Source organism: Pempheris klunzingeri, chromosome 10 (assembly GCF_042242105.1).
Source record: "Pempheris klunzingeri isolate RE-2024b chromosome 10, fPemKlu1.hap1, whole genome shotgun sequence".
NCBI lineage: Eukaryota > Metazoa > Chordata > Actinopteri > Acropomatiformes > Pempheridae > Pempheris > Pempheris klunzingeri.
The window spans coordinates 10931099-11072167 of NC_092021.1; the positions used below are offsets into that span (position 1 = coordinate 10931099).

A 141069-nucleotide genomic window follows, 5' to 3' on the forward strand; every position below is an offset into this window, starting at 1 on the left:
ACGAGGAACTTGCTTCTCCACAAGCCACTGTTGCAGATCCGCATCACTGTTTGAATGCTACAGGCTCTGCAGGAGGTTGGATTCTGCGTCCTGTAGTTCCTTCGTGCTCCCACTGAGGGCTGGATATCCACTGGGGAGGCTTGGACTCCTCCTTCCTTTCCCAGCCTGCAGAGTGGTGGGAACCGGGTACTGGGCAGCCCGAAATTGTATGCTATTTTTACCACTCTGTGCTCAATCTGAGGGCTGCTCCCTGGAGACCTGTTGCCGGCAGTTCTCCCCAAGCCGCGGAATTTAACCCTAGGACAGCTCTCCCCAGAGGTGATGGAAAACATCTGGCCAGCTGCTTGACTACAAGGCCTGGTTGTCCACCCTCAATGCTTCTAACCTCGAATAAAACGTTTCAGTCCTGGTTAAGTGGGATGCAGATCACAGTGATGATAAATAACAACCATGGATCTTGAAGGAACGTAAGATTTAATAATCTGATGCATTGATGGCTGATTTCAACTATTGCCAGTAGACAGTGAAGCCCTGTGCAAAAGCAGCCCCTGAAAATAGTCTGAGACTTCCTTTATTCACCATTAAATCAGGGTCAGAAGTGTCATTCATAAGTTAGTTGGGGGTGACTCCCAGAAAAAATAGCATTACTGAAATAAATGATAAACAAAAAAATGCTAGAGTCCCAGAATAACATTTATTACTGACTTTTATTTAATTTAAAAAAAGATTACTTGTAAATGTTACACTGAGTTCTATTGAAACATTTCCATCATCTGCCTTTCAGCACAGGTTAACATTAGGCACACAAGTATGCAGACATCATTTTGCAGTTGTAGCAATGGTTCAAAAGAGAGAAGGGGGGAGGGGTTGTCACCTTAGCAAAACTGCATTGAAACTGTGCGGTGCCAAGGAAGAGAAAACATTAAAAATGGCATTCAGCTCAATCGGTCCCGTACAAGGGGAAGCAACAACCAATATCTCAAGTCCCCGTGTCATGTGTGACATTAAAAAAGATACAACAACTTACAAACCGAGTCACCCCGGACTGCAAAACATCACTAAACCAACTTTGGCTGTTATTCCCTCAGTCACCAGAGAAACATCTGGTTGATTTAGAAGTCAACAGTTCAAAAACCCACTACCAGTACATCCAAATAGAGATTATTATAGTCAGCACACCTAAAAATATAGCACTCTGTCGCTTCGGTGAAAATCAAAATTTGGCTTGTGTGTAAATACAAGTACCAATGTTTTTTTATTCATTTATTATTTTTTTACACGTGTACTAGACAGTTGCGAAAAGCTGTAACTGGTCAATTTCTTCGGAAGACTCTATGGTCATGTGCGCTTCATGTTTGGCCTTTCCCCTTTGAAAATACACATTAGGTCAGAGTGGGTCAAGCACTACAATGACTCAAGCTGCAGTGGCAAGAACAGCTACTCCACAAACACGGCAATTAAAATTAGGATACTAAAGAAACCCCTTTGTCCATGCCAGGGCTACAGCCTGTAGAGCCTATGTACAGTTTATGGTACAGTGAGGATGACTGCTATGGGCTCTCTCTACAGTATGTTGGGAGGAGAACAATCAATAAAACATTTTCTTTATTGCACACACACAAAAAAAAAAAAAAAAAATCTATATGATGGGTTTCACTTTGCACTGGAGAAAGCTTTGAAAATGTTTCAGACATTATGGAGGGCATGTGTACCTTTGCTTGTTCTGGTCGAGAACTTTTACTTCCACCAGAAGGTTTGTATCATCTTTGCTGGCATCTTTAAAGAAGTCCCTCGTAAAGTGAGAGGGTCCTCTTTGATTCATACATGGCATTCTATGAGTTAAAGATATGAATTCAGTTTACAATAATGATCAGAAACTGTGCTGTGCTTGTAGAAGAAGTGGAAGTTGATCACGTGCAGTGCAGTCAAAACTTACAAGAAATTGCCAACACAGGTCGACAAGCTTCCCTATTCAAAACATTTTGGCAATGTGTTGTCAAAAATAGTAACGGAACAGGGTCTATCACCTACATGGGTTTTCTATGTTTGTATTTGTACACTGACATGTGACACGTCATGGGACCTGTTCAATGGCACATAGGAAGAACACATACAAAAGTGGTTTTACAATTACCTAGCAAATTACATTGACTTCTCAACTGCCCACGGTTCTGTTTTTTTTTTTTTTTTCCAGAGAAAAATATATATAATATAGAAAATAATTCAACATACAATCAAATTCGTTTTCAGGTCATCCTGTTTTGGTTACACCGAGGTGAAAACAAGTGCAGTATTTAAAAGTTCTTTAGAGAAGCTGACAGGCCGAGCCCAAAAGTTCCCAGTTCATCTCAAATTTTAAACCATCTGCTTTAAGCCGGATCCGCTTAAAAATGGATGAGTCAGGGCCAGTTGAGGCTGGAGCTTGTCGCACAGTTCTTACAGTGACATTTTCTCTGAAGACTAATTCAACATGCAGGCAGAACAATCATTATCAACATCACCGCTGGTATACAGAAGTCTCTTGTGCTCCACCAAGATTTTTTTTTTTTTTTTTTTTTTTTTCCATCCATCTTCGACTCTTTACCCCAGTTTTACAAAACACCAGTGAAACATTTTACCAAATTTCTGTGGCATGCAACCCAGCTAAGAGCTTCGTTTGCCAAAAAAGTGGCACATGGTCACAGCTATAGTGGTGCCATAGTAAATCTGATAAGAAAAGACTGAAGGGAAAAAAAAAAAAAAACAACAACAAGCAAAATAACTGTACTGTCATTTCTGGGCTCAGGGTGGGCACTGGGACGATGGTTCTTGAGAAGAGAGGTTCGGAGTGGGTGGTGGTTCGGTGTTTAAGCGCCCCCCATATGAGCACTTAGGAACAGTACTGGTGCACTGGCACTTAAGCTGTTGTGGGCACCGACACCTCCAGCAGGCGGTTGTTCTTGCGCTTGCAGGACACGCTGTTGCCGTTTTTGGGGGCTCCCTGGACAAACTTCACACACACTTTGTCCTGCTTGAACTGCACCAGGAACCTGTCACACAGAGACATTACGAACGACATTAAGCATCACCAAGGTGGAAGGCAAATCAAGTCCTTTGACCCCATTTAACTCTGGCACACTCTCTTACTCGTCTGAGATGTCAACGTTGAGCTGCTCCCTGTCTGCAGCCGTGGCCCCGAAGCGGTGGAGTTTGGTGATGATTTCGATCAGATGTTCGCTGCTGAATAAGAAGTCTCCTTTGACGGCTGAGGCCGACCCCTGAAGCAAAGCAAAACACAATCACTCTTACCACTCTCGGGTAAGTCCCCTATAATCATACATATACTACAACATTCAATCCAAAAAATGTTGATTTGAACAGTTGTTTTCATCAATTTATTTTTTTTTATTATAGTTACTGGTTTATTGATTTCATGTACAGTCTTCCTGGTTTGTCACTATGTGTTTGTGGGTATAAACTGTATGCCTGTGTGTGTTGAAGTCAACATGAAAAACATCACTTGTGTGTTTTTTTTAGTGGTGTTTCTCATTAATACTAAATAAAAACATCAAAACATTTGAATCAGCACTTCCTTCAGCCAAAGATCTCCCACCAGCCTTGGCTTCCATTTAGGTAAATAAGGTACTTCAGTGGGGAATGTTACTGCGGGGCCACTTTAGAGATACTAAACAAACATTTTTGTACACTAGATATTAATAAATAAACCTAAACACAACACCGGAACAACTGAGTGCCATTTACGGCTTTAGTGTCTCAGGAGACCTTAAAGGAATATTTCAACATTTTGCAAAATCCTCTTGTTGACATTCATGCTGAGAATTGGTAGAACCAAACCAGAACGGCACTATGACTGCACATCACAACAGTTCTCCTCTCACAGCAGGCCTCCCTCACCTCTTTCAGTCTGAGAGCGAAGAAGCCGTCACTCTGCGTGCTGACCGACACACTAGTGAGGTCTGGCAGAGGAACGCTGGCCTTCACCTGACCCGTCTTCTGGTCAGCCAGGACCACGCTCTTCTTAGTCAGCAGGAAGATTCGAGCTGTGCCCTGCAAACCAGAGTGCAAGCTGTCATTCTAATGTTGTGCTAACACGGCAAAAACTAATGCGCAGACTTCAGCTGGCTTTTAAGTGCATTTCTTTTTTTTTTTTTATATTAAGGTGCTTGATCTTGAAACTGGGACAAGGTAAAACATCCTACACCTGTCCAGACATGGCTGCTATCTGCTGGAACAAGAATACCACTTATCAAGATGTAAAAAAAAAGAAAAAGATTGCTGCACAGCTACATGACATATCCATCAAAACAACTTTAATAGTTTTGTGCTCCACTTGGTCTGTGTGGAAAAGTAGAAAAAGCATGTCAGAACGTAATCACAGTTTGGGTTTTGGCTTTAATGGTGAGCGTGAGTGACCATCACACTCTTACTTACTTTTCCATTGGCTCTGTTAATCTTGTTGACCACATCGGCCAGCAGCACCTTCTCGTCCACAGCACTGTTGAGTTTCTGGTATTTGGGGTTCTTGCTGATCTCCAGGTAGTCTCCTTTGAAGGGCTGGCTCACGCTGAGAGAAAAAAAACCAAAAAAACATTCATAATGCATACAGCACAGGACGTCTTTGTGTTTGCCACAAAATTAACTAGATATTACTTATATACCGTGAAAATATATGACACCATGAAAAAAAAAAGGGCACTCTCCTGCAGTGAGTTTCATGTACCTGCTCGGGTAGAGAGCCTTTTTATCCTTGAAGATCTCACTTGCCTCCAGCTTCTCCTCATAAACTGCCTTCTTCTCCTCTGTGAACTGGCTCCTGTATTTCTTGCACTAAACACACACACACACACACACACATAACAGAATAAATACATTGAATGAGGGTTGTTATTGTGACAAATAGTCAATATTTTGTATTGCCTATTCAATACCTTATATTTTCTGGTCTGTAGTGTGTTCTAAGGATATTGTGATAGCATTAATTGACAGGGTTAATGCCTAAAGGTGTTTTTTTTATTTTACTCTTTTGTTGATTGATTTTATCTGCGCCACAGGCTTTAACAAAGAGTTTAGGTGAAGGGGACAGACAGAGCAGAAGGGCTCTGGTTATTTGTGACCAACCCTCCAGAGGTGGAACATTCGCCGCAGCTCTGTGTGGACTCCATCCAGAAAGAGGTACGGCCTGGCGGGCCAGTTCTCGTCTATGGGTGACATGGAGGGCACGGTGCTCTTCAGGCCCAAGAAGTATTTTTGCATCTGGACAGATGGACATAAATGATAACTGTATGGTAAGGTCATGAAGATGAATGATATTCTAGCAGGCTTTGATGAAAAACAGAAAAATGCCCTTTATCATCCTTTTTCCTCAGACTGAGGAGCTCTCAGTTTTAATGTGTTTATCTGAGTAAACATTCAAACGAATGTCTAATTCCTACTTACAATTCTCTGGATGATGAAGTCATAGATCTTCTTGCCTGCATTCGCCCTGAAGAATTTTCTGTACTCTCTGCGCACCTTTTTCAGCAAAAAGGTAGACAACAAACTGTCAATCACCTATTGCCATCCATTATACTGATGTGAAGCAGGGAAGAAAAGGAATACACTGATAGGAGGACGACAGAATACATAAACAGCACACTAGAATAACAGAAGTTTGGGTTAGTCAAACAATGAACACCTGGAATGGGCAAAGTGAACTCCGAGCTCCTGGAATTAATTCAAATTACATGATTACTGAATTAATTACTGCAAAGGCAGTGATGGTTCAGACAAATGACCTTCACGCTGACCTTAATTGCACAAACTGAGCTGTGAACAGGTGCATTGTGAGGTGCAGCGTAGGTCAATTAACATGATGAAAAGATTAACACTGCAACAAATGACGACAGTTATTCTTCTAAAACCAGACAGACACGCAACAGATTAGCACCAAAAACTAGGACACACACACACGCATGCGCGCGTGCACACTCACAAACACTCATACACTTTATACACCTAAAGACAAGTGAAACAAATACTGTCAGATGCAGACAACAGTGCTGCTTTACAAGGGGTTAGTGGCACAGATGCAAAGAAAGCCGACAGAGGAAGGCGTTTACAAGAACAGATCAGAGAGAGAGAGAGAGACAGACAGACAGACCTCTGCCATGTCATTCAGGCTTGAATCATTCTTTGGCATTAAAAACCAAATAAAGGGAAAAAAAAAAAAAGCAGCTGTCCCCAAGTAATGATTTCAAATACATATAAAACTATGGAATTACAGGCGGAAGTTTAACCTTAATTGCCTTGCTAAGTCTTTGTTACAGTTTCCTACCAATTTATTTGGTTGAGATGAAAAGTGTTGTGGATGCGAGAGGCTGTGGGTTATTTTCAGTAACGAGGGCCAGGCTTCATCGTTTTATTGCTTTGAACACCTCAAATGAAATTCAATTCACCTCAGTTGCACTGGAGCAGTGGCAGAAGTCCCAAAACCCACAAAAAAGAAAACCCATCTGCATGGCTTGAAACCACTGGGATAGACGGGAATTTTTTTTTTTTTGTTTTTAATTTAGGCGAGGTGCCCCTTCAAGATGAGATCAGTTATTGCGTTAAATACAATTCTCTGGGCCGCCAGGTGATGCAGGGGTAAAGTGTCGTCTGTGATATAATGATAGAAATACTATGTTTTGTAATTCTCTCTCGAGTGTGTATAGAACCAAATGTTTCTTTGATGGTGGTTAATATATCTGCCAATAACTGAGTGTTATAACTTAGGTTCCAATGTTTTAAAACTCTGGGATCTTTGCACTGAATGCTGCACACAATCTAAAACAATGCCATCATGGATAGAGCAAGAAAGAGACCGGCTTCCTGTAGAAGTGTGCATATAGGAAATGGGTGAGGAGGATGAAGAGGGTCATAGGTGATGAGTGGGTGGCACATTTGGTGATGGCTGCGCCGTGGGGCTGGTAGGTACCTTGAGTCCCTGCCAGTAGGCCCAAATCACAGCGACAGCATGCTTACGCCTGGCCTCTTCCTTCAGTCTCCTCAGCTCCCTGCGAGCCTGTTCAGGGGGTGGGCGGGAGGAGACAGAGCGGGAACAAATGAAGCAGGAGGAGATGAGAGGAAGAAGAGGGAGACGCTGTTTTGCCTGAGGTCAGCAAACAATAAATACACACGCACACACACACACAGACATACACACTGCACACCCGCCATGTGTGAACACTGGAGCAGTAGAGCTGCACTTTTACAGTCTCTCAGACTCCAGAAACAAACATGGCACTGTGGGTCATTTGAATATTTATCTGGAGAACTTCTGCAACGGAAAAAGACTTGGCGCTTTTTAGTGGAAATTTCTTTTTTTTTTTTTTTTTTTGAGCGTAGCTGGAACAAAAAGTCAGAACTCAGGCGGCAGAGGCCACCTCAACCGATCCAAACAGATCCATCTAAAGAAGACAAACAGTACTGCGATGCAAAGAGTAAACATGCATTAACTACTTGAGAAAGAAGAAATCATGCAGATGGCAGGCAGCATGCACTGGTGAGGCATGGACCTTGGAGGAAGAAGCTGAAAACACACCCAAAACATGACCAGTCTGTGCCTGCTCTACGTGCATGTATGTGTGATTATATCTGATTGGGAATGGGGCTGCATGTGTAAGCTCCAGGCACCAACTAGCACGTAGTACTAGTGTGTAAGTGAGAGGGTGTATGGTAAACTACGTTGCGTCGGAAATGAAATGTGAAATGATGGGTATGTTGAAGTTTTTCTGGGGAGGGGGGGGGGGGCGAGTTGATGAAGGCGGCAAGTCACGGCAAGTCAAGTCAACAGGCTTCCCAAATACCTTGGTACCCTGCCAGCCGGCCCAAATGACCGATACGGCATGTTTATTCCTCGCATCCTCCTTCAGCTGACGCAGCTCTCTTCGGGCCTGATGAAAAGCGGTGGCAGTTGCGGAGGAGGTTAATTTGAATGACAATCAAAACTTAATTGCCCCCAGAGAGGTACTGAGTAGGTGTGGAAAAAGGCATTAATAATATGAGGCGTTATTAAAAGGAAACATTGCTGAAAGACAACAGTAGACGTCATGACACGGGACAATGGGTGGCAAACATAAGGAAGCAGGCAACTTTTAGTGGGCGCTCATGTTTTGTGACTCTTTAGAGGAAAGAAATAAAATACGAAACACTGTGAGAGAGTTGGGGTTATTGTTACATCAGCTACAACTTCACAAACATGCCGACCAATAAAAAGCTCCGTGTGCTTGTTAGGAACAAAGTTCACATTCAACACAGAATAATCTTTAACGGCATCTGAATCAGAATTGATAGTCATCGGCAGGTTGTGAGAACTTGAAATAAAATATTGATTATTAACAACCAAGGATATCTCAAATGATAACAGCTAAGCAAAGTAACCGGCTATGATGGTATGTTTTACATGCAGACTACAAAGTCCACAGTGGCTCTGATTACATGCAGCCACTGTGGTTTTATAAAAGCAGCAACATATGTGCCGTCACACTGACATAATGCTATGCTTATTTATAAGAGCTTTAAAAGAGATTCCAGCATGAGCTACAATAGAGAGCCCAGTAAAAATCATCTGTGTGGTGGGCAGTGTATGGCAGAAGTAATCAGATTACAGCAAAGGAGGGCCAATTTTTTAATGCCACATTGGAAGGAAACCAAAGCAAAGACACATAAATTTTTAAAAAAATGCGAGTCCTGTTAAAAGGATAAGAGCGTTGGTACTTTTCAGAGACATGTTTGGTTTCATGTGTGTAGAAATCCGGGTCTGGTGTGTAGCACCACGACTGAAATGAAATATTCAACAACGACCAAAAACATGTGACGGCTTTCAGCTACAAAACAGAAAAGAGGACGAAAACAACAATAAGGCACATTAATCAGACCAGTGGATAATGGAAGGACGGGGATTGAGGTTCATTCAGAGACGCTGCTACTCTATTAGGCACTTTCATAGCGGGGATGGGATGACAAGACAGCTGGGACAGAGACACACTACGGCTGGGTGGAAATACCTTGGTTCCCTGCCAGTATGCCCAAATTACTGTCACAGCATGTTTATTCCGCGCCTCTTGTTTTAGACGTCTCAGCTCCATCCGAGCCTGGAGGGATGCGGTGGGCGTTAGGCAAGGCAGGTTGAGGATGTGAGGAGGGAATAAATCAAGAAAGGAAAGTGGAAGAGGAGTGGGGGGGAGAGAGAAGTGGCAGTTGTGTGATCAGCAAAAGAAGTAGGATTAAAGCGAAACAGAGGCAATAACATCAAGGGTCGTTTTGTTAAAGAACAGAGTTTTTATAATACTGCTGGGCCATTAGGCAGCAAGACCGCATAAGATGTTTGGAGAAACACGGTTAAGACTTGAAGAGCAGTTTTTTTTTTCCACGTGAATAAAAAGCAGACATCAAACTCGGTCTCTGATATTATGTGTCAGTACCTGGGTGCCATGCCAGTAAGCTGAGATGGTGGTCACTGCCTCTTCACACCTCTTCTGATACTTCAGTTCTCTCAGGAGTTTGCGGGCCTGGTGGAATCATAACAAGCAAAATCTTTAATGTTTTTTTTTTTTCTGTTGCTATTATCTGCTACATTTTATTCAAACACAGGGAGATTCACAGGAAGGTGCACACCTGCCATCCTCTGGTGTAGGACTGCACCACGGTGGTGGCGCTCTTGATCCTCTGGTATTTCTTTTGTTGCTGTGAGATGGAAAAGGGGAAGAGATATGAAAATCAACCACACTGCTTGTTATGATTTGTGCTGGATTTTGAGTGCATTTCCTCAGAGACTCACGGCATATCGGCGGTACCATGCTGCCACCACTATCTGACTCTTTTTCAGCAGCAGGAACTGGCTGCGGCACTTCCAGCCACGGTAGATCTTCTGAATGAGTGTGGCCAGGTCTTGCAGGCATTGCCTCCTCCTCTCCTCTAAGAAGAAGAGCTGTGGTGAAGAAGAGCATGTCAACCGCATAAGAAAACTATAGAGCCCCATCACTGCACACACACACACACACACACACACACACACAACGTGATGTCCGTTGTTTGCAGCAACAACAGATTTTCTTTTGGCAGACAGCATCTTTAACCACTGCAATAAGACCATAGGGACAACAATGGAAAAAAGGCAATGAGAAAACTTAGGAGACCAATTTTTTCACCATGAGATCAAATGAGTTGTATTTTTTTTATCTGAGCAAATACTGATTCAGAGATTTCAAGTACAAAGGCCAATATATCTGGAAGGGGGGAAAAAAAAAATAACACTTTCCCGCAAGGCCTACAGCAAAACAATAAAAAGAAAATAACCCACTGGAATAGACTTATCTTGATCAGGGATGTTCAATACAACATTTTATTGTCCTGCAGTAAACCAAAGCAATTTGTTCATCTGCCAGCAGAGTATCTTGAATCTTTCGATATCATTGCTTTGAATACATGAGGAAAAACGTAATCTCTAAATTATATTAACTTTCTCACTGTTGATGTAAGGTGGGGTCAGACAAGCGACCTTATTTGTATATCACATGTATACATGGCGAAACTTTACCAACTGCACCATGAAATAAACTAAAATTACTGCCTCCAGTTAAGATGCAGTTTACATCCCTGTCTGTCCAGAGCCAAGATTAGTGTCACCAATGCAGTGAGCAGCTAAATCTGAAATATGGTCACAGTGCCCCCCCCCCCATTCCTGAGTTATGGCGTTGAATAATGACAGAAAAGCGTTTTGACCTTTTGAATATAAAATGTCACTTAATTTTATCGTATTAGACATTTGTGTGAAATAGTCAGTTAATGTATGAATTATTTATCCTGTGAGGTCACAGTGACCTCGACTTTTGACCTTTGATGACCGAAATCGAATCATCGTTCATCCTTGAATGCGAGTAGATGCGTGTGCCAGATTTGAAGAAATACCCTCAAGGTGTTATTGAGAGATATTGCGTTCCCGAGAATGGGATGGACAGACGGACAGACAACCCAAACACTTCTCACCTTCGGCCATGACGGTTGCCAGCGTGGAGGCATAATAATGTACCACAAAAAAACAGCTATCAACTCAAAATTACACAACGTTCTGTGTAGCGTAGCAGAAGGTGCCACGTCTTGTTCCATGTTTTCTGACAAGGATACTTCCAAACCTTGATAACAAACAACTAACAGCCAAAAGAAATATAGTCTGGAACCATGGCCTAAACTACGCTCAGCTAGACTCAATATAGTGGTTTTGCATATATATCTCTCTATCTATATATGTATATAGGCGAGAAGCTGATCAGATAGAAAAGGCAATTACAGAGAGAAAAAGAATTCTCCCAGTATGAGATCATGTTATTCTAAGCTTTGTTTGGTCTTTTGCTGGGTGGGGAGAAAGTCCATTCAAACGCTGCAGGCTTTAGCAGTTGCAGAGCCTATAAGCGCCGAGTAAAGAAGCTCATTTCCCATGTTAGATGGGATGGCTAAGTGAAGCCATGTGTTTTCAGAGTGGTGGTTGCATGCTAATTGCTGAAGTGGGGGCTCCGAGTGCAGCCCACCCTGCTTCACAAACATCTTACTGTGAGAAAACAGGGAAGCTGAGCGCACTGGATTCAGCCTTAAGACATTCAAAGTGTTTGATCTACCGGAGTACACAGAAAATGTCAAAACTGGTTAGAAAACATTTAAGGGATGTAGGGGAGCTTTATGTGCGCTTTCTACCGTTCTTGGGTTCCTGATGAAGATCTTTGAGCGGCCGAAGGAGAACTCTTCTGCTGGAACCGGGAGGTCAGCCATCAGCACCTCCACTCCTTCCCTGTGGCAAGCCAGAGCAGAGGGGTCAAATGGGCTATCCAAAGTACACTTGACATTTTAAATGGCCATAAACACAACAGCTGTATAGAAATACTGTTTGACCATGAGAACAGCATTGAGGATGTAGAGTTTGAGAAACATTTAGAAAGAATGATTAAAAAAAAAAAAAAAAAACTCTCAAAAACAACTCTAGAGGAACATGTGGAGGGAGGAAATAAGGAAACCATACAAAGCACTAAGGGATGGCTGAACAACAAGATACCAATGTGTGGTGGAGCAGATAGGAATCAGTGCTTTTACCAGCACAGAGGATGAAGCACACAAGTCTGGCTGATATGGAACAGAGGAGACAGATAAGGATGAAATGTCTCAACATGTTGTGGTTCAGAGAGGGAACGTTTTATTTCTGCTGAGCTGCAGATGACTGGTATGTGACAAGACTGTTGCTAGTTTCTGGGAGGGCAGTAAGAGTTTCATGCGGATTGTGCAAATACCTGAGACTGAGTGTGTACTGTGTGTAATAATTCATGTGGTTAGACTTATCCTACACTGTGCTTTATATATCTGTAAAGATATAAGTCAGTATGTTCAGTAAACCTTTCAGCTGACTATTTCCCACTGTTGAACCTTTGTTTGTTCAGGGAAAGTCCTCTCAGCCCCTTTCCTGCAATAACTTGCTTCACATCCACACAAGTACACCTGGGAGTGGACCACTCCAACAACACTATTAGAGTGGGTTACAGTCTTTCTACTGGGAATATAGACTGAGGTTCGGTGCCTTAGTTTAAGACACCTATTTTTCTGTCTCTGCACTCGCATTTTTTTCCTCACAAAACCCTAGGAGGGATTTGTTTTGGCAACCTTCCAGTGACTAGACCCAGTAGACCCATTAGGTCAATGCTTGAGAATACACACAACCATTACCTGGCAGGCCCTCTCCAATGGGGCCAGGTCCGCTTGCAGAGCATTTTGTAGCGTTCCAGGCAGGGCTCGTAGATCTGGCGGAAGGCGTAGCCAGCTCTCCTCACGCGGACGTTCTCCATCAGGCCCAGGTAGCGCACCTGATGTCGCACCAGAGACTCTGTGAAGATGTGGGATGCCTTCTTGTCATTTGGCTTGACGCACCTGGGAAATAAGAGGAGAGGCCGTTTGCACTAAGGTTAGACTGATGTGTGGAGCCAATATCCCCTTTTTATTAAAAACCAGATATGGGCCTGCTATTGTTGTCCAGCTTCAATAAGAGGAGCATTTTGATCTGCATATGACAATCAAAGAACGAAGGCAATACTGGATCTAAGATATAAGCAGTTAACCCTTTATAGGGCACTCATTGAAATACTTAGACATTCAAAATTTCAACCCTAGACCATTACTGGTGGTCATTACAAGACTTTTTTTATTTCTGTGAGTTTTTCACAAAAAAATTCAATGTTATGGTGAAAATCAAGGTCAATGAAGTTACCATATATGGTTTCTTGCCGGTCTGTCATGTAGCCTGATTGACTTGGAGAAATCTCGTAGTTCTACTGCTTCATGGTGAGGCAAGGGGCGGCATTTTGAACTCCCACTTAAGTTACCAAATATGGTCCCTCGCCCGATAAAGGGTTAAAGGAGGTTTGGCTGGACAGTCCACACATACAAACTCACAGTATCCTGGACTGGCAGGGGAATAACTGATAGACTCTTCATATGAATAGCAGGGCTTTACCGGATGTAGTTTGGGTTCTTGGTCTGCAGGTTCTTCATCAGCGTACCCACTGATGCTTTGAACTGGAAACCAGCAGTTGGTGGTCTCTTCAGGTTGACTTTGGCTGGGTTGCCTTCAGGGAACAGCTGTTTGATGAGGCTGTGGGTGGCCTTGTACATGGCTTGTGACAGGTCTCGGTATAACAGGTCATTGTTCTTGTCTACAAAGCCTTCGGCACGATACAGCACCTTGATAACGAGAAAAACAGAAATTACTAACGAGTATTTTCTTTCTCATTCAATCCCTTATTCTGTACACAGACTGAAGGCCAGTACCTTGCCGGCATAGTGCTGAATGCGGAAGCAATTGTGTGGCAGGCTGTGGTCGTTGAGGAACTTTGAATTCTTGCTGAGGCGACTCTCAAAGTGCTGGTGTTCCGCACAGATGGTGTTCAGTTTGTCCAGGAAGGTCTCGTCGGTGACTGTCCCCGGCCTCAGGCACTCCTCGTCCAACATGGCCAGGATCCCATTTTGGTTCTGGACATAACGAGGTAGGCAGACAAAAAAAAAGTATAAATGGCCAATCCTAGAAGTGTTCAATACTTAGAATCATATTTAATAGTCTGTTAGTGGCCTCTTGTCATTGTTGCGTTAGTGTGTAGTTATGAAAAGAGTTACAAAAGCAGTCAGACTTGAATGTGGGTTCCCACTTAATTGGATTGTGTGGACTCACTCACATTCTCAATGAGGTCGCAGATAATAGCATTGTTGAAATATTCAATGTTGGTCCACTCGATGCCCTGTGACAAAAGAAATGAAGGTCAAACAGACAATGGCTTTTCTATCCTTTACCAGAGCTAACAAGACATAATTCTGAGAGAAGGAAAAGATGTGGAAAATGCGTGACTGAACAACACCCGCAAGCACGTCTGTGTTTCCACACAACACTGAGCACCTACCTCACGTACCTGAGACACCATGAGCTAATCAGTGCTGCTCTCACAAAGGCCCTCATCAAGTACTATAGACTTCACAATGGAGATCTAGGGATGATTCTGCGTGGTTTATCAGACAGAACTGACACTACAGCATGCAGCTCATCAAAGCACAAGACCGTATGCCCGCCTTCCATTTTTATCAACCCCGAGCCAGTGTTTTTAGCAAGGCTCCCTGGCAAAGAGACAAAGGCAGACACCATTTTGTCCAGTCTGCTCACTGACTGGCAATGTATGAACCAAAATTAACTTCAAATTCCTCGTGCTAAAAACTGGGGTTATGTCAGTAATATCACTAAGACTTGACATTTACATGGCCCTAACGAGAACAAATGCTGTGGGGAAAAAAATACACTAAATGGGCCAGGCCTCTTTAAAGTTACTGTTCTCTTAAGCTTTGATCATGAACTTGACTGATAGCTAGAAATGATTAAAATCAGTCTAAGTGTCGGTACATCGATCCTATCCAATCAGAGGCGTATTTATCATTGCTGAGTTGATTTATGTTCACACGGCCTCCCCCCCCCCTGCTCTCTCCTCTCCCGTCTACATCTCAGTCTTCCCTGCATCTGAGTAAGGAAAGAGCACAAAGCTTTTCCAGAGAAGAAAAGCTAAGCATTCTCCATCTTACCCTCAACAAAACCCCCACTGTACCTTGAAAAACCCACTTCGCAGACATGTAATTCACAGCTGCTAATGGGTTGGGAACACAGTTTGGGTTGATGCAAGTAATGTGACAGATATGTTGAGGAGGAGGGTCAATGAGGGCGTGGCTTAAACTGATGAGTGCCTGTCCACATTCCTGATTGGTGGTCCTCCCTCCTCTTTCCAGGGCTGTGGTATTTTCCCATGCAGTATACTGGACAGAGGCCAGGGGTGGAATATCATTGGTGGTGGTGTTAGTAGGGAAGGGGGTCACCACTGCAGCACTTACATACATGGAGATTTGAAAACAAACAGAGCTTAAAGGCCCACAACGGGGAGTGTTTACTCTTGCAGGAGTGAGGGATCATTTCCGTCCCAGAGCCTCCACAGAGGGGGTGGAGGGGGGAGGGTGGGGTGGGGGAGATAAACTGTGTGATGGACGACAGAGACCGTACAGACGACATGAATGGAGTAGTGTGATTGGGTCAGGGGCAAGAATGCAGATCTAGCTGAAATGGCACGAGAGGTTGGGCCGCTGAGTGACATAACCTGGTTGGGATCATGCTTCGGGGGACTGCGATGATGATCTGTCAACGCAACAAATTGAGCGCAGACGTATTGAATGATGCACATGTACAGTTGCGGGTGAGAGAGTGTTTTCAGTGCTACAGGCCGGGCTTGATTTATCCATTTATCTACTTGTGAGTGCATGGTGTATGTGTCCTTCATACGTGTGAATGGGAGTAATAAAACGTACTTCTCTGACGTACTCCTCCTGCTCCTCACGCAGGGTCAGCTCGATGAAGATCTGCTGCAGCTTCTCATTGCAGTAGTTGATGATGAACTGCTCAAAGCTGTTGTCCTATGGGAGCAGCAACAGGAAAAAAAAATAAAAAATACAATCAGGTCCAGCTACTGTCAATATGGTGAATCATGAAAGTGCCTGTAAACTCAACTTCTCCATGTCTGTTAAATTCCAGAACTTATTTCATCTCTGTGCTCGTTGTCATTTTCTGCCGTTCGCTAAGGCTCCTCACACTGACATTTCCCGCTTCGTTTTCTTATTTGTCAAAGCTCTGACAGCATTCTTTCTTCACTGCAGACACTCATGAGCATGCTCCACTCTTCCCCAACTTCTACTCTTCAACTGAAAATCAATTTCCTGTTTTGTTTACGAGGACGGTTGTGCTGATGTGTACTGATTGTAGTGCTTCCTGGAATTTCAATTTTGTATCAGGTCTGGAGCAGGAATGAAATTTGACCTGAGCGCTACAACTGCAATGATGCAATCAGTCAACAAAACATTTAAGAATCTGCAAACACAGTTCTGACTATTTATACTGGGCCTGCATGAGTCTAGCAAAGTGTCTGAAGTTACACCTAGTTAAGCATAAAGATTTCTGTAAAAAAAAAATAAAACCCTGACCCAACAGCACAGGCTCTTGATTTAAAAAAAAAAAAAAAAAAAAAGGGCTGCACACCTAATACAACACTGCTAATAATCAGCTTGAACAAACTATAACCTGCAGCTCAATCTTCTGGTGTACCTTATGATGATAAACCCTTATCAGAAGTTCCTGTGAATTGTCATAGACCTCATTAAACACTGGAGTGTAAACAATTTAAACCGGTCGAGCATTTCTACTCCCTGCAATTTATCAGTTGTTAATGTTGTCAATTATGACCATTGTGTCGCAAGTCATGCTTATTGGCAGATGGCCTTATTATTTGCTGGGTTAGGTTAACATTAATTTGCTAAGGACACAACGATGGTTAGAGCAGTGTGTTTAGTCGGAGAGCTCAGAGTGAAAGACACGACAAGGTCTTTCCAGTAACCAGGAAACAGAACATATAGCAATGAGGAGATGCCAAAACTCTATTTCCTTTTACTGAAAAACCAAAGGTCGTCTTCACCTCTACACACACACACACACTCAAAAGCTTGTCTATACCCATGTGGCAGCAGACACCAGACTGAAATATGACGTGTAATGCAAATATTTGTATTGTTTTATGACAAGTGGTTTATAGCAGCTTAAGGAAAGCAATCATCTTGGAACTGTTTGAAGTTAATGGTCTCATCTCTCAGAGTCTTGATTCACTTCCTCAAAGGTAGGGAATGTCCTTGCAGTTAAATATAATGTAAAAGTACACAGGCTTGTCATACTTACAGGCCCTAAAAGTTTAATTTGTAATCTTACTGAAATTTCATTGATATTTCGACTAATTTCTGCTCTCTTTCCTGTACAATATGGCAGAGATTCAACATCATGAAGTTGCCACACGCCTGTCTTGTCATGTATACATAGCGCTATCATTCTTACCTAACTCGCAAAAAGACAGCACATGTCCCAAAATAGTAGTTTTCTTTAAAGTTAGCTTTCTTTAAAATAACACCTGCTTGTATCTAAAATTCCTTCAAAAAAAAAAAAAAAATCAACACAGCCAGTTTATTAAGCACATCTAGCTAAAACTAATGCAGTCTCATACAAGAGCCTTGCAATATATCCATTCTTCTACGACAGTATTAAGTCCACCCTTGTTAAGATAAATCGAGTGGCCAAAATAGCAGAAACATCTCTCAGTATAAAGCAATATATTCCAACAGCACCATGCATCACAGCCTCCAAACTCTCTTCACTCTCTAAGAGCTGAACATTACACAGCAGCCTTGGTGAATGTTATTGCTGGGCTGCTGTATAAGACTGCATTAATAACAACTGGGTGTTGCCAATAATCTGGCACCTGAGCGCTATGTAATGATTCCAATGATGCAAAGGCTTCTTTAGCATCTTTTCAGCTGTGTGGCTATGCTGCACACCGGGAGGCCTGAATCGACTTTAATGGAGGAGCTGAATTGAGTTTAGATCACAGCATGCACACTGGCACAGCACACAGGCCGGTGCAGGTGTTACTTACTCCGTCCTGGTGACCAAGACACAACACAACAGTCAGAGGAGAGGAAGGACTTGAGAGTGAGTGGGGTGAACAAGCAGGCATGTGAAAAAGACATGAACATATGGGTGGGGGGGGACTGAAGGCATCAAGCAACAGGGCAAGGGTATTTATTCAAATACACAAAGTCTGTCTCACGTGTTTACATGCACATACGTCTTTACATGCACCTAGATGCCCAAACGAGTCAAACTAACATAAGAGACCATGTAACTCATGCCTTTCCTGTGCTATGTAGTATTACTGAGGTATCAAAGACATGCCGTTTACTGTGCAGACAGTGTAGCATAATGTCTAGTGCAATGAGCAGTTCCTTAATGTTGTGGCCATTTTTCTACTGTGAAATGCTGACTTTAGAGTTGAAATCACCTTGGCACAAAAAATAATTGCACCCCTGGGAGTAATGTAGCTGAACTAATCTGATCTGAATGTGGTTTTATCTGCCCTCAGTCGCTGTTGATAAGCTCCTCACGGGTACCAAAACATGCACGCAAACAGCCTGAGGCAAAATCCTTTTAAATGTAATAAAATGTTTAGGTGGTCAGATTCTGTCCTTGTGGCTTATCAGAACAAGGAGAGCAGGTTTGATGTGCTATTTGCCTTACCTCAAATATCTCAAAGCCATAGATGTCAAGCACACCCATGACTTTATGGCGCGTTTTCGTTTGTGCCTGCAGGGAGACAATATTGTCAATATTACTGAAACGCTGTGACAGTGGTGTACTGTGAGGTTGAATTAGGGTGAAAAACACTGTTAGATGAAAACAGAATAATTGATTAAATCAGCTGAAATAAAATAGTATAAAATATGTGCGGGACACTACTTACTTTAATGCTTTCATTGATCCTGGTAACTAGCCAGCTAAACAGACGACTGTAGAGGTTTTTGGCAAGGGCGTCTCGGGCGTAGTAGGCCTGGAAATAAACGCACATTATTGGTGATGAAGTGAAGCAATCAACAGAAAATGCCTCAACTAACTTTCACGATATCTCTGCATGCCCAAAACGTTGGAGTCCTTGAGAAAATTCAAAAAGCTAATACTTGGCAAGCATACTCTTAAAACTGTACAAAGATACCATCAACACAGGCAAACCACGAGAACTAACATGATTCTGGGGGTCAGGTTCATTCTCTGAACTTTTTCCTCTTAAGGTTTTGGACAAAGAGGATCCATGTTTGCAGCATCGCAGTTATATGAACAGTCGGAGTGAACTCGCCAACCTCTGAAATGACCTACATTTGAATGTCCATGAGGAATATGGCTCATCTATAATGGAGAGGTTTTCATGTAGCTTTGACATGGATAAGAGTCGGCAGCCAGAGGAGCAACTCAGGGAGAAGAAATAGCCCTTTATCTTTTTATGCACTGTAAGAGTGTATGTTAGTGTGTGTGTGTGTTAATGTCAATACAAGCGCGACATTTATGCATTAGTATGACTGGTGCAAGACAGATTTGGAACGTTCCCTCTGACCTGGGCCACATTCAGGGTGGTGGACACCTTCTCCATCTTAGCCTCTACTGTACGGTAGCTGAACGCCCTTTCCAGCACTGACTGTTCGACACCCAGCAGCTCACACATCTCCTTCAAATCTGCAAACGAATACAAAATACATTGATGACCAACAAACCACTTGTGAATCAAATGTGAATCATTTTGTACTATTCTTATTCCATATTTTATGTTGCAACAAAATATAAAAGCTGGCAGATCAGGTGCATGGCGGTGACAAAAGAGGTCAACTTTACGTTTAAGTTTTTGAAGATTGAGATCACCACCTGTGCTGCATCACTCGAACGGAAAATTTTGCTGTGATGCTTCACACTTTAGTTTGTTGTTGTAGTTTTAAACCTAGTCATTATTTGTTATATATAATGAATCAAACAACCTCAATTTCTTCACATTTTTTTTTCTCATCTCTGAATTCAATTAAGCATAAAACATTTTAAGAGTTCAAGCGAAACGTTAACCTTATGCGTTATATCTATGGACTAGATAAATATGGCTCTGATTATACAGTAATCACACTGGTAGAAATAGAAAGACTGCTAAAAAGTAGCCTCGAAAAAACAAAGGTGCAGAAGACTCAGCAATGTGTGATTACAACAAGCAAGTGATTCATATGAAAAAAAGACACGTGCTTCTCAGAAAAAGTGGCACGAAGATGGATCATGCCTCTGTCATGAGGGAAATATGTAAATTGTAAACGTAATATTTGTATAATGTAATATTTGCCTGAGGAGAACAGCTGTGGAAGACAAATACAAACAGCCCTTGTCATGCAAATCATAAAACACAAATACTTAAACCACTGCCTGGATGAATGCTCAGTAGTAGTTCTAGGGAAAGTGTCTGTTCACTGCTCTAAATTAAGGCGCTAGCTACATTAAATGAGTAGCCATGGCAACAGGCTTCGGTTTACAATTTACAGCAATGCAAGCCAACGAGCTAACTTTCCAACAGTGAATGCCGTCCTTCAGGTCCTCATCATCTAAAAACGCCACAGGATGGAGACTAACACAAACTGCAGGAAGTACACTGGCCCTTTGAACTCACTGAGACTTTGGATCACACATGCGATCATCTCAAATCCCATTAACTGTCAGCTGCAGCCTGAAGCAGCCAGCAGAATAGCTGTGTTACACAGAGCCAGTCATTTGTTTGTGAGAATCTTTTTATTGATTTGGAGACAGTGACATGGATGGTTAGCTAGCAAGTCTTGTTATTAAAAATACTGTCAAATTATATTTACCGTTTGTCAACCATACGCCATATTGACGTAAATGCTATTGATATTTGAATCTAACATAACTTTAGCCGTCTGGCTCGTAGCTGAGCCAGAAGGCTCATGCCTGACAGGGCTGTGTGTTGGAAGTTCTCGGCCTTCCCGTCGTCAGTCAGGTTCTGATAATGGACGCCTAACTTGGGCATTACCATCATGTATTTTGTGGTGAGGCGACTGCAGAGATCACAGCAGCCAATAGGGGGCAGTGGCTTAACATCAGGCTAATTACAGCCCAAAGGCTTTATATGCAAAAATATTTACAATTATCAGAATCAAAAAAGGAACCGATTAATACAATTATTCAGCTTGTGTGATATTTCTCCAATCATCACAAAATATGACAACATTCTGCAAAGATGGAAATGAGAGAGAGACTCATTTGCTTTCTGTACGCCGTCTGCCAAACCTACCATTTTTGTCTTTAATGCGGCTCTCGTCGGTGCCGTTACAGCGCGACTCTGGCTTGAACTCAATGTTGCCGAGCTTCAACACGGCTGCCACCAGCTCTAGCACCGACTGCACCTCGGCTTCCATGAAGCCAACGATTTGCATGGCATTCTGGGAGGACAAAAAAGGAATAAGTCACAGATCAGCTGTAATAAATATAAAATAAATGCACTGTAATGTGACACCACTTCAGTAAGACTGAAACATTATTGCGGCCTGTCAGCATGTTGAATTAATAAAAAAAAAAAAAAAAAAAAAAAAAAAGGACAACCATGGCTACACACATTCAACACAGATGTCTTCTGCAAGCACAAATTCTCTTATTTGTGCACACTGGAGTACTAAAAAAAGAACAAAGCAGAACTGCACCAGGCAATGAGCTGTGTCAGGCCATCACGTATTTTCAGACTTTCATTGAAGAAAACTGTCTCTCTAGAAAGACGTCTCTATTTTGAGGGACTCCAGGCTTAACTAAGAGTACATCTGATTTACATAATTCAAGGGTGCCAAGAAAAGAGATGAGCAGAAACATACATGTCAGCCAAATCTGTCCATACTAAACTGCAAATTACCCAACTAAATATTCTGAGTCTTCATCAGAATCTCAATGTGTCACACTTGCACCAAATATGGAACAATTTCCTTTACAGAGCTGACACTGTGACAATGACGTTAAGTGCTTGATATTATTGTGTTGCAAACCACTGCCACCCCATTTAACTTGCATCGGGGAGGAAAGTGTGGCCATCTTTGGCTATACAACAGACCACAGCGGGCCATGTGGAGGGACTCATTGTTTGGAGGGAATGTCCTCTTGTGTTTCCAGTGGTGAAATGCAGCTGTATGGGGAATACTGTGAAAACTCTGTGAGAGGTGATGAGAAGCAGGATGTAAGGACGTAAGGAAACAAGTACAGTCGAAAAAAAGGCTTAAACAGTAGCCGAGTAGAGCACGCTGGAGCAGGACTGATAACAATAGAGTGCGGTGGAAATAGTCTATCATACTGTAGACATAACATCCTATGCGTTATAGTTAGTAAGGATAAGAAGTAGTGGCATTGTGCATGTATGTGCACAAACTTTTGAAGAAAAGGAAGCAGCTGCCCCCACTCTGATTTTCCCCAAATAAATGCTGCTGCCACTGTGCCGTCACAAGCTGAACCATTGTTGAAGTTTTGTTAAATATTGTACTTTCAAGTTCAGGTACGGCTCAAAGTTCAACTGGTTTTGCAACAGGGAGGGGGGGGGGGGATTTGGTGTCGAGTGTTTTCACAATCTGACTTTTATAATCCACACTCAGTTTGTTATGTCAAGGAGATAAGGAGAAATCAGACTGCCTCTGTATGGGATTCAAATTTTTGTCTGGTTTTTGTGAGAGTCCATTTGTGGTTTAGAAAACTGTAAATCAGGACATTTTTGGAAAAGTGCGATCATTTATACCAGTCCCCGGGAGATATTTGAGGTTATGCTTAAACTCATGTAGACATCATTCCAGCAGATATTTTAACGTTCAACTCAGACAAATGTGTGTGCACTCACTCTGACTGTCCTGAAGTTGGTTGCATCATCCAGCCCGTTGACCACGGCAGAGTCCAGGCTCAGGTAGTTGTACTTGCTGAAGTCCCGATCCAGCTTCAGCTTCTCTGTGGCACACAAACCATGTGGTTTCTATTTAGACAACTTCAATTTACTTATATACAGTTGCGCTCCTACACGCTCACAGCTGGGAGGTAAAGATTGTCATAAGCTGCATTCTTCAAGGATCATCTAGGGGGAAAAAATAATAAAATCAATTGAAGGTGCAATGGTTCAAATGGGCTGCACCCATGCCTAAATAGAAATTTGTCTAACCTTCAGGCTATTGCCTCCGAGACACTGGTAACACAATTTCTACACAGTGTGGAAGATCAAATGGCCCTCTTAAGAGCCCCCCTATTTAAGTAGCAAAGAAATCCATTCCTCTCATGGGTGCATGTGTCGGATTTCATTAGTAGTTGCATTAGGTGCAGCTGAATCAAGCCCCTCTGATGTGTGTGCACGAGAGTCAGTGACCATTATATTGTTCTCCTGTGTTTCAGGACGTAAAACAATGCCCTCTGTCCACAGAAAAGCAAATAGAAGGAACAGGTTTCACAGCAAGTCTTTGTTCTCTAGCTTGTTTGTTAGGCAGGAAGATTGGATCATTAATACATCAACCATGTGCTCGTGCAGCTGTGATCCTGCTGGAGAATATTTATGCAAGACTTGAACATAAGGAACGGCATGCTGGTGCTTCCAGATGATGGTTAAAAAAAGGTAAATAACTGGAATTCATGTAAAACACCCCACACTGGGCAAAGGATCCTACAATGGCGTGTTTAGTTTCCTCTGGACAAGACTGCTGGCTAGTTACTCTGATGTTTGATTCATTACTTCCTGTGAGCAAAGATGTGTCTATTCTGAGACCAGAAATGATTCCAGGCAAACATAAATATATTACAAGCCCAGTTTGTAGTCTGGGCTGACATGAAGGATACGAAGGATGGATTTTGTTTTATTTAGCACTTCAAACTGCCATTTCTCTCAGATCCAGAAGTCCTTTTTATCTTGAAGTTAAATTTGTCCCTCCCTGCAAGAATACACTGATGCTTCCATTCAAATCCCATTTCCAGCATTTCTACAACTCACTGAGTGTGTCATCGGAGGCTCCAGACAAGAGCTGATAAAAGACGTGGAAGTTCCTCTCTCCTCTTGGCTGTTTCACCACCCGTGACTTTTCCAGCAGGTCTAGAAGAGTAGAGGACAACAAAAGGAAGCAATGACACATGGTGACAAAAAGTCATTTCCCCAACAGTGGTCTTCAGAGGAAATGTTTCTGTGGTGATTCACTGAGGTGTCCTTGAGTAGAAAAGTAGGGGCTGTCCTGCTACAATAAGTGTTATGGATACCCAACATCTGTATGGAGCTCACGGGGGTTCCTGTTTCAAACTACTGTGTGTATTTAAGTTGCCAGGGTGACCAAGCCAATACGGGCTATTATTTGTGTGTGTGTATATAAAACACGCGAAGGGAAGTGTACAAGGAAGAAACCACACAAGGATATCAAACGTCAGCCCTTTCTTCTGGGCCACAGACCAAGTGCAACAGTACCTGATTAAAAGGGGACCAGTCATCTGCTCACCGCATTAGGCAGAGTGTGATTTAATTAAAGACTAACTGCGGAGCTCTGAGGCTGCTTCAGATCATCTTCACAGCCAGTCTGCCTGGATTAGTTGCATCAAATGTATTCGTTTAGAAAACTTATGTTATTCAAGAAGAGATTACAGCCACACGAACCGCTGTTTTAACGACGCTCAAAGAACCCTCTCCTAGCTTAGTCAATCTTTCGACTCTGACGGTGTGTGGGTGCTAGGGCGGGCAGAAGTGACACTTGACACTGCATCTGTGGATACACTGCAAACACTTCACTGGAGAGCCCTCCACAGAGACCTGAGGCTGGCAGAGTCAGCAGTGGATCAGAATGAATATGCATCTGTGGCGCCCACTAGCCTTGGGTGACACAAGTGATTTGTAAGAGCCTGCGCATCAATAATGCAACATTCATGACTGAGTGGTTGGTGGCAGCGACACTGGCTATTCAGCGGTAGTTTTCTTACACTGTCTTTGATCGAAGGCCTTTCAGTGGCCACATTTCAGCATCTTTTGTAATGTTTTCAATATTGTTGGTGCCATTTCCCTCTCCGATTTATTCTCATCCTATGGTGATTATTCACGTTGTGTCCAGCCACACTATTCAGTCATCTTATTTTTAGAGCCACAGCTTCCTGTTTTCTGCAGTAAAGCATCCTAGGTGGCATTTATTGTATGCTCTGTTCACAGCATCTTCCCTCTCCCATAGATAAGCAAACACACATTAAAGTAGCAATGTGGTAATGATGTCCTCTTGGCCGTTTGGCTTACCCACCTATCATTACTAAAAGCTATGGAGGAAGTGGCTGTTCAAAAATCATATCTATTCAATTCTCATTTGTAGGAAAAACTGAGCGCTTGGGATGATGGATGTCCAGGGGGGGAAATAATGAGCTGAGGGGTGAGGAGGAATCCATCCACTCTTGCCCTGCAGGAACATCCTCATCCATCTGTCTAGCCAGCCTGCTAGCTCCGTCTGAAGCAGTCACATGTCAGTGGCTCTTCACAGACGTCCCCTTGTGCTGGACTAACTCAGGCCAGCAGACAGAGGTTCATTTGTGTCTCGGCCATCAGAGCTCCTCTCTTTGTTTCTGTGACCTCTGGCGGAGAAGTCAGCGCAGACATAACAATGTGAACAGAGGCAAGATAAAAACCAAAACAGAGAAAAGCGCTTGGGGGAGAAAGTGTGTGTGGCGGGGGAGGAGGGTCACATTTTGCTCGGTCTGGGGGTGAGATTGGTTCCAGTAAAGCAATGATCAAGTTTTCCTGAAACGTGCAACTGCACCTCAACAATCTGAAACTGTGAACGGCCTTTTGAGCAGCTCTTGAAGATAAAACAGGAGATACTTGTGTGTTTAATTGTGCCGTTTAACTACGCTGACGGGATCAATCAGTGTCAGGCTGATAAGAAGTGGATAAAAATTGGACTTAAGTGATAAAGATGAAGCGATAAAGATGAAATATGGTGTGTGCAAAAACATCTGCAGATATTTTCAAGGACATCGTCATCTTAATCCTACTCACAGTTGCTGATGACTCCACCCAGGGGATCTCCTTTGAAGTCAAACTCAATGTCCATGTACTTTCCCTGTCGAGTGCAAAGCAAAAAAAAATTAGTTCAGTTTAAAAGTGAGAATCTCTGCACAAATTCATTCAAGTTATGATATGGCCCCAGCTGCCAGTCATGAACCAGCTATGAAAGAACTGGCCTCTATGTAAGGATCCACCCCCCCATCCAAAAAATAAAAAAATAAAAATGACCCAGTCGTTTCTATTAGAGGACTAAAACAAACCTCTCCTCTCTCTGAAACCTGGAAGTTCGAACATAAGAGTCCTGTGTGTTTGATTTTTTCCCCCCCCTCGCTCTGATGTATTAATAGCAGACAGGTCGTCAGAACAGTCCGAGCTCTACTGCCGAGTGCGCTCCTGCCAAACTCAAAAAGCCTGCTTCACTCAGCAAAATAAAGTGACAGTTTGATTCATAGGTCTCTGATAAACTGATGGCGCTCTAATGAACTGGTATCTGGGGGGGGGGGTTTGTATAGAGGGTTACACTAAGGTTAACTAAACGTATAAACAGATCAGGGGCATAATTCTTTATAATACTCCCTGCAGGTCCAAGTTTGTTTGGATGTACCAATGTAACTAGATGAAAAGTACATTTGCAGTTAGCTGTGTAGCTGGTATAACCAGTTTCCCTTAACAACACTCAGATTACAACTCACAGTCCTGGTGCCAAGATTTTTGTCTGACTTTTGAATTTTAAATAACTTGAACGATTTGTAGTTGCGTGAATGCCAGTGGTAGTGTGATGGGGTGATCTGATGTAACGTCATGTCATAAGGGAGGGAACTGAGGACGGCTGCAGCTGCTGGTTCAGGCTTCGAAATACCGAGCCAGAAAGTGTGAGAATGCCCTCTTGGGTAAACAAAAAGCACGCCTGTCTCCTTTCAGACTGCCACTGTCTGGAAATGACCCCCTTTCTGGATTTGTGTCAGTATTTACAAAGAGAGATGCAAACACTGAATCATTCTTATGCTGCGTTCTCAGTCTTCCACAGAGATTAGATTACATTTCCTCTGCTTCCTAATTCTCGGACCACAGCAGGCTGCACAGGTTATCACAAGAGCAAATTGTCTGAAACTCAAGTAATAAACAACTGTAATTTTCTTCAATTACAATAGCATGCTTTTTCTTTGTGCCAGGGCAAACTGAGCTGGTCTGCTCTTGCATTTGGCTGCACTCTGCAGCAGATGAACGGCAGCACAGGTCAAAGGCCTTGTCCTGTGTGCCGTATGGAAAGAGCATTTACAAAGCCCATTTAATATGTGCAAGTGAAATATATCAAGTGTGCGAGGCCCGTTGTAACTGAGACCATGTGTGGGCAGAATGTGTGGATGTTATTCCCTGTGTACACACACACACACACACACACCCACCCACGTCTTTTTGCCTTAAATGCAACTGTAGAGCTTGTGTTTACACAGAATCGCTGACATGAGAACTGATCCTCCTCAACCAATCGCAGAAGTGAGAAAAATAAGCTACAAAAACATTGCAGATCCTGCTCCAAGTCCAATTTAGTTAGACTGACACGGGCACATGAATGAGAAATTCACTGTGTGAAGAAATTGAACGACATAAAGCGGGACACAAAAATAAGGGAAAAAGGAACACAGTGGGACGACTTCTGAGGGAAAGAGAAACACAAAGCGGTGCATAACATTTAGCAAATATGGCTTCATTATCAAAAATAAACCATCTAATTAAAACACTAGTTTATCAGTTCTGAAAGGGAAACTTACAAATCTGGAGGAGTTGTCGTTCCTCACCGTTTTGGCATTTCCAAAGGCTGAAAAGGGAGGAAAGTCATAATGGGACATTAAGGAAACATAATGCATAATGTATGTTAATCTGTCTAGTATAAGGTTAGAGCCAATACATTAAAACAAATCAACGCTTGTTTACAAGTATTCCAAACCTTATTAATGATCCATAACATTGTGCCTCACTCCGGCTAGCTGTCAATCATATGAGGCCTGGATGTGAAAGCCATTTGTACCGATGAAGCCCCATAATTCTGTATGGATTAAGCAAAGCACCAGGGCTTTCCAGGCTTAGGAGGGGCTGAACAGTGCTGTCGCACCAGAGTCAAGTCAAAGTGCTTCAATATGTGCCACTGCTTATAAACAAACAATAACAAACCTGATGTTCAAACACCGCATTATCAAGTGTGTGTTTGTGCGTGAGCATCTTAAATGCATCACAAGCATGTGTGGATATGTAGGCCTTGTACTATGTGCCCAATTTAGACCAGTATTTTCCAAATCAAAGCCCCTTCAGTTTGCTTATTACACTAAAATGCTATTAATGTGTCATGCATCACAGTGCTATTAGCATAACTGCTTCATTGCCGATAGCAGCTGATTAATGTGTGTTTGAGTCAACTGTTAAAAAGGGAGAGGAACCAGAGCAAGAAATGAAAAAAAGAAATAAAGGGTGACAGAGAATGAAAATACAGATTCTGAACGAAAGCGAAGCGGTGAGAACAAGCAAGACACATTGTGAGTAGCATGATAACTGCGCGCCCCTCTCCTTCCTTTTTAGCGTTAAGGGAATGAGATCGGCAGGAGCTAAACTCTTGCAGATGTGCAGGGTTTCTGCAGCGACTCAACCCCGGCATACGGCTTCATCATTCATGGGCATTTCCTTTCCACTGCCCCCAATTAAAATACAGCTGTTCTGGTGCCAGCACTGAGTGGTGAGAATGAGACTGTGTGTGTGTGTGTTTATATATGCTGGGGAGAAGCTGATGAAATTAAAACAGTGTGTATTTATAGGACTCCAAAAGTTCTTTTCCTGATCGCTTTACTTGTCTGTGACAGCGCAGCTTCCACATGTGTGCATTTGCCAGTGTTTTATAGTTGCTGTGGGACTTACTGTGCTGGATAGCCAACTATGGTGGTGAGTGTATTTTTTGTGTTTGTTTTAGGCGTTACATATTCAGAAACTAATCAAATATATCAAAGATAATCAGAAAATACCATGAAACAACAAACTCATTTCCTGTGGGTGAAAGGTAGCTGAGGGCTGGAGATATGCTTCATCAATGTCTTCCAAATTTTGGGGGGAAAAAAAAAACCTTTGAAATGGAACATCGCTTTCAATCTGTTAGCACAGATTCAGTCGACCTAATGTGAAACTTCAGAGGATCCAACCCCTGATTTGGGATGCGGCTCAAGTGTGAATGGCGCTCACTTACCCTCCAGCACGGGATTGGACTGCAGCAGCTGTTCCTTGACCTTGTTCACCTCCTGGCCCTTCCCACACACCGCTGCCACATATGACATCACCAGCTTACTGGCCTCTGGAACACACACACACACACACACACACACATAAATATTAGGTCAAAGCCTTTGCTAGACATGACTGAGGAACAAGTGCGACGTGCCCACCGATCTCACAATTCCCCATCAAATTCCCCTTACCTCATCCCCCCTGACACCCATCAGGGCAGGGTGGGGATCATTCATTAGTCTGGGGTACGGAGCAAAGGAAGAGGCCTCATGATGGAGACCCACTTTGTTTAGTTAGACGATGACCATTATTGCATCATGTTTTCATCATTCAAATGACTGATTTCACTAAGAACCAAGAGGATGCAGCAGTAAAAAAAAAAAAAAAAAACGAACTCACTTGGACGGACAGATTATCCCCATTCATCCACTTCTCGTGTCTGAAAAGGCTGACTGTTCTGAGTGAAGCGTGTTCCCAAAAATTATTTTCTGGATGAGAAATGATACACTGGCTCAAAAGGCATCTTGTGCCGTCTGAAACAAGCGACATGCCTAGCAGGATGACTGCTGGCATCAAGCTCATCTCTCCCATCCAGTGAGAGGACAGTGACCCAGAACTGATGATGTGTGTGATGTGCCAAGGAGGGATAGAAAGGAGCTTGCTGGTACAGACTGCTGACGAGCCTGGCATACAAACAGCTCCAGACAGGCTCATACATTTAGTCAAGGTAGAGGAAGGTGGGAGAAAAAAAAACAACCAAAAACAAAATGCAAAGATCAAACGTCACTGCTTGCTTAGTAACAAGCTATGAATTGCCTAATCTTCACATTTCTATGTCTCAGGGCAAAATAAACAACCATCCATTTCTTGCAGACAACAGGACTGTGTTATGTCTCTTGTACACCATGCTGGCATCTGATAATGTTTGTCACAGCTCTTTGCTCCTACAGAAGCCACAGCAAGACAAAGCAAGAGAAAACCTCCAGCCAGACATGAACGTCAATGACCCATATCGATGGGCTAGGCACATTTTTGATGGCCTTATTTTGCTGTAAAGCTTTGGGGACCAACGAGATTAGCAAAACCCAAATTGATCTCCTCGACTTGGCAGCTTCTTGGAGCGGGGCTTTTAACATTCATGAGAGGTTGAGAGGGCCCAGATGAAGGCAAGCACATCACGCAAAGCATTATCTGTGCTTTCCATTGCTTTGGCCGGAGTCCGTCATTGCATTTTATTGCTGAAGTTACTATGATATTCTGGATTACTCAGTCTTATGCAGTGTTGACAATGACTTCCATTAAAACGGTTGTGTCAAAAGTTATGTTGCGAAAGCGGAGCTCTAGCCATAGGTCAATCAATAGTGAAAAATCATCAACAGTGTGAAAACGGTAAGTAAAGGAAAAGGGCGTGGCATCAGAGCGGTAGTATATAAATGCATCAGTTTTACTACCCTTAAAAGGAAGCAGAGGACAGCCATACAGAGACGGTGTGTCATAATCCTGATTCTTGTCTATGACTCACCATTTGGGCATCTATCTTTCCTTCAATCATGTCATAATTCATCATCGTCCTTTATCATCTCAATAATCTTGACCCATGACCCAAGTTTGAGCTTTCTGCTGAATGATATTCAGGACATATATAAATATTCCAACATAGAGAATAACACTTTGATTGTAAATGTTGATTTTTTTATTAACATTTCCCACCCCATGATTAATTTTGGTTTTAATTGGAGGCAAATGGACGCTGTAATTACAAATCACTCCCACACTTCGAATTGTAAATCCTGTCTATTTTTTCTGGACGTGTCTTCCAAAGCATCTATAGCAAACATTCACTGAACAATCACTCTACAAGTGCCTAGACGTGATGTTGGCGGGCTTCTTATTCAAACTCAGATCTACAAATCCAGTGTGGTGGTTGAAGTATGAATGTCTTTACTGTACAAGAGGATATTAGGAGTTGACTGCCTTCCCACAGTCCGTGCTCTGCCAACTCAATATGGCTACCTGCGACAGAGCACTGCCAACAGAGACTGGGAAATTCCATTCCTCTTGGGTTTCTTTAAGGTATGTGAAACTGCTCCAGAACATTGCCACGCCATTAGAAAAACCAACAGAAATAAAGAACCAGGGATGCGAACACAGCTGCTCCAAGCATCAACTGGCTCCATTTAGTATTTCTAATCCAACAGACGGTCTAAACAGTTTTTACATTTCTTAACAGGGAAATGTGGATGCTGAATAGTTTTAGCAAACCAGGAAAGAGTTACTGTCACATTTCATGTACCAACATGATGTTCTCAAAAACTGGCATCAAGCTGCCTTTTAGAGATAGAGCTGATCTAAATCTGTGGCTTTACACAAAAACATCCCTAATCTTACAGCAGAGTCAAGAAATATGTTTTGACTGCACTCTGAACAGACGTTTGTTCTGCACTACAAACAAAAAGACCTGAACAGACGAGGGGGCCTGATGGAACATTTCTAACCCTCCAGGGATCTACTGGGTAACTACAGGGCGACTTCTTTACTTCTTTCTTGGATCATTTAAGAGTGTTTTATTCTTATTAATAAGAATAAAATAATATTCTTTTGATGAATCAAAAACTTTTCATGTTCATATTCGGAGCAGATGTGTTACTGACATCAGTAGCCTTGGCATATGTGCTTAGCACATCAAAAAGGTATGAATATGTATAACTGTACGCGGAGGAAGGCGATGCTGGACCGGAGTGTACGTTGACCAACATCAGGAGTCAACTTTCCCCAGGAATGAACAGAAGTTAAACTAAAAAGAGGTTCGAATTTGGCCACTCACCAGTTTTCCCGGCCCCGCTCTCCCCTGTGATGAGGATGCACTGGTCCTTGTCCTGGTCCCTCAGCGAACGGTACGCCTCATCTGCCAAAGCATAGCTGGAAGACAAATGGCACAAAGTCATGAGCCTTCATGATACAATTACTTGCCCTCAGTTTACATAATGTCCTTATTTTCAAGTATTTTCCGGGATATTTTGGGGGTGATGTAGAGATAGTGGGTTGAAAAAAGTTCAGAGAAATGGTACGCGACTGTGCCAGGCCACATGGCGTCCACTCTAATCAACAGCATGTGGATTTATTGGAAATAAGGACTCATCTGCAGGACAAACACAGAAACTTTATTTAGCTACACTGGCTGAGTCGTATGTGGGATTTGGCTTAGATAGTTGGAATACTGTCAATTTCCTGCTCCTTGTCTTAAACTTAACTACAACACTAATGGTGCTAAAGCTCCAACACACAAGTGCAAAAAAGAAGATCAGCTATGCATTTTTTTTCCTCCCTCTTGTAGACTTATTGTTTCAACTGTCAAGCAATCACTTTTAGGATTTCTTTCAGACACTGTAAGAATAATAAAATAATCTGCTTTAATCATACCCTGGCAGGTTAATAATGCAGTTATTAACAGAGAATGTAAAATGAGCTTTGTTGGATTAGTGAATGATAAAAGGAGTGCCTATTATAAAATATAACCTATTGTCACACATTCCAGGACAGTGATACAATGAGAAAGTGGGACTGATTATTGCAGTTTCACCCCCACTGGATGCCAGAACAATATAATATTTGTTCTCTTTATGCAAACAGTCCCTTATGATGGTTAGAGAGATGGGTGTGAGGGCCATGTCACAATGAAAATTTTTTTATCTTGTGTTGCACAGTGGTCTGTAATTTCAATGTGATACACCCACAGAAAGAACACTAAGGGTGAGGCTGTAGCAATAGATTTTTTACAGCTTCCACTTGGCAAACCAACAGTCATGTACAGTGCTGCAAGAACCGTGTAAAAACTCTCTCCTCCAGCACAACAAGAAACAGCAACTTAGCCTTCTTCATCCCCCTATACATTCATTACTCAGGAATTTTTTCCAAAGCCACATCTGGTAATAGCCGCGATTGTGCCTCATGACAGACTCTACCCTGCCTCAAACTAACTCACCCAGTTGAGTGATTTTGAGGCAAAGGTAAAGACCTCGAGCTCTGCCAGGTTTAAGGTGAGTCTCTTTACTCTGCCTGTACTGGTTAACTTTCACAGGAGGGACTAAAGGGTCGTGCAACTGGTAAAAACATCAGTCAGAAAAGCAATTGCCCTACCGAAGTACCCTTGAGCAAGATGATGAATCCCTGCCAGCTCTACGGGTGGATTAAGCCTTAAGAAATTAATGCTACAAGGTTTAAAACTATGACGGACTTTATCCCCCAGCCTGTTAAATATCAAACTAAGATCAACATCTTTAAATCTTAACATTGAGTACAGGGTAAATATAGCTTGGGGTAATTTTGGAGGAATGCATCAAAATAGTCTCTCCCCAGCGTCTAATTTGGTCCATGCCTGGAGGGTTGGGGCACTCCAACTCTCCAAGGTCTCAGTAATATCATTAATCAAGTATTTCTATGCACTAAGTTTACTAGACATGAATGCAGGAAGGAATGTCTGACATCCACAGATGCCGACACGGGGGTTTACATACGGCTCTACCAATGGCTTCTGTAGCTGAATCTGAAACGGGATACTGAATTCTGATTCCGACGGCAATCCCCCTGCAAGTGAATGTGCCCTCAGCAGCCACGCCATGCCATCAAACACACTGCACATCAAAATAGTGTGGCACCAAGTGGCAGGCTACAGCACTGGTTAGACAGGCTTCAAAATGATTTCTAAAAAAAAATGGTAGATGTTCATTGAGTCTGTACGCTAAATGGTTACACAGCATCACTCTGCAATTCATTTATTATCTCATCCTACTTCCACAAATACACCAAGACATGGAAAAAGAAGGTAATGCCTAAAATCTCCTAATCTAATTTGGGGTACAGCAACGAATATATTAGTGGAGGCAGTGCGGTGATGGGCAGAGCTTGGAGCATATAATCACACACTGAACTAACACTGACCTCCCATTTGAAAAGTAGCTGACTGCTAGTAAGAAGCCATGACGGAGAGGCGGCCAGAGATGGATAGCCAGATGACTGCATTCCAGGCCACAATACAAAGTTAAAGCTCAGGCTGTCTAATGGAGCTTAGGGTTCTGCACCATCACACATCATTTTGGACCAGAGCCCATATACAGCCCTGTAACCAGTTTTCAGCCCCATAGCGTGGGCCCTCTGCCAGTAAAGGGGACACTGCTGCAGAATTTGTAATTGTGAAAGTTTCTTTGCATCAGGCTGGTGTAGTTAGTCAATAGGCCTGTTGTTATACTTGTTATCTTGTACTTTATTAGCATGACAGAAGTTTGCACGTGAACCCCATACACTTATTACAAGAATCAGACTTAAAGATAGCACCCATTTGTTTTACCACCCACACATACACACACACACGGCCTGTAGCCTTTAAACTGCAAGTGCATCACACATGTAGTAAGAAGTATAATACCATCATGGTTTAAGGATACGTAGGACAAACTGACATCGTTTGCAGCTGGAAATGTCCTGTCGACACTTTTACAGACATTACTTTTCTGAGGGAGGTCTATAGAGAATTGCTTTTGTTTGGGACTGCAGGAATTAAATGTAAACTTAATGGTTAAGAAGCACTTAACCTTGGACCTTTAATGTATAATATTTCATGTCCTCTGTTGCACCAAAAAAATCCGTCTGTCCAAAGCACAAGCTGCACACACACAGAAATATCACCACCACGATCTCTGATCACAGCCCAGCCCCGACCCTCTGTATAGATGAGACTTGCCACAGGACATTACGTCACTGTTAAAAAGGGCAGCACAGCGCAGCAGATGTCTGCTTTGTGAAAACACTCCTGTTGCCTGACTTGATTCTGACAATGAGCAAACCATCACACAATTATCTCACCCCCAGAGGACTGCAGTGGGCGGAGTGTAGCGGGAGAGGGTTTGTAGGGGGGGGTGGTAAAATAGGAGTGGGAGGTCCTTTGCCAGACGCATGCACACACACAGTCATGAATATGAATGGCCATCACATAATCACAACATGAATAGAAGTCATCACAAGTGAGAGGCCACACCCTGACGTTGTGCAAGTACAGAGGATCTACCAGTTTAACTCTTAAACATTTAAAGGACAAAATTCAACCCACAACTGACATCTCACAATAAATAAGTGTCTATTTTTATTCCCACGTACAAAAGCAAGAAAAACACAGCTGAATTAGAAATAATGTCCACCCTTGTGGCTACAACATTATGCTATCATTAGGACCATGAAAGCTGTATGAACAGCAACTAGATGTACCACTTCAATAATCATCAGGATAATGATGAAGTGCAAAGGTTACCATCAAAGGCAGGAGAAGCAATGAGTGAGGCACCAAAGTCCCAAAGGACTCCCTGATCAGTGTGTGGAGCTGGGTGTGTGGGGTGAGGCTGGGATAAGGCCTTGGACCATAAGTGCTGCTTGGCACCTCCCCTTCACATCTGCCTGCAGGCTGTAATTTGGACTTGCACGTGGCAGCGGTGAACACAAAGCCACACTGGCATGAGGTAAGCAGTAGAAAATAGTCTAGTCAGTTCTTCTTACTACCGACCTCTGGTAACTGGAGCGCAGGAGGAGATGATGGGCCTGCAGTGTGTGACCTGAATCTTAAAAAAAGGGTGGAGTACTGTAAGGGCAGGTTCAGCACACTTTAAAAGTTGTTATTTGCAGATGCTAATGAAGCAGTAATATATGGTTTGGATGGCAGCCCACCCAGCTACTGGGAAACAGGACTTTGCAAACAACAATAATCTTTCTCAGAGGCTGCTGGCCATGTCTTGCAGCACACACTTTTTTTTTTTTTTTTTCCCTCAGAGAGAAAGTACAACTTTGTTCATTTTCCAGCCCCTGCTTGGTACTTTGATGCTAAATTCAGCCATGTATCTCTTATGTGTTTGTATGCATGGGGGGAATCTCAGTGTGATCTGGCTCCTCCAGAGGCCACAGGAAATCCGCCGGGCTCTGATGGAACAGCCAAGGAAGCAACCCTTTCCTGATGCTTTATGGCCAGGTGGAAGAGTGGGCGGCTGTAACAAGACACACACACACACACGCACGCACGCACGCAACCTGCTGGTGTGGGTGGGCAGGGAGTAGATAGACACATGCTGACAAAAGATGCTGGATGCTGACAGATGTGGCCCATCTGTGTATGGTTGGTTAAGAGAGCAAGGTTGCTGTAAAACAGGTGGCTAAGAGAAGATCAGCACACAAGTATCTAACACATAACGGACACAAAATCTGATATTCAAAAGAGCACTCTCAATGTGCAACTTGCAAGGTTCAATAAAGACTACCTCTAACTCTCTAAATTAAAAGCTCAGAGTGAAGTGCTGCTGACACAGACCTGTAATTTATTCAACACTCACTAGAGGTTGCCTGAGACTTCTGCTAAATTACTCATTGATACTCCCCCACCCACACATCAAACTTCGAGGGGGTCTAGGGCTTTAATTTACTTTGCTGCACAGCAATTTAATGTTCCACAGCAGGGGAAAACACACGCTCGAGTTGTTTGTCTGATCCTTGGAAAAGCAGGAAATAAGCTCGTCGAGTAAGGTAGCAAAAACATCCTCAAAGCAATAGTCAAACAAAGACTGAGCCTGTTCCAGTTTGTGTGAATCAGAATCCGGCATATTAAAAAGATGATATTTAAATCACAGCTAATCATCTGGTGTTAAAAGGGGCTTAAAGGGTTACACAGGTTGTCTGAGTCATGAGATTTCATGATGAATGGCTAGCACCTTTAGCTAGGAGATATAGAAAACTCACTTAAGGAAAAAAAAAAAAAAAAAAAAAAAAAAACATAGCCACATGTGCATAGCCACAGACTGGATGATGGAAACAGAGGAGCAAGAGGTCTTTTTATATCTCAGAAAGCACCAGCTCTGTCAGGTTTGTGGACTTGCCCTCTTTATCCTGCTTTCTGTGTCTCAGCCTTCCACTGTGGCAGTGTCTTTGGTCAATTCAGGCCTTGCAAAGCAAAAACACCTCTTTACACTCAAGTATAGTTCTGCTGACATATAGAGACCAACTGACCTTTGGCTAAACACAAAATTCTTCTTAAATGTGGACTCGATACTGGGACCAAAAGTAGATTAGAAAGAAGGCTGCGTTCTTTGTTACTGCTGTCAGACATCAGCTTTTGGTGACTGTTTTTAGAATCAGAGTGGATAACAGTTTCTGTTTAATTACTGTAGCTACACTGGGATAATATCATAAAAGCAATTTACATGCATATATTTGTGAATGATCTACGACATATCTGAAAAGTGCATGATGGATGATTTGATTTGTGTTTTAACAATTAAAGTGTGATCTTGGAGCCCTACAGGCATTGCAGCAGCCCCTGAGCACATACTCGTGCACACACACAAAGGCTGCCTAGAAATGTTGGGCCTAATTTAGTACAAGATCACTTGGCGTGTCTTCAAAGAAGCATAGGCCTCAGTGTAACCATGTGACCCACTGAGCCCATTCAGACAACAGACAAAGTCACTGTGGCTCTGACCGACAGTGTAATGTTTATCCCACACTGGCACCACAGTGGTGGGTGACACCTTCTCCTGCTACACACCAAGAGATGAGGTGGCCACAGGCCGAGACGTTTGGTGGAAAGGAATTAAAGTCGTCATGGGGTTCTTTTAACAGAGCCAAAACAAACAGTTTACAATGAAACATTAGAGAAATGTGTTCATATGTTGTGTGCGGTGCATCACCAACAGAAACCTGAAGCACGGTCTGCAACTCCGATGTAAACAAGCTGAAATTGTGCCTTAACTTTCTGCAACTGGGTTAAAGCTACAGTGAGTCAAAGTCCTGACATCACACAGGGATTCCTGCCACCAAAGATAAAGACCACCTCCAGCAAAATATTAATACACATCCGTCATAACGAAACATCCACCTTTAATGAAAAAGAGCCGCATGCAGTCTGGAGATGACAGTGATCAATCACTCTCTCTGTTCACTTTGCATAAATCCAAAGCAGCTTGTTGCAATGTTAGGGAAATACAACAAACCTTCAAAATGTATTTTGACAGGAGACAAACCATTCATCTCCATTACTGCATCACATGGCTTTCTTTCTTTTTAATTTGTAATAATAATTTTTAATACATACTTTTTTATATATTTATATTTTACATTTGTGTTTGAAGTTTATTCTTATTCTTTTGGAGCTGTGTGCAACAAAAGCAATTTCCCCCTGGGGATTATTAAAGGAATTCGGATTCTGATTTCTGTTGGATACCAGAACCGGCTAATACTGCGTTCACTTGATGCCAAACAATGGACAACAGCTGGTGACGTACTGTCGATCCAAGAAAAGTGCTTTAATTATGAATGAATATTTGAAGAATCAAAATTATATTATAAACCTTTTTGGGTTCCTTTATTCTTTTACTTAACTGCAACTTTATGAGATTTATTTTCTTGATATAATACCTAGTTAAACTAAGTCTGAAAGACTAAAATATGCAGAGTGCATGAGCTGAATTCAATTGAATCATTAATTTTGCATCGATACATCAACTATTTAAAAAATAAATTGTCCGAGCTGCAATGTTAAAAGCTAGTTCAGCTGTTGATGTTAGCTGATGTGAGCTTTGGCTCACTACGATGTCTGGCTGAGTCGATTTCCATTAGCATTCAGCTTCTCTGTGTAATTCCAGCCCGAGTCTTAATGCCCTTGGTCAGGCCCTTTGGGACAGCCACAGCCAGCGGAAGCCACAGACACACAAAATCACTTCCAAAGCTGTTTGACAACTAGTTTGATTTCATGTGTCCGATCACATGTTGTCCAACCATGACTGCATCAGCCGCACAGTGAAAGCTGCACTTCAGCAGTCCTAAATCAGTTTCTAAATTGCATTGTTTTGACTACATTGTTGTTGTGTGTCACCAAATATGCAAAAATACATGCATGCAATGCAAATTAAAATACACATGAGGCCTTAAAATAGGATTTGGTTGCAGTTTGACCCAAAATTGTCAGACAACAGTAAAATTTTGTTTTGTCTGTAGCATTTGCAATGAATATTTAAATGGACAACATATCTTATTATTCTTAAAAGATAAAAATGTTCCATTGTGAAACAATATTCTGCTCAGCTGAGTATGAGTCATACCTATTTGCCTCCGCTTTGGTACGTCTCTCACAGGTTATTATGCAGCCTGTGTACACAGATAAAAAGCTCAATACCCATTGTTCAGAGCATGAATAGAGAGAGTTTACAATGGTTTTTGGCCAGATACAGAAAAAAGAAAATCTATAAAATAAAGGATCTTGAACTCACAGAGGCAATAAATGAAAAGCACAGGCAATATTTAATCAGTGCTGTATTCAACTATTGGTCGGTGCATTATCTTTGAAAAGGAATTCATAGCCTCTCTATTAATGATTGCCACTGAGCTCAAAATGGCAAAATGCCTAAGACACCAAGAATTAGAATCAGGGCCTTATGACAACCACATGCCTGTATTATTAAAAAAAAAGAAAAAAAACACAACACTACAGTACCCATGTAACCTTCTTTCACAGCTTGAAAGTGTAGTGACGGGCAACAGGGGGAGAGGAGGGCAGCATGCACAAAACAACCCTGTCAATCTTGAACCAGGGACACTGCTTTCTGTATGTGGCAAGGGGCAATTCTCTGCAGTGTAAAGGGAAAGCTGTCTCCAACACACTGAGGGGAACATAGCTGGGTTTAAATGTCAGTGTACCTAAAATTTCAAGCACCCTGCTCTGCTTGGGATCTATATGCTGTAGGGGAGAAAGTGTCCAGGACTGTAGGCGTGTAGGTGTAGTGTGTAGGTGTGAATCTAACAGATCAAGTAGGTGTGAGACTGCTGCCTGAATGCACGAATGTAACAATTGGTTGTAAATGGTTGCATTATCCAATCTAATACATTTGCTTTCTCTTCGTGGGTTGAAGAGGTAGGTGGAACACACACACACACACACACACACTCACACACTCTCGCTCTCTCTCTCTCTAGGTTCACCGAGCTCACCATTACGCCAACACACATGCTGGAGAAGACTCTCTCTACCCACCTGAGTCAAAATGCCATTTCAGCAAGTGCCCACTTAAATCTACCTACGTACAGGTTCAGTGCTGGAAATCATGTGGATTGAAACAGTCTTTTTTTTTTTTTTTTTTTTTACATAATACCAAAACAGTCTACACGTGGCATAAGCATTACCAAATGCTTGTTACTGAAGTGCTGCTGGAATGGATTAAAAAAAAAAAATAAAAAAAAAATAGGATGAACAGTACAGATCGAAAAAAATGAGACTATTTTACTAAGAGATTATATAGGAAATTTACAACTTTCACTTATTGCCTGTGTTCCAACTGACAACACTGGAAAAGCAAACACAGGTGTGATGCCATAACACAGTAAATGGCTCCAAAGTCCATCTAACCCACGGACAGAGCGGTAAATTACCATGGGTCTTTTATTGTAATCCAACAGCCTGCCCATAAACACCTTTGTGCCCATTGTTCAGATCTGAAATGAATCTTCACACAAATGGGTAATTGGGAGTTTTGTGTTGCACAATATCGCATCAATTTGCTCTCACAAACTTGGCAGCGGTTTGGTAGAAAGATGCCAGTATGATTACATGGCTGCTATTCAACTGCCAAATGTAGCTAAATACAGGAGCACTGACAGAAAGAAAACACGTGAACAGTTTGATGCAGAGGGTCGAGAAAGATACGATACCCTGATGAGAAGCAGCACATAACGTATATGAATATCATGTAGCGCGAGACTGGATGGAGGGAGTGGTTCTGGTGTGAGGCTGGTCAGGCAGACAGTCACAATTGGCTTATTCCCAGGTGACCTCTGGTCTTCTCCAATGCTTTTGACATGGAAGGAACAGGCCTTTCCCAAGAGAATGCTATTACAGCAATACTGGCGTTTCTGCAGCTACTACAGCATTATTATGCAGTAATACTGTTGTAGCTGTACAAAAGCAAAAAAAAGGTACAATCTTTACCAAACTGAGTAATAGAGCTATAATCCCACATGACATGGGCATCATCATAAGGCATGTGACATCATGAGACACTGCAAAGATGCATAAACCCCTCCTCCATGCGAAAATAATGAATAAACTAAACCTAGATGTCAAAACTCTGGAACAAAGCAGATTTCAAAGTCAAGATGTCATAACCATGTGCATGACAGCTGAAAGCTCTGACATACTGCTCGCACAGGGCCTCTTTGCTCCATTAGCCAGTCATGACGCCCCCCTGTAGCCAGTGCTCCAGTGGCACTGGGCGTTGAGTGCTAAGAGCATCGGGGGTCTCGATACCTCATTAAACATGGGGAAATATGATCCTGCCCCAGAGATATGGGGCTAGCAGACTGTCCACACACACCCATCCACCCACCCACACAGTGTCTGGTTTGGGTGGCAAGGGACATTCAAAAATGACTCCAGGCCATCTGTAATGCTGCTGTGCATGGAGAACTGATTTTGTTCATCTCTAATGCTTTGACTGTGAGTAGAGGGGAGGAAAACACCTGCCAGTTAATTACAGGGAGCCTCATCTGGGCAGAGAGCAATTTGCCAGCAGAGGAAATGATGGACACATGAGGGGTCCTCAGCTGGATTTACATTCAAGTATTTTTTTTTTTAGAATCACGATATTTCAAATGGAAACCAAATTAATAAAAAAAAAAAAAAAGTGGTCTTTTTAATTTTCTATGCCACAAAAATGGACCAAATGTTACAATTTCCCAATAGAATCTCAATGTAGCTCTGGATACCGTCTAGTATTTTTAAGATGATGCATCTTTCACAATCTCCAGAAATGAGATTACTGGAATTACAACAAGCCACAGCTATGGTTGTGTGGCCTGTGGCTGGTACATTCTCACTGATGCGTGTCTTTGTTTTGTGGTCTTGTTTTTTCCTGTATGACAAACTCATTTGCTTCAATTCAGTTGATGGAAATGGACCCGAATCACATTTTGTGTATTGTGACATTGTAAACTTCACTTGACGATGGTATGGAAACATCTGCTGTTTGAATCCTCTTAATTGATCAATGCGTACCATGCTGGTCTCTGGCCTGGGCAACAGCCACTGTTTATTTGCAATAACTCTAATTAAGATGGAACTTAACAGGCAATTAGTCTACTAACAACTATAGAGAACCAGCTGCAGTTCTCCCTCCAGCTGACTCAAACACACACACACACACACTCTATTTGTCTGGGGAGTACAAGAGCAGGTGTGTAACAGATGAGCATCCGCACGCACTTGCTGGTTCTTGTGCTCACACAAAAAGGCACAAAAGCAGGGAGCCCCACACACACACACACACACACACACACACACACGACATTTCAGACAACCTTGGAGATGCAGATACATCCAAGATGAGCCAATGATGCAACAGCATTAAAAAAAAAAAGTAACATGTTTTATGAAACGAATCCTGCTCGGACACCTTTTCCTGTCTTTAATCAATAACTTTAAGTTGCATTAATCTGTCATTTCACCCCAACAGTCTGATCAGGATGCTTAGACAATTCCCACAACACCAAGTTATACAATTAATTAAATTCCATCCACAGACTGTGCTATGTTCTCTGACGACAGCGGAGCAGCGATTGTTTAAGGAACAGCGTGCGTTTGACACGTCAGCTGACATTTTGTCACTGTGCTCGGCTTTTTTACAGTGGGACTGACTAAATAAGCACATTGTTCTGTCGAAGTAACAGAAAACAGATTTGACATTCTGACATGGTGTTGTCCATTACAAAGTCTCAGTCATTACACTAAAAGTGGGTGATGCTGATCAATACACCGTGTGCGTGGGTGTGTGCTGGTGTGGAAGAGCATTCTAGGATTGGGCTGTTATCCATTGCTTGTCGTCATTTGTTCGGTAAAATATCTCTGCAATGGCAGTAAGGTGAAAAGTTCAATGACGCTAGTAGCTGAATGCAAAAAAACAAATAAACAATATGATGTTAGCATTTCCACAAGACTTTTAAGAGCTGGGAGGTTTTTATATTATAGCACAAATTACCCTATTTATCTTTAGCCCTATTGCCTATCCCTACGTCTTGTGGGCTTTTGGTGAGTGTTGATGCTTTAAAGATCACAATGAACACCTCAGTGTTAACTACTTTAGCCAAGACCGGTGCAACCTGTTCTGAGCTGCTGACCAAATACTGTTCAAGAGTCTAATGAGGATCAAAGACAGGAAGAGGAAGAATCCTAGGACCCCCTGTTGTTCCCTTAATTAAAGCCAGACACTGATCCCCTTCAGTCACTGTGGCAATAATGCCCCTCAGCCAATAGAGGCTCAGCCATGCAAAAAAAAACAAAAAACACAGGGTCATGAAGAACAGAAAGGTTTGGAAATATGAGGAACTGGAAGTCATGGATTAACATTTTTTGACTGGACACTAGGATTCCTCTATTTTCCTAAAAAAAAAAAAAAATGCCAGAAATGCCTTCTTATGTCGCTCAGTGGTCAAATGAGTTGGCTCTCATAGCAACAAGGCTAAAACTAAACGGATCAAATCACATTGTCTGAAACATTATAAAGTCTACACTGTGAACCAAAGTCTAATATTCTATAAAACTCATGCCAGATATCCATGCATTACCCCCCCCTCCCCCCCTCTGCCTTGTCCAAAATCTAGCAGCCTTGGCTTTTGAATACAACATGTGTCTGACTGTGCAAAGCGCAAAGCTGAATGTAAAGAAAATAAAAAAAAAGGACCAAACTTCTGCAGGCACATACTCAGACTCCACCTAATCTGATTTGCATGTGTTGTCTAACACGTGCAGTTACCGTTATCCTCATTTCCTGCAAATTAAAAATGCAGGCTTTCCCCACACTGATGCAAAGACAAATGAGAGGTCTAATAGGCAAAAGTGAAAAAGAGATTTGCTTGGCAAAAAAAAAAAAAAAAAAAAAAATGCATCATTCAAATGACCTTCTCGCTGCTCTGATTTGACTACCAATCAAGTTAAATGCATTCAAATTAAAAACACCCAAATGTGTTTCCAAGCCACAACTATCCAGCTTCTTCTAGATCTATATAGTGTGTATTATTGCATGCATGTTATAAGTGTATGTACTGTTTTTTTGGTTACACTTTAATTTAAAAGTACAGAATATATGGAAAATGTTGCTCATTTGGTGACATATGCTTATTTGTTTCCTACCAGGAGTAAGATGAGGTGGTAAATAATCCTCTGTGTGCATCACTGCATGGGTGGGTTTGTGTTAAATGTTAGCCTAACCTTATCTTATCACAAACTGTGGAAACATGTGGACGACTAGCTTTGTTGCGTGCCTTCTAGCATCTCCATACCGATTCATTGGTATGTGTGCATTTCCCTTGTGTAGAAATAAAATAGACATTGTGGTTTAAAGGTAATAGTTAGTTAATGCCAGCAGTATGATGAGGTCTTATAACATGTTAGCTTCAAAATTGGCAACAAGGGGTTAAGCTGACAGCTTCATAATGTGGACAAGATGTAACCAGAATACGTTGACAGCACTACTTTCCTTGGACAGGCTAGCCATTTCACCCTGCTAATGTTTGAGTGAACCAATACTAATCATAGCACAGGGCTGCCTGCTATCATTTCCAGACAAAATTACAAAATATTAGTATGAGGAGGTTTGTGTTCGGCAACAGTTACACAATCATGGGTTGCTAATAAATAACCAAAGTAATTAGAATTAAACTGATGGTGACGTAAGAGTGCCCAGAACATAAGTACAGAGGAAGCAACATGAACTGCGATACTGGTAGACACATTTAGTTTGCTAAAAATGACACGGAGTTGAGAACAACTGTGCGGCTGCATTTGACAGAACTGAGGGTTTAACATTACTTGAGGACGATCAATGCAAAGCCACAAAGCTTGGTCCAGATGGCCTGACCAGAGGATTAAGATCAATTTATGTAGCGTGTTGAAACAATCTGCCTTTGACTGGCATTTTTAGGACTTGTGCACAAGCCTGTCCTATTAAACATGACTTAATCTTCTTTACTTAAAAGACTAATGGTAAGATGATTTCTAACGTGTTTAGGAGAAGTACATTTCAGTCAATACAAAGAAATATACAACCAAAACATTGCTATCCAAACAAGAGGCATTGTAAATTATATTGCAGTTGGAGCGATGGATGGGAGACACATTTCATTATGGAATCTAGCTGCCCCCTCCTTAACTTTGACCCTTGTCTCTGAGTCTGATCTCAAGTCAAATGTTATTATATCTTAGCCACTCTGGTTTACATGACTCGTTCAACCTGGCTCTGTGGACACACAGATGGCTTAGACGTTGTTTTGGTTTTTAAAGTTTCAGCCAGATCAGTTGAAACGGCTCAGACAGACACCAGAGAAGTTAACAGAGTCTCAAGCAAATTACACAAAAATATTTTTCTGAAACAGGTGGCAACAAGTATTACATCTGTACTTTCTTGGTCAACAGGTTAAAAGTTAACAGCTTTAAAAAAAAAAAAAAAAAAAAAAAAAAAAAAAAAAAAAAAAAAACATACCAGTGTTTTTGCATGTTTAGCTCACAAGTCTTGCACACTCACTTAGAATGTCAGTTTGGTATGAAAATGATCTTGCAAAGACTTTGACAAATAGGTGGCCCTTTAGCCTTTGGAAAAAAAATATCCAAATTAGCTAGTGGGAGCACTGTTAGGAGCCAAGACCAGTTTTGGAAATGCTTGTCCACTGCCAAAAATATTTTTTCATAATGCCCCAATAACCATCCTTGGACTTCCTTTCAAGCAACATACAAGTTACTGTCGGAGTTAATTATCAGTGGTTACAGTTGTCGTCACTCAACAACTAAATCAGGACACCTTCTGAAAAACTTGATGCACTACTTTAAAGCAGTGCACTAGCAGCTGACCGCGATGACAACACCTCAAGTTGTCCCTATAGGATAGAAAATGAGAGAGGGGAGAGGCAGGCCGTGAAAAACAAAAAAAAAAAAGGGGCAACACACGGCCTGAAACTGTGTCATGTCAGTTCTGTACAGCTGGCTGTAAAGTAAAGCCAAGGAGCGTGCTTTTGTCTGCAGGGACTGTGTCTGTTCTGGGACAAGGGCACTCTCGCTCTTTCATTCCGTCCCTCTGAGGGGCTTTGCAGCAGCCTCGAGACACAGCAGGCTAATTGACGAGCGCTGGGCTTTGTTTTATCTTGGCAGCCTCACAGCAATGCTGATTTAATGTTGCCCGTGGACAGATGGCATGCCACAGTGCTGAATGGCCAGCAGAAGCACCAGACTGGCTCTCCACACAACAGCTAGTGTCCCCCCGATCTCACACATGCCCCCCCCCCCCCCCCCCCCTTCTCATTAGTGACTGGGTCCAAAATTGATAATCCTTACAGAGGTTTGTAATTCACTGCATCTTCAACAGATGACTGCTGACTTGGAAAGCAGTCATGGTGTGCCAGCCAAATTTAAAATCTCTGTCTAACTCTTAAGTGCTTGATTGTTAAGTGGGACATAAACACGAGGCGGCTCTGGAGAGGACCTGGAAGGTGGACTCACATGTGTGGACTAAGTTCATAGAAATTCCTGTTGCGATACTCCTCCACCTTGTCTGGCGTGTAGATGGGCAGGGACCTGTAGGGGTTCACGGAGATCACCACACTGCCAATGTATGTCTGGAGGAGGAAGCGGAAAGGACAGAGTTAGTGCGAGTCCATATGGAGCTGCTCAGACTGACAAGAGCACTGGTTTCAACTTTTCCTCCCCTCGAGTCCATTGGGGTGTTAGTTGTTAAGTCTAGGTGGGAGGAATTCTGCTTCTGTCAGCTTTTCCCAGCTGGGTATTTCTACTGTATTGTTGAGGCATGCAATGCCTGAAGTGAAGCGGAGGATGCGTAAAAAACAAGGAAAAGTTTATGGAATCTGTGGGTGGGGCAGTAAACACAGACAAGGAGGTCACTGCTGAAGGAGAGAAATTGTGAGTGTGTGTCTGTGATACTATATTACTAGATAATAGTAATAAGTGACAGCAAAAACACCTATAACTCCAAATAAAATGAAAATCTTTCAAAAGAATCCTTTTATTTTAAGTGCTCCCCATTAAAAATCAGTCAGTTACAAAATATGCAATTAAAATGCAAGATATCCAACATTTTTTTTTTAAAACTCAATTCTCTCATTTTCACATTTCCACATAAAAGAACACCTTTATGTAACATTCACACGGGTCCTGTACAACAAATAGCACTTGTCAGGTATTTCTGAAAGCGAATGTAACCAGCCATCATCCTCATCATCCTCCTACGCTCAAAACAAAACATCTACCTGAAACACTTTGCTTTCCGCGGTAATGGCTGTTGCATAACCCACTCTGACAAGAGTGGAGCATGGCCTTCCCTGTGGCAACACGGCAACCTCCCACAGCCTCTCGTTCAATAGCCCACCGGAGGCAACATGAGGCCTTTTCAAGTGCAGAGAACGGGCACAAAGGGAACGAGTGTGTGCAATGTAAACAAAGTATCACGTGTTAATGTGGGGTTCTATTGACCGAAAGCAGAAAGTACAAAACGGATGGAAAAGTGAGGGAAAAAAAAAAAAATCTGCAGATCATTGAGAAAATCACAACTTGAAAAGGGATATTTCCTTTTTTTATTATTATTATTTCTGACAGATCAAAAAGGCTCATTATTGGAGCCATGAAACAGCGATGAATGGAGCTTTCAGTGCTTTTTACACCACAACAAATGTATCTAAGCAAATCACCCAAAAGTGACAAAAGGTGTGGTGCATTTTTTTTAAGATTCTAGAGAGAAAAAAAATAAAAGTGCTCCTGTGAGTCCATGGTCTTTATGCATTTCTATTCATCTTTCATTCCTGCTGTCTGCCGACTATCGGTATCATGTCGCCCTCTTTTCACATGGAGGATTCTCTGCAATCTTGACCGTTCCCACTGTGAAAAAGATTTGACAGGATTTTATTCAATACTCAGAGTAGCAGTCCTATCGGCAGAGATCAATACTGCGTGCAGACACTGTCAATATTTCCCAGGTAGTTGGCAATTTCCTGCAGCATTTCTTCTTTTGCTTTTCAACGCACGCCATCCTGCGTGTTGTAAAACTGCATCTGCTCAGCCACTACACCACATGTCCAACAGCTAAATAAATAACTTTTTTTTTTTTCTTCCCCCCCTTTCTCACTCAGCTTTTTAAATGCAAAGCTGAAAATCAATTACTTTACTACCAGACACCACAGATAGGACTTTCGTTAACTTAAAGAATTGGCAGGTCCTTGTCATATGTAAATGTGGGACTTGGTGTGAAAAGGCCTTTATGGTTTAGGGTTCAGGTTGATTAAAAACTGGTGTGGCTGAAACCTCAGTAATCATCTACAAAACGTATGTAGTTATCTTGACCTCATTGTTCATGAAAAGCCATTAAAAAGACTTATTCTGCTACTTTCAATTGAGGAGAATTCAATACGAACAAAATTGCCACTCATCATCCTGCTACAGTCCTAGTGTGAAAGAAAAGAAGGCTGTCCTCCTAATCATGCAACTCAAAACTTGTTTGAAGCTCGTTAATTCTCCTCACTCAGAAGAGGAGAAGAGTCAGACATTAGAGGCAGGCCGATTTTCATTCTCTTTGATTTTCCACAGTTATTAGATAAATGATGCGCTGTCCCTCTGGAAAACAAAGCCATGTTTCTTCTGTGTGCACTGTCATATGATAGTTTTGGGTGGGGGCTGGGGCCATTTGTAAGGAATGATGCCACACGAGGGAAAAATACATTCACATGCAAGGACTGCACGCCACAGATTCATTGGATAAGTATAGGCTGCAGCACTTTTCCTGGTCATCCCTCTTGACAAGCAGCTTATGCCACCAAAAAGCCTCATTTATAGACTTCAAACCATGCGATTTACCTTTCCATTAAGATGCCATTTTTACTTTCACTTCGTAGGCAGTCAGTGTTAAACTAAAATGGTAACGTCAGAAATATTCAGATTTTGCACCACTGGAATGGAAACCTCTCCTGGAGGAACGTTTATCACATACACAATTTGTAAAAAGGCACTTCTGTGCATGTTTAACCAGTTCCACAACATTTAGGTCAGCACCACACAGGAAATAAAACGCTCTGGGCTTTTAGTTTAGGACCGAAAATTGAGGGCATCTGATATGTGAAAACACCATTCCCTTTCCTCAGCAGGATGTGGGCTGCATCTCGACAAAATATCTAGCGCGCCACTAAGGCAATCATTGCTATATGAGGTGACATCATCCCTTGGGCCCTGAGCCCTCTGAGCCAACGGGGACCGGAGCAGAGCTGTAATCATCTTGGCCAACGTCTAGAGCAGCTAACCTGCAGTGAAGAAGAATCGAGTTTCACAGCACAAAGCGCTGAACCAACTGTCTGATAGAGGGATGACAGTTCAACAACCCCCCCCCCTTCTTCTTCTAGAGATAAAGAGCGAGCCTGCCAGTCCCTCCTTATCCCCGAGCTCTGGATTTCATGCCCCGTTTAAAGGCATCTTCTACATTCCTTTGTGATGTGATTTATCGATTGGCTGGTTACTGTGGTCCCTGTATTTGTGCCACCATTATGGCCAAGACTAAAATAGTTGAGGGAACAGAGGAACAATGAAGTTATGAAAAGTATCTTGACGTTTCCCAGTCTTTGGAGGCAGGGACGAGCAAAAGAGTCTTACAGAAATGAGGTTCGTTTACATCAACGCGCTCACTACTACAATATAAAAGTGGCAGACTTACGTAGATCTCATTGTGGTCAAAGCGGTTCCTCAGGTTCTCGAGGAATGAGTCTTCATTCAAGGGTTCTAGGAGGACCATGTCTCCAACCCCGATCATGTTGTCTAGAAGTGACGTCTTCACCTCCATTTTGGCTGCAGGCGTCTCCCCCTGCGCAGAAATACACAGAAAGGAAGAGACACATGACTTTAATTTTAAAGAAAAAAAGGAAGGTGCACTGTGAAGTTTCTGGCCAATAACAGTGGGACGGAGCAATGTTTTTTTGAATGGGCCCCTGTTTTGTTTGTATAGTGCACACGAAGCACAGGCCCACGTGCTAGCACTCCGGTGGCACAACTCACACCCTGCTGTTGGTGTCAGACCATTATGCTGATTGACAGGTGGTGGCAGGAATGCACCAAACAAACAATGATGAGCCAACAAAGTTGGTGAGGAAGAATACAGCTCCCAAACAATCACAGATATATACAAACAAACAGACATGCTTTATAAAACAAGAAAACGCCCTGAAGCCATTTGTTCAACCGCAAGGATGCACACAATGTGATTTGGTGAGAGACGCCGGTTAAAGAAATGCATCTCTGTATTACACCTTCAGGCCATTATTTAAGGTTTGTTATCCATTATTTGTGAGGTCTCAGGCAAAGCTTTCAGAGGCACTCTCCGATCAGAAAACAAACAGTCCTAAACTTAGCCTATGCAAATAAACTCTGGGGTGGACGTGTTTGTACAGCAGTGGTTTGACTCCAGGGGAGGAGCGGGGTCTTTTGATTGGCTGCTCGGTCTTGTTCTCCTGTGGCATGTGAGAACGTCCCATAGGCAATTACATAAGTGAGGATCTTTGCCCTTGACCTCCGAGTGTCTGCTCAGCTGGAATCTGCTCCCGTTTCAGGGCTTCTTATAAATCTAAGAAATGGCCCCCCAAAACAGTGAACTGCTTCATAGCTTCTAATATCTGTGGCCGGCAAAGGACCTCGGCTGGAGTGTACCATGACAAAGACACTGCTGGTGGCGGCAGTTTTCAGTCCAATGTTGCCTCCCATCTCCTTTGGGCCTGTAATCCCAATGCTATAGGGCTGGACATAAAAGAGGGGCCTGGGATACATTCAGGGCCTTGATACAGGGCTTTGCGGCACTAAAACCCCCATGTCTGCTGTTGTGACAGACAGATGAGGCCACGTAATCATCTATTGTTCACTGCTCTCTTAGTACAGATGCCTTTTTTGCATAACCAGAGACAGACACTGGCTGGTACAGAATGAAAATATGCTAAAGCCGCACACTTATAATGTACGCAGATATTTTAGGTGCGTTTTTCAATGAATAAAGCAGCGACATGAGTGGAAATTAGAAGCAGCCCTATAATTAGCCAATATCTAACACTATGAAAAATGACATTTTCCTCCATTTCACTTCAAGGCATAGGCCCTAATCCTCGAACTGGTGTCAAAAACCAACTTCTAGTAGCGACTCAGGCGCAGCATGACATTCCTGAAAAAGAAAAAGAAGAAAAAAAAAAAATGGATCTCCTGTGTAGACTTCCTCTTTACTTTTTCCCTGTTCCCCTGCAGGGCACAGTATTATTGGCCCATAAAGAAGCTGCCTGGCTCTTAGTAGGAGGCAAAATTCCAGTTCCAAAACCACTCAATCTCACACTCAGCATGAAAACAAATCTTTTTTTAAAAAGGTGGGCCAAGACAGACGGGGAAGAATATTGAAAACGATTGACATCATTTTGGAATTAAGACATTTTGAGCTCGATCTTGACTCAGAGGAATGTACAGAAATAAACTAAAACCCATCGACTGGTACTATGCACCAGTCTGATGGCACTGTGCCAATACATTCCCATTGCTGGCTCATGTCTACCAGCTGCCCTGGATGTCTGCAACACAGTTTTAAATCAAGTAATTTCCTTTTAATGTAGTCAAACAGAGGGAACAGCAGTCACCTGCTCTGTGACCACATGCCATCTTTCAGTAGATTTTTATTACTCTAAATGCATAGATTTCTAGAGTAACACCCAGGCCGTTTAAACACTTCAATCCCGTTCATCTAAATAAACCAAGGCAATGACTGGCCATCCAGAGCAGCAGATAATGTATGCATTAGCCTGGCACAATCAATATTAAATCAAAACCAATTCCAACAAAGCAGTTAAACCTACTAGCAGTAAATGCATCGCCATGTTACGCTCAAAGTGTTGGGTCTAGTCTCTGATAGGAATTAACCACAGTTTAAAAGAGGACACAGCCCACTCCCCTCAGTGAAAACAGATGCCGAATTCTGTTTTGGGAGGGGAGGGGAGGGGAGGAGGGGGTTATTATGCGTCTATGTAGCCCGAGTGCCTCTGCCATTCTGACCAACAACATATTGCATCTGTCTGCAGCCTGGATGGTGGATGCCCTCAGCTCCACTGCTGATAACCCACTACCCCAGATTTGGAGCTGGCTTCTAGGCAGCCACTGACACAATCCCATTAATAAGAGTTGCTGCCTGCTGCTAACTGTTGTACTGGATCCAACGAGAGAGAATACGAGAAAACCTGACAGCCTTGATTAAACCAAGGGGATTAACTTCACTGCTGAGTTGTAGTGAGATGTGGAATATAAACCAGTCCATGTTGCTAAAAGAACGTTTTTTTAATGGTTGGCCTCAATATACATTTAATAAAACTCCCACCGTTATGATTTCAGATTCATTTTTTAAAAATCCACTCATTTTATGAGTCTAAATCAAAAAGACCATCAGATGAACCTTTGGCGATTCACTCTTAGAAACTGGATTAGAAGTGTCCCGCTTTATCAATCTCTGTGATGCAAAATCCATCAGAGAGATTGATTAAATCTCTCTGATGCATGTTTCAGAGGTAGACATCACATGTGCCCACATGGTTTAGCTCCCATTAATCTCAAATCTCACAAATCAGTGATGTAGCAAAACTTAGTCAAATACCCTATTCTGGATGCATGTCAACCCCCCCCCTCCAGTATCATGCAGGCAAGATCAACTAGAGCATACCTTGAATGTCAGAAGAAGGGCACTACTGAGTCACTGTTTTCATCCTTCACGTGACATACAGTACATGTCACAGAAGTCAATTCTAAATTGGAGTTTGATCCATAATTCCCACAGATTAAAGTGCTGTATTTAGGAAAATAGGAAAGGAAATAAAACACAACGGAGAGATTTTATCATCAAAAGTCTGAAAGTGATGGGTGGGCTGGACCTGGGATTTCAAAGCATGTCATCAACAATATGATGAGACATGCTTTGCTTCCTACCTCTGACACTGACCTAGATTCCGCAGCCAGGTCAAGCAAAGAGGAAAACATGGAAGAAAAAAAACCCACCATTAAATGCACATATATTATTTAGACTGAGGCCACGTGTGCTTTTCTGTTTCTTAGCAGGAAGAAATATCACTCAGCTAAAAGTCAATAGCCGTGCAGGCATTCATATGCATGAAAAACACATTAGTAATCAAAATACAGCTGGTTTATGAGCTCCACTCTTTGTAACATATTAGGATACATGAAAATAATGCAGATCAGATTGGTTACCAATTTGAAAATGGTCAATATTTTCACTGCAATACACAAAGCAAGCTTGCAGTCTACCATGACATGTGAGCTGTGAGAAAGCAAATGGGGCATTTGTGTGAGCAACACTGAAAGAAATGATTGGCGTCATTCTACCTTGGGAGCGCTTGTTTGAGAACACAGTGGCATCTATGTGCAAACAAATGATAATAAAATCTATTATGCCACGTAATAGTTTGTAAGGTCCCCGCAGATCAAGCTGGCCTTGTCACGGGACAGGAGAGTCACAACATCAGGCTGCTGGCAGTGACGGAGATTAAAGCCCTCCCTAATGGAGCAGCAGCAGGGCATGGGGCTGTGCCAGAGAGCGGGCCGGGACACAGAGAACAGAGGTTTAGAGGGGCACAGAATGAGCCGCTGCCTGAGAAAGTGACCTGGAATCCAGAGTCCTCAACACGGCTCCAGGTGGAGATCAGTGCAAGAGCGTGTGAGCGAAGGCTGCCTGGAACACAACCAAACTGGCAGCCGGTCCCGCTTACAGCCACACCAAAACACAGAGCAAACTCCCATCAAACAACACAGACTCCGTGTCTGCTGTTAAACGATTTCCGTCTTCAGTCAAACATGCACGCGTTTGCGAGTTGAAAATGCCACACAACTATCCAGCCTGGTTAAACATGAACCCGTGACCAAAACAAACACTGCGCTTTATTTACATACAATACAGCTCAAACAGCAGGGAGACGTCAAGACTGGTAGATGTGCAAAACACAAGCCTAGAGCAGACAGAATGAGAAAAGGAACAAACTAATCCACTGAGCATAAAAAACAGTTGATTGAAAAAGAGACCGATTTAATGATGGGAACAACCGTCTGATGCGTTAAGTGTTAAAAAAGGCCTTGAAAACAAGTAGTCTCATGAGCAATGGGATCCTATGCGATCACAAAACAATCTGCCAAAGTTGGAACAGTTCTGATAATGTCAATCGAGAGATTTCTGGATTTATTTTGGGTCTGTGCACTGATTTGAAGTGGGCGTGGCTCAGTTGGAATATGGCGACGCACCAATCTGTTTTTTAGCGACCATCGAATCATCAAGTGTTGATGGACGGCCTTTTTCCACGGCACACACTCTGGAAGCTACTATCGCTTCCTCCATTCCTGACTCTCTGGCTCTTCGTGCCCTCAGAAGGTCACGCCGTCAGGACGGCTCGGCCAGCGCTGCAATGAAATCTAATCAAACCACACCCACGCCCCAGATTAGCTGACTTACTCTTAAATAATATTAATTCAATTAATTTTAAATAATACCCAAGGATATGTTTTTTTTTTTGTGTTTAAACTTGCTCACTAATGGCGATAGTTGCTTCATGTAGAGAAAACTTTCTGATTGGAAAGCAGTTTTCAGGGGCTTTAAAGAATGTGACTGAGTTGACGTTTTTAACTTTAAGCGCTTATCAATTTAACTTTGTACTCAGGACCTTTTCACACTTCACAGCTTCATATGGCAATGGGAGACAACTGTTAGACTCCATTATTATTACCATACAAAAACACAAAGCATGCACATACAGGGCAGAGTTTTACATAAAAACCTTCCTTGAACTTACCAGTTTATGAATAAAAAACAGGTTTGGCACTTGTTTCAATCAGCTTGTCAGCTCCCTGATAAATGTACGTGAGAGATGCCTGGAAGGTTACGGTTTTTCATTGTACTGGAGTGCACGAACGCTCAAATGTTCCCCAGACAGTTCTGCATTAGCAGCTTTGATGCCGTCTGCACAACAGGCAGTCCAACACTTTCCTACACTTGGTCTGGCTCGGTTTCCCATAAGTGAATGCAGAAAGCAGCTGTACGGTACTTAACAAAGCAACAGTGAGCTGAATCAAAATGTACAGCGCTATTACTCCAGCACCACAGGGAGACAAAGGACGTAGAGTTTGAGCAGTTATGTTGCATAAGAGGAAAATGCTCTGAGTCGAACAGCACAGGGGAGAGTCCTTTGCTAAGATAATGAAGTTAAAGACAAAGTGTGATTTTAACCCTTCCAACTCATAAATGGCGTAAAGCGAGGGGGAAAAACAAACAACAAATGATATATGGTTTATCGTGAAGGACTTTCAGGGTCCAGTCAGTGGAGCTGCACATGTGCCCCCCCATCTCTTTTTGTTGGTGCAGGGCTAACACAAGACACACGCCTCACTACACTAAGCTGCACGGGCAGACAAGTGCAAACACCATTCATCACTAGGCTGGGGGACTTTGGTCCTCTATCACACGCCACATTAGACCGCAGCATCTCACCCGACAGTGTTCGTGGAGAAGCTTTTGGCACATTAAAAAAAACACTGAAGCAACTTAAAGCAGGCCAGCCAACAAGCTCACAGTGAGGAGAGAACAGCCAACAGTCCCACACGCTGTCGACTTCCAAGTCTGAGCTAAACGCTTGTTACTTTTTCCAGGAGTCTATCTGCCACTCTGAAGGCTTACCACACTCTACCTCTCACAGTCATCTTACATCACCGTTTGATCGGTGTGGGTAATAAAGTTCCCCATCTGGTTTCCCGACTGAGGCTTTGGCCAGCAGAGGCAGGACACATTTGTTGGAAAACCACAAAGAGAAAGACACAATCCTTTAAAAAAAAAAAAAAAAAAAAAAAAACCTCTTGGGATTTAAAGTTCACAAATGAGTTGAGGAACTGCATGAGCCCAGCAAAGAAAACACTCGATAGGAAACCAAGCTACCTACTAGAACACTGAAAGCATAACAAGATAGTGAATTTGTAACAAGTCCACTGAATTCATGTTTTGAAACAGTTATGGCCCAATATGTTGTGACATGAATATTTTACTATAATAGCTTTATTGTGTAAAAGTATAAATGCTCATAGTTTGGTGCAAACAAAGACCGTTTATGTCGAGGTAAAAATGTATACAGTCAGTGTCTGCAGGTGTTGGCTCAGACTTAAGAGTTACCGTTTCCAGTTTGAAAATAGGAAATGCAGTTAGATTTATGCACCAAGTGTGCCTCTAACAAAAACATTACACGCACGCATTTAAATCACTTTAATATCTCTACAATACACGCAGTTACACAATCCAGTTTCGGTGGCAGCAGCATTCCTCCTGTGGTATAATGGTTTGGTCTATTTTTATCTAATGCAACAGCAGTGTATTTTAATACTGTACTGTGTGATGTAGATTTTTCCTTCGTCTCATTTCTCTCCACTGAAAGAATTCCTCTCCCTGTTTGATTTTATAAGTTTCAGGCTGGATCCCACAGGGCATCCCAGCAGACAGAAAGCAGGTCAACTCTGACAAGTAGTAACTTTGGGTTGTTTCTCAGAGAGGTGAATGGTTTTATTCATGCTGCCCATGCTGAGCTGTAATTTATTCCAGTCAGAGGCATTAGGATCTCTTGAAACCAGGGGCGTACCGGAGGGTAAACCCACCTTCACTCCATTTTATCCACTTTTAAAGGCAACATTTCACTTTTGTTTTTTTCCCCCTGTGTATCAGAGAACACAGCGTACACATAATGTACGGATATCATTTTAATGACACCAGATGATCCCACGCTTGGGGATTAGAGTTTGCTGGTTTCATTTGGCCACCCCCCCCCCCCTCCCCGCGTAAATGACTAAAACAGCCAGTTCAGAGAAAGCTTAGCCCGCATGGACACATCCTCACCTAGCAGAGCCATGTGAAAAAGACTAAAAACTGTGAAATGAGCATTGGGAGTTGACACATCTGCTACTTTTCTCTGCGTCTCTGAGTTACAAAGATGGTGCTGGAGCCCGCAGATGTAGGCAATTAGCGAGCATGCTTTTCATTAGGGCTGCTCACTGAGCCTCAGTGTGGAGGAAGAGAGAGACCAACAGCGACAAATACACTCGGACACACTCAGTTCTGGTAGTTTTATCCCCCAACTGCTGCTAAGGGGGAAATAAAGATAAGCAAAAAAAACAAAATAAAAAAAAAAAAAAGTCCCCCTCCCCTCCTCCTCCTCCTCCTCCTGCAGGGAGAGAGGAGGAATGAATGAGTTGGGGAGCAGAGACGGTGTGAAGACCGCGAAGTTAACTTTGGAGAAAAGTTGCAGCGAGTGCATCAGTGAAAACTAAACGTGACCCAAACAAACAAATGTGACACATTTCTCAGCAGCTGGCCGCCGAGTCACCGGGGACCTCACAACTTGCCTCTTTGTCTCTGCAAGAGTTGCTTCCTCTCGTCCTAAAAATCCACTCCGCGGACAAAAGTAGGATCCCAGAGGTGCTTGTCCAAGTCCGGAGCGGCTCCTGAAGCCCTGCCCGGGTCTCTTCGCTGTGGCTGCTGCTGCTCTCTGCTCTCTGCTGCTGCTGGATGAGGCTCTGGACGTGGCTCTCACCCGGATCTCAGCCCTCTGAGTGGAGCTCTGGGTGGACGTGAGAGTGTGGGTCCGCCGGGCGCAGGGAGTGGCTGCAGCGGCGTCTCTGGGCTCGTCCAGCGTCCCTTAATCACCTCCAGAGCGGGTGGGGTGGGGTGGGTGGGGGTGGTGCCTTCAGGGATTGTCGGACATTTATCTACAGTGCCACATGGAGCGCTCTTCGTGAATCCCACACAATCATGTGGAAACGCAAAACTTCCCAGTTCAGCCAGGCCAAGTGTTTACCAAACGGAATTCTAATGTTGGACTTAAAGTTCAAACGGCATGAGCAAATATCTGAAATCTGACACCTAAACCTCACCTTCCTAGAGGGTGTGTGTTTGTTATGAATCAGACGGAGTTTCTGGAGGATGGATGAATAAATCATGGATGTGGGATGGATGAATGGACTGGTAACTTGTGTGTTTTATTTCTTGGTTTGTGTGAATAATAGAAGTTATTGTGCTCAGACTTGAATCAATCGTCCCTGGAAATAGAAGCGAGATTTACGAGGTAAACGGTAACGCAACATTAAAGTTTTCCCTTCATCCCGCAGACAGACACGCAAGCCCACCCGATAGCACAACATCCCCCTCCTGTGTCTTAATGCTAGATAGCAACGAGTTATTGACCCATTGTTTAATGACACTAACTCTGGGTCAGCTTCCTGTGTTTATAACGGCGGTTTACAGCTTTTAACAGAAGCTTTTAGAAGAAGGAAACATTTCTTCTAACTGTTAAGTATAGAAAATTACTTCCAACTGTACAGGGGGTTAATTTATGATAGTTGTTGTTTTATTATTTTATCCTACATAATAGGCCGAGAAGGAGTGCAACTATATTGCACTGAGTGCTAAATTCACTGGTAAATTTACTACGGTTATTTTATTCTGGCTCTAGACAGTTTTCCCTAAGTTTTTAACAGATTTGAACTGTACTCCCCCCCCCCACACAGACACACAAGTGTAGTGACCCACATAGAAGCTGAGTCAATGCGCATGCGCCGTTGCCTCCACAATTTCCTCTTCCCTGGAGCTGATATATTGGAGTCCAGTGGTTATTAGTTTTTATTTCCCGGACTGTTTTTGCTCATATAGAGGATTACGGTGAGTTTCTATTTGTTTTTGTTCAATATAGGTGAGCTGTTATATATTTAAGCGTCTAGTGGCTGTGTGTCAGGAAAACACCTTTATTTTGTGGAAGCTGACTGTAGTTACCGTCAGTGTTAGCTAGCGTCACACATCCAGGTTGGACCTGTCTGATTTCCTGAAGTCTTTAGTGTCACCTTTTATGCCATTTGCTGGATCTTGCTAAGCTAATGTTTGAGTAAAATACGTGTCGTCATGACGTTTGATAGATTAGCATCGTAACGATGAACACAGACAAAATTAGACAAATGGCTGAGAATCACTTCGTCACATGGCCCCCAGTTAATGTCATGTAAAGACTGTCCGGCTTGTTTCATCAGCATCCCGTGTGTGTTATATTGTACATGACATTGCATCCACTGTGCTAACTCCACTCTTTGTTTAGTGTCCATCCCAGTCATCTTCTCATTAGTGCCAACTTCAGAAAGGCCTTCATCGTAGACTGTCGTGCTGCATTGTGTCCTCGGGTGTTCAATACACTTAGCTAGGTGATGGCTGGGATGGTTGATGGCTGAAATTAATTTTCGCCATCATACCCCGATCCTGATGTCATTTCCTTTTCCATTTTGTCTCCTAGAGTGTCTTTTATGAGTAATCAAAGGCAGCAGAAGCCTACGCTAACAGGCCAGCGTTTCAAAACACGAAAAAGAGGTGAGAAACTTAAAGGCATCAGTCAGCTCTGCACACTGGAGTCAAAACTAGCTTGTCTGGATTGTGTTCTTCCAACACTTTTTCAAACAAGTAGCTAGATCTGCATCGAGGTTCCACGAAGAACATCTGCTTTTCACAGTACTGGCCTTTCTATCCAGCACCTTTCCCGTGGACAATCACTGGCACAGGATCATGACTATAAGGTTTGATCAGTGAAGACCGCGGCGAATACATTTAACTGAAGGAGTGTTTTTCACTGCAACTGAAGAGTAAACACACAAAGCAATGTAAAATAAATATGTCCTTCTATAGAACATGAGTGAAATGCATTTTGCAAGGAAGAGAGTATACAAATGTGTCTTCATGACCTGCGTATGGCTTTGGATGTGTCTTTTAGCATGTCATAAGGTCATAAGTCAGAGACAGGGATGGACTCAAGTAAATGTCTGTATCTTCAACAGATGAGAAGGAGAGGTTTGACCCTACCCAGTTTCAGGAAAGCATCATACAAGGTCTGAACCAAACTGGCACTGATTTGGAAGCTGTCGCAAAGTTCCTTGATGCCTCTGGTGCCAAGCTTGACTACCGCCGCTATGCTGAGACTCTGTTCGACATCCTGGTGGCTGGTGGAATGCTGGGTAAGAGGCCGGACTCCTTCATGTTTGTTCAATGTATATAAAAACAATGATGTCTTGTTCAAGTCTAATGAGCACTATAGTATGTATGATTAGACTAATAGTAATTTTATACAACTGAATCATGCAAAGGGAAGCAACTCACTGGAGGAATGAAGTGTGAGAATCACAAAATTAAGAGAACGGTTTCTTTTCAGCCCCAGGGGGTACTCTGTCCGATGACGTGACCTGCACTGAGTTCTGTCTCTTCAAAGCACAGGAGGACATGGAGACCATGCAGGCATACGCACAGGTGAAGGCCATTTTATTCCAGCTTAATTTTCACTGTTATCACAGGGATGTGAAGAATGCAAATGTTCACTTAGTACAAATAATGAGACATGTTTCTTGCTTCCTTTTAGGTCTTTAATAAGCTCATCAGGCGTTACAAGTACTTGGAGAAAGGTTTTGAGGAGGAGATTAAAAAGGTTTGTCTTTTTTTACGAAAGCCATATTTGCAGGAACGCATTGTACCTGACCGGGTGGTGTTTCTGAATTCCTGACCGTTTCATTCCAACAAAAATTTAAACAAAATATAAATATGCATCATATTCAGCTCACAGGATTTTGTTGATATGTTTGCTCTTTGGCAGCTGCTGCTGTTTCTCAAAGGCTTCACAGAGTCAGAGCGCAACAAGCTGGCCATGCTAACAGGGATTCTGCTGGCCAATGGCAATCTCTCTGCAGCCATCCTGAGCAGCCTCTTCAATGAGAACCTGGTCAAAGAAGGTACCTATTGCGTCCCTGTCGCGTCTAGTTGAGTTCACAGATAAGGACCGCGGGTAGAAGTAGTTGGACTGACATGAAATAATTAGATTTGAATCATCTCATACCTTCAAATTAATCTTGGAAAATAATGTGTTTTGTTTTTTCTTTACCTCTTCAGAACCTATGATTGAGGGGTTTTTTTGTGCGTTAAAAACAGTATCTGCTCTTGCTCTTGTTTTTTCTCTGACTCTCCTTCATCATTCCAATTCTGTCTTTTTAAAATGCATAGCTATTGATTTCCTAACAGCTCTGTAACATTTTAGGGATGAACATAAAAACATATATTTATTTCTCAATCTGCTCTTAAATACTTAACAGTTATTAGTCTATGAGTAGCAGAGGCATAAGCAATCATGCTGACAAATGCTGAGACCAGTAACCAGAAACAGTTTTTATTAATCAGCGCACTTTCTGATATTTGGCAGTAAAGACTGAAATCCTTATTTAATATGTTGTTTAAAAAGCTAGAAACTGGACAGCCAACCATTTCCCATCCCAAATCTACCGCAGACTGCACACTTAATGGAGCAATGAAACAATTTGTTTCTGAGCAGTATGTAATGGAAAAGCAGTAGATGTCTACAGTCATATCTGATATCCGTGGTACCTGATAAAGATGCATCAAGCATATAAAGTGCTGTTTAACTCTCAGAATTTCATTCAATTAAAATTGTAATTGAAACTGTTCCTGCACAGCAAAAACATTATTAAAACCTCATTCTTCCATATCAGTTGATAAAGGGTAAATGTGAGCGTGACTAATGACGCCACTTTGCAGACTTAGACGTAGCCATGTTGTGCATTTTTGATGGCTAAATGTTTTGTTTGTTCTTTCTTTCGGCTGTTTGTTTTGCTGCTGTTCATTTCTCAGCTCATAATCAACACGAGTGTCTGCATTACTGTAGTTGTGTGAAACATAGGTATTGTGAGCATCATCCTTTGCAACTCTAATGACAGGAGCATCTGAAATCATTAACTACACAAATGAAACATTTGGGGGAAATCTCCATAAAACATTGTAGGTATTGTCAGTTGGCAGACGCAAATGCACATTGATTCCATAGACCGACATGCAAACAGGCTTATATACTGATGCCAAACTACCCTCAAAGAACTATTGCCAACTGAGCGCAACTGATCAAACTGGTGTTTAAACAATAGTGGATTTTTTAGGCCAATATTGATGTTTGAGAGTTTAGAACAAGTCTGCCAGCCATTATTCATTTTTTGTTACATAAATACGAAGCTAAACAAACATTTGTGATAGGGATCCCTCAAATAGGTAAACTAAGAATTGTGACAAAGGGTGAATGGAACATTTTAGAGTAATCATCATTGCTTTCTGGTGGACAAACGATATTACAAATTACATAATGGAGAAAATGCATCCCTCAAACATATCTTTTGCTTTTCTGTGTTGCAGCTTCATCAGACATGCAGCAGTACCAATATATCTGCAATAAACTTATATGCTTTGTTCAAGTTGCTCTTGAACCCACCACATACATGTGAATTTTACGCCCACATGATAGGACATAGGAAGAGGTTAAAGGAATAGTTCAGTAGGAATAGGTCAGAGGCCCCCCAAAAAAATCAATATTATCACTATACTATAAGTGTCCACTATATATAGAATATTTTGATGCTTTATATTGCTGTTATACAGCTCTTTCAACAGGGAACTGAAGCAATTCTGTGTTTGCTGCAAAACCACCAGACTTCATTGACAAACAGAACACTGGAGTTGTGCTACCGCTGCCTCGATCAATGAGTGTTTTAATTTGAATCCGAAATGATCATTTAAAACACCAAAGTTTGGCCTTTTTAAGGTGCCCATCCACAGCAGCACATTGCCTCATATAACCTCACTTCAAATAATTCAAACTGTCCATTTTCATGATTTATACCAAATGGTAAAACCTGAAGACCCAGCATCATGGAAAGACCGAATAAACTAGCCTCTACTGGTGTGAATATGTGTAAATCGTTGAAGTATGAATGGACAGTGTCTGAGAAAAGATGGCAAGTTTGCTAACCCCAAGTTCTGACATTGTCAGCCAATCGTCTGGTGCTTGTCCGAGGAAAAAAAAGAGGCTGGAAAGGGCGCAACTGTCCCAACAACACCCTATGACCTCTGCTTAGCCTAATATGTCAGGACTCTTGAACTTTAAAATGATAATAATAATAATACATTTTATTTATAGGCGCCTTTCAAGGCACTCAAGGACACCGTACAACACACAGTTAAAAACAAACAGTGAAAAAGCAAGTTAAAAAGTCAAAAAATTTAAAAAACCAAGGGGTGGAAGATCTGCAGAGTGATGTTACAGTGAGTAGGCTTGTTTAAACAGGTGGGTTTTGAGGTGAGATTTGAAGATGGTCAAAGTATTGATGTTCCTGATTCCGGAGGCGGGGGGCAGAGCAGCTGAAGGCTCTGGACCCCATGGTGGTCATACGGGCAGGAGGGATCGTGAGGTTGATGGAGGATGATGTTCATTGAAATGATATTGCACCTCATAGAAACAGATATAGGCCAAAATACAAACATACAAGTGCAAGTATACAATCGTTCCTGCGTACACACCTACAAACACGTGCAAGTGTACAACACGTAGACAAAAGTTAAAGTGCTTGAGCAAAACAAAAAGACAATAGAGAGAAAGTTTCTAATAAGGCTAACATAGAAATGGGTTTCCAGCAGCTGCTTAACACACCTGTGCTCCAACCAATTGTGGTAGCTGCATCATTGCATTTTAAGGCATTGTTCCAGTTAAAACCAGTTTAATCGCATCCTGTGGAGTTGTTTACCGATATATTACTCAGGCCTAACTTTATCCTGGCAGGTCTGTTAGCAACAGCTGACACACATTTTTATGCATTTGTTCAGGTGTTTCAGCATGCTTCGCTGTAAAACTCTTCAAATCCTGGCTTTCTGAAAAGGACATCAGCTCTGTTGCCACCAGTCTCCGAAAGGTTGGCATGGACAACAGGCTCATGGTGAGAATGACAACTCAAATACAAAATCTTTACAAGGCTTAAACGGGATAAGGGCCAACAGTCTGCACGCTGTTAATAAGCATTTTTGATGAAAATGAGATTAATTAACTGAATAAATTAACCAGAGTTCCCCACTATTGTAGCATCCAGTGCTCAGACACTCAATGAACGGCTCTTATGGCTCAAGAAGGCTTTTCTGGCCCAAAAGGGTCTGCATCAATATATGACTGTTTGCTTTTTCAGGAGCTGTTCCCTGCCAACAAGCGCAGTTGTGAGCACTTCTCCAAGTACTTCACAGATGCTGGGCTCAAGGAGCTTTCGGACTTTGCAAGAAACCAGCAGTCCATAGGTGCTCGCAAGGAGCTGCAGAAAGAGCTTCAGGAGCAAATTTCTCGTGGGGACCCCCTCAAAGACGTAAGTCTTGTTCGTTTTTCAGCACCCTTTACAATAACAGGGTCCCTCTTTGTGCATCACACCACCGAGGGTAGCCCTTAAGGCGGCTTTCTTCTTAACCTCTTCCCACTTTTGTCTTGAGGAGCACTAAAGAAAAGGATGCAGTGACAGGTTGCTGACATCCACTCAACCTGAACATATTCTCTGCTCCTGCAAGCCTCCGTATCCTGCCAGGAATCTCAAACCTCAGTGTTCGGCAGGATTTGATAAGCAATAAGCCTCGGCACTCGCTGGCCGCGGTTCGCCTGCTCTGCCAATAATGTGTGTCCCATCTCCGGGCTTGTGTTTTGCAGATCATTGCCTACATCCGAGAGGAAATCAAGAAGAACAACATCTCCGAGCAGACAATGATCGGAATAATTTGGTCCAGTGTAATGAGCTCGGTAGAGTGGAACAAGAAGGAGGAGCTGGTCACAGAACAAGCCATCAAACATTTAAAGGTGACACCCTTTGTTATACGGCTGTCTTGTTAATTGTGGCCACATGCTTGTCTAAAGTAACTCACAGTCACACTTGCTTTAAAACTGCTATAAAATCCAGGGTTCTCTATTCTACTCTGATTTCTTCTGTTTCACCTCCTCAGCAATACAGCCCACTGTTGAAAGGTTTTACCTCCCAAGGTTTTTCTGAGCTTACCCTTCTGCTAAAGATCCAGGAGTACTGTTATGACAACATTCACTTCATGAAGGCCTTCCAGAAAATTGTTGTTTTGCTCTACAAAGGTGAGTGGGTGTAGTGGGGAGCTATAATTGTTTTTCAAGCACCTATGGCTACATTTGTGCTTTTGACATCATAATGAAAAGTGTGGATTTGTGTGTGTGGTTTGTTGTAAGCTGACGTTTTAAGTGAAGAGCCCATTCTGAAGTGGTACAATGAAGCCCACCTTGCCAAAGGAAAGAGTGTTTTCCTTGAACAGATGAGGAAGTTTGTTGAATGGCTCAAGAATGCAGAGGAAGGTAACAGCCTCACATTCTCCTTTTTTTTTTTTTTTTTTTTATTTTTCCTGTCATTGACATTTGTTGGGCCTCCCTCAACCATAGCTTCCCCAAAACACATGGCATGGTTTCTATTTGTGCTGAATTTCAAGTGGACATTTATTCCCAATATATAATTTTTTCTGCACCATTTCAAAATATAAACAACAGTGATGGTCGTGCTTAGTGTGCATCGATGTTTGAGCATAACGCTGACTAGTTTTTTCTCTTTTCCAGAGTCTGAGTCTGAGGAAGACGAGGCAGACTGAGGACCTTTAGCTATGGGCTAGCTACTGTTTTGATTTGTATTTTTACGTTAACGTAGCACCAGACGCAGTAGAAGGATTTGACAGAGGTCTGTCTATCTTTTGTTTTTTTCTTCTTCTATTCCCTACCTCCTCATATCTAGTTCAACTGTAATATAAGGGCTTTGATATAGTCTTCATTTTCAACATCTTTTCTGTCCGAATCAATACTTGTACTCTTATTTATACTCCTCCAGGAGCCAGTCACAGTGCCACATTTAGCTAAACAGATCAAAACCCCCTTGTATCAAAGGGGGACTTTGTTTTTTTTATAGGTTGGTCCCTTTAAAATTAGACAGTTTGGAGGCATTTTACACAGCTATTGTATTTAGGCATGGACTATTATTTGCCTGAGGTCCATCTGTGTAGCCATGATATCTTGGTCCTCCGAAGGGCAAACTGTTTTTGTAACTTCATTTTCCATTTCTGCCAATTATGTGACAACTTTGAAATGTTTGCCAATTTTTAGATTCCGTCTCCACTGTTGTTGATGGAGATGGGTCATTTCAAACGGCAATGCTTGTGGCTGCATTGCCCCATACAATTAATTTGAATTGTTGTATACACCTTATGTAACAGAATCATGTAGTCATTGTGTTTTTTTTTCCTTTTACCAGTCTGATTTTCTAAAATAAAAGGAAATTAATGATTTTTATTACTTCTGTATTTACTATTATATAGTCACATACAACATACTTAAAATATTATGCGCAATTAGAAGAAATTAACTAAATATAATGTGACTGAAATACCCATCCTATGATATGGAACGGTTCTTGTAGAAATCTGGTGAAATCCATCTGTGTTTCCTTGAAATTTTCCATTTGTTGATCTCTAGCCTCACCTAATCAAGTAATCATGAAAGGCAGCCTGGCATGCGTGACCTGAGGTGCAAACAACCATCTCATTCACCTCACTTCTATCCCACTTTAAATGGTAATTATGGTTCAGTCAAGCATGCAAAAATGAGAGTGAGATGGTGATTCATGATGTTATGAAAACGGAGGTCCATGCACATTCATTACGACAAGTCATTTTACAAAGTGTAAAAAAAAGAAACCGAGTGCTCATTTTACTGCTATGCTGCCAAATTCTGCATTTTGAGAGCATATTTAACCTCATGCGTAGCCGGTGATGTTAAAGTGTCGGGGAACTTGGTTTTTATTCCCCCAACTAACCTGAATCTCAGGAACGACCCGGGCTGTATATGTATATGTGCGTATAGGTGAAGCAAGACCATTATCTCCCCCTCTGGAAAGGGGCCTGAGCATTTTCATGTATCTCTCAGAGAAAAGGGAAACGGCCTTCAATGCACTGAAGTGGTTACAATTGGTGCACAATGGCTAATATACACTTGTCCAATTCAGAGTACATATTACAAAGGAGAAATTGTGCAGCAGAGCACCAAGAATATTATCAGTTGATAATCAGTTTCACTCAGTGCCAACAGATGGCAGTAAGTCCTTTTAAGAGATGCTTCCTCCCCCTATTAAAGCCTTACACAGTTTAAGAGTCGAGCTCAAATAGAAAATGCCATTTTGAAGAAACCAGACTAGAAAGTATTAGACATAGGCAGAACTACAAAGTATCCGACACGAGTATTTTCTCTGCCTGTCTGTCCCAGGAGGATTTGTTTGCCTTTTGGTTTTATTTAGTCTCTCTAAAGAACATGAAACAATTTGAGAGAGTGACATGCCGGCAGGGGGAAACACGGCTGCTTTTGAGATTTGTGTGTGAGAGCGCGTGCACATTTGTGTGTGTGCAGTGCTGAATGCCAATGATACCCCCCAACCCCACCCCCTCCAGCTCAAAGCATTGGCAATACCATCTTGGTGGGACTGTTATCTGCTTGTTACCAGCGCTGCCTCACTTCACACCACACGCAGAGAGCTCCTCCCTGCATGTCATTTAGTACAGGCACTGAGCATAGCTGAGTATTGAAGAAGACTCTGGTATAATGAGCTCTGCCCTGACACATCCTTTTCTCTTTTCTTTTTTTTTTGCCGTTTTTAAGCAATTACATAGGCTGTTGAATCTACAGAAGGTATCCCAAAGCTTACCTTTTTTTTTTTTTTTTTTTTTGTCCACAGGCGACTCTCAATTCTTGTCTGAACATAGTGAAACATTCTGAACTAGATGGACTTAAATCTGGTTCCTCTGTGACAAGGAGGCCCGAGTCTCTCTGCACTCCCTTAGTGACATAAATGTTTTCATGTCATCATCCTTGCAGCTTTCACAGACAAAAGTTATATGGATTTTTGTTTTTGTGATTGTGTTATTTTATTTATTTATTTATTTTTTCAATGAAAACTGTCAGGAAAAAAGATAGAAGAACCAAAAATTGACTTAATTTATTTTTGGAAATTTTGTCTCAGTTGGATTTCCCGCTTGAGCTGAACAGACTAGTAAAATGTGCCAGGAGATGGCAGGGGAGTTGTGGAGAGCAATTATTCTGGATTACACACTGCGGCTTTGGTCAGTAAACATGACTCACACTGCAATGCAGAACTCATCTGAATATGTCAGAAAACAGAGGGAGACAGAGCAACAGTTTTGTTTTTTTTTTTTATGAGAGGAGAGACTTGAATTAATTTTAGTTTTCAACAAAACAACAACAAAAGAAAAACCCATACACACATTGTGCCAAGAAGCACTGTTTTTGTTTTAGGCCCTAAGTGATATCCATTTGCTCTGCATGTCAGGGAGTATTGTGTCGGAGACTTTTTTTTTTTTTTTTCCCTGTTTTTCGTTTTTCTCTGCAGCTTTTGTATTTCTGGAAGACCACTTTAACACTGGGCTTAGCACCCAGGTGAAATATGGAAATGAGGATCAACATGTTGACTCACTGAATGCTGCTCATTTGCCCATCGGATCAACTTTTGCCAAATGACCTAAAGCTCTGCCGCCTCCCAACTTCAGTGTAGACATATTATGGACAACCAGGCACCTCTGTGACAGGAAATAGCCTCTAAGCTCTTAAAACCAAGAGAGCTGAAGAGTTTTTGGGTTATAAGCTGATGGCTGCTGTTGTCTGTCAGCTGTCCCCATTCAGCTCATGTTGGTCTCTGTCCCTGGAGGCAGCCCCGACATCCTCTCCACTTGTTTCGTGGAGGCAGGCAGGGCAATGCTGCCTTTTGTGGCCTGGAACCATTCTGGTCAAGGTTATTCATCATGTACTGTATATTACTCCCGTTTCAGAGGCAGCTTAATTAAAGATGACTACTATAGGTTTGATCCTTTTAGACCATGGCTGCTGCCCGACTGAAAATACTATCCAGTCTTTGGGCTTGGCCTTTGTATACCATACACTCTGTCTCGAATTGGTCAGGGTCATAATTTCTTATGGATTTAATTTAGTAAAATGTGAAATTAACATAATAGTATGTAATATATGATGTGTAATGTGCAGGCAGTATAGTGGACCATCAATACAACCCATAACCCAATAAATGTGACATGGTTATTATGATGCAAGTTTGTTACTTATAGTATGTAGGTCTTGCAGATGAATATATTTCAGGGTTTGTACAAAGGGACAATTTGGCAAAATGCTTGGAAAATTTCATCCGTTATGTTTCAAGGTTAGGAATATGCTCGATCATGTACCTGTGCTCGTATATTCTTGTGAGTTGTCCATTTGCTCTCTGAAATCGAAACAAGGAACTATGACCACTCATGCCGCCCTAGATCACGTTTGACTTGAACATGACCGAGGGAGTCTCTTCTATGTAGAGCAGGGGTGTCCAAACTCCGGCCCGCAGGAAATTCTAAAACTGTATTGTAATGAGGCCCACACATGGAACTTGCGCTGGACTGTATTGTACTTCTTAGTCTCACCACTAGGTGGAGTAACTGTCTTGAACGAGGCAGCTTCTCTATAAAATGAGTAATAGAAGAAGAAATGTGCTACAGGTGACCCAAAATGGCAGAATTAAGGAAACGTAAGAGAGCAAGTGAGTGTAGAAAGTTTCAGACGCAGTGTGCGATGAGAGCACAGCTAATAACTAATGAGGATCACTTCTGCATTACGGAGGAGCTGCTTGATGTTAGCAGTCTAAAGAGCACCACGACGGGTGAGGATGTTTTTGAAGCTGTGCCAGATGCAGTTGGCATGATCGGAGTTAAATGGGACGAGCTGTGTGGAAGGATGGGGCTCCAGCTGGGACAGGCGAGCTCAAAGGAATCTACGGTGTCCGCCGAGGGGCAAGAAAGTGGAGGTAAGGCTGTTGATTTGAGCACCAGGGCTCTAGCACAGACTGTTTCAAGCTTCCCTCTCTGATGCTGATGCTGGTGCTGGTGTTGGGGGGGCTGCTCTACCATTCTCATGTGCGCTGGCTTAGTCGTGGCTCTGTGCTGCAGCGGTTTTATTCCCTGAGATCAAAAATCGACCAGTTTTGAAGAGAGAAGGACCTCTTCATGAGCTCAGTGACCCTCTCTGGTTGGCGTTTTTAGTGGATCTCACTGATCACCTGAACAAGAGCCTACAAGGCAAAGACCAGCTTGTACCACAACTAATAAATGAAAGCCCACTAATGGAAAGGCTGCTTTTTTTTTCTTGAATCATATTCAGTTATCAAGCAGAATTTACCTACATTTGATTGATTTTGCCAACTTTAATCCACTAGAGGTGAGGCGATATACATCACCTCTAGTGGATTAAAGTTAGCAATATAGCTCACTTCTAGTGAGTGGCCCAGCCCTTTGTATGTTTTTCTGTATGCTGCCCTCAGTGAAAAAAGTTTGGACACCCCTGATGTAGAGGATATAGAAGGCTATAGAAGGAAAAGTCTCTTACAGCATTTATAGTGAAAAATTTACCTCTGATGATAAAGGCTTTGAGAGTCTGGAAATTAGGTCCCTTGAAAGTACTTGAATTTAACCCTGAAAGTTGTTTAGGCCCTTGCAGTTTTCTAATTTGTTGATTTGGCACAGTGCTTGTAGTATAAATTCTAATCAAATCTCTCCATCCATAATAACAAAGGATTTATTGTAAAGGTAAGAAGGCATTGGACCTGAGTCATATATGTGAGGCGGTGAGTCTGGTCTTTACCACTGCTTTTCTATTTGCATGTAATTTTTCTGTGTCAAGAAAATCCTTTCAGCAGGACCCACTAATGTCAGGGGGATAAAAGGTGACAATCATTTTGAAACAGCAAACAAGACAGGTGATCAGTACAAAATTGGGCGAAAGGTATTTTAATTGAAAGAGTGAAATGTGTGGGTTGTGAAGACAGGGTTCAGTGATCTGGTCGTCACCGTGACTCAAATAAAAGCATCTTCACTCAGTAAAAGCCCCTCTGTCAGCTTATGGGGACCACACTAGATGTGTGTAATGGCCTGGCTGTGAGAGTCCAGGGATTTAGCAGCTAGACTTAAGTCAACACTGAGGCTCATCACAAACATCATTACTTTCTCTTGGCTTGTCCTTTTCCCCCTTCAGTGGCCCAGGTCTGATAGCTGTGTACAAACGACTGGGAGCAAAGGGATGGATGGCCTAGTTTGATAAAGAATGATCGACTCAAGGACCGCAATTTACTGTGTATGTGCTCGTCTCTGACTCCATGCGCAGGTGCAAAAAAATAAAAAAAGAAGCTCTTAAGGTGCCGCGTAGAGCAGACGTTATTACCATCTCACCTGGTGCTGCTCATGTTGCGTATTCAAGAGCTTTCACTGATTATGCACTTATTACTCATGTAATCATTGCCATTGTGGTCCAACTGGCCAGCTGGAGGTACAGTAACTGCAATAAGTGAAGTGGAAGGGGTGGGCACTTTGACTGAGCCCCCACGGGAACACCAAAGCTACATGACAACACTTTGGCTGTGACAAACTGCACTGATAACTTGAAAATGAAATGAAAGTTTGCATCTCCAGAATGTTTTTAACGAGTCTCCCTGGAGTGTGGCATAATGACTGTGGAACTCTGGATTGGAGAGAGAGAGAGAGAGAGAGAGAGAGAGAGAGAGAGAGAGAGTCAGAGTGAGAGTGAGAGTGTTCGGTCTGCATGCTCTCAGCTTTCTTTTGCCCGTTTATGCACCAGTGGCTCTAGGGACTCAGGCAGGCTGTGAAAAGACATGAAAAAGCCTCTACAAAACTGTTTGTTTTGTAAGGAATGGTAGAGAAGGGAGGAGGAATCCACTTAATATTAAATAACTACATTTCCAGTTACACAGCAAATAGAGATTATGGACATTTTTAAAAATGTTAATACTGTATGCAAAACATCACCTAGGACAGGTTATGTAAGCAAGAGAAAAAGCTTTTTACAGGAGTATTTTCAGGGTCCCGAGCCTTCTTTTTTCCTAATCTCCCAGCAGGGTAAGGAAGAATCAGTGTTGGTCAAAAAGTCAAAAGTGTGTGGGGATAAACTACTCAAAAAGATTGAATCAAACCCAGTTTCTTTCTTTCATCTTCATTTTATAACAGGGATTATGTTAAGAGAAGAGCAGAGGCCTTGTTAGGATGTTGAGGATATCGATCATTTAAAATCTGGAACATGGTTTGATCTAATGACCAGTTCATGCACGACTAAAAAGATCTGTCATTCGGTCAATATGGTCGTCTCAGTTGGATCATCAAGCAGATTAATGACACATGGACGTGGAACAGATGTGTTTAAATGAACCGCAAACAAATTTGAGACCTTGGTTCCAAAGACCAATTGTGAGGATCCACAAGCACGCACTTAAAATGAGCTGAGTCTTTTGGGTACAAGGACTTGTTAAAGAGTGCATCAACCACAGTTAGATCCCTCATTTGAGTGATAAAATGTATCCATGACAAACAAAACAAGTGAAGCTGAAGGTGAACAGGGTTTAAAGTTTCCAGGCTGCTCAGTAGTAAACTGTGTAACACACAGACGGGTTGTAAGGCCTTTATTTTATGCTTTTTAATGCTTTTTATGAGTAGCTATTCAACCCTGCAAAATAATTCAGTGCCATAGAACCTATTAAATTATAAGCAGAAACAGGCCTATGTGTGACTAGAAACTGAATTTGAGTCATTTATATTTTATTTGGAATTTCTCAACTTGAATAATTGCATTAAAAAACTGAATTTGAATTGCATGATTTGAAATTGAACGTATTAATATGGAACTGAATTCCATCAGACTTGAAACTGAAGGTAATATTATAATACTGAATCCAGATGCTCTAAAACTGTATTGGATCCTCACTGAAAATTCAACTCTCATACTCATACTTCCACATTAATTTCTCACGATTTAAATTCAGTTCAGTGAGACACGCATCCGTCGCCGAGGAACAGCGATCGAGTGCAGATTCAAAGAGCTCCTTTTCACATACTGTAATAAGCATCACACAGCACTCAATCTTTGGGATGTAAACGGTGTTTGTCAACTATTTCGCAGCGGCAAAAGTTGACAAGGAATAACTGACACTAACTAGCTAGCTCCCAACAAAAGACAACATTTTGGCTCCAATGTCTGTACAGCAATAGGGCTGGTCGCTTCAGATTTTAATACAGCTTACATTAAATTGCATTACTAATCAGAAATAGATCTTCATAATCACATTAACAACATATGAACTTATGTGCTCCTGTGTGTAACTTAAGCCACACAGCTGAACTGCAGGATAATATTATGCACAGCATGCGTAGGAATATGGGAGCTCTTCGGTTGATAAAGGAAAGGGCTCTCTGACTGTACGGTAAAGCTGTGAAATTATTCTAAATATAGCACACACTCAAACTGAGGTTGATTTTTATTGGTGGGCCTTTTTCGGGTGGCTAAATATTGAGGCTGCCCCCATCCACAGAAGTGCATTACTGAGCATCGTGCTAGCACTCCTCCCTGCTTCTCCGGACTGGGGGTCAGGCCATGACACATATGGTGGGTTCCTTTTGTGCGTCTGATTATTTATATTATTTATATAAATAAGTCATCAACAACTTCTTTAGTTTTGAAATCACATAGCAGGAGGTATTTTCAGAAAATGCTAAAAACAAGCCTTACCTAGTTTGTTGGCCTTTGTTCCCCCATCAGATGGTGTTTCTTGCAGCAGCGCCCTCCACAGTCTGGCTTGGGTTTACATTAGGGGCACTTTTGAGTGCACGTTTGAACCTTGAACCTTTCTGTGTGGAGTTTGCATGTTCTCCCCGACCGGGTACTCCTGCTTCCTCCCTCAGTCCAAAGACATGCAGGTTAATTGGTGACTTAAAAGTGAATGTGCATGAATGCTTGTCTGGCTCTTTGCGTTGGCTCTGTGATTGACTGGCGACCAGTCCAGGGTGTACCCCGCCTCTCCCCCAGAGTCAGCTGGGATTAGCTCCAGCCCCCACGCGTGTTGCCTATTTACCTTACCTCATTTCAAATACATCGGATTCTGAAGCATTGTTGTGGTGAAACATTGCTCTTGCTTATCCAGTGAGAGATCTAATCAGAGCTCTTATTGGCTGTCATTTGAGCTCTTGTGGTAAGCAACTTTGAAATTTTCTAGATGGCAAAGATGAATAATGTCTGAGGAGCAGAGGCCCCAGGTGTGACTCCTCTCTGCTATCTAGAAAGTGTAACAGATACAGAGCTCTTCTTAGAGCACAAGGGGTTGTTTATTAGTGAAATAGGCCACCAATTTAAACATGCAGTCATCAATTACCAGCAACATTAACTTACCCCAGCAAAGTATCATCACTTTTTGTAGGTTACTATGAACATTGTATTTGCAGCTGCATTCACACAGAGTAGTTTCCAGATTATGAATTTGAAATACAAATGTAAAAGACTGACCATTATGGAAATCGATAGAAGTCTCAACAACACATGTGACACCAAAACAATCTTTTCCACACTGTGCTCACAATGTTGCTAATTTCGTTAATCTTGCTGGTGTGACCTAATGTTACATTAGCAAAAATCCATGTCAGCAACCTTTTAAACCCATGAAAATATCTTTCCACAGCAGTTTAAGGTGATTTCAGAGGTTAAGTGCCGCCTGCATTCTGCCCCGCCATGCTGTTACCTCTGAGCTTAAGAACAAGAGGCTGGAGGCACACACCTGCCTCCAAGCTGAGTGTGTTGCTGATACATTCGCTGCAGAGGTGAGGTCGGCCTGACTCTCCATTCCTTGTCCACCCACCTGCATTAGTAAATCAGCGGCACAGGTGTCAGGCGCCTTCTATGTGTCTGTCTATACTTTACTATTTCATGTGTTCACACCAAGGGCAAAGCCAATTTTGTGTGGTACAATTACATACATAGTCAATGCAAAGATGCAAACTCACACCGGGTTGAATGAGGTGTCAGTGGTTATTTTGCGGGAGTTGAAATTTCTCAACGTGAGCGAATAAATTCACCCGCCATAAAGCCCAGAGTGCCCACATCCATGTTTTGATTCAACATCAGTAACGTCAGGTTAATATCAACACTGAGCTACATCCTGACGTTGTGACGAATCAGAAAATGCACAATGCACTTATTGCCTGTGTGAACCTGGAGCTCTATGATACAGCTACTCGCATACAGACACTGAAAAGTCAGCGGGGGAAGATGGCCTGTCTGAAAATATGTGTCCGTTACTTGATTCCAGCTATTGTTTCCCAGGCAAACCCGTGTGGCTTAACAGTTCATATTTACGTGTGTCTACTCACTTGCTTCACGTTTGGTGTGAACACAGCTTCACACTGGTAATGGAGATGCACCTTTTCTTACCTGTCACAGAATGAGTTAATGCTAATGCTGTTGGAGGTAGTTGCACAATCACTCAGTGGGAGGAAACTTACTGTTTGTGAGTCAAAGCAAAATGTTGTATGCTGTCTTTCAGTTTTAAAAACCAGTGAGAGGCAAAATTTAGGCATGGACTGAAATGACTCAGCTTTGGGGAGTGCAGAACAGACTGCTTATTTAAGCTTGAAATCTCAGCACCCACTGAGGTAACAGTGACTGGCATGATTAATAGCACCTGCAAACCCCTACTGATGCATTATTGTCCCTTTGCGCAATTAGCCAGTAAAATATTACCGATGGTATCTTGCGTATAAAAGCACACAAGGTGCACTGATAGCATGAAAAGACTGAAATAACAATGAAGGATTTAAAGCAGAGCAGAATAGAATTTCAAGCCTGACAGCATTATTTCCTTTTCACTGTCACTTTTTTTTAAGTGCGTGGAGCTTGAAAATATAATGTTCTCTCAAAATCTTCCTTTATTCACTGGAGTATTTTTACCTAAATACAGTAGGCAACCCTTTTTCCATATCAGCTGCGCCACAGAGGGACTGACTCAGCTGAACAAACATGTCTAAAAATCTAAGTATGTCTCTTCATCCATAGAATGAAGGATTTGAAGCAGAATAACGGTTGCAGTTTGTAAGCTGGGTAAATGTATTGAGAATCAGAATTACCGGCACGGTTAGTGCCTCAGCAAGCACCCAACAAGCCCTGATTTATTTCTGCTGGCTGATAGGAGGCAGTGGGACTTAGTCATGCAGACGGTGTGTATTAAAACAGCCGCATTGTAACTTCATAAACCACACAAAAACACGACACACACACGAAGAAATGCATTCACGTGGAAGCACCAAGACACAACAGCAAAGACTTTCGTTGACGGATTTGGCGCGAGAGTAGGCATTTTATCACGAAAAGTTTGCCATAAAGCAAACGTTTGTCAGATTTATGCTCTTCCAGCAGAATTGCACTGTAACTGGACTGTTGTAAATTTGTGAATATGCTCAGCTGAACCATTCTCCATGAAAACTATGCTGCCGAAGAATATGGACATTTTATCCAAATTCTCTCAGAAATTGAAGGTCTCTCTGCCATAGATTCTGAAAAGTACACATCCAAGCCTTTTTCGAATGTCTATTTTTTAGCTGCTCTGTGAATATCTGTGTGTGTAACCCCAAGCAGGTTTGAGGGTGTGATGAATAGAAAAGCAAACTCCATTCTATGTTCAACAGTGTGTCCGGGGAAAGCAGGGCAGGCAAATTGTAAGACCGTTCAAAAAGCATACAGTGCAGAGGTCTGGGTAATGATGTCATCACCAGCTCTGAAAAAGGGTAGTCTTTTACTGGAGACTGCGGCTGCTGGACGACATGAATAGAAGAGGAAATATCATGCCTAAGATGAAGAATGAGATAGAGATATAAAAGATGTAGTGCATGCCCTCATCAGCCAGCCTGCATGACTATAAAGGTGAAACTCCCATCTCTTTGAATAAAACATTATCTTTCCAAAGTGTGCACTCGGAACAGTATCAATGAATATATCAGGCAAAAGTTTTAAAATGTATACTCCCTGCATGCCGCTGTGCAGCTTCTGATCTCATTAGACAGAGGAGAGGAAATACATTTTCCCCCTGTTGATGAAACAATTAATACATGAGAGCTAGGATGAGGAGTCATGCTATGACCATAGTGAACGAGCAGGTATGAGTGAACGCACAAGCTGACCTTGCTGTGTACCTCTTGGTTTAATTCCTTCAAGTGGAATGAGAGTCATCTGTTAGTTCAAATGACTGTTTTGGGCATTCATCCTTTAGCTGCTGTCTGTTTTCCATGGTTCAAGTTGCTGAAGCAGACCTCCAGTTAAAACAAATACTTTATTTTGAATCGAATAATTATAACAATATAGACAGGTCTCATGGCCAGTGACACAGAGTGGTTGGTCTGAATAAAAAAAAAAAAAAGCAATACTTCCAGTACAGAATGAGAACAGGTTGTAGATAGGTATGCACATAAGTACTGTGATGGATAAAAAAATACATTGTGATGGATAAACAGCTTAAAAACAGGCAGACAAATAAATATATATACTGCAATTGGTCACCAATTAGTAACGAGGTAGAGCAAGTGCAGTAGAATATGAATGTACAGAATGTATAGTACAAGTATTGCCTTAGTATAAAGTATAAAGTGTAAAGTTGCACCCATGTAGCAGCATGGAGTGAATAAAGTGTATGCAAATTGTAGTGGGCGAGGAAGAGAGGAGGTGAGGAAGGTTTTGACGAACTACTCAAAGCACTTTCTTCAGACACAGCAACATGCTGTAAACCCTTTACTGACATATTATCACCTTATAAAGTTGATATAGTGAAAATGTTAGCTAAGTGACATATATTTACTAGTGCTGTCGATATTAACATTCATTTTGTAATAAAGATGAAATATACCTTAAAAAATGAATGCAAGTGACCTCATTTTACAGTGCCTATGAGTGTATTTCTGCCATAGGTAATAAGTGTTTCAGCCATAAAGTTTAAAAAAAAAAAAAAAAGATTATGGCTGCTGGGTCTGCCACTGTGCCGCTGTTGTCAGGCGACACATCCACCACACGACACATCCAGCTTTAATCTGATGTTTTTTCTGCTTTTTTGCTGACATATCAAACCTGTTGTCATGGTTATGACCGTGCCCCCAGTTTCACCTTGTGTTACTTTTGTTTTCTCTTCCCGTGTCTTCTGTGTATCCACATTTGTGTGAGTGTGTAAATGTGTCTGCGAAGTAACTGTGGAACTCTATTCACTCAGCCCACATGTGAAACCTGTATACAGTAGACAGAAGTGAAGCGCTGCAGATCTTACCTTGGTTTGTCTGTTTTTATATGCCATATGCTATGGAGGTGTTGCTCAGAAGAGGTGTTTGCCATCTGATCAAATGTTTAAGTTCAGTGGCCTTGATAGCTTTGAAATTCACATGGCACTTTGACATGTAGGTCTGGGTCAAAGACGAATCTGCCTTTCAAGCTTACAGTAAGTTTTGATGGCCTTGATGAATATTACTGGAACTCTGTAGTTCACAGGAGACAATCTGTGTTTGAAATGAAAAAGGTGCATTATTTCTTTACATTTACATATCTATTATTACAAGCTTCAATATCAAAGACAAAAAAATGTGATCAATTGTGATGAATTAATTGATTGACAGCCCTAATAATTACACACCCAGCTGTGTGTGTGTGTGTGTGTGTGTGTGTGTGTGTGTAACCAGACATAAGCTCCTGCTACCTTTTGAGATGTTTATTTTGAAAATCCAGCCTATTCCAGCACTCCCCAGTAAAGCCTATTCCTTACTTTTACTTTGCAGAAATAAAAGTCTGCAAAATAAAAGTCCCGACCCCCTGCAGGGGGGTATTTTCAAGGTACATTCATTTTAGGTTCCCTCTGCTGTGTTACCACCGACACGTGCATGCATTTGTTTCTCCTACAGTGTACTATGAACACAGAAAGTTAAAGCAATTGGCACAAACTGTGATGACATATCTTTGGGAATTATCTTTGTATATTTGTAAAACTAGTCTGATGGTTTGCTTTATGTGTATGTGTTTGTCAGATTTGTTAAAAATCCACCAAATGCAGTTAACTGGTTCTGGATCAGACTGGTCACTTGCTTTACTGCAATGACAGCAGTTGAAATAACAGTTACAGTTACAGTTAATGGTTACACCTGCAATTAAAGGTGTCCGTGTTGATGGTAACGGTTGAGTGACTCACTGATCAAGTCAAGTTTAACAGCAGGCTAAGTTGAGAAGGACCACTCTAACTGTAGCTTATTACTCACAGAGCATAAATCACATCACCTAGATTTGTAGATTGAGAGAGAGAGCAGACTCTACAGAACGTGCTGCTGTAAAATATATATTTTTTAGTTTGTGGTGTCAAATGTGGGAAATAGAATGAGCTAAATGTGTTTCATTTTCTGTTGTACTCCTGACATTTCTGTTCCCAGTTAACGTCAGAGTCCATCTGGCAGTTGGATGGCACTCCTGTCACTGTCAATGTGCAAGTCTGTGCGCTCAGATAGTTACATTATTTGAAAGAGAACAGCTTTTTGGGTAAAAAAAAAATATATGTTTGAAGGGTGAAAATCATGGGAGAAAAAGAGATTTTAGGAGTTTAACTTGACCCCACTGTGAACATTATATCCATTCATTTAAATGAGGGGAAAGAGTATGAAAGATTCCAACAGTAAAGTATGGGGTTTAAGTTAGATTGTTAGCATACTTACTCTATGTGTGCAGCATGAGACAACTGACAGAGTTTTTAAGAAAAAAAAGGTGGTCACACTAAAAAAATGCTACTAATTCATATGCATAGTTTACAATTCTTTTTACTTTGTAGTTTTTGTTAAGTGTTGTGTGTCCGCAGCCTTTTGGCTGACAGCATTATTTTCTACATTTATATGTTATATGTGTAAACCTGTTTCTAAGTAATGTTCGCGGCAGGAAAGCATCTCCCAGCACTGTGCTGCCAGGAGCTCTCGCTTATGAATTCAAGGCACAGTCACAAGTCTGTTTTATGTTCCTAGGATCACTCTGTCACTACTTCCACAACACATACTGGCACTAAAGCCAAGAAGTCACAGTGCACTGTGCAGCCAAACATTTGATTGTTCAAAACAGCAGCTAGTGACATCAGGCCCACAAGCTGAACAGCATCAAGTTAGACAATGTTTTTCTGTGACAGTGGTAGTAAAAAGCATTAAAATAGTTGTGAAGAAAAGGCCACTGCAATGTAAATGAAACTCATAATCTCATAGCTGGATTATCACAGCTGCCTTGTTCCAGTGTTAAATCTTCATGTGGCACCTTTGCTCTTTAATGACCTCAAGTGCATTGAAAGATAACTGGTTTAGTTTTAATAATTTGGTTGGTGTCAAGTAAGTTGGTAAAATTGCAATAACAACAACTTCTACTACTACTACTACTAATAATAATGATGATGATGATAATAATGATGATAATTCATAGCTGGTTTTTACTTAAATCCAGCTAATGCCCACTGGGAGGCTCCCTCTTTTTAGCATCTAAAGAAACAGAGCGATAGAACCATGGAGTATATCCACCACTGGTGTATGGAAATCAAAGCTTAACCTAAATCCACTGTAATCCCTCTGTCTTGACTGATAGCGGGCTTGCGAGACTGACAATGCCACAGCTCATTGTTTGTAAAACAACAGATGAGAAACGTCTGCCTTGTCAAATAATTACCTGTAACGCTCGCTCAATGTGTGTATTTATGCAGATCCATGTCATCAACAGCTAACAGTGACAGCAAAGGCTCATTAAAAAAATATGAGGTAGCCCTTTGGCTGTCAGGTTCAGTTTTCATGATTTTAATAGCACTCTGAAATGTATAAATTATTGTTTTTTCTGACTGCATTTGATCTGTAGTCCTGTGGACCTTGTTGTATGTCCAGTTCCCTTCAGAATTACAAGCATTTCTAATGAACACGTGAATAATACAGAGAAAGTTGACTGATTTACTGCTTATTGGTTTACGAAGGGAAGAACAAAATTATATAGATTTTAATCTCAAAGTCAGTTGAATTATTTAAGGGGAGGACGTGTAGTATAAAACCGCACAGTTGTAAAACCTTGTATAGAGAACGAGATTTAAAGATATGGGACAGGAAAATGTAAAGCTGATATACTGTGTCCGGTACGAATACAGATACAGCTCAAAGGCACTCTGGAATGAGGTTCTCACCTGTGAATTCCCCCCGGAAGTCGAAAGGAAAATAGACCACGCATCAACGTTATGGAGCGTGACAGCAGAGCCATGGTCCTACACTTATTTATAGTCTTGATTTAGATAGACCGAAGCAGCCTGAGGTAAGAATCTCACAAACATATATTACAAAGAATGTGATGTTGGCTGTGCAGCTGTCACTGACAATGATAATGGTGTCAGTGTTTTTGAAAGTACATTCAGTAAATAACAAATATTAAAGCTTTCATTTAACTTTTGTTGGGAACTTGGACTGATTATGTTTTGAAGGGACGATTAACTGCCGATGAGGATGTACAACAGTATAATACTTTCATATCAACATAGTTCCAATCATGCAGCAAGCATATTTTAATATATGTCAAACTGCTCATTAAGTTCATGAGTTCAAAATTGTTCTGTCATGATAGAAGTTTTGCAGTCCTCCCTGAAGTCTTTCACTGATTTTTAATGTAGTCCACTGCAGTTTGAAGAGGGAGAAAAAACCACAGGACTTTTCAGAGACTTGGTGAACCTATAAATGTTCAGCAGTGGGAACTTCCTTAGTCTCTGATGGCCCCTGTAGATATCCCCCACCAAGCCACCTTTGTAAAATCAATAACCTGAATTCTCAGATTTAGCATGATAGACTACTTCATGCACGGAAGACAGGCAGGCCGGACACAGTGTCTGCAAGGGTGTTCCATGCAAGCTGTAGAGGATAAACTCTGTGATGTCGCTCCAGGATGTTAGAACCTGTGCTATAGCACGAATAATGAATGTGCTTAATTCCTCTGTAGTCTTTGTTGTAATGACTGGCTAGCTCAGAATAATAACCCTGCTTTGGAAATTGTTAATTTTTACACTCCATTCTGATGTACCACTGTGTGCCTCCAGGGCCCCAACAGCTTGAAGAAATCACAGGGCCTACTGCAGAGCTGAGTTGAAAGGTTTTACTTCGAACTTGACTTTCAATCGTCCCACTCTTGGCCATGGAGGATGAGAAAAACACAGCTGCAGTTCATTAATTGCATTTCTTGACTTCAGCAATCATCATCAATCCAGAAAGCGTTGATATGAATTATATTTTTCTGAGTTAGCACTGGTATATGTGTATATATATAAAACACACACTACCTGGTGCTGAAGGAAAATGAAGGAAAATGAAAAGTTGAGGATGTGCATTAACAGTACCGCACATGGGAACTTGAAGTCTTTCAAGGTGTGATATCAGAACAAAAAGATAATCCTCCAAGTATGGCAATGGCAGACTGATCTCCCAGAAATACGAGACAACAACCTCGTAGAATCGAATTATGTGGCTGTGGCTCATGTTTATTATTGTTACCATGTAGGTCACAATGTTCAATGTAGGTCCGGCCTGTCGCTCGTACTCGCCAACGGTCATATATGACACATATAACCATTTCTGTAGTGCTGGCACTATGTAATTCTGCGTTAAGCGGTCGTTGTCATCTCACAAATTAACGTGAGATCTATTTGCAATGGTGAAACGGCACTGATCCTGGATATCAGAACTACAACATTTCACAAAAACCGCACACCAGTCAGAAAATTGTATGGACAAAAGGTAAGGAGAACAATTCTTGTTAGTGATTGGACAGAGCCTGTGTCAAATTAAAGTTCTTATAAAGTAACATTTTGATCAGCGATGCCCACGGATGTACTTTTCTCATCATCATTTCGTCTTTCTTGTTATACCTGTCATTAACTCTCCGCAGTGTGGTGAGTAATGGCAGTCGTGCAGTGTGGTTTTAAGCTGAGCTGCTGAGAAAGTATGGAAGTTTGAGTTGAGTTGAGTTTGAAATAATGAAAGGATATTTCAACGGACAACATTCACACGATGTTATTCTCAATGTGCTTTCAATAAAACGTCCCTTTGAACCCTGAAAACAAGCTTGAAAGAAGGAGGACTGACGAGTCAGTGTGGCTATTCTTAAGCAACTAGCAGCAGAGCGTGGTACAGCATAATATATATATATGTGTTCTAAAACCATAAAGAAGATCATAAAAGCAGTAAAAAGAAACAACAGTACACATAGGAAAGAACAGATCTAAAACACACCAATCATAAACTCATAAACACTAGACAGCGGGAAGTGAGGCAAAGGTGGTTTGAATAAATGTGTCTTCAGCCGCTTTTTAAAAGCATCAACTGAGTTGGAGTCACCACTTCAAAGACACGATCACCTTTTGTTTTTAGTGCAAGGGGCTGACAGTAAGCCCTGTAGCAATGTTAACCACGTGTTTATTAATATCAGAATACCATATCTCAACAATCAGCATCAGTTCTCAGTTTGTCTCCACTTCCTGTACATTAGTGCATCCACAGGGTACAGCATGTATAATAGCATTTAGCAAAATGTAGATGAAATCTACATTTGCTCTCTGAAAATGAGAGCAAGTGAGCTGACAGTAAGGCACTGTGATGCCCTGTGTTCACTATCTCGAATATCTCCGTCACAGACTCAGAGACTGCTGATCTTTTCTTTTGATACCCCACAGTATTTCTGGAGAGAGTGGAACCATTTTGAAAAAATTCAATGAAGAAGATAATTTCTTTCACATTTTACCTCTCATTTCCTGGTGAGTTTCTACCATTTCTCTCCCCACTGTCAGTTTTCATTTCACAAATTTGGAATCTCGGTAATTTCCGATTTCCCTCATTGTCAAAGCACAAAACCTCATCACCACGACTTAACATTCAGTTAGCCTCATGTGTTCAATAAACCAATCGATTGGTGGGTATTGGTCTTCAAATGTCCTGTGTGTCACTTTCTCTTTCCGACTAAGGAAAGCCCAAACCCCCATTTCTTATCACCATACTGATCTTGACTGTATATTCCCATCTGGGAGAACCTTATTCTCTTTAAATCTCCCTTCACCTTCACCAGCATCTAGTCCCCTAAGGTGGGTTCTGTCCTCACTAATGGAGCCTGTGCCTGTGAAGAAGTATCTCTTTCCTCTATTTTACATTTACAATAAATATTGCTATTTATCTCAGCTTGATCTCCCTAAATTAAAAACAGTAACTGGTGTCAGGTGCCAAAGTACTTAGGTTCACACAAAGGCACACTGAAGCTTTTCCAGGTAGATTTGCTTGGATTGCTGATGAAATTGCAAATGAAAAGAAATGTTTACTGGCATCTGACCAAACTCAGATTTACTGATCAGTAAACATCATGTTTGATTGTATCCTGCATTCCTCTTGAAAACAGTAAGTAAATTTTTATAACTGTGGAACATTACTTTTGATCATGCTACAAACCCTACTGGTTAATTGACTTATTTATACCTTATAAATATGACTTCACCAGCTCTCCAGTGGCTTTTTCAGTTCTCAAAGCCAACAACTGCTGGTATATTCAAAAACATTTTCCTGTCAATACCAGGAGTGCCATCTATTTCAGTTTGTTTCCATTCCCTATATATTACTGTATCCAGAGGGTACAACATATATACTTACATTCAGCAAAATGTAGATGAAATTGAAAGAAAATGAATGCAGTCAATTGCCCACATGCTATTACATTATAATCTCCAGCATCTCATGAACCTTTTGTACTTTTGTCCAGTACCAAAATTACAATACCCACACTATGCTTGATGGATAATTTGAATTATTGCAGCCCATAGTCTGCAATTTTCTAAAGGTTACAGGCAGAGCAGATGCATTTGTGTGCAGAATTGTGACAAATCTGGCATCATTTAAAGGTTAAAAAATATACTGGTAAGGCATTAGCTCCTGGACCCCTACAATTAAAAGCCTCTCCTCAAAATGCCTTCTCTGCTACTGCAGGGAGAAGATTTTATCTGAATCATTAAAGCAAAACACAAAGCTTGCATACAATGGTGCAGGTATGATAAAAGGCAGGTAGCCCATTAGGTGGCACATTTGCTTGACTGGCACAAAACAGAAGGCCTTTTGTTGCCTCTGCACATGTTAAACACACATTATGAAGTGACAGTAATGTGCGACAAATTGATACTAATTTGAGAAATGAAATGCAATTGGTGGCTGTTTGAGAGCATATTGATCTACACTTTATGGTAACTGCTTGATGACAAATTGTAATGGTAGCACTGACAAATCGGCTCACTTGACTACACTCAGGCTTCATCTGTGTACAGCGCCTGAGTCCTGTTAAGTGCCACTTTTCGAACCAACTTCCTATTAAGGGAATGCTGACATCAGCAAAAAGTCACGTGCATACCACTTAAAGGAGGGTTGGGAAGTGAGAGACTGTGTGATTAGTCAAGAATAAGAGCCTGAAGTTTAATTAAAGTCATCAGGCAATTAGAGCTAGCACGATAGTGCTTTACAATGCATTTCTGTCTTGTCCATTACCCAGGCTTAATCAAAGAAGTCCCCTCACTGATGTTATGAGCTATAAATGTTACAACAGTATATGGGTCAGCCATGTGGAGACTGCTGTAGAAAAAGAGCATTTGTGAATTAATTGCAGTCGCGTCATTTATTATTTGTAATGCAGAGGGTTTTTTTTTTTTAAATCTTATGCATCCTCTGAATGTAAAATTAGAAATAAGCTATAGGTTGTACTGATGTATAGATTTACCTCAATGAAATAGGCCACATTAGGTAAACATTGGATCTATAGTACAACACATTTTATTAAGAAATCATGGTTGTACCAAAATAATGTTACGATTGCATATGTTAATTCAGTCTACTACAATAGAAAGGATTCAATTAGTTCTTCAAACTGTTCCCCTGTAAGGTGTAGCTAAACTTTTAAATGATGGTATATTTATTGATAGCTAACATGTATCCATGGTTGATTGATTGCAAGCACGTGAAGGATGAGGAACAATGGTGGGGAGGTGCAGCCATTGATCAGGAATTGCCTGTGTGCCAGACACAGACATGCAGTAATGGAGTGTGAAAGTGGAGAAGATAAAAAGTAACAGATGAGGAAAAATGAACTTGACCAAGTACACGGGCGCTATGAGACCCGGGATTTATTATAATGATTCGATATTGTCAATATTTATTACTGTAGCTCCATTAGTAACAACTGTGGCTCATTAATATGTATACAGCGGCTCTGTCTGACCTTCACAATCGGTGAAACTTCAGACTGCATAGGATGTGAATAATTAGGAGAAAAAAACTTTCATAGCTAACAGGCACATGCACTAAGTCCTGTAGCATCTGATGAGGTCCTGACATTGTACTATAACACTGAAACTGAAAGAAAAATCATGTCTGAGGCCTAATAAGTAAGAGTCAGGTCATAGTATTGGATGCCTCAGCTCTACTTATACTTTTTTTAAGCGTTTCTTGCTGAGTCTTTTAGTTAATCAAGACAGTTACAGATTGGCAGAGCAACGAACCATGGAGATAGAAAAAAACAAGGCATTATAAGAAAAATGAATTGATCCTGAAATCAATATTTAAGAATCATCAGAATTTATATATAAACACACTCTACACATGATTTTGTTTTTCTCTTTTCTGCAGCTGATTCAGTTTCTCAGCACTGTTTCTCTTTTTCTGGTTAAGCCCTGCATTATTATTATTGTTTACCAATGACTGGGTGTCATGTATCAAAATGTGCAGCTGTGGGGTAGTCTTAGTTGCCTGTGTGTATAGTATATTTATGGGTTGCTCTGATATTAATATTCTATGCATGCAGCTAGGCTGTGATTTGTGCAGACCACATCTCTAACCTGGACTACGTGTTGTGTAGAGTATCCTCATTTGCTGGTAACCCAGCATCTAATCTGTCAGCAAGTGTAATAGCTGATCACTTGCAAGGTAGACAAAATGAACAAAAATGTATCATTCTGGGCATGGGCGCCTGGTTATAGTTAAAAGTGTGGGTGCATGATTAATGATGGCCAAGGGGAGGTATAGCAGGAAAAAAATCATTTAATTAACATCTGAAAATGCCCTGTCCTACAATACAAAGCCTTCAATCATTACAATAAAACTACTCTCAAAATGTAGCTAATGCATATATTTCATAGTTCACCAAGACAAATTGCAAAGCTACTTTGCTCAAAGTCTGGACACACCTTTTCATTCAATGGTTTTTCATTATTTTCTACATTGTAAATTTACACTAAAGACATAAAAACTATGAATCATCACATATAGAATTATGTAGTAAGTGTTAAACAGCAGAATATCTTTTATATTTTAGATTCTTTAGATTCTTAACCTTCTGCTTTGCAAACTATACCTTAAAATACAATAGACTACCATAAATAGCCGCACATTGCCGCGTGATACCATAGTACATCGTACTTTACCATAGAATACTGTACATTACTATACACTACCATACATTACTATATGTTACCATACGTTACCATAGGATACCGTACAATACCATACATTTCCATATAATACTGTACATTACCATACATTAATACCACAGATTACTGTACCATACCGTAGATTACCATGGAATACCAAAAATTGCCACAGAATACCAAACATTACCATATGTTACCGTACCATACCATGGAATACCATAGAATACCATAGAATACCATAGAATACCATAATGTTTTAGTTTTTCATTGCGTTGTGTACTAGTTGCAGCATTGAGTGACCGATTAAATGTTGTCTCAAAATGTATGTGATGCTTATATTTCGTATTTTTCCATGATAAATTGCAAAGTTGCTTATTTCAGTTGGTCATATCGACTCAAAACCAAGCTTTTGTGGTGTTTGTGACCTGATTCAACATATACTTGGAAAACTTGGAAAGTAGCCTTAAACGCTAAAAAAAAGTAACTCTAAACCCTAAAGAAATACTTGTCATATCCTAACCCCTCATACACACAGTATGTCAGTGTAAAAATAAATTATGACCATTGCCACTTTTCACAACACCGGACTCAAGCTCCAGCCTAGAGTTAGAATTTTGACCCATCAATTTTGACCCAATTCACCCATCAGGACCTCATCTCATGTAGTGACTTACTTCCTGAAGTCTTTCTAGCAGAAATCCCTGAAGGTAATTTCTTCATGAAATTCATCAAATTCTCAGTAATTGAAAACCAACCACACAGATGGTACAGTAACTTAGTTAATCTTTGTATCTTACGTAGTTCTCCAGTGTTTTGTTTGGACCACAGTAGTGTAGCTGTTAGTCCTGACTTGGCCTGAAGCCAGTGCTAACAGGAGAGATGACTTCCTGTGATTACTCGTATAATAAAAGCTATTTTGTTTCTAGTAAACACTTAATAATGCCAAATTACATTAGAAAATGGCTTCGGCAAGGACAGGAAATGTAATTCTAATTCACATACTACATTTGATGCTGCCAGATATAACTACTTTTGATCCAAACTTGCTGAAATGTTTAAAAATTGCACAGTTCAAAAAGTAGGGGTGCAAAAAACCACGTCCGCTCCCCCAAGTCTAACAGTAGGGGTGCAGCTGCTTCACCTGCTCCATTGCTCATCATTGCTATGATTCTGGGATGAGATCATCTACAGGTATATTTAGCCGAAAACAAGAACAACACTGCCCAGAAATATTAAGACAGATATAGTCATATCTTGACTGTGAACAGTTGGTGGATTATACATAATGCTGGCTGTGCTGTCATCCATTGTGAGCGATGTCTTTGCTTTACCTTTCTTGACTGTCAGTAGGCTAACTTTGCTGTTGCTGCTGGCTATTTGCTCAGTTTTTAGTTTTTCTGTGCTGTGCTTGTTGCTTGCACCACTTGAGATTCGATCTTGTTATAGCATGAATTGTTGGGGTTTTATCTCTGTCAAGCATACTGTAATTTGTGGTGCAGCTGGTGGCAAAGTTTGCTCAATGATGGTGATGAATGTATGTGTATTCATATACATGGTATTGATTGCAAATTACTTTGATGTAGCATAATGTGCTACATTTGTTAGTTGTTACATGTGAAATGTGAATTCTTATATTTATGGGCAAAAATTGACATGGCCATTGTTGGTGTTGCTGGTTTGAGTTTTTTTTCAACCAGCTAATTGTAAAAAAGGTTACCCTCAGCGAGAGTGCAGAGGGTAATTTGTGTATTTATTGTTACCTTGTTCTGATATTTTTCCTAAGTAACTACAGTAAGCGTGTTTGAGTTGAAATAACAAACTGCCAGAGCTCTAAACCTGCAGCATGCAGAGTATGAACATGTGGGCTTTGGGGGCATGAATTACCCACAATGTATTAATAATTTGTATTTAAAATCGCAGCATGTTTTTCCATACTTTATATTCAGGTAAGCATTAGATTAGTTTTTCATTGCATTTCCTACTGTTACTGGGTTCTTTTTATCCAGTCCAGCAGCTGAACTTCTACTCATTGTTAATTTGGCGAGCTCTGGAAGGTGTGAGAGCTTTGCTTGTTCACACAACCATGGTGTTGCATACACAAGCAATGGTGGTGTCAAATGGGGGGGTTAAACAGGGCTGTGTTAAATATGTGTAGACGATGTGCCGTGATGGGGGTTAGCAGATTAATGAGACTCACCACGTGTGTCCTTTGTGTTACCATACTTGAGTGAAAGCAAGGAAACCACGTATGGAGCTAATCCACTCGTGTCTTCTATCTCGGACAGTTCAACACCAAAAAATCATGACCATTTAAATGGAAATGACCCGGAGATGAGCAGTGCAAGCAAATCTGCAGGTGAAGGATTGGATGCACATGAGCCATATTTCCACTGGGATCACCTTGTTACTTTAATGCTGTAATCCTCTTTATTGTCTGATCTCCATTCAACTATTGTGTCCAATCTTGCAGTACAACAAAAAGGGCAGAGGCGCCAATGACATGCAGAGATAGCTTAAGTGGTATAAATAGTACATAAGCTCTTGTGGTATTGTTGTCTCGGCCTGAAGACATGTTGGAGTGCATTTTGAATAGTTCATGCCAGAGACCTGGGGCCATGAGTCAATCAGTGTCTTGGAGCTCATATGGCAGCAGCCAGCTCTGACATGTTAATTAGTGACGACTTTCCCTTCTGGCTGCATTGTGAGACAGCTACAGCAAAGGTGAGATACTGCAGGGAAACATGCAGGAAACCTCCTAGAGCTCAGCTCGTTTTTTGATCTGCTGGGATCGTTGTTATCATTGTTCAGTTTCATTTATGGAGATGAAAGTGGAGCTCTCTGACATCTGCAGTGCTGACAGCATCTTAAAAAGGCACAGTTCAACTGTGAGAGTCTGGCTTCATATTCACATTTTAATTTGGAATAACTCATTTTATTTCATGTTGGTGATTGAATATACAGTGCACAGTGTGTTGTACTTTTTAAGATGTAGTGACAACAATCGCAATGATAACAATGGAGTGTCAAAAGCTAAGAGGCTTAAAGGAGAATGACATCAGGGCTGTTCTTTTGAATATGTTTCTTTTTGCTTTTATTTTATTGTTTACAAGTATATTGTAATTACATGATTATGATACTGTAAAGACAACTTCCTGAGCATGACAGACATCTTAGTCCAGCTCTTTGAATTAGTGGGAATCAAAATGCTAATGAGCACAGAAATTTAAATTAATAGGAGCTTTCTTGGTGAATGCCCTAGGCGATCAGCCCTCATCTGAGCAAATGAGCTGCCTTGTTTAGACACCATTTCCTGTCCAATGTCATATTTTCTCAGTCTGCGAATCCAAACATGAATTCTTTAGGTCTGGAACTGGGAGATTTCTCATTGAGGGTCTTGTACAAACCAGCCCTACAAAGAGCGCATGCCACTCATTTTAATAAAGGCCTCAAGCCACGAACGAACAAAACTTGGGAGCTCGAGACATGCTGACCTTTTATCATTCCGTCATTTTTTCCTTACGCTCTTAAAGGGGAGAATATAAAAGCCCCGGAGACCACTAGGAATTCGCTCTTAATTAAAGCAACCTGCACATTAAATGGTCCAGTCCCTGTGGCGGTATTTTTCGTTAGTTGCACAGGTAGCTGCCCATACAGTTCTTGATGATACCACGGCCAGCCTCAGACTATTGGGGGCCCTGCATTGGCGGTGGTTTGGGCTAATTGTAATGTGTTGCCATGACAAATGGCACAGAACCAACTAGTGCATTATAAACATTAGTTTAGACACATAATGTAGAAATAAGCATGTACAGAGAAAAGTGGGACCTATTAGCAGCAACAATATTTTCAAATAGACTACAGTAAACACAGTATTTGTCTGCTACCCCCTAACCCAGTGAATTATCGTCCTCAGGGCATGATTAAAGTTTGATGCATATGCATTGATATGTTTTCATTGGAGAGGGCTGAATGTCTTTTAATGTAAGGACGTCCAAATGTAGAAAGGATATCACACAATCAAAAACATTTTGTTTTTGTCTCATGTTAATTAAAAAAGATCTTCTCTAGGGGCCTAAGCAACGGCTTATATCACTTAATGGTAAGGGCCAGCTCTGGTTGATACCCTCAGATAAGTCAATAATTTGCTGATGTCTTGATTCAAAACAGGTCTTATCCTCCCACACACGCTGAATTAAAGGTCAAGAAAGCAATATTTCAGATATGAATTTCACAGAGTAATAACTTCCCATTGATTAGTTCTGTCAGTTGTATCCTCTTTACCATGCTGTCATTATGCCAGTAGCCTTGGCACATGAGAAATGCTTTTCAGTGGAGACAGACATTTTCTTATAGATCTGCTTTTTGGCTTTTGAGTACAACTATATCATTCATATTCAAGCTTATCAACGAACGAACTTTCAACAAGACACTCTGTACTATGTCAGTACTCTGTAATTTACCTGTACATCTAAGTTGTTCATTCACAAAGGCACATATTTTGTTGTTTTTTTCTAAGCCCATCTTCAATGAAAGGGTATATTTGCTGTGCTACTGTACAACATATAGACATGTACTTCACAAACGTATGTGCAGTCTGTTTTCCAGTGGGGACAATGAATATACCTTTCTTTCCACAATGTGACTCCCTGCTGCTCCAAAGACTGCAGACCAAGGGCACAGCTGATTCATGCAGCAAAATGTACCCAAGCAGATTACTGAGGTGCCAATGTGATTGTGAATGCATGATAGGGTGTAGAGTAAAGTCTGCAAGGCACATCATTATGAAAGAAAAGTCGTTTCCAACTGTGCAACCATGTAGGATTCAAGCTGTGCTATGACTGTCATAAATTTAAGGCAAATCAAGGTGCAAATGTAGGATCAGTATATGAAAAGTCCAGCATATTTTAACCCACAGGTTGAAGAATGTAGTTTCATTTGAGAGTCAGGTTATTAAGATGTGGGCATAGAGTGGTTGTTGCAGAGTCTTGTAAAGGTCTTGCAAATGATTTGAATTTCATACAGGATAATTAGATGTGGGCGGCACGGTGGTGCAGTGGTTAGCACTGTTGCCTGCGGTTTGAACCTGCAGCCTTTCTTTGTGGAGTTTGCATGTTCTCAACGCACTTGCGTGGGTTCTCTGTGGGTACTCCGTCTTCCTCCCACAGTCCAAAGACATGCATGTTAGGTTAATTGGTCACGCTAAATTGCCCGTAGGTGTGAGTGTGAATGTTTGTCTGTCTCTTTGTGATTGACTTCCCAATGTCAGCTGGGATTGGCTCCAGCCCCCCCACGAACCTTAAGGATAAGCAGTACAGACAATGGATGGATGAATAATTAGATGTTCATGAATACCACGAGTAAGCCATGCATTTCATGTCAGTGTAACATCAATTCTATCTGCACAAATGTAAGTAAATACATGAAGAAATGTACTACAATTCTATCTACCTGGCTTGGCATGTATTAATTGAGTTATATCATGGCAAATCAGCCAGTCAGGCTCTGTTCAAGTAGTCCTCTTTTGTCATTGTTTGATTGTAATCAGTTTAGTTAATGGTGAGATTTCTATCACCCATGACTTTCGTTGTCTGCTACAGGAGTATTGTGGTAAAATAGTTAGAACCTCAAGGGCCACTTCATCATCACATGACTTTAGTGACATTATACTGTATGTGAAGAAGAAAATAAAGTGAGTGAACCTTGAGTTAAGAACGTTCAATCCAGTCAGTCAGGGAAAAGTGCAGTTCATGACAACGCTATGAATTATTAAATAAATACCCTATTTTAACTTGTATACAATGTGGCGAAAAAATGTATGGGCAACTGGACATTGGACACGTGTGATTGCTGAATATCTTCTTCCAAAACCTCCTCCTCATCAATCAGTTCTTCCATTTTTCTGAGATAATTTTCTACAAAATGTCAAGGGCAGGGCTATTTCCAGGTCAGTCAAGTCCCAACACTGTTATAAAGTTAAAAGCACACTGTTGTCTGTAATATCACTGTATTCAGCATTGGGATTTTGCTTGATTAAAAACAATAAACAATTAAAATAGCCCCATATGTGAAAGCGTATGGTTTAGATGAGACTATCCTTTTTTTTTGGTTTGTTTGTTTTTGTGATATTAGCAGCCATTTCCAGTTGCATTGCAAGTTATTACAATACAATTAGTATGCAGAAAGCCTCACCCATGCTGTTGGGCTTTGTAACGGATGATGATGGAACAATCTCGCCAAAAACGACTTATGCCAGGTGCAGATTTTAAGTAGATGCACATTATTCACTTTTCTTGTCTCAGCTAGTCTCAGCTACCCTACACCCATTAACATGTATTGTATTTGTAGTGATCCAAATGTCATTTACATTTTTAATAAAACATGTGATGTCCAGCACATATAAGATTCATTGCCCCTTTACTGAAACAGTAAACAGTGAACGAGCACCAGAATTAGTAGTGCTGTGTGCTGTGTTGGTACTCAGCTCCATGAGCTACACAAAATACAAGTGCAAAAGATCAGGACACAACACACAATATTTTCATTTTCACTTACTGCTCAGAAAATGTGTGCCTTGCAGCGTTTCCCTAAACAATTCCAGATGGCATAACAGGCGAGTGAGAGGCATATTGCATCCAGAATTATATGCACCCCAGCCTTTGACAATCCCTCTGTTCCCGTTTTACTTTGTAAGTCATCTGGATCACTTGCTCATTCATTTAAAATGGCGGCATATGCTGGCACAAAAGCCGTCATAATATATGCAAAATACCTCTGCAACATATTCATACACTGACACATTCATGCGTTCTACTGCATCATAAGCTCTGACTTTACACAGTGGTCAAAGTTGTCATTGAAGGTCTGAGAAATGGAAAGTAAAACAATTGCATTTTTATGGAGGAGTGGAAAAGATCTTGGCAAGTATTTGCTGAAAGCTGCAGACCTGGCGTGTCTGAAAAATGGGGATAAAATCGTTGAGTTGTCAGATTGCCACCTGGTATAACATACGAGGGAGGAGATGAGCATGAAATCCTCATAAACCAAAATGCAGCAGTCTATCATCAAAGTGAGATGTGAAGGAAATGTTTCATGCAAGGTCACAGCGAAGCAAGTATGACATTAGAAACAGCTCAAGACGTTAATTCACTCTAAATGTGCCATTTATATGCCATGGAAAGCTTACCTGACAATATATGCCTTGTAAAGCTTTGTGCAAAGGTCATTTGGAAGTTTCTGCAACACCATTAGGGAACTTTTATACTTTGTTAAAGTGTTGACAGCAGACATTACAAAAACAGTTCTCAGCATGGTGCAGTGTCATTTTTGGCAAAAACCATTTTAATATTTGATCAGCTACTTGCAAAGACATGATAGAGTCTGATTACAATACACTGCAAGCTGATGGCTTCATTTATGAAGCTACCTATCTTATGCTGCCAGAACAATAAAGACTGTGGATTTACAGCTATTTATGTGAGCAAGGTCTTTCCTGCTATGCAGACATCCGCTTCTGTAATTTGCTGGTATTACATAGAGGCTGTGCTGCAAGCAGGCTGTGGAAAATTAGGCTGAAATTTATATTTTTACTCATCCTTTGCACAGTGACTCAACTTGCTTTTCCCTTGCTGTGATAAGGTTTGTGAGTCCCATCCAAGACTTGTTGATCTGTCATGGCCAATGCACCAGCGGTGTTCAAAGACATTTAGCTGTGGGGGCAGTCAGGTGTGAGGGGTTGGACATGGGAAGTCTGACGTGTATGAGCAAGACAATGCCTGACCTTGGCCTCGCTGTGTGAGCTGCTTGGCAAGGAATGTGCTTCACTGTGAATGCAAATTGAGAGGATGAGTGTAGAGCAGAAAAATCTACCTGGAACACAGTCACTGTACTCTGTAGTCGCTTCTTTTGCATGCAGCCCACTCCTGAGCAGTGCTCTAATATTGGCCTGTTTTGATAAAAGAATTTCAGTATATAAAAAGATGTGGACAAGTGCATCATTTGGGCAGAAGAAGTACAGCAGTACGGAGGACTGGATGAGTGATGTAAACTGGGTATTTTAAATGTTTTTTTTTCATCTTTCATCTGTGGAGATCAGTGCATGCTCTCTGGGGCCCCACCACTCAGTGCATGTAAAGCATCTGTCGACAGCCGCAGTCCATGCCCCAGGGCTGATGTGAGGTCTACAGTACAATACATACTGCATTATACTCGACTTAACCCTTACTGACTAAATTTATTCTATATTACTGAATTTGTTTTGCTGTTTGAGCACATGGACTTGAAAGCCAATTTCAGTTTTCATCCAAACATAAACCCACCTGACAGTCCATCATTTACAGACCTCTATTTAAATACAAATGTGACCACATACGAGCCTTATGCTATTCCTATGTGAGTAGGGGAGGGGCACGTATCAGTATTGCTCAGTGTGTTCAGATTGAATGCAAGCTGAGTTTTTGTCGTGCTTTATTTCTTCAAGTAGTTCCACGCATGTTCATGAACCACAAACCACTATAATTTGTTGTGCTGCGTTTTGCTGTAACTCGCTAACAACATGCAGTGACCTTATTTGAGTGTGTGTGGAGAATTTCTTCATACTGTCTGTGTGCCTCACTAATTTAAAAACATACAGCAGTTTCCATTATGTTCTGCCAAGCTAGAGAGCTGCAAAGGAATCAGGAGAGGAGGTTATTATCATTTTCCAGTGCATTTCAAAGAATAAACGTAACAATGAATAAGCACAATAATGACAGTAAAGCAATCATTGGTGATGAAAATCTTGAATCTCAGGTACCCTTCAACAAACCTTTTATAGACATGTTTAAAAAGAGAAACATGCAAGTAACAGTAAAAAAGAATCTCAGTAATACATAGAATCTAAGTATATATATATGTGTGTGTGTGTATATGTGTATGTATATATGTATGTTTATATATATAAACATACATTTGAATGAATGTAATATAGTGGTAAAAATAAGCAGGTGAACCGTGTTGATAGCATGAATAAATATAAAGAGGTAGTAAAATACATCATGTATACTATGCAGGTACAGTTGTAATAAATATATATTCACAGATATATATAGATGTTGCTGGCTGATTGAGGTCTCTCGTGACACTATTTCTTGCACCACTGGGTGTAGAGGTCCTCCATGGATGGCGCCTCCATCCTGGTGATGTGCTGAGCAGTTTTCACCACCGTCTGTAGAGCCTTACGGTTGACGTACGCTGCAACTGTCCTACCAGGTGGTGATGCAGTCAGTCAGGATACTCTCAGTGGTGCATTTATAGAGGTCAGAGTATCCTGGAGTCCACGTTGAGCCTTCACAGCCCGCAGAATAAGAATAGTCGTTGTCGCCAGCGTATTTAATGATGGTATTTGAGTTGTGTGACCAGGGAATACAAGAGAGGGGCGAGCACACAGCCCAGAGGCGTGCCACTGTTCAGGTTCAGGCTGGAGGATGTGGTGATACCATAGTGTTGAGTCCCGGTTTCTGAGCTTGAAGACAAACTTGGACGGCACACTGGTGTTCAATGGTCAATAGATATCATTCTCACGTATATGTGTTCCTCTGACCCAGGTGAGAGAGGGCAGTGTTGGGATTTAGGGAAACACTTGCATAAATGTATTTTTTTTGGCCAATTGGGGGTTGCTAAAGCAGGCTTTAACCTCAGCAGTGACATATCACCTTTTCAGTTAGTGAGGACAATTTGTTGGCAATCAGTTGTGTATTTACACATCCAGCAGATAAGGAGCAACATTAGCAGTCAGAGTTGTATTTTTAGCCACCTGCAATGTACATTCATTACTCACTCTCTTTAGCTCTGTCTTCTGCTTTGTGCTGTTCGGTAGCATATAATTTGTTTATCAGAGCTTTTTAAGTGAAAACATCTGCCCGCTGCGTCTGGAAATTACACTGATGAGAGCACTGAGACTGAACTAAAACAATAAAGTTGTTTGGCTGTAAAACCACAAACAATAAGCTGATAGACACTCCATAAAACTGAAGGGAACTGCAGAGTCAGATGATGAGAGTTTGCCACTGTGAGCGACTCCTTTCACACTAGACATTGTCATCTTTAATATATAAACACTGATTTGAGCTGCTTTACAGTGTGGTTTAACAGCAGTAGACACACTGTCAGACTTTTGCGTTAGAATAACAATACTTCAGCTTTCGCTAGATTTCTAAACATAATTTGATAAAATGACCAATGTTGCTGTACTTTTATGGCTGCAAGAGGTTACTTGACAGAAACTTATGGGTCATTTTATGTGTTTGACTACTGCTGTAATTTCTTTTGTGGGATGAATATAAATACAGGCTAATATGAGACGCTGTTGTCAAGCAGCCTTAATGCATATGTAAATGCATTGACTTAACTGTTTACGGTATTCCTCCTAATGCAGTAAAAAAAAGAAAGATGTGTTACAGTTTAGGTTTTCTCTCTTGAAAGGCCCTGTCTTGGTCTAGAGACAGTTTAAAGCCTCTGCACCCCCACAAAGATGTTTGCACTTATCCTGCCTTGTAAGACCTCCGCTCAGGTTGAAGGTGGGTGGACCTATGATTGGATTTTATGTGTGGTCATACACATACGCTAATAAGAACACTAATATTAAGACACTAATAAGAATAATGATGTTAATAATTTGTCCCACAAGAGCGTCGGGGAGATTTCAGCCAGTCAGTATTACTCTGTGCAAGCCCACACAAGTTATAAGGCAAGGTCTTAATTGCCAAAATCAACTAAAAGTTCAGATAATCCGAAACATTTGAGCATTATTCCAGTAAGAAAACAAGCTCATTCACTTGCTGCTAATTCATTCTAATTCTTTTCTTTGTTTCGTTTGTACAGCTGAGGAAACTTGGTGTGCAGATTCCTTTCTGTCATTCTGTGTCTCTTTACAGGACCCTGTGCATCTTATAAGCTGCATAGAGCCAATCAGACAGTTGTGCCCTCAGCGAACTGCTTAGTTCTCTTAGTTTTAGCGCCTATTCTACACAACTGCGCTCTGATATTATGCTACCATCTGTGCATCAAGTGTATTTCCTGTGAGTACCTGGGCTTTTGAACTCAACAGATTAAGGCATTCTGTTTTAATTTTTACAGGATGTGACTGGAATAAGCTTTAGATTATTCCTTTTACATTGAATGGTTATCTCATATGCATTGTGGGCTACTATTACTAATGTGCAAATTTCAAAGTTTATGACTCACATCATCATCATGGCAGCGAAGAAAAGAGGTACACTGGCAAAATACTAAAACCGTATTAAAAGATTATCATAGAATGGGATACATTTGCATGGAAACAACCGGTTGCAAAGTATTGACTATGATGTGGAATTAAGTTGGATTAGCTGCAAGCTCTATAGTTATACTTCCACATTAAAGGCACGCCCCAAGTCTTTAGAGACTAGATGTGGCATTTATATTTTCCCACAAAATGAAAGTGTCCTCAATCCAAAGTATAACAACTACCACTGGATGACATTTATGCACAAAAAGTCCGTGGAGCTTTACATTTAAAGTAGGCACGGAGATCCTAAAGTGCTGATGATCACCTGGTGCAAAGGTCTTGTTCATGTTAGTACAGATTTAGCACCCTACAATACAGGACAAAGGCACGCAGTTCAGAGAAACCGTCATTTTACTAGTTAGAGTTTGTGGGCAGCAATGCTGTGATGCTTTATCAGTTTAGGGGTGTTACTGCACAGAAACTGAAGTTCTTCACTGGTCAGTCTATAGATTATTCAGTAGAATTAAATATTAATTGTGGGGTGAATCCCAGACAGCATATCCAGCCACTTACAAAGAGCTGAATTTATCTCAAGCCTATGTACCACTGCAAATTGAATTTTACATGAACATTGATTAAACTAGAGGAGCTTCGCATCCCATTCTTATAGGTAAGCTATAGAGGAACTTCTGAGGGCATTGGAGGAATTTGGACATTTCTAATACAGAACTGAGAAACCACAGAGTGCAGAGACATTTTCCTGCAATACTCTCGCCATCATTTTTACAGGACGTGAGACAAATTTAAGTGATTAATTGATGATCGTTATCTACTTATCTATCTGCGCAACACATATCACATAACATGGTAGATGCAGTATATGTGGAGTACATTAGAACGATTATGTCAAATATGTTAGTTGTAGTTAATGTTGATTATTCTGTTGAGTGTTTTGAGCTCAGGGTGCATGGTGGTACCCAGGAGACTAACATATCTAGCTGGAAATCTGATCATAAACAGCCATAAATGTTATCAGTGAAATTACAGTTGACTGCATTTATTACCTGAGAAGAGCAACATGTTAGATGAGATGAAGGTTGTTGATTCATGTTGTGCAGAACCTGAATAATGTCCATTTCAATCATCTAATCAAGGGGAGTTGAAAGCATGGACTACTTTTTCCAAGTAGTGGTATTATCATGTTTTAAAAGGCTTTGTTGTGGTTATAGCTTCAGATGGAGGTTGTGCCACACAACAGCAACTGAATTAAATGATTAGTCTTTTTTTGTGGACGCATTCATTATATAAAAGACAGTCAGGAAAGGAAAGAGGTCATGGATAGAAGTGCAATTAAAAAGACTGCAGACATTGTCATACCTGAATGGGTTTTCAGTGTGAGGTGAGTGGAGAGCTCTTCACATAAACTGTATAAGTATATACACATATTTAAAAAAAAAAAAAAAAAAGCCAACCTTTTGGACTTTATATCTGAATTCATTGCATGGAAAAAGAAGAAGTAACGGAGATTTATGATTCAAATAATAAGCAGGCAGTTAATGGGGTTTACCAGGTTTAAATAACTTTGGCTTCCACCCTTGTGGTCAGACAGAGGTGGTACATAAATGTTTTTGTGTTGTTTCCCCAAAGCTCATGTCATAACCACTTTCAGACCAGTGTTTTGTGACTGAATAGCTTCATCTGTCAGAGTGGCTTGAGAATGCAATATGTTTTTGTGTCTATGTTTAAGCCCATGAACTACAAAATAGAATTTGACCCCACTCTCAGCAGATAGTCTTACAGAAAAAATAACTGGTATTGTGGATTTCGTCGCTTACTCATAGATTTACATGGAATTACAATCATTAACTGTAAAAATGTCTGCTGCAAGACAGCCATATTGGGTTTGGCCGAGGGACCATTTTTTGAGAGCATGGACTGAGAGGGGTCATGGACACCAGCCAGTATGTTTGGAATAGTTTTATGTTTCTTAAATTATCTCGACTGAAATTGGGACGGTACTCAAATAAACGTTCTGAAAATTATTTAATTGCTATTTTATAGTTGTCCTTGCTGCTTCTTTTTGTGTGTGATTCAACACGAATTTAAATATTGTTAGGAGACCCAGTCATACAAACGGGGTAATGCAAAAGAAAATGTTGGGATTCTGGTGGGGTTTTCTGTCACTCTAGACACTCGTAATTGTATCAACATGGGCAAACGAATAGCTGGAGAAAAGGCTTCAAAACATTGAAAATGAAAGTTTACTGTGATACAATGAGAATGTCAGTAAATATTTTATTCATTTCATCTCATTTGTTGTCCACAGCTGATTTTTATTATGGTCCACCCACCCCAACTCACCCTAATTGATTGGGAGTAAACAAGGTGGCTGCAAAATAATTCCACACCCCAAGCATATACACACACACACACACACACACACACACACACACACACACACACAGATATGGCCTCCTATTCTAGTAAAAGTGCTATTTCATGTTCTATTCTGAATGTGCTCTGATGATTCACCATGCTGTTTTGCACTGTGTCTTCTATAGTAATAACAATAGCAGGTGTCCTTGGAGATGGAAAGAGCATGTATGTATACACAAGACCTACTTCTCTCTGTTGTTCTTACTGCACAGAGGGTGCAATGTGTAAAATCTACCCATAGCTTTAGTTTAAAACATTCTGCAATCAATTAAGCATATCACGAGAATGTGTAGAAATAAGAGTGTCGATGGAAGGTCCAAGACGTCTATGCCCTGTGTAGCTGCGATATCTACTGCATTTGGCATGTTAACCCACTTTAAGCCCCAGCCCGTACTGTCTCATACCACTTTGTACCTCAGGGGTAATAATGCGTCACCCTAGTGTCCAGTCTACCCTCAGTCCCACATGAGATGAAGAAGATATAGCGCTGCCCCAGCTAATGTTAGATCTTTAGTGCAATTAACAGAAAAAAAACGAAACTGAATTGTACTCCAGATGCAGCAGCCGTAGCTCCTTCAGATTTTTGTCTGTTTTTAACGTGTTATTTTTTTGATTTTGATTAAAGTAGCAAACTTTGAAACAATTACTTTCTACAATATATATATATATATATAATCCAGCCAGACCAAATGCCGCAACGAGCAATGTGTCAAAAATACACTCATAGGCATTGGAATTGAAACGTGGGGTCTGGATTTAGAGCAGCGGACTTGGCAGTCGCTGCCAACAGCATTTTACGACCGTCAGTGAGACCAAACATCACAGCGGGTGGTGCTGGAAGAGAGCAGGTGATACACAGGGATAAGAGCTAAGCTAACCCAGCTCGGCCCAGCTGCTCTGGGCTAATGTTAGCTCATAGGAAGGACGGGTGAATGAAGCGGGACTCAGGCTGGCCAAGCAACAGGAAAAGGTGGACCGTGCTCCAAGTAGAGCACAGTCTCTTTTTTTTACATCAATTATCATTTCATCTTGTATTCAATCCTGTTCTATTCTAAATTTAATTATGTGTGTATAGGCTATAGTATGTTATGTTATGGGCTACAACTTTCATTTTGTTAAGTGCAACCCTGTGTTGTAAAATGACAAATAAATGGACCTTAAACCTTGTATGAGATGAGGCAATGGCTCCACAGACACTGCAAGATTCATCATGGGAGAAGGAGGTGAAATGTTGCATCCTATTTGTTTGGAGCAAGTAGTACAGCTCTACACATTGCTCCTTTAAGAAATGGTCCAGCTTGTTTCTCTATAAATGGTACTGCAGAAAAGAATGTATATTCATTGGCATTAGCGCTGCATGAAAAATGAGACCACTGTGTCAATGTCCCTTGAACTTTTTTAATGCAGTTTTAGTCTGAACGCGCAGCAGCCCTTGTTTTCCAGTGGCAAGCAAGTGTGTCCACATGAAACTAAGACAAATCTCATTTACTTACAGAATAAGAAATTACATCTGGCTTAGAATTAAAGAAGCACTGCGCTGTATGGTGTAAATCAACTGAATTCATTTAGATTTCCCCCATAAATAACATTTTGAAACTCAAGACAATTATTAGTTTGCTGCTCTGAACACTTGCTGGACATTCATGACTTCGGATTTTGAGAAATGTATGCAACAAAAAAATGAATGTAATAGTGGATAGAAAGGAAAAGTTTAAGGACTAAAATTAAAAGCTTAATATGAATTAGAGAATACACTAACTTTGTGGCTCAAATGACACAATAACACCTCCCAACAAGGCAAAATACTGTGTGGTTTGCTCTCTTTTCATGATTCCTTAGCTTGCGAACATGTTCACCAACTGCTCACAGACTTTATCAGCCTGACTCTTGCTTTTGGACAGGTAATGTACAATGAGTTTATTAGAATGTTTTTGCTGAAAAGAGCTGTCCGATGGGCTGAAAACATTTTAAAGTGTTAAAAAAATGTTAAGACTGTTAATAGACCTGCTTTGTTTTTATTACAGCGTGCCATTATTGTGTCTTCACACAGAGAGACAGAGCTCTTAATGAAGCCTGAGCAAAGTAGATAGATCCAGCGTCAACAAAAACTTTTCAAAGTAATTATTCTGCCCTAATTAGGTGGGTACCTGGTTCCACACATAGAAACAATGCTAGGTGAGAATTGATAATTTGATGTTATGCATCACGCTTCTAAAATAATTCAATTTTGCCAGATAAACATACGATAGTATAATTAGCAAAGGGAACAGTTTGAAATCCCCTTTTCACAGTGAAATGATGTTGGCAGCTGATACAAGGCACAAGGCAGCGGGGTGAGATAAGCACATCCACAAGAGTTTCACTGCCGATAAACTTGGTTCTTACCTCTATATGCCATCGAATTTCAGGTTTCATATAATTTTTCTTTGATACGCTGAGCTTCTTATTCAGGATGCTCCTTGACTACAGGTATAAAAATATGTAGGAAAAAAAATTAAGGTTATGCTGCATTTGATTTTCTACTGCTATTTTGTAATTTTACTGCTAAGAAACATACAATTTCAGGTTCAAGTATTTTTCTTACCTTTTGCCCTTGTTCTTAGAGGTCTTTGACGTGACGGGGAAAAATGAAATGAAAACGACACACACAAAACACCTTGGTAGGTAGAACGAAATCAAATTAGAAAAACAGACCCTGCTAAACTGGGCTTGGATTGTCTGGTATCAAATGTAGAAGCTCTAACTGCACAAATAGACAGTCCCAAGAAAACGTCTGTAGATGAACAATTGGGACATGGCAGTCCATACACTGAATTGCATATTCAGGCATAAGGACAAAATTCATGCAGTCTGTCAATAGGGAAACATCATCTCTTTGGGTTTTATAAACACAAGGTCTGCTCTGCATTCTTCATTATCTGCTGAACGTTGTTCAGGCAACATAAACTATCACAGCAGATACAAAAAGTGCTCAAAGTGACCAAACAGCAAAGTCATTGGTTTGATATTGATAATACAAGCATTAGGATGTTTTGATGTGAGATGTGATTCCTTGGCTTTGTCTTTATTTTGTGACAGCTGTAGTCACTGCCTGTCTGCCAGCCTGACCTGTTCTCTGTCTTTGTTTATTCTCTGAGCTACCCCATACATGTTAATGCGAGAAACAAAATATTAGAATTGCCTTTCAGTGCAGTGAAATCCAATGCAACACCAGCACCAAGTATAGCTTCAAAGGTGCCAAAGCACACAAACAGGTGAAGTATTCCCATGTGCAGGTGGACTATGCACTTCCTTTTGTGTCCATTTCTTGCTTGAAGGTGTCAGATTCACATCTGGGCCATGGAGAATTTGATGTACCTGCTTTCATCCCTGTATGTGAAGGACAAGAATTATGATTAGGACTATTATATGAAACCCATTGCTGATTTCCTTTTCAACGATAGCTATTTGGCTTCCAGAACTCCACACCCACCTCTACTTAAACTGTTACGGGTTTATCCAGTACTTATTTAAGAAAGACAGATTCTGGGTATTATTTTCTTCCTAAGTGTAGGTCTGAATGGAAAGTTATGCACATTTTTTCAACACGTCAAAGATTTGCTGAAGCAGTAAGAAGCACCAGCTTCAACAGAACTTCAGTAACATCTCTAACCTGTCTAGTTCACCTGCACAGCTTTGGTACTTGAGGTGTTGCCTAGCGACACTGTGTTGAATGCTCATGCTCAACACCTTCTATCCTCACTTAACTAAGGTTAAGATGAAGTGGAAACGATCTCACGGCAGTGTAGTGATTATTAGAAGCTCTTTAGCAAAAGGCAATTTTTCACCTACTTCTAAATAAGTTGACATTCAACCTCTTAAAAAAAAAAACCTTGATCCTTCTGTTCTTAACAATTTTGCGCCACTTTCTAAACTTCCATTCTTATCAAAAGTTTTAGAAAAAGTGGTTTCAGCCTAATGTTTAGCTTTTATGTGTCCACAATGACAACTTTGCCAGTCCGTTTTTAGAGCTTTACACAGCACAGAAACTGTACCTCCTCAAGGTAACCAGTGACTGCATTTGAGCAGCCGAAATGGAGGACCTTTTTAGACTTAGGTGCAGGCTTTGACATGGTAGACCATGCAATTTTAATTGACTTAATTTAATTGTCTTAAAACCTGAGTTGGTATCAAGGACACTGCACTTAGTTGGTTTTATTCTTATCTCTTAGACAGAACCTATTTGATCACCATAGGCAATTACTCTTCTTCAGACACTCACTTTACCTCTTCAGTACCGCAAGGTTCAATTTTAGGTCCAATGTTATTTTCTATTTACATGCTACCACTTGGTGGTTGAACATCATTCAACATCATAACATCTCTTTTGCTATGCAGATGACACAGATTTACCTTCCCCTGAGACCTGGTGATCTAAAATGCCTAGCTGCCATTTCAGACCATATCTCAGCAATGTCAACTGTTGAATGGCACAAAACTTTCTTTAACCCAACAACTCAAGTCAAATTTAGTTGGCCTTGGTCCCCCACTTACTAATGTACTAATGTGACTCAGATCTGAGTTTTCACCTACTAAGAATCATTTCCAAAATCAAATCAGTGATTTCTCACTCTGACCTGGAAGAGACATGACTACTGTAACTCCCGTCTCTGTGGTATAAATCACAAGTCGCTATCTCACCTCCAACTAGCTCAGAATGCAGCATCTAGGCTTTTTACTGTTTTTAACAAACAACATCACATCAGCCCAGTCCTAGCATCTCTCCTTTGGTTCCCTGTTCAGTTTAGAATTGATTTTAAGGTTGTAGTGATTATGTTTAAAGCACGTATAAGTCTGGCTCCAAGCTCCATAGAATAAATGTTGGCCCCATATGAGCCAGCCTTAGATCTAAAGGTGACTGTGTTTTTGCTGTCAGGGCCCCCTGGCTTTGGAATGACCTGCCTGAGGAGATAACACTTGCAGATCAGTAACTTCTTTTAAATCACTTCTTAAAACCCATTTTTACTGACTTGCTTTTACGTGATGCTGTCTTTTTCATGTCTCTTTATAGATAGAGCCTGGAATGCTGTGTTATTTGTAATTCACTCTCTTCCATCTGTGTAGGTACTGTTTACACAAAATCCACTAACTTATATATATTTATACTACAACATGCACTAACCAATGTGACAACAGCATAATCAATCCAATCCATTTGTGACTGTAAAGCTGAGGGATACGTAGCCTACAACTACCATGACCTCCTACGAATCAGCACCACATACAGTCATCAGGCCACTGTGATCAGTTTGGTGCACTATCCCAGGAGGAAGACACCGGCAGCAGAGGAGAGAACGGAGGCAGAAGCAGGCAAAGCTAGTGGGGCAACAAGCTAAGCAAACTAATACTCCTGACAGTCCCTCACGAAAATGCCACCCTTTTCTATCAAGATGGACGCGGCAAGACTGAGGGTAACATTAGGGTTGCCAAACATCTAGGGAATGGTCCAGTGACGAAGGCTGGTGGAGCAGAAACTGAGGAGGGAGACGGGTAAGGCAGCATGGGCAAAGGCTGAGACGGGAGTCTTGCAGAAATACTGTAGGCACAAGGAAACAGCAATTAATTACAGACTGATACAAGTGGAAAAGTAACCACTAGAATTTTCCAGGCTGAAAACTTCACTGACTAAAAGAACAGTGCTGGTAACCTGATTTCCGCACTCCAGTCTCCAAGCCTGCAAAATAAGACATGCACACACACACACTCAGACACAAGTTATTATTATTATTGTTGTTGTTATTATTATTATATCTCAATTTTTATGTTATATCTGCACTTCTTTTCCGTTGGTGCATTTTTCTCCAAGGGGTGCCATATGAAAAATAAAGCAAACATGAACTCAAAACCTGGAACTCGACATGGTATAACATTTTCTTTCTGTACATAAATCTTGCCCTTCTCTTTTTGAGAGAGGCACATTTTTCAATGACTCTATGGCTGAAGTCAGGGATGACTTTGACCCGTTTTTTTCTCCATAGAAAGCATGGCCAATGCATTGAAATGATCCTGTGAAATTGTGTTCCTGGGGAAGGTCTTGATTCTTTTCAGCTCCTCTCAGATTCAGCTGTAGTCATAGGAGTTGTGATGAGGATCCTCAGCAGAGACACAGCCTCTGAGAGGGTTTTCTGAATATTGTTCTGCATGAAGAGCTTGAATAGAACTACATCACCACTGCAGTTCTTCAACTCATCATTGCTGTAGATGAGTGACAGTTCAGTTTTCAGCTTCCCTCCATGGTGGTGTTCAGCGCTGCTTCAGGGAAGTGGCTGTTGTACTGTTGGAGTTTATCTCCCTGCAGCAGTGTAACACTGATCAGGTGCTTGGTGAAGGAGAACTGTTTTTTGTGTGGTCCAAGATGGTGTCACAATCTTAAAAATGAATCCACCAATTTAATACAATATGGAGATGGATATAAGTAAACAATTTAATATATCAATACACATTATATAATCAGAATATAATATATAAAGATTTATTATAGTCACCAACCACCATTTCCATGAGACCAAATATATAATATTAACCTTCACTGTAAGAGCCAATCCCATCATAACATATTATATTATTGTTGGTATATGATAACTGTTGACTAATCCATACAGAACAAATACAATTAAAAACATTGTAAAAGATTAACGCTACACATTTAGCTTGTCTCTTACCTCTGTAGCTGTCCCCTGAGGTTCATCTGGGCCCAGTGTGCAGTGTTTCTTGCCAAGCTGCTGCTGGGATACACTGCCGCTATGTTCTCCACAGAGAGTTGGGAGGGAATCCTCCAGACAGAGCCATAAGAGAAAAGTTAAGCTTTAGTTGCCAGGTAAAATAACCAGATATTTTATATACTTAAGTTGTCTAAGCATCATAGACATTAACATAATGTCAGTAATATTAAAACAGAACAAAAATACATGGTAGTTTACCTGATCTTTTGCACGCTATCAGTGAACTGTTGCATGATTCACTGGACAAAGACTGAGTCAAAGGTCCGCTCCTGAAGCTGCATGTAGAGAATATCCACATGAAGCATGATGTGATGGAACAGTTCCACGAAGAAGCTGAAATTATCATCCTCCAGTAGCCTTACAAATCCTCCAACTCCTCACACAGCACTCGGATCAAACTCACCGGAGTCCTTGTTCATTTCAAAACACTGGAGGAGGTCAGCCTTGTGATCAAACAAGTGATCACAGCACAGCTGTGGAGGTTCCATCTTACTATGCTTGCCCTTGGGAGTCTTTGTGCCGCTACTCAACCAAGCACGCTGGTTCTCTCTGGAGATCTTGGAAAAAAACAAGAGAATGCAGCCAGGTCAGAGAAGAATCAACTTACCCTTGAGATGTGAGATGTCACCTGCTGCATGATGAGGTTATGTCAGTGGGCACAAGAGTGGACATAATGTGCATTCACATACACATGTTGCACCTTCTTCTGCAAACCTCCTGTGGATGTGATGAGTGCTGGAGCGGTGCCCCAGCAGCCTCAATTGGCAAGCCACCACGGCCTCTTTTTGTAGCAATGTTTTATATCACCTTTTTGGAATATCTTTTACAGTATATAATTCACTGCAGTGTTGAAAGAATTGTGCAAATAATTGTACTGTTTTTTTCCAAACGCATTTGTTAGGTTGTGCTTTATATAACCTTCACTTTGTGGCAGCATGTTTCTGCCATGTACTTCAAAATAATGGAAAAAATCTAAATAATGGAAAGTTAATAGTTTATAAATTGTTAATAAGTTTCTTGTAAGTGTTTATAAATGTCTTATAATCTAACAATTAACATGTTCATGGTGCTATTATTAACATTTAGACAGTCTTATTAACACATAATAATCTTAATAAGCATCTTATAAGGACTTAAGATGGCCTGATTGTGCATTAACTAACACTTATTACAAGGGCGATGATATAAAGCATTAACAAAAGATATACAAGTGACCAGAAAGACACTTTCTGAATTATGACGGTAGCGCCGGCTGAATGCTTTTCTTCTGCCATGTTGTTTTCTTTGTGTTAATAAATGTTTTGATTGTATGAGAAACAATGCTTCACAATGTCTCTGTGCCTGCCTGCTGTTACAACCACTTTGGTGGCTCTGTGGTACACTTATTTTCCCCCGAAACATTTTACAACAAGGAGCACAAAATTACGTTTGGCAAGAACTGAGCGACGAGGACTTTGGAAGAGTACTGCTGATTTTCATTTTTGTTAACTCCTGAATAACTGAATTAAAATGAGAAAATAATGAGCCTAGATGATAATGAAGAAGAATCAAGAGATGGTAGAAAATGATGAGAGAAAAAGAGAGTTAGAGATACACTGGTAGAGCCTTGAAGCGATTCATGTCGTAGTTTTCGTTTAATTACAGCATTGTGGCATTGGAATGTAACGTTGATCAGTTAAGTGAAACAATATCACATCAGCAAGCAAAATTCTGTCTCATGTTTTACTATCATCCCTTTACAAACCAGTGCTACAGGGTTAACAAATGCAGACAGTTCTTGTTGTGCATCAAGAGGAGAAACCAGGCTTTGCAGAAACCAATGTTCCCAGCAGTAGTGCCTCTGGCAAATGGAGATGAACTGGTTGGACAGCCACAGGTTCTTTAGCTTATCCAGTGAACCACCCACCACTCACTCTCTGCCATCCAGTGTTGGATCCGGATTGATTGTTATTTTACTGTATGTGTATAGCAGATCATAAATGTATTTTTGTGCACTATGAGTCTTTGCTGGTTGAATTTGTCCCTTGATTAGCTGATAAGAACTGATCCACATGTAAGCGTACTGCACATGAAACTCCATGTTTCCCCCAAAACTCACAAAATTTAATGCACTTCTTGAAAAAAACTGGACAGTCATTTGGGAAAAGTTGACTGCGTGATGCAACAAGGAATAATAATGTTTTATATATTCTTAGAATAGCTGGGATTGGCTCCAGCTCCCCCGCGACCCTGATGGATAAGCGGTATAGACAATGGATGGATGGATATTCTTACAATAACAGAATGAGTCAGGTATTCCTTTGCCATTGAATCCATTGTGGTCTGTGTGTTCGAACATGGTAAAAAAAAAAAAAATCTTTACAAAGCTGTAAAGAGAAGTGAAAAAAACTGTAGAGTCTAAAGTACAACCTTGAAATACAACAAACAGCATTCTGGGAAACACAGTAAACATTAATGTGGTATGCCAGTTTGCCAGAGTTGAATAATGGTCCTTATTTTATGCACTGGGGTGTTTGTGTAATTCATTTAATCACTGTATGCTTGCTCTTTTCTTCAGGCCATTACAGAGGATTACAGATTACCTTTACCATCTGCAAGTGTCATTCAGCATTCAATGCATTTAAATCAAGCCATTCTCCAGCCCGTTCAACATAGTAACTGTTTATAATGGAGGAGATATTCTCTATTCATGAAGTTGCTCTTTATTGATTGTTGCAGCCTGCAGTGCTCCAGCAGAGGAGCTGGTGCAGGAGACCAATAAGAGGCTGAGAGAGGACCTGAGGAGGCTCTATTACAGCCCCAAAGTCATGCTCATTGTTCGGAAGGGGAGAGTTCAGTTTAATTAAGGAAGCTTAATGCTGCTTTTTATGAGGCCTGCAGGGGCTACTCTCATCTTCTCCGTCTTTCTGCATATTCATGATTCCTATTTGTTCGAAAGACCAAAAAAAGAACATCAGAATTTCAAGTCTGAGAGTTTGATTTTAGAGACCTTGCATAGAGGTTGGATGACGATTAATCTCAGCAAATGACCAAAACACAAAGGTACAAAACTAAGACACCTGATCCTGTCTAATTATTGCACCGCATAACGCATACAGATGAATGAATTCTTTAATTACTAACCCACATTGCTGGGACCCTGCCTTACAAAAGAGACAAAAACATTCTTATATTTTCAGTAGAACAAAATAGACACATCAGCTGCACGTCTTATGTGCTGGTACATTTTATTTGCATGCGACATTTCATCTTTGCATATTTCTGTTTAAGAAATTATTCAGACAGTAGCTAGGGACATAAGAATGAGAAAATAAGTGAATACATTTACATTATTAAAGGTACTTGTACTTTACTCGAATTTTTCCACTTATGCTACTTGTGTTTCAGAGGCTACTGAAGCTACATTTGTGTGGCCACTATAGTTTCTACTTCCTTTTCAGTTTTGATACAAAAAATATATTGTATAATATAATATTATACAAACACTTGTATAATATAGTACATTGTTAGAGACTAAAGCATGGATTCCCAACTCTTCTGGCTCTACTGAATTTCCCATCCAAACATCTCAGATGGCTTCGTTTAATTAACTTAGGCAGGTAAAATTATCCAATATTTTACAAAACAAATATCAGTCTGAAGTCCACAAAATGAATGCCAATTTATGTATCACACCTTTGATCTTTTTCTTCCTTCCTACCCCATTCGTCATCTCATGACCCGTCAGATTTATCTTGTGACCTTGTGAAATGTTTGAGATTAACATATACCTCTAAAATAAAAATTCTAATATAGTTGAGATTCTCATACATAAAAAGCAACATCCATATGAAGAAAAAAATGAATATTTTTATAAATGTTCTCACTTAAATGCCTTACAGCCATAAAACATGTTTCTTTAAATTCCTGCTGTTTTGAATAGATGTTGGCCATAACCCTGCCTGAGTTACATCAATGGAATAATAAATAGAATGTCCTCTTGACAGTACAATAAGACTCAAATAAAATTGCATGAATGGTCCTTGACTTAGAGGTCCAAGGAAGATATATAATAATATATCATGCATTAGGGACACTTTTCTGAAGTAGGAGTACTTTGATTTTTCATACTTCAAATGCATATTGTACAGATAATACTTTTGCACTTTCACTTAGGTTGGATTTTATATGCAAAAAATTTTCTAATCTAGTATTTTTATATGGGTGAATTGCTACCTTTTTTTTAAAGTATCTGAGTTCTTCTTCCTCCGTTTAGGTTGTCTATGCTTATGTTTATGTAGGAATAGGAACAGAATCTCAGCAATCCTGATAACTCGTCTCATGTTTCAACACTGCCCTGAAATATATCAAATACAAGCACAAGTAAGTACATCAACAGCAGCTATCACCAGCAACACTTTAAAAAAGACACCTGAACAACCACTGTTGTTTTCCAAACTGATTAATACCAAACTACTGTAATAGACTGATAACAGAGTCGCATGAGGAGCTACTGTCACAACCTTATCCCAAAATAGACAGTTTTATTACCATAAGTGAGACCATTCGATCTGGAGCTGAAGCCAGAGGGGGCTGCCACATGTCAGGCAGATGACAGCCTGAACGTGATTCTAATTGTTCTCAATGATTCTGTTGGAATTTAATCACCACAAAAAAGCAGTGAGAGGAGAAAACAAATAAACGTTTTCTTCCCGGTGTTGCCACTTTTGGAAAGTCGGGACGCTGCTGTGGGGAAATAAAGCCAGACTTGGGGAAATATTTGCACATCCAAAGTCGTTATTTAAGTGCACTAGAGTCAGGGTTGCAAATTTTGAATTGAGGAAACTTCAATTGTTTTTCAGCAGATATGCAATGCTTTAGTGGCCCCCACAGAGTGCAGGTCCTGCAGCACTGAAGCATTAGTTTTGGAATAAAGCAGTGCTTGCATGAAGTGCTTTGTATTTGAGCAGTGCCACATACAATATAGTAGATACCTACAGTCAGCTTTAAATCAGTTATGTTGGCTTCATATCTTCTGGCATATTGTCTATATACACAAAACATTTCAAATGATATGATATTTATAGCTTGGTGTGCAGCTAGAAATTACTGAACCAATTCTTTCTCTCCTTTTTCCATCATGTAAAGCGTTATAATGGACATGCCTAATCAACCTCAGGAAATTTGCTCTTTGTCTTTGTAGAAATATAATTCCACTTTCAAAAACTGGTTTCAAGACATACTCTATCTGACACTTTTAACATTAGAGCATGCATCTTAGCTTACCCCTCTTTATAATTCATTAATTTGCCTCATATTTCCATTCAGAGGAAATATACTAACATGAGTGGCTAGTGGCGCTATCGAAGAGACTTTTTGCTCACCATCCCATCCCATCCCATCAATCGCACTAAGAGAGGGGGCTTCACCCTGAAAGTTACTGTCCTATTCATCTCGATGGGAAGGTTTTGTGTGCACTCTGCTATCAGAGCTTTTAACAAGAGGACAGTAGGCACCACGCTCTGTCACCGCTCTTTATTGTTTCACATGAAGTGGCAAAGTCCTTCACAAAAACAGCCAGGGCACCGCAGACAGCGCCTCCAGGTCCCTGAGGAGGTCATTACGATAGGGATGAGCAGCTCGAAAGCACTGTGAGACGGACAGCAGAGTGACAGCAGGGGAGTACAGGACACAATGTCGGGAAAAATATAAATTGCAATGTGCTGAGTTGAAATAGATCAGCTTTCTGTTACAGGAGAAACTTTTGACAGTTTGGGATCTTGCTGGTATCAGCAATCCTCCAGAAGAACAAATATGAATCTCTCTGAAACCCAGAATCTATAAAAATGCAAATTACGGTAAGTCAGTTTATTTCTGTTAAAAGTATGAATGTGTACATTTTTTATGATTGTGTGATTTATATACCACTCTACATAAACCTACTTGTTGATGAAAGGTTTTCTGTTTGCTGTGATTAATGTCACAGCAAGTAGAAGATAGAAAAGTACAGGAAACTGAGCCATATGTGGTTCGTATGGAGTAAATAAAGCCTGAACGGGGAAGTTGGTATTAGCAATTATAGGCACCATGGTATTAAAAGACATCCCAGAGCACTGTTTGTTTGACTGATGATCTCTGAGAAGCACAGTGCAGAATCACCATTACAGTGTATACTTAGCATGCTTAAAAATACAAACACTTCTAGAATATACAATTTACTCATTTCCAATCTATCTTAGCTCTAAATTTCCTGCCTGTCAGTATTTTATAGATAGCAGGATAACTACAGTAATATATAGTCTGTATCAACTCCTTATTGAAGCAGCATGAGGTTTACATTGAGTAAAATATTCAAACACAAGTCTCCATGTTGTTAAGGTTGCACTCTTCCATCTGTGTTCATCATTTTATATATATTTCGTCAAAAATCAACCAGACATATTTGGTATCGTTAGAAACTTTCGGATCGTCACTGGAATTTAAAATAAAGTTCTGTGAGTTTGAAACAATATTATATATTTTATATTATAAAATATATATGGATATGGATCAAATGCAAATCAAATTACAATACACTGAAAAGAGATGAACAACCCTCATATAAGTCATTTTTGGAACAGTCACAGTTGTTCTGAGAGTTATTCTATTTTCTTGTTTAGGTTTGAGTACTTGTTGCATTAATAATCTTTCAATTAGCCCACTGCTAGACAAGATATTTCTTCTCTTGGACACCAAGAGTAGTGAGTTTCTTTGTCACACCCATAGAAATGTGATACAGTTGAAAGTGAAAATAGTACTGATGGGTAAAAAATTTAAAAAAAAACAGGAACAAGAGAGAGAGAGAGAGATAATGTGGGACTTTTCTTGCATCACCTTAACTCACTGTCACCGATGACATCATGGCATCATCAAAAATGTGAGGTCAGACAGGAATTTACTGTTTGAAGGCACTTAAGACGTTAAATATGCATTCTTCAATCTCATGCCTGCTCCCTATTTTATTAGGCTCTGGGCAGCTTTCTCAGGAGAAGCCTCTGGTAGGCAAGAGGACCAGAGAGACATTAGTGCTCGAAATATTCCTGATTTTCTCAAAGCTAACCACTGAAGTGCTGTTAAAACACATCACACATTGGAGCCCCTGTAGAGGGCAGATACAGCTGTGTGCTTGCAGACTGTAAAGAAAGCAGTTTCTTTTAGGGTCATTATATTTTAAACACATTCATTTATACGTTGGACTGTAATTATATGGAAACTCCCCATCGACTCATATCGAGGTTTCATGAAAATAAACCGTGTTTAATCACTAACTAGGCTCTACGTGTGTGGTTTTCTTGCTTTTTTTTTTTTTTGCATTGTGAGTATAATCCTTATTTATTTTCTTGGTGAGATGAGGGATTAAGCAGAGGTGAAACTCATATAACACAATTTACCTACTTAATATGAGTTTTATTCAAATGGATTCATGATAATAATTCTCTGCATACAAAATTAGCAAGTCTCTTGCTTATTAGTGGCTGTTTGCTTTCTGCTGCTCAGTCCCGGTCATTTGGACAACTCAGTTCAATCGTTTTGTTGTCATATGTACAGATAAAAACAAGTTTCACCGCACAATGAAATTCCTGTTTTGCCCTTTGCCTTCAATGCTGCATGAGGATTTAAAAAGAAATCGATAGATAAATAAACAGAAAAAGAAAGGATATAAATAAACAGTAGCTACATAAGAAAAAAACTATACACAGTTCAACACATGCTAATTAATGTTCACCTTAAAAATCTTTACTCTATTTATCCTCAATATTGAGTTGATCAATATAAAGTGTACACCATTTCTATTGTAGCTTTATGTCCTGGTATACTTTATCACTTTTCAAGTCTGTGGGCGTGTCATTGCACTCATTATACAAGCTTAGAAGAGAAAATGGTCTTGAGTCTCCTCAAACACATTACAGCTCATCATTGTGTTCTTGCCATTTTTATTTCCTGAGCCTTTTCCTACAGGTCTTTTATAACCTTGGCTAATGTTCAGAAAACCATCAGTCGGCAGCTAGCAATGCCTTCACCTTCTCCTACTGAGATTACTCGTCTATCTCACCTGCAACTTTTGCAAAAATAATAAATGACCATTGATCATTCAATTTTGACATTGATTTTGGTTGTGGTAGACAGACAGGTATGACAATGTCAGTTTGAGACATTACATGTACTTTCCACATGCACTGTATGTATGGTCCTCGGCCTGCTAAGACAACAGAATACTCAATACTCAATCTACACCTTTAATTAAACAGCTGGGAACACATTATGAAAATCCAAGGCCCTGACATGTATGTCTGTGCATTCTCCATTTGATTTCAAGGTGATGGATTCTAAGACGGTGCATGTTGCAGCTCCCAGGCACAGCACACAGGCCTGTGTCCTCAGGGTGGCCTCTGGCAAGTCCAGTCCAGAGGACATACCAGAGGTGACTGAGCTCATACAGTCAGAGCATCTGGGAAAGTCCTGCCTGAGGAGATCCGACAAGCAACAGCTGTGTTATCGCACTTCTCCCAAACCTAAATCACTTTCATGCAAGCTTTTTATTCTTGCTATGTGTCATTTGCATTAACACTTACACTTCTATTTTATATTTCTTTACATTTCTAGTTCTGTTACTAGATTTACACTAATAATAATAATAATAATGTCTTCTTATCATTATTATTATTATTACTATTATTATGATACAAAGTGTCAATCTACATGTAAAGGGTTGCTGTGATTTCATGGACTTGAAAGAGTATCCTCGCCCTTGCTGCCCTGCCAACCTTTCATGGCTGTCAGATTACGTCCTGGGTGCCCTGGCCTGCAGTGATATGGAATTGAATTGTGCTGTAGGGATTTGGTGAGGGGAGATTGCTCTGTGAGCCTGGAGCCACAGCCAGGCTGCTTGATACTGTTATGCCACCATTTTACCATTTCAAAACTGCTCTGGGAGGTTGACTGTTTTTTGTGTATGAGCAGTGAATTCTCTAGATAGAGGTTAGATTAGACAGGCAGGAAGTCAGATGCAGATGTGCAGCCTTGCTTTCAACAGGAAATTACACAGTATGGGTTTGTTATTGATGGCTTTTTCATTTTTTTTGTAAAAAATTCCTGATATGGAGAAAAAGCAATGACTGAATAAAGATGTCTGCGGGGTGTGTGTGTGTGTGTGTGTGTGTGTGTGTGTGTGTTAAGTGGGTCTATGTTTGTGTCTATGGAGGGCACATGTGTTTTAATTTACCCAGACTAATGAATTTCTTCAAGGGTCAGGAGCCAAGAAAGCAACTAACTTCAGCTTTCACTTCTGGTTGATAACTGCCTTTGTACCAAGAATTCATTTACAGAGGCATAATTGATTTGGATCATTAATTCCTCTGCTTTAATTTTAAAGCGACATTTAATTTCAGCAAAATTCTTTCTTGCCCAATTTAACAGCCTTGTTGTCATATTACATTGTGTTTTGATGATTTTTGGATATGCGATATTAGATTAATACATGTTTGAAAGTGGTACAATTCAATACAGGATGAGAAAAAACTTTCCAGCCTCCTAATCAAAAAGATACATTATCTAAATTAATAAACTAATAAACACATTTACATTTTGTAAATCTGCAATAATCTGGGATATATCACGTGGTACTGGAGTAGAATGAGTATGAATGAATATATCATTTGCAGAAAAGAAACATCACAATTCCTAAACTCAGTTTTCATGGACATTTATCCAAGGTGGTACTCTATTTTAAACATATGCTTAATCCCATGTAAACTGCTGCATTTAGGGAGTAGGCACACATTCAACCTGCTCCTTCAGTGCTGAACCTGATCCCAGTGAGCATGAATACATTTTCAAAAAAGAGATCTAAACAGAACACAAGGACAGTAAGAATTGCTCCGAAAAAAGACCCAAAACTAATTAAACCCCATTCCCAATGAGGTCGACATGACACGCAACTGAATACAGAAAGAACCCCTCATTTTATGACAGGATGGGTCACTAGGAGCAGCAGGTCAGCTATTAATTAATAATCTGTTGCTGTAAAACATATATTTTTTTCTTGCACTTCACAGTTGACGCTCTTGTTCTGTCTCAAAAAACTCGCTTTGAGACACTTGAGACCTGCAGCAATACAACGGCTCCCTACCCCATTAGACTTGTTTAGAAACCAGGTGGATCAGTGAAGAACCTTACTTTGAAGACCTTGGTCTTTTAACGAAAAATATGACTTTAAGACAAGTGGAGCACAATGTACATGTTCATTAGTATCTTTGAAATACACAGTAAACAGAGATAATTACCTCACTTTACTTTAAAGTGACTAGATGACTAGAGTCAGTGGAATTTGTTTTCAGTACACCATGACAGCCAGGCTCAGTTTATATTCATTGTGCAAAGATATAATATTTACAGACAGTATATTTTCTACATACAAACTCTTTCATTACGAGAATAATTACAGAGTATGTTAAACCTGCATTTATCAAATTTGACCCACCAGAGCGCAGAAAGCAGAATTTATATACGCAGAGCATGAATAAATTTAATGACTGTAAAAAACGCTGAAAGTATTAAGGAGGTTTTGTGTCTTTAAAAACCAAAACTAAAAAAGTATATAATGCATATTATAATTTATTCTCAGCTGTCAGAAAGCCCTGCTCTGCATAGTGTTCAATTTCATTACATGTCACAGCTTTCTCACCTTTATACTGATGCTTTCAATAGCTAATAAACTCATAAAAAAAAACTTTTCACTTTTTTTGCGTGTCAAAGTGACCGAAATCCTCCTCCTGTTTTTGAATGAGGGCTTTCTGCATGTTGCTGGTACGGAGACAAAAAAAAATCCCTGTAGGTTATTCAGGTAACCCACAGAGTTTGCCTGAGGGGGTATGAGAATAAAGATTAAAGTCCCTGATGTTCATAGATGTCAGCTGCGAGAATAAGGCAGCTCCTTGACAAGCACTTCCTCTGTTCGATCTGCATCTAACACATGCCTGCGCTTTTGATCATATTCTGCCATTTCTCACCACAGAGTCGAATTAATTGCATCTTATCCACCATGGACAAAACTGCTGGACTCATGTTAAATCTTTAATAAAAAACTCATATCAGCCCCATTATGTGTCATGCCTACTGTGCCACTTTGTTTCCCCGCTGTATACCTGAAATAGACAGCACCCCAGTCCTGAGGCATGTACCAGACTGTGACTTTGAGAATAATTCCTGTTTAATGTACACACATTACAGGTTGAATCAACCTGAATGCAACACAGACCTGTCCTTACATGCTTGTAAGATACGATGATGCCAGACGCTATTTGCACCGATTTGAAAGAGCCAACGTGACTATTTACACCCGTGTTTATGTCAAAGAGGGAATAGTGTTTAATGCAGCCTACCTTTGATATTTGTTTCCCACAGCGGTTGTGGCATATAGCTAGCATGTGGGAGAAGTCAGGTTGTTCTGCCAGAAATCCGCTGTTTGTGTCTTATTTGAAACCAAAAGTCAATGTTGTCTTATTATTCTAACCCAAACCATAATCTTTTCCTGAAGCTAACCAGTTTTGGTGCCTAAAACTAACTAAGTAGTTTAGAAAGATAATTTAAAAATTAAATTGGTCTATATACTGAAATTTGATTTTACTTTTGTAAGAGAAAGAGCCCATTTCATTTCTGTGGCCCTAGATCACTAACACATCTCAAAGTATATCACAGAGATTTATTTGCGTTCCTGCATTGTTATTGTAGTGTTTTTGATTCCATTGTTTCCACACTTCCAGTGTAGTTATACAATTTAAGAAAATGTGGACAGACCACAATTAAGGTTACTGCATTCACTTTTCAAGGTCATTCTTCTCCGTCACGTTTTAACAACCCAGAACACCATCTCATTGCAATGTCTAAGTACAGTTCCAGCTTCAAAACATAAGTGACTTAAGCAACTTATAAACTTATGCAACGACAAATGCTGTTAGTGCAGAGGATGATTAAACATAAATCAAGCATTGTATAAAACTGGATTTAGGAGGAAAACCATTTGTGCAAATGGTGCTGAAGGTTCATAAATGGCAAGAAAATTGCTGCTTTACTTACATTTTGAAGGTAGCTAAATGGTGATAGCTGGGTGTCAGTCTGTCATAAACACTGTAATTACATTTCAAGGCATTTCTGGTCTGCCATGGGCAGCACCGATGACAACTTAAATCATTTAGATGAACACATTTAGTTCCCAAGGGACTTTGTAGCTATGTCAGTCTCAGACTGACGTGCCATGAAAACCCCATTAGGAAAGAGTTTCACTTACTGATGTGCTTACAATGGGAATAAATGGACAAAATAAACTAATGCTGTGGTTGTAACCGTGTTAGCACATTAGTTCAGCAGTATGCTGAACTCCCCCAGTTGAGGATCTGTGTCATATGATGTCATCTGTTACAGCAATAGGTTTGAACTGTCAGAACCAATGATGTTAGAGATGGAAACGTAAAACCGTCTGAATGTCAATGAGGAACGATTGCTGCAGTGTTGCATCAAATTGATGCGCACTGAATGAGACTGTTTGAATAAATTTCAGTCTAGGTGTACCACATACAGGCCTGTTTAGGAACTGGAAACATTTACAATAAAGTATGACTCTATTAAGAACTTATTTTCCAATTTTCAGTTTTAATACAGTTTTGGTTCCTTAGTTGAACCCTCTACACACCTCACAGACTGACTACACTGTCCCCACTCTCCAAGTCTTTATTGTCACTAAACTCCACTACCTGAATTTTCTTTTCTTTTTTAAATATATAAATATTTCCCAAGCTGCAGTGTCTACTATAGATGACTGAGAATAGATGCAATGCGAAGGAGTGTTTTAGAAGTCTATGGTGTCACTCAAGGTCTGATGCAACCATGTGCAAATATGTTGAAAAATTATTAGAAGGCTCCTTGAAAATGATTTTCTTTTTAACTTTTTATGGCTTTGAATGAGTGAGTTACTTTAAATAACTGCCGGGCCTCATTGTACCCAGTTTGCATGAGAATGCCTTAAGGTGGCATGGGCTTCTACGTTTTTTTTTTCCCATTGTTTCCTTAACATTAACTTCAAATTTTATTATGAGGCTGTCAGCCATTTTGGTCTGGTTTTATTCTTATTTTCATGTTTAATTATCTCTTTGCTATAGGAACAGTCAGTTTTCGCTTTTAATTCTATCCCTAACTTCCTGGAAAAAAAAAGTCTTTTCATCACCTTAGTTCAGTTTATCTTTGTCTTAGTATGTCTGTGGTTTTTGATGCTTCTGTGAGAAAGAAACATTCACATTCTGTGTTATTTATGGCAATGGCTTTTCTCCTGGCAATTTCCACAATGTATATTCATTTTCAGCTGCACCACAGGTGCATTTATTACTTCAGCTGAGTCATACACGTGGATGCTGCAATTGTATGTCAAAGGAAAGATTTTACAGTGAGAATCAATGAAGCAGTGAGCGACAGGATAATGCCAGTGGTTTAGTGTTTAATGATGCCACGTGTCCACCCTAAATCACAGTGCACCAAAGTGGAACAGCTGATTTAACCCTTGTGTTTGGCAGTAGCTTCACTTCATTATTGTTTGAGGCCCTGCAGACCCAGCTACTGTAACTGTAAAACTTTTTAAATAAAAATGAAAAAAGAATCCTCTCCTATTAAAACATTAAAACCCAATATGTGGAAAGAACCTGATATACTATGTATTATAATGTGGCAGACCCATACTATTACACTGTATGCTATAAGATTCATTTGGAGAGATAAAGAAAGGATCCACAAATATATGGTACATCAGTATGTTTTAACCTGTAAATGTTATAATAAAATTAGAATAGTTAGAAGTTCAACAGATGTCACAAAAGCAGATCAAATGCACATAACTGCCTGTTAAAAATAAAACTAGAGCAGGCAGTTCTTGCTGGCTAGCCGAGAGAAACCCTGACATTACATTTGAACATAATAATTTAGTTTGATACTATGAATTATATCATGACTTTATTCAGGAAGCTGATCTAGACTGAATGTCACTAATTAGAAGGGCAGCATGAAGGTCACAATTGGAACCTGTCAGAATATTTCAGTTTTCACACATTCATATTTAAAATGCTGTTGGCATACAGAATGTGTCAGAAATGTAATTGAAAAAATTCCTCAGTCCTTCGTTCCAGGCTGGACCTACTCACAGGCCACGGAGGAAATTAAAAAATGCAATGCCAGGTAGGCCACAGCGTGAGCAGGAAGCACCAAGGTCTGCCGGTGAACTATTATCATCTGTTGCTCAAAAAAGAAGACCATTGTCTCTGCACTGTGGATGCACATTTGCCATTTTGTGTCTTGTCTGTGGTGTTGTAGCCTTGGGGTGATTCTCCCCCTGTGGTTCAGACTGTCTGGGAGGAAATGTTCCCTCACAGCCAGGCATGACGACAGCGCGGGGAAGATGCGACCCCTGGAGCTGCACACAGAGGCAGCCTGCTGGCTTAGCTCTGATGAAACTGAGGAGACAAGTGCACTTCCTCTCTTTATATATATTCTAATCTCTGGTTGTGGCTGGAAATGTCTCCCTTAGACTGGAGGGCTACTATTGGACACAGTTGCGAGAGGCACTATTTCTGTAGGTTTTCTCAAAACAGTGATGTCTGAGGCACCGTTCAAGACCACGATGGAAGAAATTTGATAATAAGCGCCAGCAGCTATCTGGGTTGGGTGGATGTGATTTACAGACAGATGCTAACCAGTACAAAATTCTACTTAGATGGGGTTTAAAATGTTTGCTTTTTGTTGATAATGCACATTAAAAGAGTCAATTTAACACAGTGGTAATTGTGTGTTGCCTGTGTTGTTATTTTAGGTTGCATTATATTAGAGCAAGATGCTTGTGATGTTGTGTCAAATGCCAAAAGTCAAAAGTAGTTCAGGCATTTATATATCCTGCTATCTGTAACCCCTCCAGAAGAAGAAGAAAGGCATCCTTGAGCAAGTGCCATTGTTTAGGGATAATTTTGTCTAGAAACAAAGAGCTTACACCACTGTGATGAATGTGGATGCTCTTTTCCACTGAGCAAGGAAAGCACGGGCTGACCCACTTTAGACCCATACGTGAGGGTGATGTATGGAGGATGTTGGGGAGGAAGAAGGAAGGAATGAGGCACGATGTGGAGGCGTAAAAGAGAAGAAACTTGTCAGTAATTCTTGATTTCTTCAACCATTTATTGCCAGTATATAATTATCATGCTGGGCACATCAATTGCTTTCTCTTTTAAACAACAGTAGCTCAGTAAATGAGTTTTAACAGTTCTTTTTGGGATTATAATCATACCAAGAAAGAGTGAAAGATGTGGTGTAATGATAGTAATCAAATAAGAATGTGATGATAATTAGAGCAATGAATTATTGACCAAATACTGAGTCCCGTGGATCCAAATAACAACGACTCAATATTAGACTTTTTTAAAAATCTCACTGTTAGGGTATGCTGCTGATTACACTCTCAACAGTCTGGGGCGTTCTTAATTTTTCTATCCAGAGGAAAAAAAACCTCCATATTTGAGGTCAAACTCTAATGTGGTAGCTATGTTTGGCCTGTTTGGATCAGCTGGGATTTGTGAGGTCCACAGATAGTTGCTGAGAGTCAATGATACATGATGCCTATAAGGATGCAGGGTAATTGTCGGTTATATGGCGAACATGACAAATTGCCTCCACCGCAGTGAGGTCCCTCAAGTGAAACAAGCCGCCATTAGGTCACTCTCAGGTTAAGAGTGTTATCAGCTATTGACCTTGACTGTTCACTCTCACTTGTGCATGGCAAGGGGTGGCATGGGATTGAGGCAAGAAACATGAATGCCCATTAAAAAGTCTGATTGAGGTACCCCGATGTTGGGAAAGGGCTGTAAGCGCAGGTGTGCATAAAGCCAGCTCATATGCATTCAGCACAGTTTCTCAATTTCATTTTAAGGATTTTCACCTGTATATTCTGGTAATTTTTATTTTTAAAATTTTAGATATTCAGGGAAATTAGATTTTTTGTCAAGACGTAGATGAGAAGCTAGATACCACTCTCATGCCTCTTCAGTAATATGAAGCTTCCACCAGCAAAATGCATTTTTCACACGTTAGTTTATCTCAACTAATCAAACAAGTTATTACGTATGAAATTAGAGAGCTTTTGAGGTGCAGGCAGGCAGATTTTTTCACCATTTGACAGAGCCAGACTAGGCGTTTTCCATGTTCCCAGTCGTTACAGTAAGATAAGCTAAATGGCTTCTGGCTCTCGCTTCATTTTTACCACACAGACAAGACATCTAACTCTCGGCAAGATGGTGAATAAGCATTTTTCCCAAATATCTAACTGTTCCCTTAAGGCCTGGTTCAATAGCCTGTCTGAGTCTGACAGCAAAGTGTTATTTCTTTTCTTAGACATAGGAGTGTCTATTATGTCTCCAAAGATGTAAAAGTTTAATCACTTACACTTGGGGTTTTTTTTTTGAGTCCTCTAATATTCATGAAGCATCCCATCAAAAAATTAGTAAATACATTATTTATCAAATTTTGTGTCCTATCATTCACATGGAAATCACACCCTGAGACATTAAACTTGAAAAATGAAAGCATAGCATTTTCAATGACCCATCCATATTTAATTTGTCCACATCAAATTTGCCTTCGGAGCTCATATTTTTAGAACATATTTGTTATGCCATATTTCAGTGGGTGGTGCCCCATGTGTACCCAAATGGAGAATGCGGTGCAAGGATGATAACTTGCTAACTCCCTTGATCTTTGCTTGGCTTGGCTCCATGGCTGAATCCTATGTGGTACTGGTTGCTGCTATTTTAAACAAACCATGGGGGATGCATCTATTTTGCATTAAACCATTTCATTCTGACAAGTCTCCCTGGGCTGCTGATAAATACAAGTTTCCGAGGCTAGAAGGGTGCGTACATGAACATTTTGGACAAGAAATCCCCTGTGATATTTCATCGACAATAGTGTTTTTAAATACTCTATGTGTGATATTTTAATAATGTTTTGGTCACCACTTTAAGAAAGAGGCACACAGGCGGGAGATTTACACACTTCATACCATTTCACCTTTTTTTTTTTTCACAAGGTGGTTAAACAGCAGAGTCTTTGAAATTAAATCCTGCTCTAAATATAGCCCACTCAGCCTTACCTCTCCGTGTGTAAACAGGCAAACACAGGACCACCGGGCCCCTGTGGGTGCGAGAGGCAATTATTTGGAGAAAGCTACAATGTTACAGGTTGTGGGAGGGATGTTAATTACCTTAGTGGATTCACAAGATGCTGCCTCTTCCTTTTCTTTTGTTCACTCTCTTTATGGGCTAATTAATTATGAAACAATGCACAGGTGATTCATCTGAGAGCAGGAAATGTTTAAACCTTTCTTCTGCCTTTCAGATGTACACAACAAGGGGAAGGCTTTTTATCAAATGTCAGAGAGATGTGCTCAAGTCATAAACTAATGCACAGGAAGGCAGGAGGAAGCAATGGATTTTCGTGTTGTCACCATTTAGGATTTGGGACTGTAATTTGACAGTTCTATAGAATTATGGCTGAATAACACAGGTGTCTACATGCAGCTATTTCCCTGAAGAGATAATGGCAGCAAAAACTATAAAAATAGGCATGTGGAGGGAGGGTTTGAACCACTTTTCACACATGCAATGAGCAACAATGTTGGGTTTACTTATTCACTACACTGGTAATTTTGCATTCACCATCAAGTCTTCCAGGGGGATATATTGCATATTGAGACTATTCATTCATGACCGTTCCAGATAGATTCCTCTTTTTCTACTCATCATAGGGGCGGCACTGTGGGAGAGAGCCGGTCAGTTAGAAAATCATGACACCAATGAAGAAGAGCATTGTCTGATCTCACACATACTGGCAAAGTGATGGAATTCAAAACTTATTTTGCAGTTGAGCGGCTGTGTTCTCTCCACAGACCCGTCAACTTAACTGTAATGAAACAAGGACGGGAGTGATGAAAAATGTATAGAAATCTGAGCAACCCCCGATATTCCTCTTGGCCTGGTGTTACCTTGGAGCTGCAGCACTTTCTTTGGTTGTGAATCTTGACTTCTACCAATAACATGAGAATACTGTGGTACCTCCTGTACGGATGTGATGGTCACTTCTGCTGACAGCGCCGACAGGGGCACATCAACTGGAGCCAAGACAGATGCTCAGGGGCATATTAACTTTTTATGAGTGAACTAGAATTACAAGGAAGAATTTTAATTTATTGTTAAACTCAATAGAATCCCTGAGCTTTCATTATAAACTAATGGGAGTCTGTGTTAACGGGCTTAATATAGGGAAAAATAAATTACACGTAATAATAAAAAATACAATTTAGTTGCAGTAAGCAAATGGTAAGAAAAGTCTACTAAAAAAGACAAATATCTGCACCGGTGATGAAGTCATCCAAACTGTGCAGCATGCAAAACACAAGCAGCCATCTGTCCTCCTCAACCAGACAAAGGAAGAGTAACTGGGCGTCTCTCTCTGTCATCTGTCGGCGAAGCAAAGCTCATTTTGAGGAGGATGATGTGTCTCCAGAGACAAAGAAGCCTTGCGAGAGGCAGCCCTTAATCTTGGAGGACCCACTTCTGTGGCATTTCCCTTATTGTTGCATGCTGGACGTGCATTGAAAGTGTGTAGGGGTCACCTGTCTTACATACAGCTGAACGGCTGTGACCTACAAACAGCTAAGGCCAATTGAAGTGATAAGTGTTGCTGTGTAACAGCTTACATGACTGCCCAGGTTCTACCCAGAATACACTCTGCCTCCAGGAAAGACTTGCGGGGAAATATGCTCTTTTGTTTTATTTTTTGTTTTTGCGGCACAAAACAAAAGAGGGGCAGAAAAGCTGTTTTACAGATTCTGGTAGATGTAAAGAATGGACAATAGGTAAAACTTACTTTAAGTTCTTAATTTTAAAAACTTTGGTAGTGATCTTGGCCATGGCTATTAGTGGGCTACTGCAGGCTATAACAAGGCAATCACAATTTAACAATGATAGACTGTTAAGTGCCACAAACAACACATTTAAATTAATAATATCAATAACATGCTTTTAAAAACATTTAACAGATTTTTATGAGGAGTTAATTTAACTGAATTTACTTTGTGTCTCGAATATCATAGCAACAACACTGGCAAAGCTTAATAATATCAACTAAACAGCGGCAAACATCTGTCCTAGTGTTAGTGTATTTTCTGGCACCATTTTAGTCAAGGATACATCTCTATGAAAAACCACTTTAATGTTGCTGAAAACTGTACAATCAAGTCTTTTAAGTAACTTTTGCCAATGTATTATTTTCAGTGGAGATCGAGCTTTATGAGACATCTTCTGAAAGAAAAGAGGGAAACTGCATAGCCTATGTCTCCTTGCCCTTACTGTTTCAGCATAGGCTACAGTACAGCATGGCACAGTTTATAGTGATAATGGTGGTAGATTTAACTCATAAGAACCCAAGAACCCTTTTCTCTTTAAAGTAAAATTATGGGGGATATAAAACAGACTTAATGGAACACATTTCTGAACTTATTTTTGAGATACCACCCCTACTGTCCAAAATCTGAAATGTTAAATATATGTCACAGCATTATTTTTTGAAGCTGTTTCACATCAACTTTTTCATAATGTATGTTCTATTTAAATTGTTTGAAACTTACATTTTAATAATAAAACCAAGCTATTTAAAATTAGCTAGTTGTGTCACAGGTGTTAATCGGGCAGACCGCCATTTTGGAAATGGTGTCCTGGGAACACAGTGGGTCACATGACTGCACCAGGACGTTTAGCTGTCACTTTGGGACTTATTGAGTTAAATTCAAGGATACATCTGTGTAGGGACATTTCCAGAATATTTCAAAGGTCTGTGACACCTGTGTGGCCCTGGGTTCTTATGGATTAACACTGACATTTAGTAGTAGTGGTAGTTTCTGGAACACCAGGTTTCACACAGAGCAGTAGAAGAGCAGGCTCCTCATTTCACACCGGTTGACGTGACAACTGTCGCTGGCAGGTTTTTTATTAGCTTTAGCCAGCAAGTGCATTAAGCTAACATTAGCAACATGAGCTGGTTGACTTAATACTCGAAGGTCTCAAATGAACCCAGACTCCGACGCTTCACAGATGTAAAGTGATAAGAGAAACGCCAAGAGAGGCTGGAGGGAAACGACAGAGCACCTGGTGAGTTATGAGTTGAACTGTCAAACATACACACACGCATATGTTGCTTGCTAGTTTGCAGGCAATGTCTGTAATGTTACATTCAGGAGCGATATTAATACAGACTGCACTAACAGTCAAAATCGCGTAAGTTACGGGCCAAACTGTTTTGCTCTCTGTCTAACATGGTTCTGCAGCTATGCTAGCCGCTATTTGTGGTTGTGGTTAGACTGTGGTTAGGTGCTGTGAGCTAAATGCTAATGTCAGGATGCTAACATGCTAACAATAGCAAAATCCAAACTTTTCAGAGCCTCTCAAGTCAACTTGTATCTGCTGTAAAGCCACATTATTTTCCGACAGTTAACAATTAAACATGTTAAAACAAGATAAGAGCTTGCTCCATCTCAGGCTGGAGGTAAAAAAGTACCTAATAAAGACAAAAAACAGTGTGACCAAAAAATAGAAGATATTAGACTGGGGTATAATGAAAGTTGTTACAGATAATTTGGTTATGCCATTTACACACAAGAAGCAGAGACACAAACACCACCTTACAAACAACCTACACCATGATGTAACCTGATCCAATACCACAACAGTGTAGCTACAAAAATTAATCCATATCATTTGAATCAGAAAGGATTTACCACAGGACTATCCTCAGTTGTTACCTTACCTTACCTTCTTAGCATGTTTCTAAAAGGAAAATGCTCCAATGTCACATCTTTCTAAAGGTCAGAGACCTGAAGTGTACGACAATGCAGGATAAGCGGGTTAGTGAGGTATGTTGGGCATTAAGTCAGAGCTGATCATGTCATGCAGGTAGCTCTCTTTTAACCTGGCTAGATTACCGTAGTAATTTATGCTGTACACCTAACCTGCTCTTGAGGAAATTACTTTAACCTTTTCAATTAAATTGGCTGTAAAAAGAGCCGCCCTTTCCCTATTTTTTTTCATGACAATATTGTCTCTGAGTGATATAGATTTTCAACTGAGGGAATGCGTTAGATATGAGAACGTGTTGACCCCTGCCTTAGTCAAGCCACCAAACAAAGCCGGCAGGCCAATGGCAGCCATCACAAACATTTTGTGTGGCCCCTGAATGACACAAAATACATTTATATTTTGATCATCCACAGTCCATTTCACTACTTTTACTAGTACGTAGCAGCTACTTCATGCATTCAGCTGGTGATGCAGGAAGTTATTAACAAACATGCTGACAAATGTTATACAACATATCATCCTTACACTAAAAGAATGGCGAAGGCTGCAAGTATAAACCCCTATGGATTATGTTTTTGTGCTTGCTGTGCCAAGTCCATTTTACACTGCTGGTATTGCAGCTAATAGAACAGAGTAGTCTATTGGTATTTATCACAGATAATATTCAATCAATAAAAGGTATTTCATTTTGATCTGGCCAAAAACCTGTAAGTACAATGTTTAAGGTATATTTTTAAATATGCTGCATCAAGTTTAAAGTTTGGGAGCCCTGAATGTGCACCTGTCACATTAGACATAAACAGGAGGCACCGAGAGTCACTAAGTAAGTGAATCTCTTCACTTATTCTGCCAGCATTTCTCTTTTGCCATATTTGCAACAACAGTTGGTATATTCTTCATAGGTCTCCATTATAACAACCCACTCCACTTGACTGAAGTAGACAACATGCATTTGTGTCACCCTTTTTTATGGAAACTGCACAGCAAAGAAAGTTGATACCCACCATGGTGATCTCTGATTGGGGTTTTAGGTTTTGTCGAGGCAGCTGACGCAATGAAAGCCTGCTGTGTCAAACTTGCTTCATCATACATCTGTCTGACGTAATTTGCTTATGAAGACTTAACCTTGACTTAAAATCCACACTGTTTTAGCTGTAAGGATAAGCGGTATAGACAATGGATGAATGGATTTATTCCAAACATGAATTCACAGTAAAAAAAAAAAAAAAGAAAAGAAAAAAACTGAACATAAATCTGTGTATTAATCAGTCGCCATCTCAAATGCTCCCAAGGCATCTGCATAAAGTAGTCTGTGGAGGAGCCCTTGCTTGTTCAGGCAGTAAGCCCATTGTATGCGTCTCAGGTGTTTGGAAACAAAATATGGTTGACATGGTTTATTATTAATGTTTGTGTTTGTTTTTACTCTACAGAGAAAAGACTGAAGTCCGAAAAAAGAGACCAACAACCAGAGAAGAAGACTTGGTGGATGTGGAGATTCAGTGACTGCTGACGACGCTTGAAAATATGAGCCACACACTGAGCTTCCACACCCTCTTGTCTGTCATGTTTATTGACAGTGTGTCTCTCTTTTTGTAGTGTCACAACACATCACACGTCATCAGTTTTTTTTTTTTTTTTTAAAAAAGAAAGAGAGTTTAGAATTAAATTACAATTGTTGCTGTTTTTGCTGTTGCCCCCTTTTTAAAAAAATGTAAAACATTTTTTTGCTCTGTCCCATTTTTAAACTAACAAACAAAGCTGAAATGGGACATAAATCCATCTAATTAAAACTCCTGTAGTGATGCTGTGTGTTGCGATGTGTAGTTAGTAGGACGTTGCAGCCGGTTTGGGAAGAAGCTACAGGTGTAGGCGCTGAAGACCACCTGGTGTTCAGGATGAAGTAGACCAGGACCTGCAAGAGGTAAAAGCACACACACACACACATCACGATAAAATCACACAGCTGACCACAGTTTTCCCCTCCTTAAACTATCCATCATTGATTTTACAGCATACTGAACATACAGGCCCACAGCAAACCCTCTTCCTCCCAGCTGTATTTTTTATGTGTATTGTCCTGTTAATGTGCAGGTGTGGAGCCACAGAGGAGGACAGCGCTAACTTGTCTGTGAACCTGTTGCCTCCAGTCCAGCAGATGCTCCAGGACGGTAAGATCATCATCACATGAACTTCAGTCACACACACACACATGCTGTCGGTCTGTGTTTGTATGCTGTTGTTGTGTTACCCAGTATATAGCTGACAGCATGTTGTCACATGTTGTTCAGGGAACAGAGTTGCACTCCAGGTGTCACTGTGATGCCAACACACTCAGCCAGTAGTCCACCTTTGTGACCCTGCAAAAGTGAGTGACATCACAGCCACCATCCAACTGTTGTCCACTGACCTCAGAGGTGTTTATTCCTTTACTACACATCATGTTTATTATATAGTTTTTGCTGGACAATGTGCAGTTTTAGATTTCTAGATGCATTTTGGCTTCCTACAGTTCCAGGAAGCCTTTAGTCTCCAGTAATTGCAGCAAAATGTGTAAATCTGTAAAGCTGTGTGTAAAACTGAATTACCCTGTGCTGTCCACCACAGTAAAAATACAAATTCAAAGTTGCATGGTAATGGAATTTAAGTTCACACTGATTTTTACTGAATTACCTCATAATGTCAATGTATCAATATGAAATACAGCTACTTTCAACTGGATTGCTGCTGCTGAAATGTGCAGTCGATTGATATTCAGAAACAATTTTGTTGATAAATTAACTGTTAAGCAAAGTAGTTTATTAAAGGAGACATGTTAGAGAATCACTTTAGTCTCATACCTTTATTTGAGGGTCTTCCTACTCACAGCTTCCAAGTATGAAGTCAGGCCACAGATAGCAGAGCTGGTGTCATTATTTTTACTGTCATAACATGGAGATGGGTTGGTCTATATTAATTTGACATGCTCTCTGGGAACAACTTTCCGTACTAGAGAGACTGAGACTGATTGCACCAATGTGCAAGTCTGAGAGATACAGGAAGTCTTTTATGCCAGCTGCTATATGGTTTTACAATGAAAAAAAGAACTTTGCACTTCTTAGTATCTATTTATTGTATTTTAACTCGGTGAACAAAAAGGCCCATCACTATCTCAGTGTTGTTAACTATCACTCATTAAAGTGAAATTATCACAACGTGTGATCACATTTGAGTTCAGAGATTTGAGCCACCAGTACAAATAAGACGCCTTTGAACCAAAACCTGGCTTCTTTAAAATAAAAGGAAGAGCTCTTTGAAATAGATAAACCTAACTATCAATTAACAACAATTGGCCTACTGAAATAATTTGAAATATCTATGAAGTTGAAGCAACTTCGCTTTTAAGTACAATTGTATTAAACTGCTCGGGGGTTGAATGTTAAAGAATAAGGAAAAGCACTTTCCCTTGTTTTCTTGTGTGTAGCTTCTCAGCATGAAAAGCATTTTCTCGTGAGCACTTGTTCAGCCTCAACTGCTGAGGCTGATTTTCTGACCTCAGTCTAACAGAGAAAAAGTTAACACGAAGAGAAAGACACATGTGATTGGTGCTTGCTTTGGATAAGCCAGCTATTCTCCTCCACGGGTCATATTGTGAACTTGCTGCAAGTCTGCACACTGAGAGCTCATCTGAACTGTACATAATGACAAGGAACTTTTGCTGTGAAAACAACTCTGAACAACTGAAACAATGATGCCTACGCTTGTGGCTACAAATTTCCAAAAGTACAGTTTGTAAAAGAGAATAATTTATTGATCCAATATTGTTTTTGATCAATCAACCTTGTTATGACGAGTTAACGCTTCTTAAAGGGTGACCGTAAAGAGAGAGGGGTGGGATGGGGATGGGGAGGGGAATTTCCAGGCACGGTCAACCATTTCTCTCTATCCATCAATCATATAGTAATCGGCCATTAGACGAGGCGGCAAGCCACAACCACAAACTGTCAGCTTCTATAAATGCTATCAACACAACTCATGCAAGATAAACACCAGGATGAACAGCGAGGGAGAGGAAACAGCAAAGACAGCTGGAAGGGTCTTGACAGCCAAGCCGAATGTGACGAGGCGTGTGGTCATCTAGAGATAAAGCTCTGTACGCCACTGCTGATGCAACAACGATCGGGTTCCTTATCTCAAGGGTTATTTTTGTTTTGACTGGGATTCAAGCTTGGCATGAATTTGAAGAAACAGATGGTGCCAGACTGTAGATGCATCCTGGCTGATGGCAACCATGCAATCCAACTGCAAATTGTAGTTTAAGTTATACTAACATTTCCAGGAGGCAGCGCTGATGTGGAAGTAGAAACAGGCTCATGGTTGGAGCCAAAGAACCACAGATTTTTAAAACTCAACATAAGGCCTTTTAACCCATCTAACCACCCCATGGCTAGTCGCAAGAGAAATTGTGATTTATCAACATTTACTCCAAAGTATCTCCAGAATTTTGGCTTCAGAATTTTTGTTTTAACCTTAGATACAATATAAACATTGTCTTCTTTTAGACATCAATGCTGGGTGGGTATTTGCAGACTCAACTTGACTCACATCTCTTCACCCTCCTGTCGCTCATTTTGCATCTGTTAGTGTGGGAGGACTTTCACCTTTATTACTGTTTTTAGTTAATGGAGTTTGGTAACCTTGGTAAATCATAGCTCTGCCCTGCTTTAATCTGAGCAGTTTGCGCAGGTTGAAGCTGGTCTAATTAGCCAGAGAAAGTGATAGCGCCTGTGTGGGTATGTTGGGCCTTTTTCACAGAAGACATTTTGACATTCATGGAAGGTAAGCATAGGTGTGAATAACATGCAGTGTTCAAACTTTGATGACTTACTGGAACACTTGAACAGAGCAATTGTTAATGTTGTTAGTCACATCCTATCATAAGCACCACCTGTGCTTTCCCTGCTGTGAGAAGTAAAAATGCTTGCTATTAAAAAGACCTGCAGTATGTTCATTTTAAGGCCGAAAAGGATGGCAGCTGCCCATCAGATAGGCTTTAACATCTAGTTTAGGTACAGTAGTAGCTCCTCCAGTTTGAGAGTGCAAGTCGGTGTAATGTAAGTTGCCATAGAAAAGGTGCCATTACTTTGTTTTGTCAGTATTCGTCAGCAGTTCTGATGACGGCTGCATGTGGATGAGACTCATGGAAGATCTAGTTGTTGAATTCTAACAATAAAAAAACTAAATCATTGTTTTCTTGCTAAAACTATTGAGATGCTAAACTTTTATTGTATAGCACAATAGCAGATTCTCAATTTGTTTAGATCATGTACAGAATATCCCAGTATCGTGTTTCCACTTTAAAGAAAGATCAGTGGAAGAAAACATCATGGCAAAATAAACTGGCTGACAGAAGCCCTTTTTAGAATGGAGAGGGACTTCAGCTCTGCATAGAGCAGCACTCAAGTCCTTTTCATTTCCTAGATACACAATGGTACAATGCAAAATGAATAGCATTGTGCTCGTGGTTGGATTATCAATACAAAAGCTGCACTGGAAAAAAAATGTTTGCTGTAGTTAATAGGCCTGAACTTTAACTGGTATCAAACCATACCGATTTTTAATTTTGCCTTCTCAAAAGTACAGTACGTGGGCTTATCAAAAACTATGTGTGAATTATTTGTATTGACTGAATGTCTAACATCTCTTGTCAGCCATCATAACTACATTCAGCGCCAGTGATGTTTAAAAGGTAAAGAGAGTCTGTATGTAATTCACCTTAATGAATTAAACGCCCAGTACGTTAACTTCCAGTTACGTGCCTAGTTGTTATATAAATTCCAATCATTGTAGTACAGGGGGCACATGCACAAGCTTTATTTTCACTCCAACAGTTTGCCATAAGGGGATGGATAAACACCAGTAAACATCCATTTGCACATTGATACCTGTGCCCCGTCCACCACTAATTAGACATGTCAGTGAGAAGAACAGCAAATTAGTGCGATTTAACTGGTGAGGTTCACCAACTGCACCAGAACAGCTGTCTTCACCCACAACCATTATGCACCGCTGTGGCAATTTATAGCAGCCATACGACAAATCCATCATATGTACCTGTAAAACATCATCGCTGTGATGTCTCAGTCATTGTTAAACATCAGAAGGATGATCAGTGATTAATTGACGGTGCTCATATTGAATCAACAGGGAAACGATGGCTCAACTCTTAATAAAAAAAGTAATGAAATTCAACTCAAATAATATGAGTTTATAAATGCGTCTATGACATTTTACAGGCTGCAGTGTAGAAATAATAATGGAGTTGGTGAAATTGGCCCCTGCTGTGATGTGTGGAGAGGAGAACAAACTGAGGACAGGAGGGGAGAGAAGAAAAGAGCAGTTAGCCTAATTGTTGCAACTGAACATAGGCTTACTTTGTAGTTTGGAGGGCAGATTGGATGGTTTATTGTTTGATTTATTTAGAAAACAGCCTCTTTCAATTTTGTGTCAAGATTTGTTGACATTGAATGGTGTGTTTTTTTTTTTCATTGTTGTCTTAGTTGACCCCTGGTCGTGTGATAAATGTAAAATAATGAAGGCTAAAGACCATCGTCTCTGCGCGAATTGATATTTTTGAAGAAATCTGAGTATTAAACATCTGCATGGGTGTATGGGTATTGTAATGAATATATGCTTAAGTAAGTAAAAGATGTGCCACCATATATACCTTTATTTTTTATAAATAATTACGACAGGGGTGACCTTTATTTCGATTGTGCACCTGCCCACAACATTTCTGTGTGCAGCCCTAGTAACTTTTATAAAAATAGCATTGTTGACGCTGTTACTATATGATGACAGTAGTTCATTGGACAGGTTCCTCAGAGCTCGTAGTGCCTGAACGAAAACAACCAATCAGATCCAGGAGGAGTGCTAATAACTGCTCGTGCACGCATGCTCTCACTCAGTCAAGTTCAGTATCTGACAAATGTAAGTTGCTAATTTACAGGCCAACCTACTATCTTGCCGAAATAGCTAATACGCCAGCTAATGTTAGCTAAGTAAGCAGGTCAATATATATCCTAGAACACGCAAGCAGTACACTTTCATGCACACCCTGAATGTCAAACACACAGCAAATGTCAGTAAAGAGACAGACAAGGCCGGACGGCTGGTACTTCATGGATTTTTTTTGAGAGCACATGATGCCCACCGAGATTTGTCCCAGTAAGCCAGATGGCCAGGAGCACCGGAAGAATTCCTGGTGGTCTGACCAGCTGATTGGCCTGGAACACAGGCCCGTGTTCAAAAGGCAAAACAAAAATAGGTAAATCAAAGAGAAAACAACGCAGGACAGCTACATGCCCTCAGAGCTGCAGACAGCCCCTTGCCTGCTTTTAACCTGATGGTTTGATCTCTGTCTGTCATCACACGTGATTGGTCTTACACATGTTCATATCAACACAACGTTCAGTCATGGAGTGCTCGTGGCCAAGCAGTGTGGTGAAAAAGTGGAGAGGAGAAATAGAAAACGAGAGAGGGAGAGAATGTGGGGCTGAGAGGGAAAACTATAAAGGAAAAGACCTCAGGAGGAAAGTGCCATTACATGCTGGAAAACTATTTTCACAAGCAAGCGATGCAGTCGGCATTTATAAAAGAAAACACAAAATAGCAGGACCACCCCACATCGTACCACAACTCCCTTTCCAAAGTTGTACTGTTTTTAAAAAAAAAAATGTAATCATGCCTGAGCATCATGGCCAAAGTCCAGTTCAAAGTTTAGTATTTGTGGTCTGTTGTGAATAGAGTGAATGTGGAGATTGGCAAGGACCGTTGTAGATCCCTGGCCTCAATTATCATCTCAGTCAGCCCCTGTGAACTGATCTGAACATTCCTGTATGTTCACAAACACAGTGACATTACAATTATCACTAAGTTTGACTGTTAATTTCTTATCATGCAGGTAATGAAATGGGGACTAAAATGTAGCCTGGCAACTGTCACTGCAAAACATGTCATTTCTAGTTAAGTGGTGAATAGGTCATGTTTCCTCGATGCGGTTACACCATGTTGTATTGTGTAGATGGTTACTAGCCTGGACATGCTGGGAGGGGGAGTGACCTGTTTTTCTTTCAAATTCTCAAGGAAATTGCACTTGCTTCTCAGTCTTCTGAATTGCCCCTTTTAAACAGCTGTGTGTGTTATTGTTGGACCACTACCAAGCCATTAAAATGCCGCAGCAGTCATAATCTAGAATATACAACAAGTAGTTCTGACCAAGCAATCTGATTGGACAACTAGACATTTAGAATGTGCTCAAATCAGCATGGCAGCACACCGAACAGCTGCCACGCTCATCTTCAAAAATATTACTCCAGCATTTCTATGGCAACTTTATAACGTGTGAAATATCTTTATTTCAAAGGGTAACAAGACCCAGTGGAAGAGACACATTCATGGACAGGCATTACACTTTCTTGGGGGAGGGCACAGTGTTTTTTCAACAAAACATAAGAAAAAAGCATAGAAATCCATTACCTTTTTGAAGAACATTTGATCAAAAAAGCTTAATTTCATTCAGTCAAGCACATATTTCAGGTTTGTGTGCAACAGGTTCCCTTTTATGTCAGTTTCAGTCCTCCTGTTTGACAGTGACAGCAGTGCTGTGCCTCGTCACTGTCCATGGTGCTGAATTGAATGACTCGCTGCTACTACCTTAAAAATACACGTGAAGTTTATGGACGTAGTGGCTAAAGCTGTCGATGGAAAAATGATCTTTTTCAGCAGACCTCATCGGTACAACAAGATTGAGCTAACAAGGCAGTTTTGTGTTTATGTGTGGCATTTATTCAGTTTGGGAAATCCCACCATGTCTAGAAAGCATTTGCTGAAATTGTTTGGCTCACTCAACAGGGACTAGTTATCGTCTCTGTTGCAAGGTGGTTACCAGGTCGGCCTACTTGCTGGAGCAGTAAACAAGGCTCCATTACATAGGAGTCTAGTGACTTGACTGATCGTCATGTGTTTCCATGGAAACGGATATAACATTGGAAAAAGCTCTAATGTTCTGACAGTGAGGTCGCTCTCCCCTTGTCACCAGGGGCCGCTTAAGTTAAGGTTTCCTTAAAATGTTTGTCATCTTGGTCTTAATTCTTAAAGAATCCCATAAACTGTTAAAAGACCTTAACAATAAAAGATAGGAAAAGTTACCTCCAACTCTGTCTTAACTGCAACATGGGCAAGTTTATTGCCAATTTTGTAAGGTGATAAAAGATGAGATAACAGGTGTCACAAGGTGTAAGGCAAACAAATGGTCTCCATGGAAACTATAATCTTTTTAAACTCTTAAAGTTTTTGTTTCTTAACTAAGAAAACCGTCTAAGGGATTCTGTGGACACAACTAAGTAAGTCCCTCAGCTATGAGGCCTTATGTCTCATACCTAAGGAGAAAACTTCAGGTGTTTTGTGCAAAGACATCTTGAGAAGTCCTTCTTTTAACAAGTGCTTGCTTTATTTCATTCATTATTGTAGCTCAGAATAATGTAAAGCTATGGCTACACTCTGCCCCTCTAGTCTCTTCCTTCACATGTGGAATACAGGGAAACACACTGAAAGAAGATATATTCGAAGCATTCAACCTGATATAATGTATATTGTTAGGCTTCAGCTGTGTGTGAGAGAAGTATCTCTTTCGCCCATGCATGACTCTTTCGTCACATGGCTCAAAAAATGAACTCCAACTGCACAGGCAGGTACAGTAGGATGAGCTTTACTTTCACATCATTGCTCTATGCTTTTCACCTTCTCCCTTATTCTTGTAGCTTTTGTGTTTTTTTTTTTTTAACTTAAGTCTGATAAGACTGCACACACATGACATCATTGGGTTTTGATAGCAAATTACAGAATTGATCTGGAGCTCAGCAGGCAATTATCAGTGTAGAACCACGGTGAATATCAATGAGCCCAGGCAAAGGGAAAAAAAAAAAAAGTAAAATCTGTTCCTGCGGCACATTGCTTGTACTCTACATCGTGAGGCTGTTTTGATGTCAGTACCTTGGAGCGCTGCAGGAGGAAATTTCCACATCACTATTGTATTTGATTTCCTCCACTGATCAGAGGAAACCGATTTCTGACCCTTCACACAGGCATAATAAAAACCTGCAGTATAATGGATTATTTTCCCTCCACGTCACTTCACCTCGAAAATCCTGCAACTCCTTGCTCTGCTTCTTTCTCCCCTGCTGTTGTCTCACTCTGTCTTTGGACCTATTTCTCTCTCCCATTCAGAGCTGAACAAATACTCCATGTCTTCTCAGGTACGAAAGATAGAAAACCAACACTGAGGCAGACATAAATGCCGACATTATTAGTGTGTCGTTACCTCCAGCAAGGAGACGACAACAATGACGGTATTCAGTAACCTTGCTGGGAGGTGGTTAGCCACTGGTTGTTGATAGGCAGCTATTCCTCTCTTTCTTTTTCTTACCACATGTCCACTTGGAAATGGCAATTGGTATTCCTTTGCTGAGTAGAGGCTTTAGTTTTAGGCTGATCACGCGGAGCATACTGCCACCTCCCTACTCTTACAGGTCAGATAATTACCTACTTAGATGTTGAGGAGATGTGTCTGTGTGGTTGTGTATGTGTGTTCCTACGTGTGCGCTGGCCTGCTGCCACAGCTTGAGAGAAGAAGCACCATGAAGCGAATCTGTCACTGTGACTTAGACGTTGGATTGCTGTCCACAAAGGGGAGGAATAAAAAGCACAGGACACAAACTAAACTAAATTACCAGAGCCAGAGAACCAGCCTGCATGGACTCCACGAGCAGCAGCCCACAAATTTCATTAGGGTTTTCGGTAATTATGGTGGATTTAATTGAAAGGTGTCATATTTCTGTGGTTAATGGACTCCATGTGGAGGCTGCTGAGGTGGAGGGCTTTCTGGAAGGTCAGCTGACCACCAGTGCTGCTTACCTCCTTCGGCGCTACCTACCCACACCTCTTAAATCTCAATCAGGGATGGGAAGCGTGGCCATTCATTAGCTTGGTATCCAGCGGCTGTCTCTTTCATCTCATCCCTCACATGTCCTCCACCACACAACTGCTGATTCTTCCTCCCCTTCCTCAGTAGAAACACTTTCCATGGATACCCTGAGGTGCAAGGGGTCGAACTGCTGGGAAACTGCTATTGAACCTCTCCAGCTCACACGCACACACACACACACACTCTCAATAATCCTCCCTGCCTCTCCCCTGCCTCCTCCATATCTCCCTCCTCTACGCTGAAACAATCACGATCCTTCGATGTCTCCCGGCCCTGCTCCACTCTCTGTTTTTTCTCCTCTACTGCCAATCAGTGGGGCATTTGTCAAAGAGCTACTTGTGGCAGGAAAGAATGACAGGGAGCGGGAATGTGTGAGTGAGCTTGTGTGTGTGTGAGCGCACGCGTATGGGCAACAAAGCCTTGCACTAAGCTGAGGGCAGCTCCAAGGTCCCCCCCCGAGGCTGAGCTGAGATTGAGTTCATTATTCAGTAGGAGTGGGTTCCAGCTGTGAGAGGAGAGAGATGGCGAGCTGCTCTGTCTGTGTTGTGGTGCCTCCAACCTGCTGTCCACTGGGAACCAGCACAAAATATTGCAAAGGAGAAAGGCAGACAGCATTTGAGCTTTGCTTTTTTTTTTTGTCTGATATTGAAGGCTGTCTGTTTACACGGGGAAGCTTTTATTTTACATACAATCACACTCCATGGCTTCTCATTTATCTTCTCTGGGTAGTAATTTTATAGTTCTAATATATAGTATGTAATGCACCCGATCTGACTGATGTACACACGGAGCAGCACTTAATCAGAATCCTGTATCCTGTATCCCTAGATGGCAGTAGCAAGTCAGTGCATTGCCCACGACAGAGGAGAGTGTGTCTTTGAATGTCTGCTTGTTTGATTTCCCTTGAGATTGATAAATTGTGTTGGTATAATTTCTAAAATAAATTCA

At 40.8% G+C, this 141069-nt stretch overlaps 2 protein-coding genes across 5 annotated transcripts; one reads left to right on the top strand and one right to left on the bottom strand.

The window, feature by feature from the left end:
• Positions 1 to 688: 688 nt before the first annotated feature.
• myo1b (myosin IB) lies at positions 689 to 57952 on the bottom strand. Of its 4 annotated transcripts, XM_070837553.1 has the most exons (31): positions 57787 to 57952; positions 50051 to 50197; positions 46843 to 46958; positions 32107 to 32201; positions 29245 to 29349; positions 27788 to 27834; positions 26007 to 26070; positions 23982 to 24080; positions 22854 to 22957; positions 21279 to 21426; positions 19557 to 19675; positions 18912 to 18998; positions 18689 to 18754; positions 15886 to 15990; positions 14226 to 14288; positions 13825 to 14025; positions 13511 to 13737; positions 12727 to 12927; positions 11710 to 11803; positions 9800 to 9949; positions 9637 to 9705; positions 9444 to 9530; positions 9027 to 9113; positions 6956 to 7042; positions 5437 to 5511; positions 5119 to 5253; positions 4721 to 4827; positions 4432 to 4564; positions 3895 to 4047; positions 3127 to 3257; positions 689 to 3029 (listed from the first exon to the last, which is right to left on the bottom strand). In XM_070837553.1, exons 2-31 carry the CDS (start codon positions 50174 to 50176, stop codon positions 2897 to 2899), a joined length of 3414 nt encoding a protein of 1137 aa, XP_070693654.1. In that variant the 5' UTR covers positions 50177 to 50197; positions 57787 to 57952; the 3' UTR covers positions 689 to 2896. The 4 variants fall into 4 exon arrangements, with proteins under 4 accessions (XP_070693654.1, XP_070693655.1, XP_070693653.1 ...); XM_070837554.1 differs by lacking the exon at positions 9027 to 9113 and having other exon boundaries at positions 57787 to 57951; XM_070837552.1 differs by lacking the exon at positions 6956 to 7042 and having other exon boundaries at positions 57787 to 57868.
• Positions 57953 to 59015: 1063 nt separating this feature from the next.
• Positions 59016 to 66592, top strand: LOC139208220 (eIF5-mimic protein 2-A-like). Its single transcript, XM_070837826.1, has 12 exons — positions 59016 to 59098; positions 59718 to 59791; positions 60253 to 60429; positions 60624 to 60718; positions 60828 to 60893; positions 61059 to 61194; positions 64121 to 64230; positions 64474 to 64644; positions 64977 to 65123; positions 65267 to 65405; positions 65517 to 65639; positions 65895 to 66592. The coding sequence occupies exons 2-12, from the start codon at positions 59728 to 59730 to the stop codon at positions 65924 to 65926; spliced, it is 1260 nt and encodes a 419-aa protein (XP_070693927.1). The 5' UTR covers positions 59016 to 59098; positions 59718 to 59727; the 3' UTR covers positions 65927 to 66592.
• Positions 66593 to 141069: the final 74477 nt, after the last annotated feature.

What these genes read in the sequence shown, in the direction of transcription:
- myo1b (XM_070837553.1), bottom strand. Translation starts at nt 50,176, where the DNA reads ATGGAGGTGAAGACGTCACTTCTAGACAACATGATCGGGGTTGGAGAC. An exon ending in ACGACAACTCCTCCAGATTT is followed by an intron (nt 26,071 to 27,787) that starts GTAAGTTTCCCT and finishes TGCACTCGACAG; the next exon opens with GGAAAGTACATGGACATTGA. An exon ending in TTCAGCACTATGCCGGCAAG is followed by an intron (nt 13,738 to 13,824) that starts GTACTGGCCTTC and finishes CTCGTTATCAAG; the next exon opens with GTGCTGTATCGTGCCGAAGG.
- LOC139208220 (XM_070837826.1), top strand. Translation starts at nt 59,728, where the DNA reads ATGAGTAATCAAAGGCAGCAGAAGCCTACGCTAACAGGCCAGCGTTTC. An exon ending in GGTGGCTGGTGGAATGCTGG is followed by an intron (nt 60,430 to 60,623) that starts GTAAGAGGCCGG and finishes GTTTCTTTTCAG; the next exon opens with CCCCAGGGGGTACTCTGTCC. An exon ending in TGTTGTTTTGCTCTACAAAG is followed by an intron (nt 65,406 to 65,516) that starts GTGAGTGGGTGT and finishes GTTTGTTGTAAG; the next exon opens with CTGACGTTTTAAGTGAAGAG.